At 43.9% G+C, this 144179-nt stretch overlaps 4 protein-coding genes and 1 long non-coding RNA gene across 19 annotated transcripts in view; 2 read left to right on the top strand and 3 right to left on the bottom strand.

The window, feature by feature from the left end:
- The window catches only part of LOC124045659 (transcriptional regulator QRICH1-like), an 8189-nt gene extending 1904 nt beyond the window's left edge, over nucleotides 1-6285 (top strand). For 2 of the 5 annotated variants that reach the window (XM_046365136.1, XM_046365137.1), the window contains exons 3-12: nucleotides 1-26; nucleotides 153-302; nucleotides 374-1096; nucleotides 1269-1434; nucleotides 1530-1684; nucleotides 1786-1900; nucleotides 2028-2142; nucleotides 2215-2366; nucleotides 2475-2565; nucleotides 3503-6285. The exon at nucleotides 1-26 is cut by the window's left edge and continues 76 nt beyond it. In XM_046365136.1, coding sequence (XP_046221092.1) covers nucleotides 1-26; nucleotides 153-302; nucleotides 374-1096; nucleotides 1269-1434; nucleotides 1530-1684; nucleotides 1786-1900; nucleotides 2028-2142; nucleotides 2215-2366; nucleotides 2475-2565; nucleotides 3503-3680 — 1871 coding nt within the window. In that variant the 3' untranslated portion in view covers nucleotides 3681-6285. Of the gene's footprint in view, nucleotides 27-152; nucleotides 303-373; nucleotides 1097-1268; nucleotides 1435-1529; nucleotides 1685-1785; nucleotides 1901-2027; nucleotides 2143-2214; nucleotides 2367-2474; nucleotides 2566-3183; nucleotides 3319-3502 lie in introns of those variants that run through there. The other 3 variants (XM_046365138.1, XM_046365139.1, XM_046365140.1) reach the window with 3 other exon arrangements.
- A 453-nt stretch (nucleotides 6286-6738) lies between these two features.
- Nucleotides 6739-12075, bottom strand: LOC124045661 (receptor-type tyrosine-protein phosphatase V-like). Of its 8 annotated transcripts, none has more exons than XM_046365144.1 (11): nucleotides 11937-12075; nucleotides 11209-11378; nucleotides 10828-10927; nucleotides 10402-10486; nucleotides 10142-10218; nucleotides 9921-10055; nucleotides 9475-9597; nucleotides 9120-9280; nucleotides 8571-8706; nucleotides 8076-8143; nucleotides 6739-7930 (listed from the first exon to the last, which is right to left on the bottom strand). In XM_046365144.1, the coding sequence occupies exons 2-11, from the start codon at nucleotides 11211-11213 to the stop codon at nucleotides 7684-7686; spliced, it is 1137 nt and encodes a 378-aa protein (XP_046221100.1). In that variant the 5' UTR covers nucleotides 11214-11378; nucleotides 11937-12075; the 3' UTR covers nucleotides 6739-7683. The 8 variants fall into 8 exon arrangements, 6 of the variants coding, with proteins under 6 accessions (XP_046221100.1, XP_046221099.1, XP_046221098.1 ...); XM_046365143.1 differs by having other exon boundaries at nucleotides 6740-7927; nucleotides 10402-10492; XM_046365142.1 differs by having other exon boundaries at nucleotides 6742-7930; nucleotides 10402-10492.
- A 13684-nt stretch (nucleotides 12076-25759) lies between these two features.
- On the top strand, nucleotides 25760-48986 carry LOC124045658 (periphilin-1-like). 3 transcript variants are annotated; one of them, XM_046365133.1, is made up of 7 exons: nucleotides 31739-32248; nucleotides 32678-32761; nucleotides 33008-33105; nucleotides 33253-33476; nucleotides 35740-35798; nucleotides 39217-39348; nucleotides 48326-48986. In XM_046365133.1, exons 1-7 carry the CDS (start codon nucleotides 32213-32215, stop codon nucleotides 48533-48535), a joined length of 843 nt encoding a protein of 280 aa, XP_046221089.1. In that variant the 5' UTR covers nucleotides 31739-32212; the 3' UTR covers nucleotides 48536-48986. The 3 variants fall into 3 exon arrangements, with proteins under 3 accessions (XP_046221091.1, XP_046221089.1, XP_046221090.1); XM_046365135.1 differs by lacking the exons at nucleotides 31739-32248; nucleotides 32678-32761 and adding an exon at nucleotides 25760-26009; XM_046365134.1 differs by lacking the exon at nucleotides 31739-32248 and having other exon boundaries at nucleotides 32678-32805.
- Nucleotides 48987-54596: 5610 nt separating this feature from the next.
- Nucleotides 54597-119330, bottom strand: LOC124045657 (prickle-like protein 2). 2 transcript variants are annotated; one of them, XM_046365132.1, is made up of 9 exons: nucleotides 118849-119330; nucleotides 63768-63951; nucleotides 61324-61437; nucleotides 61074-61211; nucleotides 60269-60472; nucleotides 59676-59862; nucleotides 56673-56827; nucleotides 55807-56581; nucleotides 54597-55677 (listed from the first exon to the last, which is right to left on the bottom strand). In XM_046365132.1, the coding sequence occupies exons 2-9, from the start codon at nucleotides 63897-63899 to the stop codon at nucleotides 54668-54670; spliced, it is 2715 nt and encodes a 904-aa protein (XP_046221088.1). In that variant the 5' UTR covers nucleotides 63900-63951; nucleotides 118849-119330; the 3' UTR covers nucleotides 54597-54667. The 2 variants fall into 2 exon arrangements, with proteins under 2 accessions (XP_046221088.1, XP_046221087.1); XM_046365131.1 differs by having other exon boundaries at nucleotides 63768-63947.
- Nucleotides 119331-134061: 14731 nt separating this feature from the next.
- On the bottom strand, nucleotides 134062-140466 carry LOC124045429. The gene is made up of 3 exons (XR_006840851.1): nucleotides 140242-140466; nucleotides 139871-139943; nucleotides 134062-134372 (listed from the first exon to the last, which is right to left on the bottom strand). It is a non-coding gene; the product is annotated as an uncharacterized LOC124045429 (long non-coding RNA).
- Nucleotides 140467-144179: the final 3713 nt, after the last annotated feature.

The following is a 144179-nucleotide window of genomic DNA, read 5'->3' as shown; positions in this document are numbered from 1 at the left end:
TGCACCAAGGCCAAGACATAATACAGGTATAATCATCTACTCTTTCTGTCTTTCTCTCTCGCTCTGTCCCTGCCACTCCTAAAAATGAGTGCCAATTATTGCTGAGATTCTAGGACTATCCTGGTTACCTGAAATGTATATGTCTCCTGTAGGTGCAGATCGGGGGGCAACATCAGGGCCAGGTGGTTGGGGTGGGGGGCCAGGTGCTGCAGCTGCCCTCCTCCTCCAATCAACAGCTACAGGGGGTCACCACAGCCCAGCTAATACAGTCTGGGGACCTCACAGAAGAACAGCACCAACAGGTAAACACACATTCCAGTTGGTGTACACATATACTTTACGGATAATGTATTTTAACATCTCTCCCTCAAAGCTGCAGGCCCAGTTGATGGCAGCGGTGGCGGGTGGTCAACAGATCCAGATACAGACGGTGGGAGCTCTCTCCCCCTCCCAGCAGCAGGGCTCTCCCCGGGGAAACACCATCCAGACCACCTCCCCCCTCCAGCCAGCCAAGAAGCGTAAGGTGGACATGCCCATCACAGTGTCCTACGCCCTGCCTGGTCAGCAGCTGGCCACTGTGCTAGCAATCCCCCAGGGTCAGGGACAGCAGCAGAGCTACGTATCTCTGAGGCCAGATGTGTTGACTGTAGATAGCAGCCACCTGTACAGTGCTACAGGTACCATCACCAGCCCCACTGGAGAGACCTGGACCATCCCAGTCTACTCTGCCCCGCCAGGGTCACGTGATCAGGGCGGTGTCACACACATCGCCATCCCCCAGGAAGCATACAGCGCTGTGCAGGTTGGTGGGGGGACTACAACGACAATGGCACACACTACGCCAACGCAAGTTACGATCGGCTCGAGTCATGCAGTTTCCACGATGACAGGGTCGTCGGTGGGTCATGAAGAAGTGCAATACCAGACAGTGGCGGCCAACTCTCTATTCCCGGCCCAGTTCATGCACGGGAACATCCACATCCCTGTGGCGGTGCAAGGGTACGGCAACACCACGCAGTCGCTCATCTGGGACCCCCAGCAGCAGGTGCTGCACACACAGGGAGGGGTGCAGGTCCAGGACACACAGCAACTACAGGTCACTTTATTCAGCAGCTACAGATTATAATTCTACAAGCCCCAAACATCTATATCAAGATTTATATCATTTATAATCCTGATTTAATTTCTGTTTAGAGGTCTTAACTCGAATGGCCTGGTCTCTTGCTGCATTTGTTTTGCATACTGATAGCCCTGGTGTGTCTGCGCAGGGTCAGACCATGGCAGTAGCAGAGCTGGAGGGCCAGGGGCATACAGAGATGATGCTTCCCTGTTCTCTAAAGCCTGAGGAGGGGCTTGACGTGTGGAAGCTCTGGGCCCAGAGGAAGAACGCCGAGCTGGACAAGGACGAGATCAACAAACTAGCTCCCATTGGCCGTAAGTACACTCACCTTTTTTTTGTCGGACAGTATGTCTACCCCCTCGCTAGCCAGCTCCCCATTGACTGTTTATACGTGTGTGTGTGTGTGTAGGCCGGCAGGCACTGAGGTTCCAGGAGGACCTGGTGTCGTGTGCGGTTGCTGAGCTCAGTGTGGGGCTGTCTCACATGTGCCAGGAGGCCCGAGGGCTGGAGGGAGAGACTTATGGGGCTGACGTTCTCTATTACGTCTTCCTCTGCATACAGAAGGTGCCCCACACACACACCCAGGAATATAGTAACTATAATGGAAGCTACTGCATATTCTAACTATCTTTTTACTCTCTTGTCTTTCCTGTCTTTCTCTGTAGTATCTGGTTGATAATGGTCGTGTGGATGACGTTTTTTCAGACCCATACTACGGGCGCTTCTCCCAGTGTCTGCATCGGATACTGGAGCCATGGAGGCCAAGCGTCCATCCACTAGGTAAGAACAGAAATCGGTATAGTCCATTAGAGCCCAACCATACACATTGTACATATCACCTGTATGAGTTAGTGATGAATAAAAAATGTCAGGTGTTTCATGTTTTTTGCTGTTTTATGACTTCCTGGCCCAGGTTACCTCATCGCCAGTCAGGTGACAGAGGAGATGCTGTGGGAGTGTAAACAGCTGGGTGCCCATTCCCCTGCAACGCTACTGACTACGCTGATGTTCTTCAACACCAAGTGAGTAAGTTACACACATATATACACACACATACAAAATGCATGTATCTAACACCTCTTTGTCCCCCCTAGGTACTTTCAGCTGAAGACTGTGGAGCAGCATCTGAAGCTGGCCTTCTCCAAGGTCCTGAGACACACCAGGAAGAGCCCCAACAACCCCAAAGACAAGTGCACCAGCATCCGCTACCTGAAGCCTGTTGGCCAGCACCAGATAGGACAGAAAGGTGAGCGGTCACCCAGACCCAGGACAGGAGAGCTAGGGGTCAAATACTGTACATGGCTCTTTGTGACATGCAAAAACTTGGTGGTAACCTCTAACCCCTCTCCCGTAGTGACAGATGACATGTATGCAGAGCAGTTGGAGCACCCAGAAAACCCTCTGCGCTGCCCCATCAAACTCTACGACTTCTACCTCTTCAAAAGGTGAGTTGAGGGACAAGGAGTAAGGGTGTGAAGGAAACAGTTGAAGGGTACATAATGCCTCTGAATCTAGCCTGATATTTGTAGAACACTAATATACAACTAGGGGTGTGAACGTTACATTTTTTAAAACTAAATTTTATCATTAACATGAAGAAAATCCCTAACGAATGAAATTTAAATCACAATTCAGTTATCACAAAACTACCAATAACAGGTCTTGATCATCGTCGTAATGGGATTTATTAGATTTCTTTTTTACAAATTGGCCTACCTAACGCAACAATGCTGTGACGTTAAAAGGGGATATGCGTCTTTCAAATTATTTGTGACGGATATAAAGTGCTCCGCACGTAATCGTCCTTAACAGTTGGAAAAGAAAGTGCTGATTACAGAAATGATTGCGGCCATTGCCAATGACCTATTTGAGTTGAGGTACTTTGCTAAATGCAAGCACCATTTGAGCCATGACTCGCACTGCTGAAACAGGTGCATCTTTCTCATCAATATCACTGTTCGACATTTACTCCCGTTTCAACATGGTGTTATTTACTTTATAATGGGAGTTGGGGCATACATTTAGCAGCATTAGAATGCTAAAATTCTTCTCCTTTTAATCAGTAGATGGAAGGCCCTCAAAATTGTCAAGATTCCAGCCACGCAAGTCAGACTGTTCTCACTTCTACCGCACGGCAAACAGTGCCGATGCACCAACTCTGGTGCAACAGGACAGTGAATAGCGTCTATCCCCAAGCTGTAAGACTGCTAAATAGTTAACCAAATAGCTACCCGGACTACTGCGGTAGAACTTCATTGCCCCTAGCAGTCATACCACGCAGTAGGATTTCCCATTATATTTTAGAATGGAAAACTGATAAATGGCAGTTAACATGGACTTTTTTTCCCCATTTGTCACATAATACTAACCTCTCTCTCTCAGTCCACAGAGTGCTAAAGGCCGCAACGATGCCTTCTACCTGAACCCTGAACCAGTCGTGGCACCCAACAGCCCCCTGTGGTACTCCACCCAGCCAATCAACAGAGAGCAGATGGAGCACATCCTCGCTCGCTGCCTTATCGTGAGAGAGATCCAGGAAGCTGTTGCCAACATACACTAGCAGGACTGGAGGAGAGGAATGACCATTGACTTAGACATCACATCATTATGGCGTCAGTGAACGCATAGGCAGGGCCATTGAGGCCATCTCTATTTTGAAGTAGTACATTTTCTTCTTCTACTTCTATGAGTTGGCAAACAAACTGAAAGGGTTCCTACTGCCACCCGGAGTGTGGTGTTTGAACAGTATAAAGCCACGGTTGGCGATTTACTGCCAACTGCAGTTATGGAATGTTTATTCACGAGTAGGCCTATAATTCATTGGTCCATCCCTCCTGACGGCTCAGAAATAATTCTAACTTCACACATTACCCAAGGGATTGTGATAATTTTCTGGTAAAAACATTAGTTTGCTCCGTGGCAAGGTGGCCAAGTGTAGGGTCGTCACTAGTTAACACAGCCACAAAGTCATAAACCCTTTCTATTTCAACATGATCTTAAAATCTGATTTTAAACTCAACTCTCACCTTAACCACACTGCTAACCTTAGCCTATCCTTACGGTAAAAAAATAAGCTACTTTTTGTTTTCATGAATTTGTATGTATGATATAGCCAATGTTGACTTTGTGACTGTTTTTATCTAGTGGAAACTCGTGTAGGCTACAGAGAAAAGCTGTTTGTTTCTCAGATGACTCTCGATTAGGAAGAACTTTGCAGCAGGTGTTTCTGATTTAAGAAATATTGCCATGTTGGTGGGTGATAACATTTAAATAAAGCCCAGCCCCGAAGTGAAACAGGGTGAAAGTAATTTTCACGTCACCTCATACAAAAAGGCATGTAAGCCTCATGGAAACGTCCGAAGTTACACATTTGGATTTGTCACTTCAAGCCCAAATACCATACTTTGACTAAAACAATGATTTATTGATTCACATCGTTGTGCAACGTCATGGGTAAGCTCTGGCAATTGTCTTTCACCCCAAAAAAGTGGATTTCTATTGGTGTGGGCGTTTTAAATGTATGTATATGGTAATTGTCTGTGTATAGCAGGATTTCCCAACCCTCTCCTCGGGGAGGAACAAATGTTTCAGATTTTTGTTGTAGCCTTAAACTGGCACACCTGATTCAATTAGTCTGCTAATCATCAACTCCTTGACTAATTGAATCAGTTGTACAAGTTTCTGGCTAAAATCAAAAGTTGAAACTTCTGGTGGTCCCTGAGAAGAGGGTTGGGAAGTACTAGTGTATAGCGCATGCAGTGTACAAAACATTAGCAACACCTTCCTAATATGTAGTGGCATTCCACAGGGATGCTGGCCCATGTTGACTCCAATGCTTCCCATTATTTTGTCAAGTTGGCTAGATTTTCTTGATACGCATGGGAAACTGTTGAGCATGGAAAAACCCAGCAGCGTTGCAGATCTTGACACATTCAAACTCATGTGCCTGGCACCATACTGCCCTACACTGTTCAAAGGCACTAAAATCTGTTTTGCCCAATGACCCTCTGAATGGCACACAATCCATGTCTTAAGGCTTATAAATCCTTATAAATCCTTCTTTAACCTGTCTGTTTCTACACTGATTTGAAGTGGACGTAACAGGTGACATCAATAAGGGATCCTAGCTGTCACCTGGATTCACCTGGTCAGTCTGTCTTGGAAAGAGCGGGTGTTCTTAAAGTTTTGTCCACTGCACATCCCAAGATGCATACTTAACTTTCATCCATACAGAGAATATCGCTTGCGAGCCTTAGGTTGCTCTTTTGCCAATTATTGGTCAGAACATCAGAATAGGGCTGCCTTTGTAAACTCAGCCTTAAATACAACCTTTCCATCAAATATTTTTGCCAAAGGAAGTAGTTGCAGGTTAATGCGTCATGAGTCTTGTCCTGTAGGCTAACTTTGTTTTCCCCTTAGATATGCCAGCTGCAGTCAAAATTGGCTATATTGTCATAATTTGTTATTTTTGGGGTCTAATTTGAGTGTTGGTTAGGTTTAAAATCAGATGTTATGCCTTTGTGGTTGTGCCAGCAAGTAACCACTGCAGAGCTGCATCCCAGAACAAGATTCATTATGAAAAACTAACCTATGATTTTTTTTTTCTCCATTTAAGCATTACTGTTGTAATTCTTTTCTGTTCACCAACAGACTGAGGGATATGCATTTCTCCTGTTTTATTCTGTAAAATACATGTTTTTTTATGTTGCTGTTAACTAGACACTGCTGCTTCTTTGTCATAGTCATGAGTACTCCTCTTTGTTGCATTTCCTCTTTCTTAATAGTTTTCCTGATCTCATTGTTGCCCAGCTGTGAACAGGTGTGTGTATATATGGACTCACCTGCAAGTTCACAACCAGGATGGGCTTTACTCTTTTGTTTTTCTCTCCTTCTCTGTGTGATACTGGACTGAACAGACCTGTGATGACCTTACTGAACTGTCTGGAGGCACAGTGAACTGACTGAATGGTGCTCGGGCTGTTGTGGCCCCTAATGGATTATGGCAGGCAGTGAATGAAAGTGTTCCACATAAACTTGTCATAAGAACAGACTTTTTCTTTCTGTTAAATGGTTTGCTACGTTGTGAGCTTCTGAATGCGACCCAGGCTTAGTCATTGTTGACTATTAAACCACTTTCTTATATGGACCTCATCCATAGAGCAAGATGGAGGACTCCTTTGCATCTGTGCCATTATGACAATCTCCATTTTGAAATAGTCAAATTTCTTCTTTACTGATCCCTCCTGATGACTGGGTAGGACATGACTCCAACAGAGTCAACAGCTAATGAAGTTGGAGGTCCCACCCAGTTGACTACATTAAAATGGTGGAAGCTGTCAATGATTCTGCTTATGCTAATACAGCCTGTTAGCCCCTAGAGGTCTTTGTTATTCTCTGACCTCAATACAGTGCATTACAGCCTGCAGCTACCGTATGAGGGAGTCTAACAGCATTAATAGTACTTGATAAAGTATTACACTTGGTAGCATGTGTATTATACATCATAGAACCAGGAGTTTTCCCTGGCCAGGATATAGGGTCTGTTAACTCCTGGCTCTAATTACAATGGCCTGAGCAGGAAAAACTCCTGGCCCCAGTGTACTGTTCATGACGAATGAAACAGATGTGGGTTTTCATCCACTGTTCTGTTTATTTTCTATATTTAAGGTCTACTTTGTTATGACAGTGCCTCTGCGATTTTTCTAACATTACCTTTTGTGCAGTGATTCACCACGTGTTTGTGTTTCTCTGGAGATAACGTGAACAATAGTGCTTAGTTTCTGCACAAAGTAGTTTAATGTTTTTCATATAATTTTCCTAATGTAAATCAAGGGTCTAAATTGTGGTAGAGGCTGTTTTTCACCAAGAAGATAAACAAGCAGTGAGAGACACATGTAACAATGTTGTACTACGTCATACAACGTACAAATCTTGTTCCAGCACACTACTATGCTTTTTAAATGCATTTCAACATTGCTGCAACCTTATACATAGGGACAATCTTGGTTTTGCAGTCAGGCATTCATGAGAATAGATGCGTCTCAGCACCATTTGTGATCAAGTACATATCTCCCCCATTACCTCAGGCCTTAGTTCTTCATGGTTGGTAATCCAGTCTGGAGGAACAGGTTCAACCGGAGAGGCATGTTCCTCCGTATGTCTGTCGGACTGATTCAGGAAGTAGATGGATCCGTTGTTGCGGCTGCCTCCTTTGTATGTTTTGTCTCACACACACACACACAGTCATCTCATAGGGGGAAAGTCCCCTTCCCACTCAGTCAAAGGCCTTGTTATATGTAATCACACAATTTACAGTAGTCCCTAGGTCGGGACATCTTCCCTCAACCCCAGGTGTGTTGGAGAGGAATACATCAGCCCATTCCCACTTGGCAAAGTTTGGATGTGTGGTTTCACTTGTAGATACATGTTTGTGTGTACTATTGTTTGTTCAGACGGAGTTAGCCCCTCCAGGTGTGTGACTGAGTGAAGATGAGGGTGTGGCTATAGATTGGTGTGTAAATGCGGATTAAGGTGTTGGGTGTGTGCATTTGTGCGATTAGTCCTCAAGTGTGTTTTTGTGGATTAATATGCATAGAGGGGGGCAGCAGTCTTCTTAGCAAGTTCCTAGGGTTGAGCAGCTGTTGCACGGAGCTCTGGGTTTGTGGTTGGGTTTGGACTGGATGGGGTGTGTGCTGTTCCCGTCTGCGCCTCCCCCTCGATGAGTTTCCCTGACCTGATCGCCCCGAGGTGGTGAGGGGGTGATCCTTCCCCCAATCAACATGAGCAGGGCCAGCATGACTCTGTACTCTGCTGAGATATTGAGAGTTTTGATAGCCAGCTGAATCAAATAGCACAGTGTAATATGATACTGTCTGTTTCAATAGACATTGTTACCATCTGAAACATTAACATTTTCAAAAAAGATAATACCTGAGTGTTTGCTTTGTGTTCTCACCTTAGAGGTCCCACACTCCCTCCACTCAGCCAGTGCATTAGACACTGATGAACCAGTATATACTGCTCCTGAGTACATGCAGTGAGGGAACACAACACTGAGAACATTCTGCAACTAATGAAGATGACATGAACATTGTGACAAGCTGAGCTCTTGACCTGGGGGGGTCTTAGACTAACTTGCCAGCAGAGAGGAGCCTTCAGCTGCCCTATCCTTTTCTGAAGGGTTATATAGCCTCACATTGTACAAGTAGGTCATCAGGAACCATTATCACAACTTAATAAATGGGGAGGCTAGAGACAAACTACTTTCAATGCAGCATCAAAAGAAGTTTGTCTCCAAGCCTTCAGTTATCTATTGATGATGTGTAACAAGGATCCTAATGAATCACTGTCCTGGGGCAGGGTTTCTATCTATGGGGGTGCACATTTGTGTTTATATCCCAACACAACTTATTCAGCTAATCATCAATATTCTCAGTAGTTGTGGACTGACCAGGTTCTGGACCATCATGACTCTGTGCCGTCTCAGGTCCTCCACGGCGGCTCTAACATCAGGCATGATGCCACGCACACACAGCTGCATCAGCCATAGCAGAGCGACAAACGTCCCAGACCGCCCCACACCTGCACTGAGAGAGATGCCAGCAGCATTTAAGAGGTGTAATTGGCACAGAGATACAAACAGCATTTAAAAGAGGTGTAATCGGCACACATACTTTATATAGAGATATTGTCTCAACTGAAATTCATACACATAGATATCTGCAAATATTAAGAAACCACCACCAACACAATGACTATGATTTAAATGTTTTACAGTGATGGAAATGTGACTCTGGCATTCAGCTATTTTCAGTTAATAAACAAAAAAAGACTGCTGCATACTGTATACTTGCAAATGTAACATTTTATTAATGTTTTTGTCACAGAAATATCAAGGCCAAAAATCTAAGTATAGGTTAATAAATAATGACACAGAAAACAAAAAGTGTGAGACAGTTTGCAAGCTAGGTGAGTTTGGGTCAGAGGTGTGAGGTCATACCTGCAGTGCACCACTGCAGGCCCCAGAAGGGGTAGAGTGTCCAGATGCTGCCTCACATACTCAGTGAAAGCACAGAGAGAGGAGAGGTCGTTGGGTACACCCTGGTCTGGCCAGGAAGCGTAGTAGTAGTGTGTTACTGTCCTCTCTACGGGAAAACCGTGCTGAAACGACACACACTATCAGCACAACCACACTACAAGAACAATCACACACACCAGACAAACTCACTATCTGTACCACTCAGACACACAATTCATCTTGGAAATAGCCTACATCTGTTGACCAGTGGCTGAAACTAATAGTCTTTGTTACAATAAAATAGGACAACTAGGAAATGACAGGACCTGGGCCTCACCTGTCGTAAGTGAATGGTGGTGATGAAATAATCTGGACGCCGTTTACGAGACACTGTGGTAACCTGGACCGCTCCGTACGACACCGTCCCTTGCTCCATTGGCCAGTACTCATCACACAGCACCTGGAGAAACACGGTCAACACGTTGTCTAACTAATAAAAAGTATAGACACTACTGTGTGCACAGCAGGAAATGTGACACTATGACAAATTCATGGTAGATACACCAACTCTGTGCAGCACCCACATCAACAGGGGCAAGAATATGCTTACGGAGACTTTTCCATAACTTCATGGGTGGCAACGAGGGCAATATAAAACCAGAAGAACTATGCAAGTTTACGGGTCAAACTTGATGCTGTGAATGTAGTCAACATGTTACTCATGAACGTTTAATACATTTGAGAATTGTTCAGTGTCCCATCGCCATCAAATCCCTCACTCACCATGTCCTTCTGTTTCAGGGCGGTCACCATGATGATGATCCTAACGTTCTGCTCCCATACCATTCTCCAGAAGTCAGCGATAGTGCTGTGCAAAGGACCCTGGGTACAAATGAAGTCTCGCTCCGTACATCCACCCTGAGGAGCAGATAGACAGACCGCAGACTTGATGAATGAATAGACAGACAGACATACAGCGACAGACAGACAGACAGAGTACTCACAGGGACATAACTAGCGTTGATATAATCTGAGTGTAGCTTGGAGTCTAGCAGGGACAGCCTCACTCGACTGTGGTCATCTGAAACCACAGGGACCATTAATCAAAGTGATCAGAAAATGGGAAGCATTATCACACATGGGATAGATGTGAAGATAATGTTTATGTGCTTAGATACAGCAGGTCATATTATCATGGTAATAAACTATTACTCAGAGGTAGCATGTGGTGGTGCCCTGATATGGTATGTACCATAATACTCACACGGCAGTATGTAGGGGTATCTGTTCTTCTCTCTGTTGGCCTCCAGGTTTCCAGCCCTGGTAGTGAACTCTTTACCAACATCATTCAGCTCCTGAACAATGAAAAAACAGCAACTGAAGGGACACTATGAAAGTGGGACTTTAATGCCACAGCAGACACTGCACAAAGTCTCCAAGGCTCAATAGTCTGGTGTTTCTCAACTCCAGTCCTCCAGGACCCCCAACAGTACACATTTTTGTTGTAACCTTGGACAAACTCACCCGATTCAACTCATTGAGGGCTTGATGATTAGTTAACAAGTTGAATCAGGTTTGCTTGTCTGGGTCTACAACAAAAATGTGTGTTGGGGATACTGGAGTTTGGAAACACTTCTGGATTACAGAGCCAGGGTATTACTCAATAGAAGACTGGTTGAGATTGGTTTACCTCAAACTTCTGCCAGAAACCACTGTTGTTCTTGGCAGCGAGTGATTGACAGCGCAGATGGAATTCCTGTAGTATATGTTCCCGTGAGAACACCCGTACCCTATATGGAAATATGGCAACAATACTCAGTCAATCAACAACACTCTTTAAACAACTATTTAAATTGAGCTCCAATTTTACTCAGTGGCATTTTTCCAAGTGACTACACCCAGAATGTTCTTAATGCCATCATTCCATTAGACTTGAGGAAGCAACAATAGGCTAAAACAGTTCTAACAGCATTCAATCAGCCAATCAATAGTTACTTTTCTCTTCAACACCATTTCAACAAAGACTCAAGTTATTCAATCCAGTCGCTCAATGACATTCAAAGTTCCTCACCTCATGTTTTGTTACAGGTGCAGAGATTAGGCTTTAAGCTTCCTGTGGTAACCAATAACAGGAGTATGTAGCGTAGAGGGGTTCAGACTTGTGGGGTTTCGTTGGGTAGTTGTAGAACAACAGACCAGATGATTGCAGTGCCCAATCCTGGATGAGAGGCTTCTGCATCACTGATCATGTGGAAGAAATAGCAAAGCCTCTGTGATTACTATGCCTTGGTCAAAAAAGTGGAACTTGAATGTAGAACTAAACTGAAGTTACTGACCCTTCCCTCGCTAGTTAGAGGAATTTGGCTCACCAAAAAGACCATGTCACACCAAACACAAACACACAATAAATACTTTCATAAAAACATACAAATATACAGATGTGCATTAATATAGAAAACAAATGTTGGGCGGCACCGGAAGCCTAACATTCTTACACAAGATGGTTTGAATTTGTTCAAGGAGCTCAAAAGGCAGTAAGAATGTCTCATATTACACCATATAGAAATATATAATTAACACTATAGAACAAAGTCAAATATAGCCTACAGAATAAGGTTGCAGAATCAACTGCTAGCACCCAAAACATTTTCTGTTGAACACTGTCTGACACAAACAAAAGACGCATTCATCACCAACCTGAGAACACTAGAAAAACCTACACCAACAGGTGTACAACACAAGTGTACAGCCCAGAAGGGGTGAGCAACACCAACGTATTATTTCTTATTTTACTATTACCTTTGTAAGTGTTCCTTTAAGTGAGAAAGAGTTTAGAGAGCAACCGGTGGCTCCCTTCCCTTCGATGTGTCCTATCTTGTCAAGTTACCTTGCCCCAGTTATCCAAACCACCACATTTTCTTTCTCCTCACGCTCTCTCTCTGAAAGTGGCAGGGAGAGAGGGGTGGGTTGAGACGGAGACTAAAGGGGCAGAGAGAAAGAAACAAATACTTAAGGAAGGTATGTGGCTGTGGATAATGTGTTTATTTGATATTCTTTAAGACAATGTATTGTAATACTGCCACATTTAATCCCACTCGTTGCTCATGAATGGTACCTATAAAATGTAATAATACTTCAAATCCTGCTAGGTAACCTGTCTTTACCACTCCTACACAGTAGACTTGAAAAACAGATACCACTGGTCTTATCAATATTCTTATTAATTAAATACTTATATCACTTGTACAAATACTAAAACAACTTCTAAGAATTCTTACAAGAAATACATTATGTATTGCTCCTGTGAAATGCAGTTAATTTTAGTTTCATATGGGGAACATTGTTTATTGAGACCATGAATAGAAGGAGAGGGTCATTAGTCCATAGAATTAGCATTCATTCTAGAAATCCAAATTCTAGGTAGTCAAGGTTACAGCATCCCAATGATTTTCAATTGTGCATCTCATTCTAGCAGAGAAAGTAACCATGGCATGACTAGATACAATTAAGACATTTATAATTGTATCTTTATTTAACTAGGCAAGTCAGTTAAGAACAAATTCTTATTTACAATGATGGTCTAGGAACAGGGGGTAGAAGGACATATTTGTACCTTGTCAGCTCGGGGATTCGATCGTGCAACCTTTCGATTACTAGTCCAACGCTCTAACCACTAGGCTACGCTGCCACCCCAATGAGTGCCTAATGATAAATTTCCCCAAGGTTTGTTGGTGGTTTCTGCTTATAACCCGTGCTCTTCCAACCTCGAGCTCATAATGGATCACGAGAAAAAGAGCAAAAGGTCATACAAGCCACAGCCTTGCGGAGGTATTGAGTTACCGGTATACAGCGCCTTGCGAAAGTATTCGGCCCCCTTGAACTTTGCAACCTTTTGATTGTATTGGACATCCTTGTCAAACCATGAGGAAATAGGTCATTGCAATAATCCTAGGTACAGTGCCTTGCGAAAGTATTCGGCCTCCTTGAACTTTGCGACCTTTTGCCACATTTCAGGCTTCAAACATAAAGATATAAAACTGTATTTTTTTGTGAAAAATCAACAACAAGTGGGACACAATCATGAAGTGGAACGACATTTATTGGATATTTCAAACTTTTTTAACAAATCAAAAACTGAAAAATTGGGCGTGCAAAATTATTCAGCCCCCTTAAGTTAATACTTTGTAGTGCCACCTTTTGCTGCGATTACAGCTGTAAGTCGCTTGGGGTATGTCTATCAGTTTTGCACATCGAGAGACTGACATTTTTTCCCATTCCTCCTTGCAAAACAGCTCAAGCTCAGTGAGGTTGGATGGAGAGCATTTGTGAACAGCAGTTTTCAGTTCTTTGCACAGATTCTCGATTGGATTCAGGTCTGGACTTTGACTTGGCCATTCTAACACCTGGATATGTTTATTTTTGAACCATTCCATTGTAGATTTTGCTTTATGTTTTGGATCATTGTCTTGTTGGAAGACAAATCTCCATCCCAGTCTCAGGTCTTTTGCAGACTCCATCAGGTTTTCTTCCAGAATGGTCCTGTCATGCAGGTAAAAGAGGACCCAAAAGCGACTTAACAGAAACAGAGTTTAATAATGTTCAAAACGGAATAACTGACATCCTCTAGATTTGTAGAGGGGAAAACAGCTGGAGAAGCGGCCACAGACTGCAGGTCGCTTCGGGTAGGCGCAGGCCGTAGTCGACTGAGACACCTGCTCACACGCAGCGTCTGATGAAGGCACAAAACACGACAGGACAGGGTGATACACAATCACGGCAAAAAACACGACAGGACAGGGCGAAACGCAATCACAGCATGGTGAATACAATACAAGGAACCGACGGAACAGAAACGGATCACAAAGGAATAAATAGGGAGTCTAATCAGGGAAAGGATCGGGAACAGGTGTGGGAAGACTAAATGATGATTAGGGAATAGGAACAGCTGGGAGCAGGAACGGAACGACAGAGAGAAGAGAGAGCGAGAGAGTGAGAGAGGGAGGGGGAGAGAGAAGGATAGAACCAAACAAGACCAGCAGAGGGAAACGAATAGCATGGGGAGCACAGGGACAAGACATGACAATAAATGACAAACATGACAGTACCCCCCACTCACCGAGCGCCTCCTGGCGCACTCGAGGAGGAATCCTGGCGGCAACGGAGGAAATCATCGATGAGCGAACGGTCCAGCACGTCCCGAGACGGAACCCAACTCCTCTCCTCAGGACCGTAACCCTCCCAATCCACTAGGTATTGGTGACCCCGTCCCCGAGAACGCATGTCCATAATTTTATGTACCTTGTAAATAGGTGCGCTCTCGACAAGGACGGGAGGGGGGAGGGAAGACGAACGGGGGTGCGAAGAAAGGGCTTAACACAGGAGACATGGAAGACAGGATGGACGCGACGAAGATGTCGCGGAAGAAGCAGTCGCACAGCGACAGGATTGACGACCTGGGAGACACGGAACGGACCAATGAACCGCGGAGTCAACTTACGAGAAGCTGTCGTAAGAGGAAGGTTGCGAGTGGAAAGCCACACTCTCTGGCCGCAACAATACCTTGGACTCTTAATCCTGCGTTTATTGGCGGCTCTCACCGTCTGTGCCCTGTAACGGCAAAGTGCAGACCTCACCCTCCTCCAGGTGCGCTCACAACGTTGGACAAACGCTTGAGCGGAGGGAACGCTGGACTCGGCAAGCTGGGATAGAATGGCTCCCACGCCTACCTCTGAAGCGTCAACCTCGACAATGAATTGTCTAGTGACGTCAGGAGTAACGAGGATAGGAGCGGACGTAAAACGTTCTTTTAGAAGATCAAAAGCTCCCTGGGCGGAACCGGACCACTTAAAACACGTCTTGACAGAAGTAAGAGCTGTGAGAGGGGCAGCAACTTGACCGAAATTACGAATGAAACGCCGATAGAAATTAGCGAAACCTAAAAAGCGCTGCAACTCGACACGTGACCTTGGAACGGGCCAATCACTGACAGCTTGGACCTTAGCGGAATCCATCTGAATGCCTTCAGCGGAAATAACGGAACCGAGAAAAGTAACGGAGGAGACATGAAAAGAGCACTTCTCAGCCTTTACGTAGAGACAATTCTCTAAAAGGCGCTGTAGAACACGTCGAACGTGCTGAACATGAATCTCGAGTGACGGAGAAAAAAATCAGGATATCGTCAAGATAGACAAAAACAAAAATGTTCAGCATGTCTCTCAGAACATCATTAACTAATGCCTGAAAAACAGCTGGCGCATTGGCGAGACCGAACGGCAGAACCCGGTACTCAAAATGCCCTAACGGAGTATTAAACGCCGTTTTCCACTCGTCCCCCTCTCTGATGCGCACGAGATGGTAAGCGTTACGAAGGTCCAACTTAGTAAAGCACCTGGCTCCCTGCAGAATCTCGAAGGCTGATGACATAAGGGGAAGCGGATAACGATTCTTAACCGTTATGTCATTCAGCCCTCGATAATCCACGCAGGGGCGCAGAGTACCGTCCTTCTTCTTAACAAAAAGAACCCCGCCCCGGCCGGAGAGGAAGAAGGCACTATGGTACCGGCGTCAAGAGACACAGACAAATAATCCTCGAGAGCCTTACGTTCGGGAGCCGACAGAGAGTATAGTCTACCTCGAGGAGGAGTGGTCCCCGGAAGGAGATCAATACTACAATCATACGACCGGTGAGGAGGAAGGGAGTTGGCTCGGGACCGACTGAAGACCGTGCGCAGATCATGATATTCCTCCGGCACTCCTGTCAAATCGCCAGGTTCCTCCTGAGAAGTAGGGACAGAAGAAATGGGAGGGATGGCAGACATTAAACACTTCACATGACAAGAAACGTTCCAGGATAGGATAGAATTACTAGACCAATTAATAGAAGGATTATGACATACAAGCCAGGGGTGACCCAAAACAACAGGTGTAAACGGTGAACGGAAAATCAAAAAAGACATAGTCTCACTGTGGTTACCAGATACTGTGAGAGTTAAAGGTAGTGTCTCAAATTTGATACTGGGAAGATGACTACCATCTAAGGCAAACATGGGCGTAGGCCTGTCTAACGGTCTGAAAGGAATGTTATGTTTCCGAGCCCATGCTTCGTCCATGAAACAACCCTCAGCCCCAGAGTCAATCAAAGCACTGCATGTAGCACCCGAACCGGTCCAGCGTAGATGGACCGACATAGTAGTACAAGATCTAGATGAAGGGACCTGAGTAGTAGCGCTCACCAGTAGCCCTCCGCTTACTGATGGGCTCTGGCCTCTTACTGGACATGAAATAACAAAATGTCCAGCAACTCCGCAATAGAGGCACAGGCGGTTGGTGATCCTCTGTTCCCTCTGCTTATTCGAGATGCGAATCCCTCCCAGCTGCATGGGCTCAGTCTCAAAGCCAGAGGAGGGAGATGGTTGCGATGCGGAGCAGGGAAACACCGTTGATGCGAGCTCTCTTCCACGAGCCCGGTGACGAAGATCTACCCGTCGTTCTATGCGGATGGCGAGAGCAATCAAAGAGTCCACATCTGAAGGAACCTCCCGGGAGAGAATCTCATCCTTAACCGCTGCGTGGAGTCCCTCCAGAAAACGAGCGAGCAGCGCCGGCTCGTTCCACTCACTAGAGGCAGCAAGAGTGCGAAACTCAATGGAATAATCCGTTATGGACCGTTCACCTTGGCATAAGGAAGCCAGGGCCCTAGAAGCCTCCTCACCAAAAACTGAACGGTCAAAAACCCGAATCATCTCCTCTTTAAAGTTCTGGAATCTGTTAGAGCAATCAGCCCTTGCCTCCCAGATAGCTGTGCCCCATTCTCGAGCCCGGCCAGTAAGGAGTGAAATGACGTAAGCAACCCGAGCTCTCTCTAGAGTATGTGTGGGGTTGGAGAGAGAACACAATCTCACACTGCGTGAGAAAGGAGCGGCACTCAGTGGGCTGCCCGGAGTAGCAAGGTGGGTTATTAACCCTGGGTTCTGGAGGCTCGGCAGGCCAGGGAGTAACAGGTGGCACGAGACGTAGACTCTGGAACTGTCCAGAGAGGTCGGAAACCTGAGCGGCCAGGTTCTCCACGGCATGGCGAGCAGCAGACAATTCCTGCTCGTGTCTGCCGAGCATGGCTCCTTGGAACTCGACGGCAGTGTAACGAGCGTCTGAAGTCGCTGGGTCCATTCCTTGGTCGGTTCCTTCTGTCATGCAGGTAAAAGAGGACCCAAAAGCGACTTAACAGAAACAGAGTTTAATAATGTTCAAAACGGAATAACTGACATCCTCTAGATTTGTAGAGGGGAAAACAGCTGGAGAAGCGGCCACAGACTGCAGGTCGCTTCGGGTAGGCGCAGGCCGTAGTCGACTGAGACACCTGCTCACACGCAGCGTCTGATGAAGGCACAAAACACGACAGGACAGGGTGATACACAATCACGGCAAAAAACACGACAGGACAGGGCGAAACGCAATCACAGCATGGTGAATACAATACAAGGAACCGACGGAACAGAAACGGATCACAAAGGAATAAATAGGGAGTCTAATCAGGGGAAAGGATCGGGAACAGGTGTGGGAAGACTAAATGATGATTAGGGGAATAGGAACAGCTGGGAGCAGGAACGGAACGACAGAGAGAAGAGAGAGCGAGAGAGTGAGAGAGGGAGGGGGAGAGAGAAGGATAGAACCAAACAAGACCAGCAGAGGGAAACGAATAGCATGGGGAGCACAGGGACAAGACATGACAATAAATGACAAACATGACAGGTCCTGTATATGGCTCCATCCATCTTCCCATCAATTTGAACCATCTTCCCTGTCCCTGCTGAAGAAAAGCAGGCCCAAACCATGATGCTGCCACCACCATGTTTGACAGTGCGGATGGTGTGTTCAGGGTGATGAGCTGTGTTGCTTTTACGCCAAACACAATGTTTTGCATTGTTGCCAAAAAGTTCAATTTTGGTTTAATCTGAGCACCTTCTTCTATATGTTTGGTGTGTCTCCCAGGTGGCTTGTGGCAAACTTTAAACAACACTTTTTATGGATATCTTTAAGAAATGGCTTTCTTCTTGCCACTCTTCCATAAAGGCCAGATTTGTGCAATATATGACTGATTGTTGTCCTATGGACAGAGTGTCCCACCTCAGCTGTAGATCTCTGCAGTTCATCCAGAGTGATCATGGGCCTCTTGGCTGCATCTCTGATCAGTCTTCTCCTTGTATGAGCTGAAAGTTTAGAGGGACAGCCAGGTCTTGGTAGATTTGCAGTGGTCTGATACTCCTTCCATTTCAATATTATCGCGTGCACAGTGCTCCTTGGGATGTTTAAAGCTTGGGAAATCTTTTTGTATCCAAATCCGGCTTTAAACTTCTTCACAACAGTATCTCGGACCTGCCTGGTGTGTTCCTTGTTCTTCATGATGCTCTCTGCGCTTTTAACGGACCTCTGAGACTATCACAGTGCAGGTGCATTTATACGGAGACTTGATTACACACAGGTGGATTGTATTAGTCATCATTAGTCATTTAGGTCAACATTGGATCATTCAGAGATCCTCACTGAACTTCTGGAGAGAGTTTGCTGCACTGAAAGTAAAAGGGGCTGAATAATTTTGCACGCCCAATTTTTCAGTTTTTGATTTGTTAAAAAAGTTTGAAATATCCAATAAATGTTGTTCCACTTCATGATTGTGTCCCACTTGTTGTTGATTCTTAAAAAAAACAGTTTTATATCTTTATGTTTGAAGCCTGAAATGTGGCAAAAGGTCGCAAAGTTCAAGGGGGCCGAATACTTTCGCAAGGCACTGTACCTAGGATTATTGCAATGACCTATTTCCTCATGGTTTGACAAGGATGTCCAATACAATCAAAAGCATTTAAGATAAATGTTATTTTTTTGTGTTTGATATGTCAGTAGTTACCAGTGTTAACAAGAATCTTGAATGTCCCAAATTGAAAAAACTGAAGATGGTAAAATGTCAGTGGTGAATGTCAGCAGGTACACTGCATTACCAAAAGTATATGGAACAACTGTTTGTCGAACATCTCATTCCAAAATCATGGGCATTAATATGGAGTTGGTCCCCCCTTTGCTGCTTTAACAGCCTCCATTCTTCTGGGAAGGCTTTCCACTAGATGTTGGAACATTGCTGCGGGGACTTGCTTCCATTCAACCACAAGAGCATGAGTGAGGTCGGGAACTGATGTTGGACAATTAGGCCTGGCTCGCAGTCGGCATTCCAATTTATCCCAAAGGTGTTCGATGGGGTTGAGGTCAGGGCTCTGTGCAGGCCAGTCAAGTTCGTCCACACCGATTTTGACAATCCTTTTCTGTTTGGACCTCGCTTTGTACACATGGGCATTATCATGCTTAAACAGGAAAGGGCCTTTCCCAAACTATTGCCACAAAGTTGGAAACACAGAATCATCTCAAATGTATGGTGTACCGTTAAGATTTCCTTACACTGGAACTAAGTGGTCTAGCCCGAACCATGAAACACAGCCCCATACCATTATTCCTCCTCCACCAAACTTTACAGTTGGCACTATGCATTGGGGCAGGTAGTGTTCTCCTGGCATCCACCAAACCGAGATTTGTCTGTCAGATTGACAGATGGTGAAGAGTGGTTCATCACACCAGAGAACGTGTTTCCACTGCTCTAGGGTCCAATAGCAGCGAGCTTTACACCACTCCAGTCGACACTTGGCATTGTGCATTGTGATCTTAGGCTTGTGTGCAGCTGCTCGGACATGGAAACACATTTTATGAAGCTCCTGACGAACAGTTATTGCGCTGATGTTGCCTCCAGAGGCAGTTTGGAACTCGGTAGTGAGTGTTACAACCGAGGACAGACAAGTTTTATGGGTTACATGCTTCAGTACTCAGCGGTCCCGTTCTGTGAGCTTGGCCTATCACTTCGCAGCTGAGCTGTTGTTGCTCCTAGACTTTCCACTTCACAATAACAGCACTTACAGTTGACCGGGGCAGCTCTAGCAGTGCATAAATGTGACAAACTGACTTGTTGGAAAGGTGGCATCCTAGGATGGTGCCACATTGAAAGTCACTGAGCTCTTCAGTAAGGCCATTCCATTGTCAATGTTTGTCTATGGAGATTGCATGACCGTGTGCTCGATTTATATACCGTGTGCTCGATTTATATACACCTGTCAGCATTGGGTGTGGCTAAAATAGCCAAATCCACTAATTTGAAGGGGTGTCCACATACTTTTGTATATATAGTGTATCTCCCCTATTGCATCATAGTATAGTAAGTGCTGTGCACAAAAATCTAGACTGTGTGAGGTGTTTTTTTTTCTTCACCTTTATTTAACCAGGTAGGCCAGTTGTGAACAAGTTCTCATTTACAACTGTGACCTGTGAATGCCTATGTTCTTCCAGCCTCAGTTACAAATTAAGTCAAATAGGTAGATTCAACAGTGCCAACAATGTCAAAGAAACACACTGATTAATAATCAGATTGTTAACCATTTATTACACTCAACATTGCATCATCAGACAAATGATCTACAGTAACAGCTCACAGTGTGTTGTTACATGTTGCAACAGGTTGACTCATAACAAGACTTGTGTTCCACTGCCTAGAGAGCATTAAGGGCAGTGAGGAAAAGTAGAGGTCCTCTGGGGAAGGGGCCATCCTCCCAACCTGCCTAGAAGATAATATATGTCATTTAGCAGACATTTTTATCCAAAGCGATTTACAGTCACGCATGCATATACAGTTGAAGTCGGAAGTTTACATACACTTAGGTTGGAGTCATTACAACACGTTTTTCAACCACCCCACACATTTCTAGATATCAAACTATAGTTTTGGCAAGTCGGTTAGGACATCTACTTTGTGCATGACACTAGTAATTAATCCAACAACTGTTTACAGACAGATTACTTCACTGTCTCACAATTCCAGTGGGTCAGAAATGTACATACACAAAGTTGACTGTGCCTTTAAACAAAAAATTATGTCATTGCTTTAGAAGCTTCTGATAGGCTAATTGACATAATTTGTGTCAATTGGAGGTGTACCTGTGGATGTATTTCAAGGCCTACCTTCAAACTGCCACTTTGCTTGACATCATGGGAAAATGAAAAGAAATCAGCCAAGACTTCAGAAAAAATTGTGTAGACCTCCACAAGTCTACTTCATCCTTGGGAGCAATTTCCAAATGCCTGAAGGTATCACATTCATCTGTACAAACAATTGTATGCAAGTATAAACACCATTGGACCACGCAGCCATCATACCGCTCAGGAAGGAGACGCGTTCTGTCTACTAGAGATGAACGTACTTTGGTGCGAAAAGTGCAAATCAATCCCAGAACAACAACAAAGGACCTTGTGAAGATGCTGGAGGAAACAAGTACAAAGTATCTATATCCACAGTAAAACGAGTCCTATATCGACATAACCTGACAGGCCGCTCAGCAAACAAGAAGCCACTACTCCAAAACCGCCATAAAAAAGCCAGACTATGGTTTGCAACTACACATGAGGATGAATATCGTACTTCTAGGAGAAATATTATTTGGCCTGATTAAACAAATATAGAACTGTTTGGCCATAATGACCATCGTTATGTTTGGAGGAAAAAGGGGGAGGCTTGCAGGCCGAAGAACACCATCTCAACCGTGATGCACGGGGGTGGCAGCATCATGTTGTGGGGGTGCTTCGCTGCAAGAGGGACTGGTGCACTTCACAAAATAGATGGCATCATGAGATAGGAATATTATGTGGATATATTGAAGCAACATCTCAAGACATCAGTCAGGAAGTTAAAGCTTGGTCGCAAATGGTTCTTCCATATGGACAATGACCCCAAGCACACTGCCAAAGTTGTGGCAAAATGGCTTAAGGACAACAAAGTCAAGGTATTGGAGTGGCCATCACAACGCCCTGACCTCAATCCCATAGAAAATTTGTGGGCAGAACTGAAAAAGCATGTTCGAGCAAGGAGGCCTACAAACCTGACTCAGTTACACCAGCTCTGTCAGGAGGAATGTGCCAAAATTCACCCAATTTATTGTAGGAAGCTTGTGGAAGGCTACCCGAAATGTTTGACCCAAGTTAAACAATTTAAAGGCAATGCTACCAAATACTAATTGAGTGTATGTAAACTTCTGACCCACTGGGAATGTGATGAAATAAATTAAAGCTGAAATAAAACAATCATTCTCTCTACTATTATTCTGACATTTCACATTCTTAAAATAAAGCGGTGATCCTAACTGACCTAAAACAGGGAATTTTTACTAGGATTAAATGTCAGGAATTGTGAAAAACTGAGTTTAAATGTATTTGGCTAAGGTGTATGTAAACTTCCGACTTCAACTGTAAATAGTCATCGTTCTCTCAATCTGTGAACACACACAACCTCTTTTATTACTGCGCACTTACCCTGACTTTTTATTGTTTTCTGGCTTACTTTCCACCATTTCCTCCTTCTGCTGCACCTGACTGTCTTTCTCCTCCTTCGCTTGATTATTGTAGTGTCTGATATCTAGATGTCCAGGTTGTTAAAGGTGTACATACGGTCTCTTATACTTCCGCCTCATAAACATAATCTTGTTTCCTAACTACGTTTCAGTTATAGTTTCACAAACATATTCCCTTTACATAACTCAACTCTATTTATCATCAAGTCCGCATCATCACCCACCTGTTGGGCCTCTCCTGCCTCTCCCTGGAGGAGCTTCCTGCCGGCTGCTGTCAGGTGGGTGATGGGGGCCAGACGGGAGCTGTGGCGGAAATGGAGGTACTCTGGCTGTGATGCTGTACTAACCAGCGGAGAAAGGCCGGTCCGGGCAGACAGTGACATCTGGACTGTTCTCCTTCCATGGAGGTCCTGGAGAATGTTGTTGATCATGATGTCCCACAGAATCCCTATCTTGTCCAGTATCTCCTCAATATGGGGCGGCAGCGTAGCCTAGTGGTTAGAGCGTTGGACTAGTACCCGGAAGGTTGCAAGTTCAAACCCCCAAGCTGACAAGGTACAAATCTGTCGTTCTGCCCCTGAACAGGCAGTTAACCCACTGTTCCCAGGCCGTCATTGAAAATAAGAATGTGTTCTTAACTGACTTGCCAGGTTAAATAAAGGAAAAATAAAAAAATAAAAATATGTCTCTGATAGACCAACTGGGCTTCCCTATTCCTGTTCTGCTCAAAGTCGTTCTTCATATCTCGCTCAATATCAGCCATCATCAAGCACATCTGCATCTTCACCTCCTTCTGTAGCTGTGGTGCCAGGATAACAACCTCGCCCTCAACGTGATCAAGAAAAAGGAGGTGATTGTGGACTACAGGAAAAGGAGGGCCGAGCACGCCCTCATTCACATCGACTGGGCTGTAGTGGAGAAGGTTCCTTGGTGTCCACATCACCAATGAACTATCATGATCCAAACACACCAAGACATTTGTGAAAATGGCACGACAAAGCCTATTCCCCTTCAGGAGACTGAAGAGATTTGGCATTGTTCCTCAGATCCTCAAGTTCTACAGCTGCACCATCGAGCTGAATCACCGCCTGGTATGGCAACTGCTCAGCCTCCGACCACAAGGCACTACAGAGGGTAGTGCACACAGCCCAGTACATCACTGGGGCCAAGCTTCCTGCCATCCAGGTCTTATATGCTAGGAGGTGTCAGAGGAAGGCCCTAAAAATGGTCAAAGATTCCAGCCACCCTAGTCATAGATTCTCTGCTACCGCATAGCAAGCGATACCGGAGCACCAACTCTAGGTCCAAACGGCTTCTTAACAGCTTCTACCCCCAATCCATAAGACTCCTGAACAGCTAATCTGCTATGCTGCTGGGGTTTTCATGCTAAACAGTTTCCCATGTGCATAGCCACAGGACATAGGGGTGCTGCAGGACCCCCTGATGAATCTGAAAAGTAGCAGTGATTACAGCCTTGAGTATTCTTGGGTATGACGCTACAAGCTTGGCACACCTGTATTTTGGGAGTTTCTCCCATTCTTCCTGCAGATCATCTAAAGCTCTGTGAGGTTGGATGGTTAGCGTCGCTTCACAGCTGTTTTCAGTTCTTTCCAGAGATGTTCAATCGGGTTCAAGTCCGACATCTGTCTGGGCCGTTCAAGGACATTGAGACTTGTCCGGAAGCCACTCATGGGTTGTCTTGGCTGTGTGCTTCGGGTGGTTGTCCTTTTGGAAGGTGAACCTTCACCCCAGTCTGAGGTCCTGAGTGCTCTGGAGCAGGTTTTCATCAAGGATCTCTCTGTACTTTGCTCCATTTATCTTTCCTCAGATCCTGACTGTGCATGATGCTGCCACCACCATGCTTCACCGTAGGGATGGTGCCAGGTTTCCTTGAGACGTGACGCTTGGCATTCAGACCAAAGAGTTCAACTTGGTTTTATCAGACCAGAGAATCTTGTTTCTGATGGTCTGAGAGTCCTTTAGGTGCCTTTTGGCAAATTTCAAGTGGACTGTCATGTGCTTTTTTCTGAGGAGTGGCTTCCGTCTGGCCAGTCTACCATAAAGTCCTGAATGGTGGAGAGCTGCAGAGATGGTTGTCCTTCTGGAAGGTTCTCCCATCTCCATTGAGGAACTCTGGAGCTCTGTCAGAGTGACCATCGGGTCACCTCCCTGACCAAGGCCCTTCTTCCCCAATTGCTCAGTTTGGACGGGCAGCCAGCTCTAGGTTGAGTCTTGGTGGTTCCAAACTTCTTCCATTTAAGAATGATGGGAGGCCACTGTGTTCTTGGGGACCTTCAATGCTACAGACATTTTTTGGTACCCTTCCCCAGATCTGTGCCTTGACACAATCCTGTCTCAGAGCTCTACGGACAATTTCTTCAACCTCATAGCTTGGTTTTTGCTCTGACTTGCACTGTCAGCTGCGAGACCTTATATACAAAGGTGTGTGCCTTTCCAAATCATGTCCAATCAAATTTACCACAAGTGGATTCAAGTTGTAGAAACATCTCATGGATGATCAATGGAAACAGGATGCACCTGAGCTCAATTTCGAGTCTCATAGCAAAGGACCTGAATAATTATGTAAATAATTTTTGAATACATTTGCAAACATTAAAAAACATTTTTATTTGCTTTGTCATTATGGGTTATTGTGTGTAGACTGCTGAGATTTGTATTTATTTATCCATTTTAGAATAAGGCTGTAACGAAATGTGGAAAAAGTTAAGTGGTCTCAATACTTTCCGAATGCACTGTATGACTTTTGATGTTTCCGTGAGGTTTACGTGCCTTTTCTATGAAATTATGTGCAACAGATTTTAAGATCATGTTGAAATAGAAAGGGTTTGACTTTGTGGCTGTGTTAACTAGTGACAACCCTACACCTGGCCATGGAGCAAATTAAAATAGGGGGAGCAAACAAATGTTTTTACTAGCAAATTATCATTATCCATTGGATAATTTGTCAAGTTTCAAAAAATGTTTAGCAGTCAGGAGAGATGGGCCAATGAATTATAGGCCTACTCATGAATAAACATTCCATAACTGCAGGTGGCAGTACATCGCCAACCTTGGCTTTATACTGTTCAAACACCAGTGTGAACCCTTTCTGTTTTTTGCCAACTCATAGAAGTAGAGAGAATGTACTACCTCAATATAGAGATGGCCTCAATAGCCCTGCCCATGCTCTCACCGACGCCGTAATGATACGATGTCTAAGTTAATGGTCTTTCCCCACCTCTTCCAGTCCTACTAGTGTACGTTAGCGATTGGCAACAACTTCCTGGATCTCTATCTCACTATGAGGCAGCGAGCGAGGATCTACTCTCTGTTGATTGGCTGGGTGGAGTACAATGGAGCTGTTGGGGGCCACCACGGGTTCAGGTAGAAGGCATCATTACGACCTTTAGCACTCAGTGGACTGAGAGAGAAGGAAAGAGAGGTTAGTATTATGTGACAAATTGAAAAAAATGTTCTAGTGTTTAAACTGCCATTTATCGGTATAACATTTTTATCATAAAAATCCATGTGAAAATCATATTGCGTGGTATGACTGCTAAGGGCAATGAAGTTCTACCGCAATCATACAGTAGGCTTAGGCAATTGCTTTGTGGCTGCTCAAATGAGTAGGTGAAATTTTGTCCCTAAGACAACCGTTCATTCACTTTTACTCCGATGATCCTCTGCGGCATTAGCGACTCATAACAAAAAATGAACTTAGCCAAGTAATCAATATTCTTTTCACTATATTCTCTTTTCCCTCCTTGGAGCTGTATGAGCAAACAAAAATACTCGTCAGCACGCCCAACCTAGAACATTTCCCCGCAGCCATGCCCATGTGTATCAAGAATAGTCCACCACACAAAGGACATCCAGCCAACTTGACACATCTGAGGGTGGCAATGGCTTCAACATGGGCTAGTATCTCAGGGCTCTATGGGGGGTGATTCATGCCAGAATTAAGCCACGTGAAGCTACTGATACCTCACCTAGTCACCTAACGTCTTCCTAGCTCCATAAAAAAACGCCATGAATTAACATGGATTGTCAAAGGAGACAAGTTTGTTTCAAAGGAGTCAAACTGCCGACTCGTTCACGTCATGTGACACGTACACTTCATGTAAACGTAGTGTTCATGTGGTGTTCACATTGCTAATGTGTGTTTGTGTGTAAATTTATTATGATGTTATGTCTACATATGTTACGTGTTAGTTTAAGTGTCTGTTTAGTTCATACATTTCATTTGTCGATTTAGCTAAAATAGGCCTATGACCGCAATGCTAAAATGATTAGGCAAGTTGATATGGCAGCCACCATTACTGTGTAGATATGCCTATTTCTTGCATCAATACAAACCCCAAGGGCTTCTTGGTAGCCTGTGGTTCGAGTGTTAGGCCAGTAACTGAAAGGTTGCAAGATCAAAGCTGACAAGGTAAACTTTTTTTTTTGTAATTTTGCCCGAGCAAGGCAGTTAACCAACTATTCCCCAGGCGCCGAATATTGGATTTCAATTAAGAGAGGTTGGGTTAAATGTATTTTTGTTGGTCCTGTCAATGTTGAGTGATCACACATGCCTCAGCACACAGGTTACTTTGCCTGCTTGCAAATGTGTGCTAAAAGTGGGGATGCTTCATAGTATTTCTAATTATCTTAACTCACCACCATCATCAATTTTATTTTTCACAGATATCCAGATAAATAGGTGCTATCTACAAACTAACAGGATTCTTCCACTGTCCCCATGGGAGAACCCTTTTTGGTTCCTGGTACAACCCCTTCTGTCTCTAAGTAGAACCCTTTTGGGCTCCATTCCACAGAAGGTTCTACCTGAACCAGAAAGTTTTCTCCTTTGGTGACAGCCAAAGAACCCTGTTGGAATCCTTTTCTCAAAGAGTATACTCAACAAGTTTAGCCTGTTAAGTTCACACCATTTGATTCTGTACACAAACATCTGCCTGGTATTCAAGATAACATGCAACATAACACCACCACCTTTGAAGGTGAAGGTTTTTGTCAACCTCTGTTCACACTTAAATCTCAGTGCTCCATGAACCTCCACCAGGGTAGTATCCTGTAGTATCCTCAAACGGTCAAAAAGGAGACATGAGGCACCACACACTCATTTTAGATCCCAATGGGTCTTTATTTTCATACTGTATGCTCTCATTCTCATTACTGTCTCCTTTGCCATCTTCTCAAGTCTTTACTTGGAACTCCATCCATACACACACATACTATAGCATCTTGCTTACATTTCTCACATTTTAGGCAAACTCTGACAAAACATTGACATTCAAAATAGTAATTGGATCAATCTACTGTAATCACACAATAATAATTAAATACATACTGTACATTCATTATTTGGATCAATCAACTGTACAATGTTACATTAATAATTAAATAAATACTCAAGGCTGTGAAGTGAAATATTTACACCAAAACTGGAATCCCTGGCTCAGTTCTGTCCCTAAATAAACCATTCTGTGAGCTTCTGGTAGATGTGTAGCATTGGTCAGTTGCAACGGGTCTTTTCTGTGGAGTCGGGTTTGTCTTTCACCTTGTGAAAACAAGTTTGACAATACAGACAACTCCTGAACAACGATTACATTAAAAAGTGTATGTAATCTCAACAGGTCAGGCCCTGATGTTTTTGTGGTTCGTCCTGCAGCCAGATTTGTCATCCACCCAACCTGTCCTTCCTGTGTGCAACCGATGTTTGGTTGCGCTGAGATTTGAGGCACTGTGTGCCTGGAGGCTCACTGGATGGCACTGGATCTCTTAGCGCAGTTCACCCTGCCACATCGGCCAAACATGCATCGCATTTTTGAAGGGATGTCTTACACAATAAATCTCAACTGATTTAAAAAAACACATTTTTTGATTTACAACATTTTAATTTGTGCCTATATGCAACATTTTTGCTCTCATTTCAGATGTTAGTGGCAAGAAGCTGCTACTCTGGCACTGGTGATGGATGATAATGGCAGTCTGGTGCTTGCATAGATCACCTTTTTATCCCACTGGACAATTGCACATCTCCATATACATGTCCACTATGTAGATCTGGCCAGGAGAGCACGAGCGCTTCACTTCAAAGTGCATGTCATTGATCTGTGAATAGACCACCCATATAAAATGTATGCACGCATGTCTAAGAGACCCACTGGCTCCAGGTCATCTACAAGTCCATGCTAGGTAAAGCTCCGCCTTATCCCAGTTCACTGGTCACGATGGCAACACCCACCCATAGCACCCGCTCCAGCAGGTGTATCTCACTGATCATCCCTAAAGCCAACACCTCATTTGGCCGCCTTTCGTTCCAGTTCTCTGCTGCCTGTGACTGGAACGAATTGCAAAAATCGCTGAAGTTGGAGACTTTTATCTCCCTCACCAACTTCAAACATTGCTATCTGAGCAGCTAACCGATCGCTGCAGCGCTACATAGTCTATCGGTAAATAGCCCACCCATTTTTACCTACCTCATCCCCATACTGTTTTTATTTATTTACTTTTCTGCTCTTTTGCACACCAATATCTCTACCTGTACATGACCATCTGATAATTTATCACTCCAGTGTTAATCTACAAAATTTTAATTATTTGCCTACTTCCTCATGCCTTTTGCACACAATGTATATAGACTCTCTTTTTTTCTACTGTGTTATTGACTCGTTAATTGTTTACTCCATGTGTAACTCTGTGTTGTCTGTTCACACTGCTATGCATTTTCTTGGCCAGGTCGCAGTTGCAAATGAGAACTTGTTCTCAACTAGCCTACCTGGTTAAATAAAGGTGAAATAAAAAATAAATAAATAAATAAATACGCCGCTTTGGCTTCATAGTAAGCTGACAGACGAGTGGTCAAGAAATCAAAGAGCTGGGGGACGTTATAAGCATTTGTTCCAGGCAGAATTTTATCCTTTAAGATCCTCTTGGCTGATTCTGCAAAGTCGTTAGTGCCATTTCCTCTCACTGGCATGGTTTTTCAGTAGCACAGGGCACAATATTCTCTGCGGTAGTAGAGCTTTTCCAGGTCGTACTTGAAGTGCTGATACCTGAAAAGTTGAACACAAGATTAAATTAAAGGATAATTTGATGTATAAAATTAATGTACATTAAACATGATGAATTATTATTATTATATATACATATACCAAGATAATGCCCAAACCCCTGTCAGGAAATGAACCAAAATTAAATTAATTGTACATGCATTCAAACATCCTTTGTAACCCATAAGGCATATGCTAAACTGAAGTACTGTGCACGTGTGGTCCAATGAGTAAAAAACAGTAGTACAATCTTTCCTGTGGCAGTCCTCATGAGAGCCAGTTTCATCATAGCGCTTGATGGTTTTTTCGACTGCACATGAAGAAACTTTCAAAGTTCTTGAAATGTTCTAGATTGACTGTGCTTCATGCCTTAAAGTAATGATGGACTGTCGTTTCTCTTTGCTTATTTGAGCTGTTCTTGCCATAATATGGACTTGGTCTTTTACCAAATAGGGCTATCTTCTGTATACCACTCCTATCTTGTCACAACACAACTGATTGGCTCAAACACATTAAGAAGGAAATAAATTCCACAAATTAACTTTTAACCAAGGCACACCTGTTAATTGAAATCCATTCCAGGTGACTACCTCAAAGCTGGTTGAGAGAATGCCAAGTGTGCAAAGCTGTCATCAATGCAAAGGGTGGCTACTTTGAAGAATCTCAAATATAAAATAACACTTTTTTTGGCTACTACACGATTCCATATGTGTTATTTCATTGTTTTTATGTATTCACTATTTTTCTACAATGTAGGAAATAGTAAAAATAAAGAAAAACTATTGAATGAGTAGGTGTGTGCAAACGTTTGACTGGCACTATACTATATATCTGAGGATACATCATCAATTATGACCTTTTCTTGATCCTATCTGAGTTCGCCATCTTCAACAGCTGCCCGGGATACAATCTGGCGTAACTGTCGCAGTTTTGCTCTTTTATTTCGCTTCACCTTAGTCAAAACAAAGCGCTCGAGGTAAAATATGTCTCGGCACCGTAGTCAAAACCGCTCAAAAGACTCGAACCTAACGACCAGCAGCCAATTGCAACACTTCGGCGGAGGCGTGTCTTGCCCAGAAGACGAGTGTGAAATCAAATATCGCCATCTTGTGTCCATCATTGGACAGTGTTTGCTGGTTTCCACTAGTTACCACAGCCACAACGTCTAGGTGTATGATTTATTTTTTGGAGGTCTTAATTTAAGTTTAGGGTTAGGCATAAGTATAGCCGTGTGGTTAATGTTAGGTTTAAAATCAGACTTTAATAAGACAATTTGAAATAGACAGGGTTTATGACTTTGTGACTGTTGTAACTAGCGATGACCGCGTTTACAGGCGTTGTGCCAAAAATCTCCCCCCGACAGAATTCCCCCCTTCGCTTGAACGCGCACGCACTCAAATCTTCATTGCTGCGATTTGCTTGCTAGTTGAGATTTCTGATCACGTTAGGCTGCGTTTCATTTTTTTCTTTTTTCGGTTTGATCGTGGGGGAGACACTAATATCTGCAGTTTTCCCATGTCCTATTCATCTGGTAGTTGTTCTGAAATGTTTATTGCTTGCCTACATTTTACTCCATCCTCTATGTTTAATATAACACACCTACATTAATGATTAATTTCGGTTGCCTATCCTGAAGTGAAGTTTGTTCTATAGAAAGTATTAAGGTATTAAAGAAATTAGAAGGGGGGGCCTTGCCGAAATCCCCAACCCCCCTTCTAATTTCCTTGATTTTGTGGCTAAAGTCAAATACTTTCTGTGGCACACATCAGAGTCAAATACTTTCTATAGAACAAACTTCAACATTAATAATTAATCTGTGTGTTACATTAAACATAGAGAAGGGAGTAACATTTAGGCAAGCAATAAACATTTCAGAATAATTACTAGTCGAATAAGACATGGGAGAGATGACGAATTTTGGCAAATATATTTATTTATAGACTAATACACAAATAGCCAAACCGAAAACTGCAGACATTACTAGTGTAATGTGTAACCGACTCATTTATGTCGGTTTCTCCTGCACCAAACCGATATATAAAAAAAAAATGAAATGCAGTCTAACGTGATCAGAAATCTCAACCAGCAAGTAAGTCTCAGCAATGAAGTATTGAGTGCGTGCGCGTTCACGCGAAGGGAGGGGGGAGATTTTCGCCACAACACCGGAAACCTCACAAGTCGCAGGCAGGTTTGACCGCAACGCAAGTCACAGGTGACAACGCCAGATAGCACAATATGGCTGGGACAGACCTTTATGGGCATTCATTTGTTTATTGTTTTTTTCAAATGAGTTTTTAAGGGGACCTGGTGATAGGACAGGCTCATTTGTACATAGGCCTTTGTGTGCTGTCTCTCTTGAAAGTTTTCCTCCATAGACTTTTACAACAAGAAGTTGAATGCCCCGGACGGACGGCTTTCCGCATTGTTCGCATAGGAATCGAAAGTTAAATGACGCTGTCACGAAATACATAAGGTGATAATGAAACGAACCTGACAGAGCAACACAACAAGCCCACACCTGGTCAGACGTATGTTGATGGTAACGACGGAATGAAAACAACAATTTCACTGGAACTTCTAAATAAAATAAATGGATACACGGCCATACGAGACAACGCAGGGCAAGGTAAATATACCCGCTATTCTTAAGACCGACTGACCTGTGTGATCGTTCCTACTCTGGTTTGTCTCATTGAAGGAAAAACATCCGTCAAGCTGTCAGCAAGCTTATTTTGTCAACTAAGTGTTTTACCAAAGAAGTGCACCATGATCATGTAATTATGTAATCCCCTACTCAAATCCACTTCCTGATTGTTTCATTGTGAAGAAAGTGTCCAACCAATGCACTGTGTTTACAACTGAAACAAAAAGGCGTAGTTGTGGCTCGGCTAAAATTATTGTTATAAGACATATTACTAAATAATTGGACATCATAGCAAAATCAAACATTGCATATTCTCTTTGTACTAGCAGTCCCAATCCAGACACAAATGCATGAGTTACACCTCCACTAAAACACTAAAGTCTGAAGTATGATTCAACTTTCACTTTCCAGAGCTCCACCATGCCACACAGAGAATGCAATGAAGAGTCACGTGACAAGAGGCCGCGCGAGGGACCTATCAAACATGTCACTGCGGTATCAGATATATAATCACTCAATCAATTTAACTGAAGTTACATGTGAGTCATTTTGTGTAATGCCAGGTTCAGCATGGTCCCAGTCCCAGATTTGTAGTTGTTTGCATTAGCCAACTCTTCTGCCATATTCATTCTAAGGCATTTGCTGCAAACAGATCTGGATACCAGTCTACAGCGAGCTCACAGTGGATACAATTTCTCAACATGAACACTAATTAGCTTACTTACTCTGTAACATTTCCAGGAGGAGAAACGACCTTTGGGAAGAATGAGAAGTCCGCCTAGACACAGAATAACTGGTTCGTTTAGGCAGAGGTTTGGAGGGAGATTCAACAGACCACGGTAAGACTTAAGGAGATTTCAGAGCAACCTTGTGTAGCCTAAGGTTTGTTCTTGGTCATTTCAACATTTCCACACATTCACCGACTCACAATACTCTCACTCACTCATTCACACTTTTTATTTTCTGCTGTTTTCCTTACTGTACAGATTCATAAGGGATGATCATTCATTCCGGAAGCCCCGCTTCAGTTTTGGGTTCCAGAGATACCACTCCTTTACCCCCCGCCCACGGTTTCACTGGAGAGACCAGTCCGACCCCCCTGGGCCCCTAGGCCCACCACAAGACCCATCAGGCTCCAACAGCCAGTACAGTGACCAGAGGAACATGGACAGGAACTCCCCCGCCAAGTCCTCACCTAAAGGACACACCAGTAGGTTTACACTCATGTTGTGTTTGAGGGGAGTTTTGACCAAATTAATTAACCTGTGGCTACAGGGTAAGTGTATTACCGTCTATGCCAACATGAACCAGATCTCTTGGCAGAGTTCATAGTAGGGGCTAGGGCTTCACAATTAATCAGATTCACATCGAAATGTCAATATTGACATGTGAAATATTCATATCGCAATTAATATTTTGAAACGCATCTCAGCCACGTAATGGCCCCTTTTTTTCCATTTTTTTTTCTCTTGTGGCTGTTTCCCGCACCAAGACCACCCCCGTCAATCAAGCAGGCCAGTTCGTCTTCCTCGCTGTTAGATCAATAAAAGTTTGTGTGCTGTTCTCTTAGATCAAATGCAGTCAACCGATTGTTCAAAACAAGAACGATGCTGCTTTCTACTTAGCTTCTCAATATGTCATCCTATTTCTAGGATTCCAACAGTTCACCCAAGTGTTTTGATCTATATCGCACGAAAAATCTAACATTTGGTTTTTTAAAAATCAGATCTTACCCTTATCGGGCAGCCCTAGTACAGGCAAAAAATATATATATATTCCTAAAATACCTATATCACTTTACTCGTGTGAACACTAGAGTGCAGTATGAGCAAACAGTGTTCATGGCAACTCAGACAGTGAATATATTAGCTACATTTGGAATGTGTTTTGCTCATCAGTATTCCTGGTGGTTGATAGTCTCCAAGCAACAACCTGACAATGTTGCATAATACTGTCTCCACACAGCATTGGTAGATATTATGATGACAGTATTATGTATACAATGAAATGGCAAAGAATAGTATCCTACTGATAAAGTGCCAATCATTCCAACATTCATTAAACACCAGTGTATTTATGTCACCTCTTATGTAGAATACATAAGATAACAGCTGCTGAGCATCAAATTATAATATCATTTATTAAATACAGTACTCTATTGGGCATATATTTAAAGGAATACTTTGGGGTTTTGGCAAAGAGGCCCTTTATCTACTTCCCAGGAGCCAGATAAACTCGTGGATACCATTTTTATCTCTCTGTCCAGTATGAAGGAAGTTAGAGGTAGTTTTGAGAGCTAATGCCAACTAGCGTTAGCGCATTGACTGGAAGTCTATGGGTATCTGCTAGTATGGTAGTAGATACACATAGACTTCCAGTCATTGCTCTAATGTGAGTTAGCATTGACTCCTGAAACTACATCTAACTTCCTCATTGCCAAAACAAAGTATCCCGTACTATAAATATTTCTGATCATCAAAGTTCGCCTCATCACGTTAGCATTAGTATCATGAAGAATAAAAGTGGTTTAGTAAGACCGCAATCGGTGTGCCTATAAGTCATCAATTAGTTCTTATGCTTAAGCCTCATTCTCTATCATGTTTGAAAGTGTTTTCTTGAATAACTTTGCATTGCCTGAAGACGAGTCAGGTCATATCTGCAATAGAAACCATAATTTCATCTTTCATCTCCTTGCTTTTGTTTAAATGAGCTGTATCGCTATTCTCAACTGTGGTAGTGGTGGTGCTTGCTTTTTCTCCTATTTTAATCAGCTGCTATGTCTCTGCGCAGACTGCAGTACTGTGGAGGTGTGTGGGTGTGAGTGAGTGTGTGAGGAACAGGTTGCTCTATGTGCCTGAGAGATCTGCTATGATGGTGACTCATTTCTATAGTGTGTGTGTTAGAGATGGAAAAGGAGAGAAATATAGCTAAAGAAAACAAGGAGAAAGAGGGAGTGAGGTACCAGGCAGACAGCCAGCTCTGTATACAGGTAATGAACCATAACAAAGCTATCGCCTCACATACCCACACTGCAGTCAAACGTTGCGAGGCAGACTTCGCAAATCACACCCAATGCTGAAAGAATGCTTAACGAAACATTAATTTTAGCCCCTGCGTGCTGCCTATAAACAATAACTCTCCCGCTGATGGCAGATTGCAGCCAGAGAGATGGAGATGGGGAAGCTTAGTTCTGAATTATACCTTCAGCTAGAGGCGCTAATGGGATGTTAGTTTGGCCCTGAGGACACTGGGTAGATTGAGTAGTCCCAGCATCAATCACAGATATTAGAGTTAATTGAGATATCAACTGGGCCAATCAAGGATATTAGAGTTCATCACAGATGTCAGCTGCTGTAGTTTAGCTCTAAGTTATCCCCCATCTGTTCTGAGTTGTAGGTGTGTGTTATGTTGAGTGGGGGCTTGTGTTGTATTGTTGTTGTTTGAAGATGTGATTTGTCTGTGTGATGTTGCAGGTGCTCTCAGGTCTTCTGCAGGTGCCAGCAGAGAGGAGAAGCAGCCTGTGTCGTTCACAGTAAGTCCACATTCCACCACTCCTCAGCTTCGTTTGGGATCTGGGGAGTCTGTGCTGTTTAAAGTAGGGAGGGCACACATCCTGTATTTGTTGTCATGCTCCGCTCGTGTATTGCGGTGACTGAACTTGTAAATCATCCCCTCTCTCTTTCAAAACTACGTGTAGGTAGGCCTCCTTCATAAATAAAAATAAATAAAAAAGTTTAGCCAGCAGGGTTTGAGTAGGTTCCTTTCTAAATGTAATCCGTTACAGTTACCTGTCAAATTGTAATCAACAATGTAACTTTTGGATTATAATAATATAATATATGCCATTTAGCAGACGCTTTTATCCAAAGCGACTTAGTCATGTGTGCATACATTCTACGTATGGGTGATCCCGGGAATCGAACCCACTACCCTGGCGTTACAAGCGCCATGCTCTACCAACTGAGCTACAGAAGGACCACCCAAAACTCAGTAATGTTATCTGATTACTTTCCCCTTAAGAGGTGCGGGTTCGTGGCTGTCACAGCCACAAAGTCATAACATCTGATTTTAAACCTAACCTTAAGCACAGTGCTAACCCTAATGCCTAACCTTAACTTTTTGTTTTCATAAGTTTTTACAATATAGTCAATTTTGAGGTTATGGTTAGGCATTCGTGTTAGCAGTGTAGTTAAGGTTAAGGCTATGTTTAAAATCAGATTTTATGACATTGTGGCTGTGCCAGCCACTAACCTGGGCGTTACAATTTTGAAGACAAAATTACCATTTGAATGACATCAATATCAGGTTAATTCAATCTTATAGTTTACATAGTTCGCCATAAATGGATGTTGCATTTTACTTTGAGTTGGTTATGTAGGGTTCTTCTAACCCATTGCTTTTTACTACAGATAATAATACGATTAGGCTATATCTTCACATTAAAAAAACAGTGTACATTTCCAGTCATTCCAATTAATTAAATACTCCTTGATCCTCAAGAATAGGACTTGGAAATGTATACTGATCAAAAATATAAACGCAAAGTGTTGGTCCCATGTTTCATCCGCTGAAATAGAACCTTTACATTTACATTTACATTTAAGTCATTTAGCAGACGCTCTTATCCAGAGCCTTTCTGGGATCTTTCATGTGCACATAAAGCTTATGTGCGGAGATGTGTTTACATCCCCATTTCTTCTCTGCCAAGATAATCAGGTGTGGCAGATCAAGAAGCTGATTGAACAGCACGATCATTACACAGGTGCACCTTGTGCTGGGGACAATAAAAGGCCACTCTAAAATGTGCAGCTTTGTTACACAACACAATTCCATGCAATTGGCATGCTGACTGCAGGAATGCCCACCAGAGCTCTTGCCAGAGAATTGAATGTTCATTTCTCTACCATACACTGCCTCCAACATAGTTTTAGAGAATTTGGCAGTACCTCCAACCAACCTCAAAACCGCAGACCATGTGTATGGCATCGTGAAGGTGAGCGGTTTGCTGATGTTGTGAACAGAGTGCCCTATTGTGGTGGTTGGGTTATGGTATGGTCAGACATAAGCTACGGACAACAAACACAATTGTATTTTATTGATGGCAATTTGAATGCACAGAGATACCATGATGAGATCCTGAGGCCCATTGCTGTACCATTTACCCGCCGCCGTCACCTTACGTTTCAGCATGATAATGCACGGCCCCATGACACAAGGATCTATACACAATTCCTGGAAGCTGAAAATGTCCTTGTTCTTCCATGGCCTTCATTCTCACAGACATGTCATCCATTGAGCATGTTTGGGATGGTCTAGATCGACGTGTACAACAGCGTGTTCCAATATCCAGTAACTTCTTACAGCCATTGAAGAGGAGTGGAACAACATTCCACAGACCACATATCCCAAAAACTAAGGACTAATTAGCTTAATTTATTTTGTCATGGAGGACTGATTGGGCTCATTTCTTCGAGTTTAAAAATAAACGGAAGCAAACTGAGTAGTCCCTTATATGTAACTGATTACATATGATCCCCCCCTTGCTTGACTGCTGCTTCTATTTCTCAGGAGTCACATGTACCACACTGGGAGGTATGCACTGCAACAAATGTACTTATATTGAATTTAAGTCTGAGTGCATCTCTTTGCCCATGATGCTCACTGTCAAAATGTTTATTACACACACACACACACACACACACACACACACACACACACACACACACACACACACACACACACACACACACACACACACACACACACACACACACACAGCGTCTTTCAAGGTCCTTCAAATCAAAGATATAAAAAAAGAACCTCAAAAATTTGAGTAATCTTGGCTAGTCTGCTCGGTAAGATTATTTATATGTGTGTGTCCTCTGTGTTCTTGGCTATGATGGGAATTGGAAGGACAGAGAGAGCACAGGTGCAGCATAAAGAATGGAATTGAAAGTTGGATGGTCTGACTTAGAGAGAAAGGAGCATAGCGAAGCACAAGGTTGTCTCCTTCTGTTTTACCATGCTGATGATTCAAACGGAGGCTTGCTGCCTGCTAACCTTGAGAAGATACAGTAGAGGGGGAGAGAGGCTCGTAATGAACTCAACAACAATCAGGTGGGCTCTGAATGGCTAAGGTCTTAAAGAATACAAAGGGAACATGGACTTCCTGATGGGCAGTCCCCAGGTGGTAAGGGTAGGTGACAACACATCCGCCATGCTGATACTCGACACGGGTGCCCCTCGGGTGTGTGCTCAGCCCCCTCCTGTACACCCATGACTATATGGCCAGGCACGACTCCAACACCATCATTAAGTTTGCTGATGACATAACAGTGGTAGGCCTGATCACTGACAACAATAAGAAAGCCTATAGGGAGGAGGTCAGAGACATGGCTGTTTTTTTAGCATGGATCCTCAGATCCTCAAAGTTCTACAGCTGCACCATCGAGAGCATCCTGACTTGTTGCATGACTGCTTGGTATGGCAACTGCTCAGCCTCTGACCGCATGGCACTACAGATGATAGTGCGTATGACCCAGTACATCACTGGGACCAACCTTCCTGCCATCCAGGACTTCTATACCAGGTGGTGTCCGAGGAAGGCCCTAAAAATTGTCAAAGACTCCCGCCACCCTAGTCATAGACTTTTCTCTCTGCTACCATATGGCAAGTGGTACCAGAGCTCCAAGTCTAGGTCCAAAAGGCTTCTCAACAGCTTCTACCCCCAAGCCATAAGACTCCCAAACTGCTAATAAAATGGCTACCCAAACTATTTGCATTGCCCCCCCCCCTTTAAACTGTAAATATTATCTATGCATAGTCACTTTAACTCTACCTAAATGTAAATTACCTCAATTGCAGAATATTTAGATTTGAAACAATTTTACTGTTCATAAGTAGTGCTTTGCTTATAACTGCTTGTAACTCTCTCTCCCCTGTGTCTGTAGGTGGCTCAAAAGAAGGAGAGATCCCACAGCAGAGAGGGAGAAAGAGAGAGGGATAGAGAGCTCCCCTCCACCGTGAGCAGGGCCGCAGCACGAAACAGAACCATCCAACAGAAGAGGAAAGAAATAGAAAAGGTATAGTACAGTGAGCTCTTAATATCTACTATTGTATATCATGTTTCAAATGATTTGGTGGAAGAGTACATTTGAGAAAAACAAATGAGTGAAATATGAAGGACTAAGAATATAACATCAGAAGAATACAATAAAGTACATCAGAAAAAACTTTCATCCTGAAAACTCAACTGGATACTAACACGCTAAGAGAGTTTCTAGCTACTAGCTACCTGATGTTAGCTAACAAAAATTACAATAAAAAACAGCAAAGGACAGGACAAAAGACAGCAAAACAAGTACCTAAACTTACACAAGCATGAGAAAACAATTCAGACAGAAAACAAGAAAGGTGGGCTTTGTTTACATTGAGAAATGCCTAGCTACAACTAGCAAAGTGAAAACATTACTGTGTCCAGCTGTAATTAACTAAGATGGATACATTTGACTCGTTTCAGGAAACTAGTGTTATGCAGGTGAATGAGGACCCAAAAGCGACTTGGCGAAAACAGAGTTTTTAATCCAGTAAAGATACTTTACAAAACAAAAGGCATAATACTACTCGTAAAGACGAGAACAGACTGGAGACTTGATCAAGAACTGCAGGTTGCCTCGGGAAGGCACTTGAACCTAGCAGACTCAGACACCTGCTCACCACGCAGCATCTGAGGGAAACACGACACGACAGGGCAATACATAGACACAGCACGGTGAATTATAGACAAGGATCCGACAGGACAGGAACGGAAAACAAGGGAAGAAATAGGGACTCTAATCAGGGGAAAAGATAAGGAACAGGTGTGGGAAGACTAAATGATTGATTAGGGGAATAGGAACAGCTGGGAGCAGGAACGATAGAGAGAGGAGAGAGAGGGAGGGGGAGAGAGAGGGATAGAAAAAGGGAACGAACCTAATAAGACCAGCAGGGGGAAACGAACAGAAGGGAAAGCAAAATAACAAGACAATCTAAGACAAAACATGACAACTAGATGTATGTCGTGTGTCACTACTCCACAGGCGAGGCATTTGAATGCATCTTTTGGCACAAATGCCTTCTGGAACGTGAACTTTCATGTGCCTTAAATACATAAGTGTATGCCATCTGTAAATACAAATAAAATTGGTAAATTACGAGCCTAATTGGTTTAGCCATGGATAAAAACAGGAACCTTCCCACTAGCTGGGATAATGGATGGGCTGGATATGCCAAGAGATGAGTTCGGATTGCGCTTGCCATGTAGCACGCTTCTGTCTATAACATGAGCTTAGCTATGTGTAGGTGATCCTTGCTAAAGTGGCTTTTTTAAAAGATATCATAGAGAACCACGCAAATGTTGCTACGGCTCTCCACTTTCTGGGGGACCGAGTTATGAAATCAGTGGAATCTCCGGGAGAAGCAGAGTATGTAGATCTTTTGTTTCGGCTTTACTTAGGCTTTCCTGTCTGACTAAAGAGAGAACACAGAAGGCTGTTGTATAAAACACCTGTCTGGATTACATCTTCAAACTAAGGGCAACCATGGCATCAGTGACAGAAGCAAACATCCATGTAAGAGAGTCTAGCTAGCTACATTTTCAGATATTATACGTTTCTAATTGGCTCGCTAGCTAATGTTATGTGTCTGATCTTTGTAGTAATGTTATTCATGTCTCAGAGCCATTTGCATTGCTAGTTATAGCATAGTATTAGCTAGGTAGCTAACATTGAACCTAGCTATTAGCTTTAGCTACCTGTAGATTCATGAAGGGTAGTAACTGATGTCATGCAGCCTGTCATTTTTGTGTTTATACTTTTTCACAATGATAATTTTGATGTCGGACGACAAAGAATGCTCATGATGTTGCTGCGACAAGTGTATTCAGTCATGACGATACAAGTAATATAAACCAGCCTTTAGTCTTGAAATCTTTGGTTGTACACTACAGTACTCATTGTTTAGCACATGGCCTCACGTGAATCCTTAAAGGGATGGGTGGGGCTGGGGCTTAAGAGGGTGTGAACGATGCTGAATGGGTGTAGATAAAGAAGAGCTCACCAGTAGGTGTCCCAAAACATTCAAGGGCCATTTTCTCAAAAGTGGGGTTACAAGTTTGTCAACTTTCAAAGCAGAATTACTTCGCATTTGTTACTCAACTGCAGTGTATGATATACCATGTTATTATTGACATTATCCAATGTGAAAAACACAATTTCAAATGTTGCCCCATAAGACCTAATTGAGTCGGCCAGTCACATTTACCCAGCTCAGCAACCTTGCATCAAATATGCAGAAGGTATTGCCAGTGAAGCAGGGAGGAAAAAATATAAAGCAAAGGTTTTAAAAGAGCACCCTGAGAGCAGATTATATGCAACAAAAATACAAAGATATCAATGTGGAGCTTCTTTTTTTCACAGAACATCCAAATACTTGACAAACAAACATCTTAAAATGTCTGGAAACAAGACAACCCCAAGATTTGATATTAATAGATACAGTTGAAGTCGGAGGTTTACATACACTTAGGTTGGAGTCATTAAAACTTGTTTTTCAACCACTCCACAAATTTCTTGCTAACAAACTACAGTTTTGGCACGTCGGTTAGAACATCTACTTTGTGCATGACACGTAATTTTTCCAACATTGTTTACAGACAGATTATTTCACTTATAATTCACTGTTTCACAATTCCAGTGGGTCAGAAGTTTACATACACTAAGTTGACTGTGCCTTGAAACAGCTTAGAAAATTCCAGAAAATTATGTCATGCCTTAAGAAGATTCTGATAGGCTAATTGACATCATTTGAGTCAATTTGAGGTGTACCTGTGGATGTATTTCAAGGCCTACCTTCAAACTCAGTGCCTCTTTGCTTGACATCATGGGAAAATCAGCGAAGTCCTCAGATTTCTTTTTTTGAAGACCTCCACAAGTCTGGTTCATCCTTGGGAGCAATTTTCAAACGCCTGAAGGTACCACGTTCATCTGTACAAACAACAGTGCGTGAGTATAAACATCATGGGACCACGCAGCTGTCATACCGCTCAGGAAGGAGACGTGTTCTGTCTCCTAGAGATGAACGTACTTTGGTGCAGAAAGTGCAAATCAATCCCAGAACAACAGCAAAGGACCTTGTGAAGATGCTGGAGGAAACGGGTACAAAAGTATCTATATCCACAGTAAAACGAGTCCTATATCGACATAACCTGAAAGGCCTTTTTCAACTACACATGATTGTACTTTTTGGAGAAAACTCTTCTGGTCTGATGAAGAAAAAAGAAATAGGACTGTTTGGCCATAATGACCATTATGTTGTGAGGAAAAAGGGGGATGCTTGCAAGCCGAAGAACACCATCCCAACCGTGGGTGGCAGCACGTTGTGTGGGTGCTTCGCTGCAGGAGGGACTGGTGCACTTCACGAAATAGATGGCATCATGAGATAGGAAATTTATGTGGATATATTGAAGCAACATCTCAAGACATCAGTCAGGAAGTTAAAGCTTGGTCTCAAACGGGTCTTCCAAATGGACATTGACCCCTAGCATACTTCCAAAGTTATGGTAAAATGGCTTAAGCACAACAAAGTCAAGGTATTGGAGTGAACATCACATTGCCCTGACCTCAATCCCATAGAACATTTGTGTGGGCAGAACTGAAAAAGAGTGTGTGAGCAAGGAGGCCTACAAACCTGACTCAGTTACACCAGCTCTGTCAGGAAGAATGGGCCAAAATTCACACAACTTATTGTGGGATGCTTGTGGAAGGCTACCTGAAATGTTTGACTCAAGTTAACCAATTTAAAGGCAATGCTACCAAATACTAATTGAGTGTATGTAAACTTCTGACCCACTTGGAATGTGATGAAAGAAATAAAAGCTGAAATAAATCATTCTCTCTACTATTATTCTGACATTTTACATTCTTAAAATAAAGTAGTGATCCTAAGACAGATCATTTTTACTAGGATTAAATGGTGGGAATTGTGAAAAACTATGTTTCAATGTATTTGGCTAAGGTGTATGTAAACTTCTGACCATTAATTCATTTTAAAAATAAATATTGAATAGGGTAATTTTACCAATTGCACTATATGGATGTGAGGTTTGGGGTCTAACCTGTAATTACGATTGAAGAAAAATCTTAATACAGAATTCTGCAGAATTATCAAAAATAACAAATAATGCAGAGTGGAACTCAGAAGATGACCTTTTTTAAATTGTAAATATAAAGAAAATGACACATTTTTGCACCGTTTGAAATTAAGCCCCAAAACATCCTTATAATTCAAAGCACTGAAAATCCAAGAGCGGAACCCTGAACAGAGACCCCTGTGTCAGCTATTAAAGAACACTAAACAACCCTATTATCCAAACACGCAGGGAAATCTATCAAATTGTTACAGAAATTGTTACATTTTTCCAATTTGTCAAATAATTTTAAACAGAAAAAACAAAATCACTATTTGGCCCTCAAAAGAGAATAGAAATTGGCAGAATGTCTCTATTCTGTCAGAAATACAAAACAGAGACAGATCCTGACCAAATACCACCAATTGGCTATAGAGAAGGGGAGACACAAAAAACATGGCTACCCAAAGTGGGGTGTCTATGTGGTCACTGCACAACAGGGTAGGTAGAGACAGAATACTCCAAAATAAGAATATTTTTTTCAAGAAAATTCTCAATCAAATCCTAACTTCTCTGCATTTATTAATGACATAAAGATGTGAATTTTTCTGGGTGAGGGTGAAACCACAAATATTACTGCCCTATATGATTGCCATGGCCTGAGGGACATCCCACAACAATCCATTCCCTGAAGTATTTACATTGTATATAACTTACAAGTAATACATAGTGTAACCATCATTCATGTTTGTTTATTTATTAGCCGTTGTTTATTTTTATAATCATATTTTTATTTAATTACATTTATGACTGAAGATTACACAATACAACAGCAGTAGTGTTGTACATGTATACATGATTATATATGTACTATTATTACTACTGAAATTAACTGTATTTCACTATCTTCATTGCATTGTACTGTATTTACTGAGATGCTGTACCACTATACCGCTTTGACAATAGCTACAAATTGTATTTCATGCCAATAAAGCAATTTGAATTTGAGAGAGAGAAAGAAAGAACAGAGACGAGGAGGTAGGATTATGAGAGTGAGGGGAAATGGAGAGGGAGGGAAAGGAGAGAGATAGAGAGAAAGAAAGAACAGAGATGAGGAGGTAGGATTATGAGAGTGAGGGGAAATGGAGAGGGAGGGAAAGGAGAGGGATAGAGAGAAAGAAAGAACAGAGATGAGGAGGTAGGATTATGAGAGTGAGGGGAAACGGAAAGGAGAGGGATAGGGAGAGAGAAAGAACAGAGACGAGGAGGTAGGATTATGAGAGGGAGGGGAAATGGAGAGGGAGGGAAAGGAGAGAGATAGAGAGAAAGAAAGAACAGAGATGAGGTGGTAGGATTATGAGAGTGAGGGGAAATGGAGAGGGAGGGAAAGGAGAGGGATAGAGAGAAAGAAAGAACAGAGACGAGGAGGTAGGATTATGAGAGTGAGGGGAAATGGAGAGGGAGGGAAAGGAGAGAGATAGAGAGAAAGAAAGAACAGAGATGAGGTGGTAGGATTATGAGAGTGAGGGGAAACGGAAAGGAGAGGGATAGGGAGAGAGAAAGAACAGAGACGAGGAGGTAGGATTATGAGAGGGAGGGGAAATGGAGAGGGAGGGAAAGGAGAGAGATAGAGAGAAAGAAAGAACAGAGATGAGGTGGTAGGATTATGAGAGTGAGGGGAAATGGAGAGGGAGGGAAAGGAGAGAGATAGAGAGAAAGAAAGAACAGAGATGAGGAGGTAGGATTATGAGAGTGTGGGGAAATGGAGAGGGAGGGAAAGGAGAGAGATAGAGAGAAAGAAAGAACAGAGATGAGGTGGTAGGATTATGAGAGTGAGGGGAAATGGAGAGGGAGGGAAAGGAGAGGGATAGAGAGAAAGAAAGAACAGAGACGAGGAGGTAGGATTATGAGAGTGAGGGGAAATGGAGAGGGAGGGAAAGGAGAGAGATAGAGAGAAAGAAAGAACAGAGATGAGGAGGTAGGATTATGAGAGTGAGGGGAAACGGAAAGGAGAGGGATAGGGAGAGAGAAAGAACAGAGATGAGGTGGTAGGATTATGAGAGTGAGGGGAAATGGAGAGGGAGGGAAAGGAGAGGGATAGAGAGAAAGAAAGAACAGAGACGAGGAGGTAGGATTATGAGAGTGAGGGGAAATGGAGAGGGAGGGAAAGGAGAGAGATAGAGAGAAAGAAAGAACAGAGATGAGGTGGTAGGATTATGAGAGTGAGGGGAAACGGAAAGGAGAGGGATAGGGAGAGAGAAAGAACAGAGACGAGGAGGTAGGATTATGAGAGGGAGGGGAAATGGAGAGGGAGGGAAAGGAGAGAGATAGAGAGAAAGAAAGAACAGAGATGAGGTGGTAGGATTATGAGAGTGAGGGGAAATGGAGAGGGAGGGAAAGGAGAGGGATAGAGAGAAAGAAAGAACAGAGACGAGGAGGTAGGATTATGAGAGTGTGGGGAAATGGAGAGGGAGGGAAAGGACAGAGATGGAGAGAAAGAAAGAACAGAGATGAGGTGGTAGGATTATGAGAGTGAGGGGAAACGGAAAGGAGAGGGATAGGGAGAGAGAAAGAACAGAGACGAGGAGGTAGGATTATGAGAGGGAGGGGAAATGGAGAGGGAGGGAAAGGAGAGAGATAGAGAGAAAGAAAGAACAGAGATGAGGTGGTAGGATTATGAGAGTGAGGGGAAATGGAGAGGGAGGGAAAGGAGAGGGATAGAGAGAAAGAAAGAACAGAGACGAGGAGGTAGGATTATGAGAGTGAGGGGAAATGGAGAGGGAGGGAAAGGAGAGAGATAGAGAGAAAGAAAGAACAGAGATGAGGTGGTAGGATTATGAGAGTGAGGGGAAATGGAGAGGGAGGGAAAGGAGAGAGATAGAGAGAAAGAAAGAACAGAGACGAGGAGGTAGGATTATGAGAGTGTGGGGAAATGGAGAGGGAGGGAAAGGAGAGAGATAGAGAGAAAGAAAGAACAGAGACGAGGAGGTAGGATTATGAGAGTGTGGGGAAATGGAGAGGGAGGGAAAGGACAGAGATGGAGAGAAAGAAAGAACAGAGATGAGGTGGTAGGATTATGAGAGTGAGGGGAAATGGAGAGGGAGGGAAAGGAGAGGGATAGAGAGAAAGAAAGAACAGAGACGAGGAGGTAGGATTATGAGAGTGAGGGGAAATGGAGAGGGAGGGAAAGGAGAGAGATAGAGAGAAAGAAAGAACAGAGATGAGGAGGTAGGATTATGAGAGTGAGGGGAAATGGAAAGGAGAGGGATAGGGAGAGAGAAAGAACAGAGACGGGGAGGTAGGATTATGAGAGGGAGGGAAAGGAGAGGGATAGAGCGAGAGAAAGAACAGAGACGAGGAGGTAGGATTATGAGAGTGAGGGGAAATGGAGAGGGAGGGAAAGGAGAGAGATAGAGAGAAAGAAAGAACAGAGATGAGGAGGTAGGATTATGAGAGTGAGGGGAAACGGAAAGGAGAGGGATAGGGAGAGAGAAAGAACAGAGACGAGGAGGTAGGATTATGAGTGGGAGGGAAAGGAGAGGGATAGAGAGAAAGAAAGAACAGAGACGAGGAGGTAGGATTATGAGAGGGAGGGAAAGGAGAGAGAGAAGGAACAGAGACGAGGAGGTAGGATTATGAGAGTGAGGGGAAATGGAGAGGGAGGGAAAGGAGAGATAGAGAGCGGGGGTTGTGGAAAGGGAGATTTGATAACTGCAGTGCCAAAACTATTTGAGTAACATTGCGCCAGAGACTCCTCTAATTTATTATAATTTTTTCTTCATTGTAGCAGCTGAATCAGTTGAATAGGTTATCATTCATGATTAGAGCCAATACATGGTGAGGTTATAATCTGCTTGTACATCCCTGGGTAGTTTACCTGCAATCACTTACAGATGGAACTTCTGTTATTGTCAGGTTGTTTGTCCAGGTTTTTTAATTATAAATCATAATGAGTCATCACATGCGCACGGTGCTGTTTTCTTTGAATAGCTTTTGATACACATGCTTTAATAGATACGTCACAGTCAATGTGACAGAACATCACATGAAGCGTTGCCAGTGGGAGGTGTGTTGTGTTGTCTCCATCCACTCGACTGATGAGAAGGTATCTCTCGCTCTTCACATCTCCATGGTTACTGGAGTGAGAGATTAGTCTCAAAACAGGTAGCTGATACACCCATCCTTCTAAGATCCACACAGTGCCCTTTTATGGTGTGTACTGTCGTGTGAACAGCTGTCTGTATGTGTGTGCTGCTGCCCTGGACTGCTAATCCACTCAGTGGTAATGGCATACACATGACGAGACCTCTCGCCCCAAGCATCTCTCCCAGTACTCTCTCAATCCCTGTCTTTCCATCCTCTCTTTCATGCTCTCTTGCTTTCCATCCTCTCTTCACACCCGCTCTCTCTCCATCCTCTATCTCTTGTGATCTTCCTTTCTCTTCAGCCCAGCTTCTTTGTCTCTCTCTGTCTCTCTCTGTCTCTCTGTCTCTGTCTCTCTCTGTCTTTCTCTCTGTGTCTCTGTCTCTGTCTCTCTCTGTCTCTCTGTCTCTGTCTCTCTCTCTGTCTCTCTGTCTCTGTCTCTCTCGCTCCATATTTTGTTTGCCTTGCTCCTCCTGTGTCTGAAGGCTCATATCTGCAGCATTCCTCTGGTATTAGAGTGAGCTGAGGTGTCTTTAGACCAATCTCTGCTATGCTCCTCACTGGAGCAGGAGCCACAATGCAAAGAAAACTAATGTGCAATGAAAATGTGTGTTTGTCGTGCTGGTGTACAATTAGGATTGTGACACAGCTTAATGTGGTTTTGAAGATGTGTGGACAGGTTTGTGTTTTAGGACTGTGATGCACAGTTTAAATGTGATGGTGAAAAAGCTGACGGTCTGTGTGCTATACAGGTGTACCGTCAGGACTGTGACACGTTTGGTGTGGTGGTGAAGATGCTGATAGCAAAAGACCCCTCCCTGGAAGGGCCCATCCAGTTGTCTCTACAGGAGAACCTCAGGGAGATTGGCCTGCGCTGTGTAGAGGCCATGCAAGAGTTCATTGAGGAGTATGACACCAGGGAACCATCCACAGTGATACGCACACATGCATCTTTGTCTTAACCTGTGTAAGTGGCTGGCTTCTCTACCAAAACACCGATTGTGGTGTTTTCATGCTGATTGGTTATGTGATATTGGGTATGTAAACTTGTGAGCTGGTCTGTCCTTGATCAGTCAGGCCAAAGTCACTCCTGGTGCTCAGCCTTCTGGAAGCTCTGTGTCTGCTGCTGAAACTCAATAATTTATGTTTGTCAACTTTCAATATTACTCGTGATGATGTAAGATACAGCTATTGCACTTGTGCTTCCTACCAAAGTGTAGTTCATGAATTCCAAGCCCTGTATTATATTGAAATGTTGTCTTTTTATTGAAAATGTATTTATGACATGATTAATACATGAGCTATAATATTTTTTATATACTATGTTGATATACAAGGGGGATTTCTTTCAATACAGTTTCTATTTACACAACCTTTGGATATTCTCGGAGCATAAAAATCTGTTCTTGAAAATTAGGTCTCTGTGTTTGATTCAGTCTTGTAATGTCTCATGCTGCTGCTCCCTACACTCCCTGATCTACAAATCTCCCTGATCTACAAATCACGCTTGTACACAAATCACCTGTATACACAAATCACATTGATCTACAAAACACCCTAATACACAAATCCCCCTGACCTACAAAACACCCTGATCTACAAATCACCCAGATCTACAAATCACCCTGATCAAATCAAATATTGGTTTCATACACATATTTTGCAGATGTTATTTTGTGTGTGTTCCTTGCTCCAGCAGTGCAGTGATATCTAACAATTCACAACAATACACAAATCTGAAAGAAAAAATGGAATTAAGAAATATAGAAATATTAGGACGAACAATGTCGGAGTCCGGAGTATAAAAATATGTGTGCATATATGCAGTACCGGTCAAAAGTTTGGACACACCTACTCATTCAATGGTTTTTATTTATATTTACAACACGATACATATCGGGGTGAACAGGCCATGGCTGGGGTGATTGATGTCCTTGATGATCTTTTTGGCCTTCCTGTGACATCGGGTGCTGTAGATGTCCTGGAGGGCAAGCAGTGTGACTCGGTTATGCATTGGGCAGACCGCACCACCCTCTTGAGAGCCCTAAGCTTGCGGGCAGTGCATTTGTCGTACTAGATGGTGAAGTGGGTCTAAGGAGGCTGAAGAAATTTGGCTTGTCACCTAAAACCCTCACAAACTTTTACAGATGCACAATTGAGATCATCCTGTTGGGCTGTATCACCATCTGGTACGGCAACTGCACCGCCCTCAACCGCAGGGCTCTCCAGAGGGTGGTGCGGTCTGCACAATGCATCACCGGGGGCAAACTACCTTCCCTCCAGGACACCTACAGCAGACTGGTTCCCAGTCATGTGAAATCCATAGATTAGGGCCTGATGAATTTACCGATTTCCTTACATGAACTGTAACTCAGTAAAATCTTTGAAATTGTTTCATGTTGCGTTTATATTTCTGTTCAGTGTACAGGGCATTTGGAAAGTATTCAGAACCCTTGAGTTTTTCCACATTTTGTTACGTTACAGGCTTATTCTAAAATGTATCGAATAGTTTATTTTCCTCCTCAATCTACACACAATACCCCATAATGACCATGGTGCTTGCCTACGGAGCTGTAAGGGGAACGGCACCTCAGTACCTCCAGGCTCTGATCAGGCCCTACACCCAAACAAGGGCACTGCGTTCATCCACCTCTGGCCTGCTCACCTCCCTACCACTGAGGAAGTACAGTTCCCGCTCAGCCCAGTCAAAACTGTTCGCTGCTCTGGCCCCCCAATGGTGGAACAAACTCCCTCACGACGCCAGGACAGCGGAGTCAATCACCACCTTCCGGAGACACCTGAAACCCCACCTCTTTAAGGAATACCTAGGATAGGATAAGTAATCCTTCTCACCCCCCCTTTAAGATTTAGATGCACTATTGTAAAGTGACTGTTCCACTGGATGTCATAAGGTTAATGCACCAATTTGTAAGTCGCTCTGGATAAGAGCGTCTGCTAAATGACTTAAATGTAAATGTAAATGTAATAATGACAAAACAAAAGTTTTTTTTTACAAATATTTGCTAATTTATTTTAAAATAAAAACTGAAATCTGACATTTACATAAGTATTCAGACCCTTTACACAGTACTTTGTTGAAGCAACTTTGGCAGCGATTACAGCCTTGAGTCTTCTTGGGTATGACTCTACAAGCTAGGCACACCTGTATTGGGGGAGTTTCTCCCATTCTTCTCTGCAGATACTCTCATGCTCTGTCAGGTTGGATTGGGAGCGTTGCTGCACAGCTATTTTCAGGTGTCTCCAGAGATGTTTGATCGGGTTTAAGTCCAGGCTCTGGCTGGGCCACTCAAGGACATTCAGAGACTTGTCCCGAAGCCACTCCTGTGTTTTATTGGCTGTGTGCTTAGGGTCGTTGTCTTGTTGGTATGTGAACCTTTGCCGCAGTCTGAGGTCCTGAGCGCTCTGGATCAGGTTTTCATCAAGGATCTCTCTGTACTTTGCTCTGTTAATCTTTCCCTCAATCCTGACTAGTCTCCCAGTCCCAGAAATGTTTTGGCACCCTTCCCCATATCTGTGCCTCGACACAATCCTGTCTCGGAGCTCTATGGACAATTCCTTCAACCTCATGGCTTGGTTTTTGTTCTGACGTGCACTGCCAACTGTCGGGACCTTATATATACAGATGTGTGCCTTTCCAAATCATGTCCAATCAATTGCATTTTACCACAGGTGGATCAAGATGTAGAAACATCTCAAGGATGATTCATGGACACAGGATGCACCTGACCTCAATTTCGAGTCTCACAGCAAAGGGTCTGAATACTTATGTAATAAAGAATTTATGTTTTTTGGTTTTACATACATTTGCTAAAATAAAAACTAGACTAATGATCTTCTTTACGGGCTATTGTGTGTAGATTGCTGCAAAATAAACCATATTTAATCACATTTAGAATAAGGCTGTAATGCAACAAAATGTGGAAAAAGTCAAGGGGTCTGAATACTTTCTGAAGGCACTGTTTAAACTCGGGGATTTCACCATGAAGCCAATTGTGATTTTAAAACAGTTACAGCTTGGTTGTGATATGATAAAACTGAGGATGGATTAACAACATTGTCGTTACATCTCTAATCTAAATGACAGACTGAAAAGAAGGAAGCCTGTACAGAATACAAATATTCCAAAACATGCATCTTGTCTGAAACAAGGCAAAAAAAACTGAGGCAAATAAATTATATTTTTGTCCTCAATACGAAGCGTCGTGTTTAGTGCAAATCCAACACAACACATCACTGAGTACCACTCTTCATATTTAAAGCATGTTGGTGGCTGCATCATGTTATGGGTATGCTTATTATTGGCAAAGAATAGGGAGTTTCTTAGGATAAAAATTAACAGAATAGAGCTAGAAGCACAGGCAAAATCCTATAGTTTAACCTGGTTCAGTCTGCTTTCCAACAGACATGGGGAGACAAATTCACTTTTCAGCAGGACAATAACCTAAAACACAAGGCCAAATCTACACTGAAGTTGCTTCCCCCAGACAACATTGAATGTTCCTGAGTGGCCTACTTACACTTTTGACAGAGTTCTTTTTTTTTTTTTTTTCAAGACTTGAAAATGGCTGTCTAGCAATGATCAACAATCAACTTGACAGGGCTTGAATTTTTTTTTTTTTATAATAATGGGCACATATTGTACAATCCAGGTGTGCAAAGCTCTTAGAGATCCAAAAATACTCACACCTTTAATTACCACCAAAGGTGCTTTTACAAATTATTGACTCGGGTGTGAATATTTATGAGATATTTCCTTATTTCATTTTAAATAAATTTGCTAAAATCTCTAAAAACATGTTTTCACTTGGTGGACCAAATAAATTAAATTCGGGCCAGCGGCCACCAGTTTGGGAACCCTGATGTTGATGGATGTTTGATCACTAAGTAGCCAACCAGTTAGTCAGTCAAAGCCTATTTTATACTTGTCGATAACATGCGTCCTTTGTCCTGATCTTCCCCACATTCTGATTGTGCCCATATTTTCAGAGACATGTCTATCCATGGTATTAAAATGTTTCTCATATCGGTCCACTGTGTCCGCATTGTGACCAAATTATTTGACAGCTATTCTTTCAAAATAATATTTTATTTTAAGACACATATTGATGCCATAAATCAATGGTGCTACCTGTCAATGCTTTTAAAAGGCAGGATGATAATGATCACATTGCAGATTTTAATCGTCTATACCTGTTTGAAAATGCGGGCACAATCAGAATGTGGACAAGATCAGGACAAAGGATGCAAGTTAGAACCAGGTATAGACTTATTATGGGCTTATTAGCAGCAGACTGGTAATGAACAGATGGAATTTCTACACCAAAGGTTGGAGCGACGTCAGGAGGGACAGGGACTGTCAGTCAACCAAACCAACATGGGATTCCATAATACACGTAATAATATATGCCCTTTAGCAGACGCTTCTACCCAAAGCGACTTAGTCATGCACCATGTGCCATGCTCTACCAACTGAGCTACAGAGGACCACAGCTAGAACCAACCACATCAATATGGAGAAAGTTGCTTCACAGCATTTATAAAAAATGTATAAGCAATTATAATGACCTATTAAACAGGGTTTTTATTACAGTGTTACCAAAAGAAGACGTGACATTTTCACTGTTCATTAAAATCCACTTTAATTCCAATATGACACAACATCAACAAATAAACATGCAAGACTTTTCTATCCCTACATCATGTTATACAAATAATGATTCTGTAGTTACAAAATATATATAAATATGTAGGGCCATTATTTACAGAACATTTACATTACTACATCCATAACTTAAATAACATTCATTTTACTGTTATATACATTTAACAGGTATTATTATTGTTATTATTGTTATTATTATTATATTTCATTATTATTAATCTAGTAGTGGTATTCTAACTCTGAAAAACAAAGCATGTTGCAGGAGAAAACGGGACCATATGAGACGCTGCTGTGCCTGAATGGTCAAGGAGCAGAGGCTAGAGCTGTCCTTGGTAAGCATGGATGGAAGGAGGGCGGGAGGCTATGTAAAACACACAGCACAGGGTTAGGTTCAACAGGCTACTTATACAGGGTGATAACATGGCCGGCTAGCCAACGATACTGTACATTCAGCAGCTCTTGGTTTCCACTGAGGTAAAAGACAACACTGTACAGAATCTAGCACACATTTCCCACAATCACGCAGCCAGTTGACTTGGTTTGGAGGGCTGCCGTGTGTGCCAGGCAGTTGACTTGGTTTGGAGGGCTGCCGTGTGTGCCAGGCAGTTTTTGGTTCTCCTTAGTAATTGACGGACTGATTATAAGTCATTGGTGGATCACTGGTATGAGAGGTCCACTCAGGTGGTTTTCCAAGGTCCAGTAAGGTACATAAAATACGTGAGCACTTCGGCCCGTAGAGTCATTTTGGAGCATTCATTCAACTTTACAGACATGGGGAATTTATCCCCTGTCTGTTTCAAGATGGAAAACAATGCTAAATAGTTGCTAAATTCCATCATGAATTGCAGCTATTTGCAGTATTATTTTATGCCTTGTTGACATACTGAATATTATGCATGCAGGAATCCAATTTCTATAAATGTTTTAACTGGTTTGAAAAAACAGCTAGTAGTTTTACTATGGCAGTACATTTTATGAATAAGTCTAGTATTTCTTGGATGTATCTGTAGAAGTATCTCTCTCACATGCGCACGCGCACGCACACACACAGTTTATAAGTTGCCGTAACCTTTCTTGTTGTATATAATAAACAGTTAACAATACAAATGTGATGCTCGTGCCAATCGTTAGTCACCATTGTAAACATTGCAGTTGTGTAAGAAGCCGGTCCATTGCAGGCTTCCTGTTCTGATTAGATCATACTGTGTAGGTGTACACAAACAACACCCCCCCCTGCGCACAGAGCCAGTTGTATAACTTACACACATCAAATATATATGTCTCTCTCTCTCTCTCTCTCTCTCTCTGACACATACACATACACATACACTCTTTCACATACTCTCCCTCTCACTTCATTTTTCTCTGTCTCCCTCCCACTCCCTTTCTCTCTCTTTTTCCCTTTCACTCTCTATGAGATGGTGCAGTTCTTGCTCTTCCTCCTCTGGCGCATTTGTAGCTGTCCGTGCAGTTGCCCGTGGTTTCCTCCATGTAGGGGTCCATGTATGGGTCCATGGTGGCCTCCCATCCCTCCCACTCCTGTAGGGCTGTATCTGTGGCGCAGCTCCTCATTGTTGAGGTAGCGTAGCTGGATAGGTCTGGGGATGGGCTCACCCAGGAAGTAACCCTCATCTTCTTCAGACTCAGAGGACGAGGAGCAGCTGGAGCACCAGGGGTCTGCCCCCTCCCCGTACCCCTCTCCACCACAGTATGGCCCCCCCAGGCCCAGCGGCTGAATCCCCCGGCCCCCCGCTGCATTGTGCAGGGTGAGATCTGAGGTGGTGCGAGGGCAGGGTCTATAAGGCTGTTGTCTGTAACCACCCATGCCCCCAACCCCAAACAGGTCCCGGGCGGTGCGGCCGGCGGGGAAACGGTCGTAGTCCTCCTGAATGCGACGGTGTGGTGGTTCCATCATGTGATTTGCCCGGTCGGCAGCCAGGTGGAGGGCGTTGTCAGAGCGTGAGCGTCGAGAGCGGCGGTGGTGGTGACCGCTGTTGCGGTGGTTGCCGTTTCCATCATTACCGTTGCCGCGGTGTTTCCGTCGCCGTGGTTGCGTTGGTAGTTGTTGTTGCCGTATGGGCTCTGGCTCATTGGGCCGACGACGAGGTGTCCTCTCAATCATGGGGGGCATGCGGAGGTTGCCACTACTCCCCATCAGGGCCACACGACCTTTACCCTCAAAGGCCAGAGGCTGGGGGGCGTCCCAGTACCCCAGGGGGTACCCCACCTGCACGGGCGCATTCAGGTTCCTGTACGGCCGAGAGGAGGTCAGGGACTCAGAGCTGCGGAACTGGACAGGGGAACCCAGTGTTCCCATGTTGCTCTTCTCAGACACATTCATCCCAGAATCCTTACTAAGGTCTGGCATGGAGAACCTGGACAGGTGCTCCTGACGCTTATTGACTCCATCCAGAGAGTTACCTGGGAAAGATTCACAGACAGGTTATTGATACTTTATTACCTGATTGGGAGCATAAATCATTAGCCATATTATCATATTCGATCATATCTACTGTCTATCTTCTAAACTCAGGTGAGAGGGCACAGCACCTGTAGCGTTGGACAGGGCCAGAGACTCCATGGATCCTCGGGGGGTTTGTTCCAGAGGGGTGAGGGGCTCTGTGAAGCTAATGCCGTTGCTCATGGCGTTCCTGGTCAGGGGGGGCCTGCTGTCCCTCTGGAAGCCATGCATGCTGATGCTCCTCTTGTCTGAGAAGCCCTGGCCTTGGCTGGGCACCTCGTTAAAACTCATCTGGGTCCTCAGCTTGGGTGGCCGGAACTCGTCCTGGCTGTGGTGGATCCAGTTATCCTGGAAGGATTGGCCCCTCAATGCCGCCATGGGCGTCCGCTTGGTGTTGCCCTGCTCTTTAACCCAGGACTCAGGCCTCTTCCCTGGGTTGCCAGAGCTCTGGGCTGGGGGGTGGAGTTTGGGACTGGGGCTGTAGCCCTGCCTGGGGTTACACGGGCCCAGGAGCAGGGGCGTGGGGGTTGGAGAGGGGTCCCGCGGGGAGCCCTCATAGGCTGCCTCGTATGCTGGGGGGTAAGGTTCGTCCCGGCTCATCCACACCTGGTTGAGACTAGGGGTGCGGCTTGGGGTGCGACTGGGGGTTCGGCTGGGTGTCTGGATGGAGCCAAGGCTCAGACGGTCCATATGGATAGACAGGGGGTCCACCTCGACAGACAGACGGTCAGGCATGGGCGCTGGCTGGCGACGCTCCTTCTCGGTATTTCGGTGATCCTGTTTTATGATCTTGGTGCTGTGGCGGGACTCACGGGATCGGGCACTCTGGAAGGCCGAGTCCGAGGAGTCAGATTCATCTGGGTCCTGATTGATGGAATTGATTACATAATTGAAATACATAGAAAACACACATACAGGTGTCACCAGAACATTCAGTTAAATGCTGGTTGTTCACCTGTCCGGCGCTGCAGGAGCGTGAGCAGTAGATCTGTCCCTGTTTGGGCAGAAAGGGGCGCCCCAGGAGGGAGCGCTTACAGCGGGCACAGCAGAAACACTCCTCTGTGGCATGCCAGTGCTGCCCGTCATATGTCATTTGGCCCTGGTCAATGCCTGGGGAGAGGATCACATCCTGGCATTAGCATTAGAAATGATGCTTACTACTAATAAGGTGTCAGTTTCGGGATATCAAAAACGGATTCTTAATGATCACAGACAATTAGAGTCTTGATCTTGTCTTTGGATGAAAGAACACTGGCATAGGCATATGGTATATCAGCAGCATTACCGTCAGTCTAACTGACTAGCTGAAACCCATCATCTACAGTGAGAGACAGTAACTTTCCTCAGTAATGAGCTGAGCCAAGCACACAGTCTCTGAAGAGCCTGCTCAGAGCCTCAGCTAATCTGTAAAACATGAGCCCACAAAATATTTGTATGATATTTACTGGAAGAAGAAATGAAATACAGCACAAACGCTGCGTTTTATTTCCCAGAAGGTTGATATTATGATTTTATCCAAAACTGGGATTATGCGGTCTGTATAATAACTAAATGAATAACTCAATAAATATACATTTATTTCAGATTTGATGACTATTGGCACTTAACGACCACAGGTTCTTTGAATGGCTCCATTAGGTTGTCGTCACCGGTAAAACATGTCGATAATGAGATGAGTTGAGACATGGAGAAATGGAGGTAGGGACAAAGGGAGACTGATGGCGTGTGGGAACAAAACAGTCAGAGAGACTTGAAACAGGGGGGAGGATACATGTAAAAAGAGACACTAAACCATGTTTCCATCCCACATTTTAAAGCCATGCAGTTTATTAGGCTACAGATGAAATAAGTTATAATGAACTTCACAGAGTGGTGAAAGTGCACAGTGATCTTAATGCTCCTTTCAATACATTTCGATGGTGTTATTCTGGCGACATGATTATCGATGCTTGACTGCTATCTGACCAAAGAGTTGGTAGAGTTGAAAATGTGATGGAAACACATTGAACTTTAGATTTCTTTTCGGCACACGAAAGAGTTCATTTTGTGTGCACTATGTCGACACACTATTATTTTTATCCACACTGGAAACAACACTGGTGGAAAAATGTGCATATTTTCAATGAGGATTTTACAATATTCGCATGAAAATCTGTCGCCAATTGGATGGAAACCACGCTACAGAGAGCGAGAAAGGGATAAAAATAGGTCAAGGGAATAAGAAATGGTAAAAAGAAAAGCAGGTATGGATATAATGTCAACAAGAGAGATGGAGGAAGATGGACAGCAATGAAGAGAGCAGCAGTTACATAGAGATGAAGATGGACAGCAATGAAGAGAGCAGCAGTTACATAGAGATGAAGATGGACAGCAATGAAGAGAGAAGCAGTTACATAGAGATGAAGATGGACAGCAATGAAGAGAGAAGCAGTTACATAGAGATGAAGATGGACAGCAATGAAGAGAGCAGCAGTTACATAGAGGTGAAGATGGACAGCAATGAAGAGAGAAGCAGTTACATAGAGGTGAAGATGGACAGCAATGAAGAGAGAAGCAGTTACATAGAGGTGAAGATGGACAGCAATGAAGAGAGAAGCAGTTACATAGAGGTGAAGATGGACAGCAATGAAGAGAGAAGCAGTTAAATAGAGGTGAAGATGGACAGCAATGAAGAGAGCAGCAGTTACATAGAGATGAAGATGGACAGCAATGAAGAGAGAAGCAGTTACATAGAGGTGAAGATGGACAGCAATGAAGAGAGAAGCAGTTAAATAGAGGTGAAGATGGACAGCAATGAAGAGAGCAGCAGTTACATAGAGATGAAGATGGACAGCAATGAAGAGAGAAGCAGTTACATAGAGGTGAAGATGGACAGCAATGAAGAGAGCAGCAGTTACATAGAGGTGAAGATGGACAGCAATGAAGAGAGAAGCAGTTACATAGAGATGAAGATGGACAGCAATGAAGAGAGAAGCAGTTACATAGAGGTGAAGATGGACAGCAATGAAGAGAGAAGCAGTTACATAGAGGTGAAGATGGACAGCAATGAAGAGAGAAGCAGTTACATAGAGGTGAAGATGGACAGAATGAAGAGAGAAGCAGTTATGAAGATGGACAGCAATGAAGAGAGAAGCAGTTACATAGAGGTGAAGATGGACAGCAATGAAGAGAGAAGCAGTTACATAGAGGTGAAGATGGACAGCAATGAAGAGAGAAGCAGTTACATAGAGGTGAAGATGGACAGCAATGAAGAGAGCAGCAGTTACATAGAGATGAAGATGGACAGCAATGAAGAGAGAAGCAGTTACATAGAGGTGAAGATGGACAGCAATGAAGAGAGAAGCAGTTACATAGAGGTGAAGATGGACAGCAATGAAGAGAGAAGCAGTTACATAGAGATGAAGATGGACAGCAATGAAGAGAGAAGCAGTTACATAGAGGTGAAGATGGACAGCAATGAAGAGAGAAGCAGTTACATAGAGGTGAAGATGGACAGCAATGAAGAGAGCAGCAGTTACATAGAGATGAAGATGGACAGCAATGAAGAGAGAAGCAGTTACATAGAGGTGAAGATGGACAGCAATGAAGAGAGAAGCAGTTACATAGAGATGAAGATGGACAGCAATGAAGAGAGAAGCAGTTACATAGAGGTGAAGATGGACAGCAATGAAGAGAGAAGCAGTTACATAGAGGTGAAGATGGACGTACAAGTAGAGGATGCAGGCGCGTTTTGAAGAATATAGAATCATTGCATGATTTATTAATTGAACATACGAGCTGACAATAACAAAGAAAGAGAGTTGTAAATACACTGATTGAAGTGACAGCAATAAGTGATCATAGCTGTCACCTGGATTCATCTGGTCAGTCTATGTCTTGGAAAGAGCAGGTGTTCCTAATGTTTTGTACACTCAATGTATGTATACATCATGTTCAGGAAACGTCTAGAACCGTGTACCTATGTGTTCACCGCAGGCGTCACAGTACTCTGCGTAGAGGGACTCAAAGCAGTTGCAACAGTGTGGGTGTCCATCCTTCATGATGTAACGCTGGCCGCCCAGCGGAGCCTCACACTCATAGCAGCAGAAGTGTTTCATGTGCCAATGCCTGCCCTCCGCCTCCGTACACTCATCAGCAAAGATAATCTAAAGCAAAGCAAAGAGAGAGAGAGAGAGAGAGAGAGAGAGAGAGAGAGAGAGAGAGAGAGAGAGAGAGAGAGAGAGAGAGAGAGAGAGAGAGATAGAGAGAGAGAGAGAGACCATTCATCACAATCATCAGCAAACCGGAATCTAAAGCAAATAGATCCAAAATCATCAGCAAAAAATAATTAAAGATAATATGCAGGAAAGCCAGAGAACAGACTGTCAAACCATAGACCACTAGAGAGGGTGAGAGATACACACCAAGCGGAGACAGATTCTTACCAAGTGAATATCACACATATCTTAGAATTAGCTGAAATAAGACTTAGTCAAACCCAGCAAGACTTCCTCAGATAACTGAGATGTGGAAGGTGACACCCCTCAACACTCTGAGTCCAGACGTGCTTACCTCATCACAGGCACAGCAGCGGGGTTTGAGCCTCTCTGCGTGGTGCCGGCCGCAGTAGATCTTCCCTTCTTGGTGGAAGTAGATGAGGTCCACCAGGAGCTCCTCACACATGCAGCAAACGAAGCAGTGAGGGTGCCACACCAGGCCGTGGCCTGCCCGCGATGCAAACACCACAATGTCTCGTCCATTTATCTGGCCCCCACACTGAGAGAGAGAGAGAGAGAGAGAGAGAGAGAGAGAGAGAGAGAGAGAGAGAGAGAGAGAGAGAGAGAGAGAGACAGAGAGAGACAGAGAGAGACAGAGAGAGACAGAGACAGAGACAGAGACAGAGACAGAGACAGAGACAGAGACAGAGAGGAAATACATGTACAGAGGGGGAAGGAAGAAGGAGGGGTAGAGAGAAGGAGGAGGAAGAGAGAGGGCGGGGGAGAGAAAAAGAGTGGGAAGGAAGGAGGAGGGGGAGAGAGAAGGAGGAGGGAGAGAAGGGAGAGAAGGGAGAAAGATGCCAGTTACGATATGAATAATCCAATGTTTCTAAATGTGAAGTGCATGATCTTATCACTGAAGGGCTTTTATGGCTAATCCTGCTGATTAGACATCAAACCAAAAACAATGGCAAAGAAAGCATCTCACTTAGACATGAACAGATCTGAGTAGAAAGCTGAATTTATTTTCAAATATAAATTAGATTTGCTGAAGCACATATTTTATCCCATTTGCACCATCCCCTAGTGGTGACCTCTATGTTTCTGCTCTTTGTGCTGTAGGTTTTCTGTCATGTTTGATTTGTGTCAGCAGTGAGTACCTGTTCACAGATGGCCCCACTAATGGACAAGGGGAAGGGGCGGACATTGCCTCTTCCCAGGTTGTCCCTCTTTCTCTGGTTACTGAAGAGCTTGAGCTCCCTCTTCTCCTCGTCGTCCAGTGTGTTGCAGTATCGGACCTGACGACCAAACCAAAACACTCTTTCGTCACCCATATCAAAAACATTAGGTATCCCTTCATAAATGTGTCGAAGGTCACTAGACACAGGTAATCAGGTAAACTAGTGTCACCTCGTTGTCGTGCGGGGGCAGCTGGTGAATTAGCTGTTTGATGCGGTGCTTCTCTCCTGGGCTGTTCACATACGGCACCCTGTCCTCAGGTAGAGAACCGTAGTACTGATGCACCTGACAGGGACACAAACCACAACACTCTGGCTTTAGTCTCACAAAGCGCTAAGGGTCTTAGTTCAGCATAGTGACAATGATAGCATCTTCTACAGCCTTGGTACATGTTTGTTTTTGCACTCAACAATTTTTGTTTGTTTGTTGTAATGACAGGATTGATAGAGTGGCTGGTCTGATCCTTCCTGAAGTATGCCATGTGCCTACCTATCATTATAAACGTTACTATCTCTGTAAATTGAATGGTAAAATGTCTGTCGATTAAAACCAAAAGTTTAAAAACCCTCCCGGGTGAACCTGAAAGCTGCAGTTTTTAATGAATAGATGATGGCTTTATATTCTGCTGTGTTGGTTATTGTTCTGTCCTCCATCATCCTTGGCCTTGAGAACAACGGCTGGAACAAGAAGTGTCTGGAACAAAGGCTCTTGTGGCTCTGCAGCAGACACAGCCTTGGAGAGCAATGTTCTCTTTCATTGCAGACAGTGTTTTGTAGAGTCCCGATTGTAGGCTCTTATTCCACTTAGCTTTATTAGTCCATATATGATGGAAATTTGTCTCCTGCTTTTTATCCAACAAATGCGTTCCTTGCTCTAGGGAACATGGAAGGGAGGGAGGGAGCATGGCAGCATTGCATCACAGGTCCCACTTCTGCAGCACTTTACCGTGGAGACAAGCAGGAATTATTACTTCAACCTGAGACATCAATGCCAGCAAACCTCCAGCTGCCAGCTCACTCCCACTAGATTTTTGCCCTGGTCCTTGGATTTGAACCGCCAACCTTCCAGTTGCTGGCCCCCCCTCAATGCTACCGCAGCCCCCATAGTGATGGGAAAATAGAAAAGTATCTATGATTTCTGAATGCCTGTAGGCTACAATCAAAGTAATTATAGGCATTCAGGAAAACTTGCTGAGCTGAAGTCACATGATAGAAAGGAGGGAAAATGCTTCAGGTAATTATTCTTCAAGAACACAACAATCTTATGGTACAATTAATGTTTTGTCACACCTCAATGATTTGCAACATAATCCTCGACACATACAGAGCAGATTTAAACTAAAATCATTGTGTGGCTCACACCTAACATTGCACAAAATAAATTAGGGCCTTCCAATCCACTAGAAAACAGCCATCTAGTCAACAGCAGACGCTAAACTTAGTTGTAGGTCACAATCATCCAGCAGGCTTGATTGCCTTCATCTCCTGTAGGTTCAGAGAAAGGCCACAGCATCCCTCAGAATCCTGTCAAGATGGCTAACTGGAGAAAATAACTATCATCAGCCCTGCCTGTCATCTATTAACAGAGCTCCTGAAGTGAGGGAGGAAGGGAGGGTGGGGAAAGGAAAGAAGGAAGGGAGGGCAGGTGGGCTGGAGGGAGGGCGGGTCGGCGGAAGGGGAAGGGAAGTAAGGATGGAAGGATGGGAGAGAGGGAGGGAGCGATGGAGGAAGGGGTGCTGGGAGGAAGGGAGCATCGCAGCATCGCATCACAGGTCCCACTGAGCAGCACTTTACAGTGGAGACAAGCAGGAATTATTACTTCAGCCTGAGAACAAACAAAGGACTAACTTCTCCCTCATCTGGACAGCTCCCGTCAATGGAAAGAACTAATCATTTTTATGTCTGTGCTGTTTTCTCTCTGTGGTGAAAGTTTATGTTTCAGTTTGTTCCAATTTGAGGGGTTAGGAATGACAATCCTGATAGAATAAAACATAGCAATCCAGCAAACAGCAAACAATTCTAGAATATATAATACACACCATCATTACACCACTGAAACCAAAAGAGGCACCATCATTTCATTACTTTCATGTTATTCAGACGATGCAGTCCACAGATTATCCTTCAGGTCATCTTCATGGTTTGGTCACGGTTGTCATTAGGTTGGGCTCTGACCTCTCTGCTCATGTCATGTCATGTCAACAGTGACAGTTGAGTAATTTCTTCACATTTGCACTTCCATGAAATGTTTGACAGCTAATTTGTTATGCTTGGTAGGTTTGATTTCTCACACACACACACACACACACACACACACACACACACACACACACACACACACACACACACACACACACACACACACACACACACACACACACACACACACACACACACACACACACACACACACACACACACACACACACACACACACACACACACACACACACACACACACACACACACACACAATAGAGGGAGTTTTAAAGCAATTAACCATCAGTTCTGCTGCTTGTATATCAATCAATGAATCCACCCCTCTCAGATAACTAGGAAAATTAAGAAGGGGGAAAAGAAGAAGGGGAAAAGAGGGGTACAAAGTGGATGGTGTACCTGCTCAGGGCTGAGACCAGGGGGCACCCAGGCGTATTCCTCCAGTGCGCAGCCTGAGTCGTCGTCAGAGGTAGAGTTCCCCTGGAAGTCATACATCAACTTAGTGACACTCTTCTCCATCTCCAGAGACATGGCCCTCACCACATGCTCCTCACTGGGACACTTAGAGTAGACACAGGTCTTACTTTAGCAAAGCAGAGAGAGAGAGAGAAAGGGGGAGAGAAAGACAGAGCGTGAGGGAGGGAGGGAGGGAGGGAGGGAGGGAGGGAGGGAGGGAGGGAGGGAGGGAGGGAGGGAGGGAGGGAGGGAAAACAAAAAGAGATAGAGAGGAGAGAGAGAGAAAGATAGAGAAAGTAATTAGTATTCTACACTACAGGCTGCGGTTTCAGATTTCCCAGGGCCATACATCAGGGCTATGGCAGATATATGAAAGCATTTTCACCAATTTGTTATAACCAATTATGCATAAATATTGTACAGAGTCATACACACAAACACACACACTGGCTCAGACTTTAATAAAACTGTCAAATGTACAAAATGTTTGTGCCATTATAGTTTTCAAAACTAATATACAGTCCAAACACAGAAATCTAACACAACAAACCTAAGTTATGTGACCATTTATCAGATATGGCTGAGCTCCTAAGACAGTGTTGATCATAATTCAGAATATGAATTAGAATGAGCAGAGATCAATGCAGAGGCAATAGAGATAGAGATAGAGAGAGGGAGAGAGGGAGAGGGAGAGGATGGATGGCTGGATAGTGGAACAGCTGGACACATTACTAATACATGACTGATTAGGAGGAGACGGTATCTGCTGCAGATCGCTACCTGCCGTCACCAGAAACATGGCACTGAAAGCAATTCATTTAGGGAGTAAATGGGACATTTTATAGCATGAATGGATGGTGGGTGATAGGGGTAAAGGCCAGGGCAAGGTGCCCCTACAGTAAGTTGGTCTATATGAGAAACAAGATGGGTTTACTGTAGCTAATCCACTTCCAATAAAATCAGTCCCACCACATGACTCGTCACGGATCAGGCTCAAACAGGATCTGTCCACCATTAATCCAAAACAACATTCCCTCACCACAACACAGACACCCTGTGGAACGTCCATTACTTGGAATCTAACAGATAGCTACAACAACTTTTCAGAGCTTCTTACACAACACACAAAGCCACATGAGATAACTAAAGCCATGAAAGCACAAGGACATAACTAATCTCCCTCGCTGTGCTTTGAGGAGTGAGCCAGTGAGTCAGACTGCATGAGGTAGTGTGGTGTGTTGTTTATCTCGCTCTAAGATGGACGCTGCTGATTCCTCTAGGGTTCTAGGTAAAGCTGGTGCTGATGTAGCTGCTAGCTCTTGGCCTGGCCCAAGCAGGCAGACAGTGCATCAGTTACATCACAACTGTATGGAGTAGAGAGAGTGGGGGAGAGAAGGACTCATGGGAGACCTGGAGAGTGTGTGTGTGAGTTCGATGTAACACACTCTCACTACGCCGAGTGGTTTGTCATCACGCACTCCTCTAATCTGCCCCGGCAACACATTAAGGGGGTGGAGGAATTTGGAGGGAGGGAAGGAGGGAGGCAGGCAGGCAGGCAGGGAAATTTGATCTTTCACTTTTTTTCTCACTGGTTTGTGTTCAGTTCTGCGTTCTAGAGAGAGAAAAAAACAGAGGCTTGTCTATCAGTCACAGCCAATCAGAGATAACATGCATTATGTGCCATTAGTTCACTGATAATGAATATGACCACATAGCCAATATGAGTGACACATCATCTGCATCGCATGAATGACAGCTTTGGCCAGGAGCATCATTATTACCACTCTTGTTACATACTGTAAAGTTCAAGGAGCTTCAGTCAATAATCACCATGACATTTAGTTTTGCCATGGCTTAAAGAAAAAGTTTATCAGACAAATATCAAGAGGGGATGAATGCTGCCACATCTCATTGTCTGTAGAAGAAGGTAATCACTCAATTTTAATGAAAGGGTGGTAGTATGCTTTCTACAGTGTCCAAAACTACAAACGACTTCATCTTCAGAGAGAGAAAGAATTAGAAATAGATATGCTGTAAATGGAGAGAGATTGATAGGTATAGATTTTGGCTCTTTAATCTATAGCAAAGAACAAGCAGCAAAAACATATACATGATCAATTACAAATCTTAGAATCAACTATTAAAGACTACCAGAACCCACTGGATTCTCAAAATACAGACCTTCCAACCCAAGAAGGTCTGTGGGGTTGACGGTAACCTAAATGAAATGATAAAATATACAGACCACAAATTCCAATTGGCTATACTTAAACTCTTTAACATCATCCTCAGCTCTGGCATCTTCCCCAATATTTGGAACCAAGGACTGATCACCCACAAATTTGACAGCAATAACTACCGTGGGATATGTTCAACAGTAACCCTGGGAAAATCCTCTGCATTATCATTAACATCGTACATTCCCTAAACGAAAACAATGTACTTAGCAAATGTCAAATTGGCTTTTTACCAAATTACCATACAATAGACCAGGTATTCACCCTGCACACTCTAATTGACAAGCAAACAAAACAAAACAAAAGCATATCATGCTATGTTGATTTCAAAAAAGCTTTCGACTCAGTTAGGCATGAGGGTCGGATATACAAATTGATGGAAAGTGGTGTTGGGGGAAAAACATACGACATTATAAAATCCATGTACACAAACAACAAGTGTGCGGTGAAAATTTGCAAAAAAAACACACACATTTCTTTCTACTGGGCCGGGGGGGTGAGACAGGGATGCAGCTTAAGCCCCACCCTCTTCAACTATATATATCAACGAATTGGTGAGGGCACTAGAACAGTCTGCAGCACCCGGCCTCACCCTATCTGAAGTCAAATGTTTCTGTTTGCTGATCTGGTGCTTCTGTCACCAACCTAGGATTGCCTACAGCAGCACCTCTTATCTTCTGCACAGATTCTGTCAGACTTGGGCCCTGACAGTAAATCTCAGTAAGACAAAAATGTTATTCCAAAAAAGGTCTAGTTACCAGGACCACAATTACAAATTCCATCTAGACACCATTGCCCTAGAGCACAATAAAAACTATATATACCTCGGCCTAAACATCAGCGCTACAGGTAACTTCCACGAAGCTGTGAACGATCTGAGAGATATGGCAAGAAGGGCCTTCTATGCCATCAAAAGGAACATAAAATTCGACATACCAATTAGGATCTGGCAAAAAAAAAATTTGAATAAGTTATAGACTCCATTTCCCTTTATGGTTGTGAGGTCTTGGATCCGCTCACCAACCAAGAATTTACAAAACGGGACGAACACCAAATTGAGTCTGCATGCAGAATTCTGCAAAAATATCCTCTGTGTACAACATAAAACACCAAATAATGCATGCAGACATATTGGAAATAATACCTGACACATTGGAAAGAATTTATAAAGAAACTGCAAACTAGAACGCTATTTGACCCCGCACAGAGAGTACACATGGGCAAAATACCTGACCACTGTGACTGACTCAGAATGAAGGAAATATTTGACTATGTATAGACTCAGTGAGCATAGCCTTGCTACTGAGAAAGGCAGACGAAGGCAGACCTAGCTCTCAAGAGGACAGGGTATATGCACACTGTCCACAAAATGAGGTGGAAACTGAGCCACACTTACTAACCTCCTGCCAAATGTATGACCATATTAGAGACACATATTTCCCTCAGATTACACAGACCTACAAAGCCTTCAAAAAAATGATGAAATCCCATATCTATTGGGTGAAATACCACAGTGTGCAATCACAGCAGCAATATGTGTGACCTGTTGCCACAAGAAAATGGCAACCAGTGAAGAACAAACATCATTGTAAATACAACCTATATTTCTATTTATTTATTTTCCCTTTTGTACTTGAACTATTTGCACATTATTACAACACTGTATACTGTATATACGTAATAAGACTATAAGAAATGTTTCTTTTGTGAGTGTAATATTTACTGTAAATTTGTTATTGTTTATCTAGTTCACTTGCTTTGGCAATGTAAAAGTATGTTTCCCATGCCAATAAAGCCCCTTAAATTGAAATTGAATTGATTTGAGATTGATATAGAGAGAAAGAGTTATAGTGATCTGTCAAATCATTGCTGAAATAAATGTAATTTTTTTCATGTGTCATGCTTCACCTCCCTCCGTCCTCGTCCTTCCATCCTCATGTGGATCTGACAGTCTCTGTGTGAGTGTGCATGAGAGAAAGAAGGAGAGCGTGAGGGAAGGAAGTGAGGAAGGAAGGAAGGAAGGAAGGAAGGAAGGAAGGAAGGAAGGAAGGAAGAGGAAGGAGAGAGTAAGAGAGCAAGAGCCTCTTCTTTATGTAAAAACGAACATGAGAAGAAGTGCTCGTCTGAAGCATTGAACACCTAACCAATGGTCCATTACTTCTTCACTGACAGTTCTCCACCAATCATATGCCGCTGTTTTGCGTTCCCCATGTCACACTGCCGTTATAATAAAACACATGACATGTTTCTCTTAAATATCACATTTACATACGTATTCAGATCCTTTACTTAGTACTTTGATGAAGCACCTTTGGCAGCGATTATCGCATCGAGTCTTCATGGGTATGACGCTACAAGCTTGGCACATCTGTATTTGGGGAGTTTCTCCCATTCTTCTCTGCAGATCCTCTCAAGCTCTGTCATGTTGAATGAGAAGCGTTGCTGTACAGCTATTTTCAGGTCTCTCCAGAGATGTTCGATTGAGTTCAAGTCCAGGCTCTGGCTGGGCCACTCAAAACATTCAGAGACTTGTTCCCGAAGCCACTCCTGTGCTGTATTTGCTGTGTGCTTAGGGTCGTTGTCTTGTTGGAAGGAGAACCTTTGCCCCAGTCTGAGGTCCTGAGTGCTCTGGAGCAGGTTTTCATCAAGGATCTCTCTGTACTATTCTCTGTTCATCTTTCCCCTGATAATGACTAGTCTCCCAGTCCCTGCCGCTGAAAACATCCCCAGAGCATGATACTGCCACCACCATGCTTCACCATATGGATGGTGCCTCGTTTCCTTCAGGCGTGATGTTTGGCATTTAGGCCAAAAAGTTCAATCTTGGTTTCATTAGACCAGAGAATTTTGTTTCTCATGGCCTGAGAGTCTTTACGTGCCTTTTGGCAAACTCCAAGCGGGTTGTCATGTGCCTTTTACTGAGGAGTAGACTCCAATCAAGTTGTAGAAACATCTCAAGGATGATCAATGAAAACATGGTGCAATGAAAACATGGTGCACTGTCTTCAAACTCCCTGTCATAAATGAGCCAAGGCACAGCGTGCATGTAATTCCACATCTTTAATGAAAGTGAAACCTTCACAAAAAAACAGGTAAACAGAAACCGAACGTGACCAACCATGGCGCACACAAACATTCCCAGAAAATAAATAATTACCCACAATATTAGGTGGGAAAAAGGCTGCCTAAGCATGAATCCCAATCAGATACAACGACAGACAGCTGCCTCTTATTGGGAACCCACTCGGCCAAAAACGAAGAAATAGAAAACATAGAATGCCCACCCAAATCACACCCTGACCTAACCAAATAGAGAAATAGAACGGCTCTCTATGGTCAAGGCATGACAGCACCTGAGCTCAATTTCGAGTCTCACAGCAATGGATCTGTTTTTGCTTCATCATTATAGGGTATAAATGAATGTAATCCACTTTAGAATAAGGCTGTAACATAAGAAAAAGTCTGAATACTTTCCTAATGCACTGTATCTATACTATACACATCCTTCATCTGTGAAGGTTATGAGCAAAAACTCTGTAATGATCATCTCTAAACACTGATCAGTATCTCTTTTCTCATCTCATGTTCAACAATGAGAAACAAAATGGTGATTGATTCTATTTGCAGCCACAAAAATATCAGCAGTTGCATAACTTGCCTACATAGTCCATTATGTCCTAGAATGGGAGAAATTATGTTGTTGTTTTTTCTTGTTATTTTTTAAAATAAAAGCAACTCAAAATATATAATAGCAAAAACTATCAAAGAGTATACAACATTGCAAACAGTCTGGGGGACATTAGCTATTCGCTGTCCCAACATCGGGAAACAAAGGGAAACCCAGCCGCGAGCTTCCAAGTGACGCGAGCCTACCAGACGAGCTAAATATCTTTTATACTTGCTTCGAGGCAAGCAACACAGAAGCATGCATGAGAGCACCAGCTGTTCTGGATGACTGTGTGATCACGCTGTCAGTAGCAGATGTGAGCAAGACCTTTAAACAGGTCAAAATCCACAAGCCACGGGCCAGACGGATTACTAGGACGTGTACTCAAATCATGCGCAAAGCAACTGGCAAGTGTCTTTACAGACATTTTCAACCTCTCCCTGAGAGAAATACCTACAGGTTTCAAGCAGACCACCATAGTCCCTGTGCCCAAGAAAGCGAAGGTAACCTGCCTAAATGACTACCGCCCTGTAGCACTCACGTCATTAGCCATGAAGTGATTTGAAAGGCTGGTCATGGCTCACATCAACACCATCATCCCGGAAACCCTAGACCCACTCCAATTCGCATACCGCCCCAACAGATCCACAGATGACGCAATCTCAGTCACACTCTCCACTCTGCCCTTTCCCTATGTAAGAATGGTGTTCATTGACACAGCTCAACGTTCAACACCATAGTGCTCAAATAGCTCAAACCTATGTACGAATGGTGCTCATTGACACAGTTCAGCATTCAACACCATAGTGCTCAAATAGATCAAACCTAAGCAAGGACACTGGGACTAAACACCCCCTCTGCAACTGGATTCTAGACTTCCTGATGGGCCTCCCCCAGGTGGTAAGGGTAGGCAACATCACATCTGCCACGCTGATACTCAACACGGGGGCCCCTCCGGGGTTGGTCCTCGGTCCCCTCCTGTAATCCCTGTTCACCCACGACTGCACAGCCAAGCATGACTCCAATACCATCATTAAGTTTGCTGACGCCACAACAGTTGTAGGCTTGATCACCGACAACGATGAGTCAGTCTATGGGGTCCCAGGACAAAAAGCTCTCCCTCAACGTGAGCAAGACAAAGAAGCTGAACGTGGACTACAGGAAAAGGAGGGCCAAACATGCCCCCAATCACATCTACAGGGCTGTAGTGGAGCATGTCGAGAGTTTAAAGTTCCTTGGTGTCCACATCACCAACAAACTATCATGGTCCAAACACACCATGACAATCGTGAAAAGAGCACGACAACACATTTTCCCCCTCAGGAGACTAAAAAGATTTGGCATGGGTACTCAGATCCTCAAAACGTTCTACAGCTTTACCATTGAGAGCATCCTGATCAGTTGCATCACCACCTGGTATGGCAACTGCTTGGCATCCAATTGTAAGGAGCTACTGAGGGTAGTGTGTACGTCCCAGTACATCACATCACCAAGCTTCCTGCCGTCTATTATTCAGACCCCTCCATTTTTTCCACATTTTGTTTTATGAAAAGAAAACTAATCTACACACAATACCCCAAATGATAAAGTGAAAACAGGTTTTTAGAAATTTGGGCAAATGTATAAAAAACAGAAATACCTTATTTACATTCAGACCCTTTGCTTTCAGACTCAAAATTGAGCTCAGGTGCATCCTGTTTCCAATGATCATCCTTGAGATGTTTCCACAACTTGATTGGAGTCCACCTGTTCTTGATTGGAGTCCACCTGGTAAATTACATTTATTGGGCATGATTTGGAAATGCACACACCTGTCTATATACAGTGCCTTGCGAAAGTATTCGGCCCCCTTGAACTTTGCGACCATGTTTGAAGCCTGAAATGTGGCAAAAGGTCGCAAAGTTCAAGGGGGCCGAATACTTTCGCAAGGCACTGTAAGGTCCCACAGTTGACAGTACATGTCAGAGCAAAAACCAAGCAATGACGTCGAAGGAACTGTCCGTAGAGCTCTGAGACATGATTTTATCGAGGCACAGATATGGGGAAGGGTGCCAAAACATTTCTGCAGCATTGACGTTCCCCGAGAAACACAGTGGCCTCCATCATTCTTAAATGGAAGAAGGTTGGAACCACCAAGACTCTTCCTAGAGTTCGCTGCCCAGCCAAACTGAGCAATCGGGAGAGAAGTGCCTTGGTCAGGGAGGTGACCAATAACCTGATAGATCTCCAGAGTTCCACTGTGGAGATGAGAGAACTTTCCAGAAGGACAACCATCTCTTCAGCACTCCACCAATCAGGCCTTTATGGTTGAGTGGCCAGACGGAAGCCACTTCTCAATAAAAGGCACATGACAGTCCGCTTGGAGTTTGGTCTGATCTGGTCTGATGAAACCAAGATTGAACTCTTTTGCCTGAATGCCAAGAATCACCTCTGGAGAAAACCTGGCACCATCTTCTGTATACCACCCCTACAATGTCACAACACAACTGATTGGCTCAAACACATTAAGTAGGAAAGAAATTCCACAAATGAACTTTTAACAAGCCACACCTGTTAATTGAAATGTATTCCAGGTGACTACTTCATGATGCTGGTTGAGAGAATGCCAAGAGTATGCTGTCATCAAGGCAAAAGGTGGCTACTTTGAAGAATCTAAAATATAAAATATATTTTGATTTGTTTAACACTTATATATGCCATTTAGCAGACGCTTTTATCCAAAGCGACTTACAGACATGTGTGCATACATTCTACGTATGGGTGGTCCCGGGAATCGTTACAGAAGGACCACACTTGTTTGGTTACTACATGATTCCATATGTGTTATTTGTTATTTAATAGTTTTGATGTATTCACTACTATTCTACAATGTAGGAAATAGTAATATAAAGAAAAACCCTTGAATGAGTAGGTGTGTCCAAACTTTTGACTGGTACTGTATATACTGTATTTCATTTCCCTGACACCTTCACAGTTCACATTTCATTGATGGCAGAGAGGCTTGTTGAGCGAGCAGGGACAGAGCTGGATCCTAAAGCCAGTGTCACATGAATACTGACTATAACAGACCGAGAATGCTGGACCTAGCAGCCTAACTGTTGAGGCCAGGATGGACTGGGCTCTTCAGGGAGCTGTGTGACCTGTACAGTACTGTCTGGCTGGATTAAATACACAGCCTCTAGGTAAGTCTGGGTGACAGATATAAAGACACTTCTCTCTCCCCAGCTCTACTGACAGCACTTCATCACTCACAGCTGTAGAGGAACTTCAATGGTTCTGCTCATCCAATGAACTATTGAAGAAAGAATATATGTGAAGCCACTAAGCTTTACTAGATGAGAGGGTACATGTGCGTGGTGTGTGTGTGTGTGTGTGTGTGTGTGTGTGTGTGTGTGTTTGAATTGGTTCCTCATGTACGAGTGATTTAAATCCCCTCTAGGACTGGTGTGTCCTTCCTTTGCAATACTGTAAAACATCAAACACATTTATAATTTGCCCTCGGGCCATTGGGAAAGTTGTGGCAGACAAATGTATAAATTACCAAAGTGCTTAAAGGTCAATTATTGAAAAATTGAAAATCCGGATTCATTGAGTAAGTCTGCTAGTGTATAATAGAGGAATAATCAGAGTTGGGGGAAATACTGTAAATGTATAATTTATGTTGAAAAGTGTTCTTCTCTAATGACATAACTCAGCAGTGTATGGATTAAACCTCCATAAATATTAATTTGGCTGATAAGGCCCACTTTCAATGGTAACTGAGAAGGTCATTTTCTATTGTGTGTAGAGTGGATTGGTTTATTGGTTCTATCCCATTTAGACACTTTATTTGTCTAAACTACTCAACAAAAATACATGAACAAAAGAATATGTCAATCTGCTGTGGGACAACAGACAGATGCTACCTAACACCATCCCACTCACTTACTTCCTGTATCACCGCCTGGTATGGCAACTGCACCGCCCTCAAACACAAGGGTCTACAGAGGGTGGTGCAGAGGGCCTAATACGTCACTGGGGGAATGCTCTTTGCCTTCCAGAACATTTACCAACCAGCTTTCAGTATCACGTCAGAATTAGACATTCATCCATGTATCAAAATGTCAAGTTTTGAAGTTGTTCCAAATGGGACATTTCAAATGGGTTAATGGTTAAGTTTAGGTATTAACTCTGAATTTTGAAGGTTAGGGTTAAGTTTAGGTATTAACTCTGAATTTTGAAGGTTAGGGTTAAGTTCAGGCATTAACTCTGAATTTTGAAGGTTATTAACTTAACTGAATTTTGAAGGTTAGGGTTAAGTTTAGGTATTAACTCTGAATTTTGAAGGTTAGGGTTAAGTTCAGGCATTAACTCTGAATTTTGAAGGTTAGGGTTAAGTTCAGGCATTAACTCTGAATTTTGAAGGTTAGGGTTAAGTTCAGGCATTAACTCTGAATTTTGAAGGTTAGGGTTAAGTTCAGGCATTAACTCTGAATTTTGAAGGTTAGGGTTAAGTTCAGGCATTAACTCTGAATTTTGAAGGTTAGGGTTAAGTTCAGGCATTAACTCTGAATTTTGAAGGTTAGGGTTAAGTTCAGGCATTAACTCCAAATTCTTAAGAGTTAGGGTTAAGTTTAGGCATGTACTCTGAATGGTTAACCTTTTCACACTTATCAACAAACTGGTGTGATCATTCTACAGTGGTTCCTGCAGCATATGCTCAAACTGGTGTGATTAGAACGCTTATTTAGAACGTCCAGTTTAGATTGACGCAACAGTCAGCATTTGAGCTAGCCTCATTGGTTTTTCACAGAAACATTTTGCGCAAACACAGTCCTTACAAAGTTATGTCCTGAATGTGGCCAGTTTACTTGGGATGCAATATTCAGACATTTACAGAAGTAACGACAGCATACACAATCATCCAAACTGGAAAATGTAGGCTGCATTAGTCCTAGTGCTATACATTAGTCCTAGTGCTAACTCAGGAAAGACTGACATAACACAAGAAGTCATATTTAGAAAACAGAAACCACAATATGAATAAGCTAATAGCAATTACTATTTATAATTCATCACATTACAGGTGAGCTCAACATTGATCGAAATAATTCAATAAAACACTTTCTAGAAATCGAAAGTAATCATAGGATGGGTAGTTTGTGCGCGTCCGCATATTTTTTTCTTCTTTTTTCGCGTCAACCAAAGATAATAAGAGGAGACAAGAGGAGTACGGTCTGTTTGCAGTATGCATGTTGAAGGGGGTGTGTCATCTATGATCATTCACTTCCCTTCATTCACCTCCGGAAGTTTACTCGGAAGATGAGTGAACCATTCCTTCACCTTATTTGATTTTTTCATTCCTTTATCTCATTATAATATATTTGGTCTGAGACGTTTACGTGACACCCAGAATGCATTGTATAATGTCAACAAACATGGCGCCACATATAGCTGGCACATATCTTAGCATTAGCTCATTATAATCAGTAAAACCTTCAAAAAAAGTATTTTACACAAGTCATAGGTGTCTATTACAATCTATGCAATAATCGGAATGCATTATTTGTGACCAGTACTTGAAAACGTGAATAAAACGGTAAATACATTATGCTCCATACATACATACTGTAATGACCTGACTAGATCATAAATGAACAATTGTCCAGACAGAGGCTTGAGTTTACGAATTGACGCTTTATTACACCAACTTTACACAGGCTACTGTTTGGGCCGTAGCACACGCCAAATAGATGACAGATAACCCACAAGCCAATCGTGACCTTCTCTTGTGAAACCCAGACGTAAGAGAGAGAGAACAAAGGCTGAACCTGGTCTTAACTTCCAATGCTCCACCCCCCTGCCCAACCCCCCCTCCACACCACTCCGCCAACCACCAGGATGCCCGGCATCAGAACATTCCAGGCATTCCCGTGATTGGCAGATAGCAGGTTGATTGACAGGTCGGACCCCGCGAACACCGGGTACTGGTCAGTACAACACAACCACCTCCTAGCCTAACACATAACACACAGCTGTCTGTGCGGGTCGCTACACAGCCCCCCCACCACAAAGTCCCTCGTCCCCGAGGGAACAAACAAAGTCTCTGAAGCGACCCGGAGGTCTCCTTTGCCTGCGTGGCCGTGATGGTCGCAGAGTGCCCCTCTGGGACCCAGGGGATGAAGGCAGGGATATGGGTGACAAGGAAGCGGGAACGGGTAATACAGTCCGTGGCTCTGGGGAACCACGCGGTGACACAGGGGGAGACAGGGGGAGTGGGCTGTCTGGAGCCTTGTCTGCGGCACCTGAGGGTGGGTGCCTGGAGAATGTCATTGCCAGAGAGGGGAATTGTGGGGGTTCCTGGGGTTTGGGGAGAAGAGGCCTCTCTGTATGGGGCTAACCTGTCCCGGTGCAGTGCCACCTTTCTCCCCCTGGGAGGAAGCTGCACCCGGTACACAACCTCCCCTACCCTCTCCAGGACACTGCAGGGTCCCACCCAGTGACTGTCCAACTTGGGGCATCTGCCTTTTTTCCTTAGGGGCTGTAGACCCAGACCAGCTCCCCAGCCACAAAGTGCCTTCCCGGGTGTGCACGTCATAGTTCCTTTTCTGCCTCACACCTGCATTCACCAGCTGCTCTCTGGCGAAGGTGTGGGCTGTCTCCAGGCGGTCCTGGAGTCTCCGGGCATACTCCGGCCCCGGAGGAACATGAGGGCTATCCAGGGGCCGACCAAACGCCATCTCCGCAGGGGTGCGGATCTCTCCCCCAGCATGAGGAGGGCAGGCGTGCAGGAAGTGGAGTCTTGGACAGCGGAGCGGCATGCCATGAGGACCATAGGCAGGTGCTTGTCCCAGTCACGCTGGTGTTTGGAAGAGACGATGGCCAGCTGCTGTCCAAGCGTTTTGTTGAAGCGCTCCACAAGGCCATCACTTTGAGGATGGAGAGGAGTAGTGCGGGTCTTGTGCATACCCAGCCTCTCACACATGGTGGCGAACACACGGGACTCAAAGTTTCTGCCTTGGTCGCTGTGGATGGACTCTGCAGCTCCAAACCTGCTGAACATCCCCGCTGTCAGGGCGTCGACGATGGTCTCTGCCTCCTGGTCAGGCAGAGCATAGGCCTCGGGCCATTTTGTGAAATAGTCCATGGCCGTGAGCACCCAGCGGTTTCCACTGTCTGTGGTGGGGAACGGCCCAACTACATCCACTCCCACCCTCTCCATGGGAGCCCCCACTGGGAACTGTTGGAGCTGAGCATGAGAGCGGCCTGGGGGGCCCTTTCTCGCTGTGCAGTTGTCACAGCGGCGACAAAAGTCCTCCACATCCCTCTTGTGCTGCCCCCAGTAGAAGCCCTGACGGAGACGGCGCAGTGTTTTTGTGACCCCAAAGTGTCCAGTCCCCACCCCCCCATGAGTACTCTGGAGCACAGCCTCCCGCAATGCTTTTGGGACCACCACCTGCCACCTCTCCTCTCCCGTAGCTGACTCCTTCCATGCCCGCTGTAGCACGCCATCAGCCAGCCGCAGTCTCTCAAACTTCGACCACAACCCTTTGGTCGCGAGTGAGAGCGCTGTCACCTCTTCCCATGGTGGCCTCACCTGCGCCTCTACCCACTGTAGCACTGGCTGTAGGTCTGTGTCCCGTCCCTGCTGCTGCCGCCATTCAGCCACGTCGACAGTCTGCAGCTCACAGCAGACAGGCCCGCTCGCCCGACACACTGTGGCACAGACACCCTCCTCTGCCCGCAGCTCTCTCTCCCGTCCCTCTCTCCGTTCACAGTGGCGGCAGCCGTCTGCAGTACAGGGCCGACGGGACATGGCGTCGGCGTTGGAGTGGCGTGCCCCTGCCCTGTGCACCACCGTGAAGTCATACGGCTGAAGCTCCTCCAACCAGCGTGCCACCTGCCCCTCTGGCTCTCTGAAAGACATGAGCCACTGGAGAGCAGAGTGGTCAGTCCTTACAGTAAAGGGCAGACCACCCAGGTAGTACTTGAAGTGTTTGACGGAAGCCACAACAGCCAAGAGCTCCCGCCGGGTGACACAGTAGCGGCGCTCATGTTTGTCAAATGTTTTGCTGAAGTACGCCACCACTCTCTCCCCTCTGGCCCCACCTGGGCCAGCACCCCACCCATGCCCACATTGCTCGCGTCTGTGTCCAGGATAAAGGGCAAGGTGAGGTCAGGGGGCGAGCACGGGGCCTCGATCAGTGCACGTTTGAGGGTGTTGAACGCCTCCTCACACTCCACTGTCCAAGTGAAAGCCTTGTCCTTCGGCAGCAGGCGGTTCAGTGGAGCAGCAACGCTTGAGAAGCCCCGTACAAACCTCCTGTAGTACGAGGCCAGGCCCAGGAAGCTCTTCAGCTGACGCTGGTCGGTGGGGGTGGGCCAGTCTCTGACAGCCCCTACCTTGTCCTCCATGGTGCTGATCCCCTCCTTCCCCACTCGGTGGCCCAAAAAGGACACCTCTCTCCTCATGAAGTGGCACTTCTCGGGGTGGAGCTTCAGACCTGCGGCAGCCACCCTCTCCAACACACACCGTAGCGCCCCCAGGGCTGACTGGAAGGAGCTGCCATGGGCCAGGATGTCATCGAGGTATACCAGACACTGCTGTCGGGGGATGCCATCCAGCACCCTGTCCATCAAACGCTCAAAAGTAGCTGGAGCGTTGCACAGGCCAAAGCACAGGACCTTGAACTGCCAGTGTCCTCTGTTAGTGGAGAACGCAGTTTTGGCTCTGGCCTCTGGGGAGAGGGGCACCTGCCAGTAGCCACTGCGGAGGTCTAGTGAGGAGAACCAGGAGGACCCCCTAACCAGGTCCAGCGACTCATCGATACGTGGTATGGGGTATGAGTCCTTCCTGGTTACCTCATTCAGCCGCCTGCGTCTGCTAAATGACTTAAATGTAAATGTAAATGTAGTCCACACAGAACCTCAGCTTGCCCCCCTTCTTCGGAACCATGACGACTGGCACCGCACAGGGGCTGTCTGAGGGCTCAATGAAGTCTGCCCGCTGCATCTCCAACACAGCCTTGTCTGCCGCCTCCTGGCGTGCCAGCGGGATACGGCGGGGACGCATCTTGATGGGTCGAGCATCACCTGTGTCGATCTCATGCTGCACCAGATGAGTCTGACCCACCTCTTCCTCACTCAACGCAAAGCTGTCTCTGAATTCAAACAGCAACTGCCACAACCGTTCCTGCTGCTCAGGGTCAAGACCAACACAGTTCCTCCCCCATATCTCCCTCACTGCAGACAGTGTCCTCACCTCTCCCATCTGGGGTAGCTGGGCTGGGGGGGTGCGACCCGGGCTCACAGAGGGCTGTGTCATGGAGGTAGCTGGGGGAATGTAACACACCGCCGTAGGTGACAGGGGGACTGGGGAAAAGTCACACACAGCTGTGGGGGAGGGGGCGCAGCCATGAGTCTCTGCTGCTTTAACTGTTGGAGTAAAGGGTTTGTTGGGTTGAGTGAATGTGACATTAGGGGGGCCATGGTGACTTCCGTCCCTCCCTGGAAGCTCAGTGTGCCCCTATTTAGGTCTAACTGGCAGCCTGTGCTCCTAAGAAAGTCCAACCCCAGGATACAAGGGTCCTGCACAGCCGCCACCCACACAGGATGACGCACAGTCCTGCCCCCTACTGTCAGAGTCATTATTCCCTTCCCTTTCATGGGTGCCAGCTCACCTGTGACTGTGCGGAGCTGCACAGTTGTAGGCTCACACTGAGTCCAACCTGGCACAATATCTGGCCTCACCAGGGTTACTGTGGACCCAGTGTCCACCAGGGCGGAGCAGGGCACCCCCTCCACAGTGACAGGGACATGACAAAAGTCCCCAACACAGGTCCGGCCCACCACAACAACAGGCTCCATCCGCTTGCCCTCGTCTGCTTCTGGGGGAAGTGGAGCCTTGCTTCCCGTCTGTGCCGGTGGGCTCCTCCTGAAGATGATGGTGGTTGGGATAGAAAGCCAGGGGTCCGCACTACCCGGTCTATGCGGACCCCGAGCCGTTTCCCTGAGCTCTGGGGGACATGGGGCAAACTCGGCGCAGATGGCCTGGCTGGCCACAACCCCAGCAGACCCTGGGACCAGGGCGTGTGTTTCGTTCCGCCTGTAGCGACACAGCACGAATGAGTTTTGTCATTTCGGCCACCCAAGCAGGCTTTTCCGGCTCCAGGCTGCTCTGCCCCCCAGCTCGCACAGAGGGTGTGTCTCCCTGCACCCCCACCAAAGCCCCAGCTGAAGCCCCAGCCCACACCAGCTCCCTCTCCAAAGCCATCTCCAAGGCTGTCTGCAATGACTCAGGATGAGCCAGCTGGGTCTGTATGCGCAGCTCCGTAGGAGAGAGCGCCTGTATGAACTGGTCCCGTGCTAGCTCGCTCTGCACGGAGGGGGCATGTGAGCATATGCCCGCCGAGAGAGGCTCTCAATGTCATTAGCTAGCACCCGTAGAGGCTCTCCAGGCTGCCTGCGTCTATTACTCAGTTCGGAGCGCAGTAGCCCGGGCTGTACACACTGTCCATAGCGCCTCCTCAGTGCTCCCACTAAAGCCCCATAATCATGCCTGTCCTCGGGGCTAATCAATATCAAACAGGCCAGAGCTTCATCCGTGAGGCATAAAGCCAACTGCAGTGCCCTTTCTTCATCCGACCACCCCCTAAAATGAGCTAACAGTTCAAACTGAGCATGAAAAGCTTCCCAATCCGCCTTACCGGAATACTTCGGGGTCTTAACAGATACGGACGCAGCCGGGAACTGGGCGCCGCCATGTTTGTTTACATCCTGAGCCCCAGATTCCTCATCACGCCGCGTCGACGTCACCACTTCGGTCCGCCCACCAGAATCCGCGCGAAATACATTCGACGAAGCACTCATGCCCGCTTCAGCCGCCATCGCTCTAACGTCCTCCCTCAAGCGGCCTCTGCGCTCCGACGCCCTGGCGATCTCCTCAGACAGAGCCCCCGACGTCCATTCACACGCACCTCCTTGGCCATAATCGTCCCCTACCTCCACCTTTACTTTCGGATTCCCTCGAAGCATGTTCAATCCCCGTTCTCACCTACGGTAGCTAGCCACATAAGTCAGCTAGCTAGCTGGCTAACTTGTATCAACGTTTTTACTTCTGACACCAATGTAATGACCTGAATAGATCATAAATGAACAATTGTCCAGACAGAGGCTTGAGTTTACGAATTGACAGTTTATTACACCAACTTTACACAGGCTACTGTTTGGGCCGTAGCACACGCCAAATAGATGACAGATAACCCACAAGCCAATCGTGACCTTCTCTTGTGAAACCCAGACGTCAGAGAGAGAGAACAAAGGCTGAACCTGGTCTTAACTTCCAATGCTCCACCCCCCTGCCCAACCCCCCTCCACGCCACTCCGCCAACCACCAGGATGCCCGGCATCAGAACATTCCAGGCACTCCCGTGATTGGCAGATAGCAGGTTGATTGACAGGTCGGACCCCGCGAACACCGGGTACTGGTCAGTACAACACAACCACCTCCTAGCCTAACACATAACACACAGCTGTCTGTGCGGGTCGCTACAATACTTACATACCGTATGCTACAGTAGAAACGACAACACGGCATACAGAAAATAAAGCACTCACTTTTTTGGGATCCTGAGTGGCGCAGCGGTCTAAGGCACTGCATCTCAGTGCTGGAGGCGTCACTACAGACCCTGGTTCGATTCCAGGCTGTATCACAAATGGCAAGGTTAGGATTTTGCCTGGGCAGGCTGTCAATGTAAATAAGAATTTGTTCTTAACTGACTTGCGTCGTTAAGTAAACATGTCCAAAGTTATTATTTGTAAGAATAATATCAATGCAAAATGCGAGCACCGGCCAGAAAATGTGCCAGTTCCAGCAAGACAGTTTATATGTCTGCATACTTAGGGAAGGGCTCTCCTCGAAGAGGGAAGGTTGTCCGGCTCAGTAAAGCCTCAAACATACATTTTTTTTGCAACACTGAAATGGGCTACTTATTTGTGAATTAATGAGGAGGTGGAACACACCTCAATTCAAATTGTTGTTAGAAAAAACAACTTGTTAGAATTTTGGGGAAAATTGACAAGATGAAACATAGCCGATAGATAATTTGCAGGCAGCTCACGTTAACTGTCCTGTTGCGTAACAATCACATTTTGGAACAGTGAGTGTATTTTGACATCATGTGCATAAAACAACTCACGCTGGGGCGGCCGTTATTTGGAACTCACGTGAAAAGGTTAAAGGTAAGGGTTAAGGTTTGGGATAGGCTTAAAACAAACATTTCAAAAACAACTTTCCATCACTGGATTAGAACATGCAACGTTTGACACCAGAGGCAGATGCCCCTAGTGGACGGTTTCCACTTCATTTCCCGACGTCCTCGGACATGGAGGGATGTCGAATACTGACTTTTATCACAGGTGACCTGGCTGCATTTACACCAAGCTGTGTCTGAGGAAGGCCAGGAAGATCTTCAAGTATGCCAGTCACCCAAACCACGGACTGCTCATTATGTTATCATCTGGCAAATGGTATCGGAGCATTGGGTCTCGGACCAACAGGCTCCAAGAAAGCTTCTACCACCAGGCCATTAGACTGTTGAACAACTAACCCAAGCTGTCTACCTGCTCAAACCTGCACCTTAGAGACTACTTGCACATCAACAAAAAAAACTGCTCCTAACATGCTGACCATACCGCTTGTGCGCTTGCGTCCGCGTTCTATTTAGTTCTATTTTAGAGCCTGGATACGCAGACGCTCGTTGACACGTGTGAGCAGTGTGGGTGCAATGAATAACATGTATGTGTACATTTATTTTGCACTCGAAGCGGGCGTTGGGCTCAGCATGTTAGCAGCATTCTTCACACATCCAACCCTTACACACACACACACACACACACACACACACACACACACACACACACACACACACACACACACACACACACACACACACACACACACACACACACACACACACACACACACACACACACACACACACACACACACACACACACACACACACACACACACACAGCTGTTCTATTATATACTATGTATTTAACTGCATGACCAAGACACTACCCACTTTATGTTTTTAAATACTGTCAAACTTGACATAGCACATTCATTTAGTCCTATAGGGGCAGTATTTCATTTTTGGATAAAAACACGTGCCCGTTTTAAGCGCAATATTTTGTCACGAAAAGATGCTCAACTATGCTTGGAATTGATAGTTTTGGAAAGAAGACACTCTGACGTTTCCAGAACTGCAAAGATTTTCACTGTGAGTGCCTTAGAACTAAAGCTACAGGCAAAACCAAGATGTTTGAGCGACCAGGAAATGAACAGGATTTCTGAGGGTACGTTTTCCATGATCGCCTTATATGGCTGTGAATGCGACAGGAATGAACGGACACTTTCTAGCGTTTCCCCAAGGTGTCTGCAGCATTGTGACGTATTTGTAGGCATATCATTTGAAGATTGACCATAAGAGACTACATTTACCAGGGGTCCCGCACGGTGTCTGTGTGGAAATTGGTGCGCAAAAGTCACCTACCAGTATTTTTCCATCCGAATCAGAGAAGAATGCAGGCTTCTAGGACTGGCATTTCAATGAAGAGATATATGACAAAACACCTTGAGGATTGATTCAAACAACGTTTTCCATGTTTCAGTCGATATTATGGAGTTAATTCGGAAAAAAGTTTGACGTGTAGGTGACTGAATTTTCGGTTAGTTTCGGTAGCCAAATGCATAGTAACAAAACGGAACGTTGTGTCCTACACAAGAATCTTTCAGGAAAAACTGGACATCTGCTATGTAACTGAGAGTCTCCTCATTGAAACATCTGAAGTTCTTCAAAGGTAAATTATTTTATTTGATCCCTTTGCTGGTTTTTGTGAATACGTTGCGTGCTAAATGCTAACGCTAAATGCTAAGCTAGCTATCACCACTCTTACACAAATTATTGATTTTCTCTGGTTCTAAAGCATATTTTGAAAATCTGAGACGACATGATTGTTAAGAAAAGGATAAGCTTGAGAGCAGGCATATTTATTTCATTTCATTTGCGATTTTTAGAAATCGCTAACGTTGCGTTATGGTAATGAGCTTGAGGCTGTAGTCACAATCCCGCATGCGGGATGGGGCGGACTAAGAGGTTAACCCTTAAATTCTGTATATCCCATTGTTCATTATCTATACTGTATATTCTGTTGTTCATTATCTATAATGTACTATAGTGTACATATCAGTTTACCACCTTCTTCTAATTACTTCTTATTTTTGATTGACTTCTGATTATTATCATATTGAAATTAGCACTGCAATGTTAAGGGAGCTAGCACTGCTTGTGGAAAAAGGAAAAAGTACCCAATTCCCATGCTTGAGTACAAGTAAAGATACCTTAGTAGAAAATGACTAGAGTAAAAGTGAAAGACATCCAGTAAAATACTACTTGAGTAAAAGTCGGAAAGTATTTGGTTTCAAATATACAGTTGAAGTCGGAAGTTTACATACACTTAGGATGGAGTCACTAAAACTAATTTTTCAACCACTCCACAAATTTCTTGATAACAAACTATAGTTTTGGCAAGTCGGTTAGGAAATCTACTTTGTGCATGACACAAGTAATTTTTCCAACAATTGTTTAGACAGATTATTTCACTTATAATTCACTGTATCACAATTCCAGTGGGTCAGAAGTTTACATACACTAAGTTGACTGTGCCTTTAAACAGCTTGGAAAATTCCAGAAAATTATATCCCGGCTTTAGAAGCTTCTGATAGTCTAATTGACATAATTTGAGTCAATTGGAGGTATACCTCCATGTATTTCAAGGCCTACCTTCAAACTCAGTGCCTCTTTGCATTACTGGGAATGTACTGAAGGAAATAAAAGCTGAAATAAGTCATTCTCTCTACTAGTATTCTGACATTTCACATTCTTAAAATAAAGTGGTGATCCTAACTGACCTAAGACAGGGAATTTGAACTAGGATTAAATGTCAGGAATTGAGAAAAACTGAGTTAAAATGTATTTGGCTAATCCGGTTCCGGTTGGAGCGAGTGGTCGCATCTGCACGTCGCTCCAACGGGTAGTATAACTTTTTCATTATATTTCATTATATCACAACGGTTTGATTTGTCTTATCTTAGCAATTTCTTCTCAGCTAGCTACATAGCCGTCTTTGTATCAAAGATAATTGCGTAATTATCGTATTTCGCCGTCCTAACGTAGTCTTCACTAGCCAGCTAGCTAACGTCCACTGATTAGCTGCACTGAGAAACTATTACTATTACACTCAACTGAACGACTTGATTAGTTTAGTGTTAGCTACCTACATAGCTGTCTTTGCTGTCTTCGTATCATCGTATCCAAGATAATTGTGTTGTTTAGGTTTAGAGTGTGTAGTCTTAGAGTGATTATCTTAATTTACCGAGGTTAGCTAGCCAGCTATTTGTCGTCCTTAACGTAGGTGACTCTGCTAGCTAGCCAACTCTGCTAGCTAGCCAACAGCTAGCCAACGCTAGCCAACGTCTTCTGTATAGAACTCAACTACCCGGTCGCATTCACAGGTTGTATCACTTTTTCACTTCATTTCATTACAGTACAACGGTTTGATTTGTTTGATCGTAGCTAGCTACTTAGCTAGCTACATAGCCGTCTTTGTATCAAAGATAATTGGGTAGTCTAGAGCGATTTTCTAGGTTCGCTAGCCATCTATTGTCGTTCTTTTAACGCAACGTAACGTAAACAACACTGCTAGCTAGCCTGCTAGCCCCCGAATAGCAACACTGCAGAAACTATTACACTCAACGGAACGAATTGATTAGTGTAGTGTCAACAACGCACCCACTGCCAGCTGGCCTACTTCAGCAGTACTGTATCATTTTAATCATTTTAGTCAATAAGATTCTTGCTACGTAGCTTAACTTTCTGAACATTCGAGACGCGTAGTCCACTTGTCATTCCAATCTCCTTTGCATTAGCGTAGCCTCTTCTGTAGCCTGTCAACTATGTGTCTGTTTATCCCTGTTCTCTCCTCTCTGCACAGACCATACAAACGCTCCACACCGCGTGGCCGCGGCCACCCTACTCTGGTGGTCCCAGCGCGCACGACCCACGTGGAGTTCCAGGTCTCCGGTAGCCTCTGGAACTGCCAATCTGCGGTCAACAAGGCAGAGTTCATCTCAGCCTATGCCTCCCTCCAGTCCCTCGACTTCTTGGCACTGACGGAAACATGGATCACCACAGACAACACTGCTACTCCTACTGCTCTCTCTTCGTCCGCCCACGTGTTCTCGCACACCCCGAGAGCGTCTGGTCAGCGGGGTGGTGGCACCGGGATCCTCATCTCTCCCAAGTGGTCATTCTCTCTTTCTCCCCTTACCCATCTGTCTATCGCCTCCTTTGAATTCCATGCTGTCACAGTTACTAGCCCTTTCAAGCTTAACATCCTTATCATTTATCGCCCTCCAGGTTCCCTCGGAGAGTTCATCAATGAGCTTGATGCCTTGATAAGCTCCTTTCCTGAGGACGGCTCACCTCTCACAGTTCTGGGCGACTTTAACCTCCCCACGTCTACCTTTGACTCTTTCCTCTCTGCCTCCTTCTTTCCACTCCTCTCCTCTTTGACCTCACCCTCTCACCTTCCCCCTACTCACAAGGCAGGCAATACGCTCGACCTCATCTTTACTAGATGCTGTTCTTCCACTAACCTCACTGCAACTCCCCTCCAAGTCTCCGACCACTGCCTTGTATCCTTTTCCCTCTCGCTCTCATCCAACACCTCCCACACTGCCCCTACTCGGATGGTATCGCGCCGTCCCAACCTTCGCTCTCTCTCCCCCGCTACTCTCTCCTCTTCCATCCTATCATCTCTTCCCTCCGCTCAAACCTTCTCCCACCTATCTCCTGATTCTGCCTCCTCAACCCTCCTCTCCTCCCTCTCTGCATCCCTTGACTCTCTATGTCCCCTATCCTCCAGGCCGGCTCGGTCCTCCCTCCCGCTCCGTGGCTCGATGACTCATTGCGAGCTCACAGAACAGGGCTCCGGGCAGCCGAGCGGAAATGGAGGAAAACTCGCCTCCCTGCGGACCTGGCATCCTTTCACTCCCTCCTCTCTACATTTTCCTCCTCTGTCTCTGCTGCTAAAGCCACTTTCTACCACGCTAAATTCCAAGCATCTGCCTCTAACCCTAGGAAGCTCTTTGCCACCTTCTCCTCCCTCCTGAATCCTCCGCCCCCCCCCCCCCCTCCCTCTGCAGATGACTTCGTCAACCATTTTGAAAAGAAGGTCGACGACATCCGATCCTCGTTTGCTAAGTCAAACGACACCGCTGGTTCTGCTCACACTGCCCTACCCTGTGCTCTGACCTCTTTCTCCCCTCTCTCTCCAGATGAAATCTCGCGTCTTGTGACGGCCGGCCGCCCAACAACCTGTCCGCTTGACCCTATCCCCTCCTCTCTTCTCCAGACCATTTCCGGAGACCTTCTCCCTTACCTCACCTCGCTCATCAACTCATCCCTGACCGTTGGCTACGTCCCTTCCGTCTTCAAGAGAGCGAGAGTTGCACCCCTTCTGAAAAAACCTACACTCGATCCCTCCGATGTCAACAATTACAGACCAGTATCCCTTCTTTCTTTTCTCTCCAAAACTCTTGAACGTGCCGTCCTTGGCCAGCTCTCCCGCTATCTCTCTCTGAATGACCTTCTTGATCCAAATCAGTCAGGTTTCAAGACTAGTCATTCAACTGAGACTGCTCTCCTCTGTATCACGGAGGCGCTCCGCACTGCTAAAGCTAACTCTCTCTCCTCTGCTCTCATCCTTCTAGATCTATCGGCTGCCTTCGATACTGTGAACCATCAGATCCTCCTCTCCACCCTCTCCGAGTTGGGCATCTCCGGCGCGGCCCACGCTTGGATTGCGTCCTACCTGACAGGTCGCTCCTACCAGGTGGCATGGCGAGAATCTGTCTCCTCACCACACGCTCTCACCACTGGTGTCCCCCAGGGCTCTGTTCTTGGCCCTCTCCTATTCTCGCTATACACCAAGTCACTTGGCTCTGTCATAACCTCATATGGTCTCTCTTATCATTGCTATGCAGACGACACACAATTAATCTTCTCCTTTCCCCCTTCTGATGACCAGGTGGCGAATCGCATCTCTGCATGTCTGGCAGACATATCAGTGTGGATGACGGATCACCACCTCAAGCTGAACCTCGGCAAGACGGAGCTGCTCTTCCTCCCGGGGAAGGACTGCCCGTTCCATGATCTCGCCATCACGGTCGACAACTCCATTGTGTCCTCCTCCCAGAGCGCCAAGAACCTTGGCGTGATCCTGGACAACACCCTGTCGTTCTCAACTAACATCAAGGCGGTGGCCCGTTCCTGTAGGTTCATGCTCTACAACATCCGCAGAGTACGACCCTGCCTCACACAGGAAGCGGCGCAGGTCCTAATCCAGGCACTTGTCATCTCCCGTCTGGATTACTGCAACTCGCTGTTGGCTGGGCTCCCTGCCTGTGCCATTAAACCCCTTCAACTCATCCAGAACGCCGCAGCCCGTCTGGTGTTCAACCTTCCCAAGTTCTCTCACGTCACCCCGCTCCTCCGTTCTCTCCACTGGCTTCCAGTTGAAGCTCGCATCCGCTACAAGACCATGGTGCTTGCCTACGGAGCTGTGAGGGGAACGGCACCTCAGTACCTCCAGGCTCTGATCAGGCCCTACACCCAAACAAGGGCACTGCGTTCATCCACCTCTGGCCTGCTCGCCTCCCTACCACTGAGGAAGTACAGCGCCCGCTCAGCCCAGTCAAAACTGTTCGCTGCCCTGGCCCCCCCAATGGTGGAACAAACTCCCTCACGACGCCAGGACAGCGGAGTCAATCACCACCTTCCGGAGACACCTGAAACCCCACCTCTTTAAGGAATACCTAGGATAGGTTAAGTAATCCCTCTCACCCCACCCCCCCCCCCTAAGTTTTAGATGCACTATTGTTAAGTGACTGTCCCACTGGATGTCATAAGGTGAATGCACCAATTTGTAAGTCGCTCTGGATAAGAGCGTCTGCTAAATGACTTAAATGTAAATGTAAATGTAAATGTTAAATGTGCATGTGAACTTCTGACTTCAACTGTACTTACTGTCAGAATAATAGTAGAGAGAATTACTTATTTCAGCTTTTATTTCTTTTATCACATTCCCAGTGGGTCAGAAGTTTACATACACTCAATTAGTATTTGGTACCATTACCTTTAAATTGGTTAACTTGAGTCAAACATTTCGGGTAGACTTCCCACAATAAGTTGGGTGAATTTTGGCCCCTTCTTTCTGACGGAGCTGGTGTAATTGAGTCAGGTTTGTAGGCCTCCTTGCTCGCACACGCTTTTTCAGTTCCGCCTGCAAATTGTCTATAGGATTGAGGTCAGGGCTTTGTGATGTCGACTCCAATACCTTGACTTTGTTGTCCTTAAGCCATTTTGCCAAAAATTTGGAAGTATGCTTGGGGTCATTTTCCATTTGGAAGACCCATTTGTGACCAAATGTTTACTTCCTGACTGATGTCTTGAGATGTTGCTTCAATATATCCACATAATTTCCCTCCCTCATGATGCCATCTATTTTGTGATGTGCACCAGTCCCTCCTGCAGCAAAGCACCCCCACAACATGATGCTGCCACCCCCGTGCTTCACGGTTGGGATGGTGTTCTTCGGCTTGCAAGCATCCCCCTTTTTCCTCCAAACATAACAATGGTCATTATGTCCAAACAGTTCTATTTTTGTTTCATCAGACCAAAGGACATTTCTCCAAAAAGGTCAATCTTTGTTCCCATGTGCATTTGCAAACCGTAGTCTGGCTTTTTATGGTGGTTTTGGAGCGGTGGCTTCTTCCTTGCTGAGTGGCCTTTCAGGTTATGTCAATATAGGACTCGTTTTACTGTGGATATTGATACTTTGTACCTGTTTCCTCCAGCATCTTGACAAGGTCCTTTGCTGTTGTTCTGGGATTGATTTGCACTTTTTGCACCAAAGTACGTACTATTGTTTGTACAGATGAATGTGGTACCTTCAGGCGTTTGTAAATGAATCCCAATGATGAATCAGACTTGTGGAGGTCTACCATTTTGTTCTGAGGAATTTTCCCATGATGTCAAGTAAAGAGGCACTGAGTTGGAAGGTAGGCCTTAAAATGCATCCACAGGTACACCTCAAATTGACTCAAATGATGTCAATTAGACTTTCAGAAGCTTCTAAAGCCATGACATAATTTTCTGGAATGTCCCATGCCATTTAAAGGCACAGTCAACTTAGTGTATGTAAACTCACCCACTGGAATTGTGAAACAGTGAATTATAAGTTTAAATAATCTGTCTGTAAACAATCGTTGGAAAAATGTATTTGTGTCATGCACAAAGTAGATGTCCTAACTGACTTGATAAAACTATAGTTTGTTAACAAGACATTTGTGGAGTGGTTCAATACGAGTTTTAGTGACTCCAACCTAAGTGTATGTACATTTCAGACTTCAACTGTAAGTATCGAAAGTAAATGTAATTTCTAAAATATACTTGAGTATCAAATGTGAAAGTATAAATCATTTCACATTCCTTTTTCTTTTCATTTATAGATAGCCAGGGGCACACTCCAAATATCAGAAATAATTTATAAGCAACGCATTTGTGTTTAATGACTTCGCCAGATCAGAGACAGTAGGGATACCCAGGGATGTTCTCTTAATAAGTGTTATTTTTAAGGTATTTTAACTTAAGTACTTTATTCCACTGCACGCAAGCATTTCACTGCACCTTTCACCTGCTGTTAGCTGTGTACGTAACAAATAAAAATAGATTTGAGGTAGAAGACATTCCAAATTACACAAGGATTGGTTGAAATCCCACGACAGAGAATTAAGAACTGTTATTTGGTCATGGTTTAACAGCAAGTACAGGGCAACGTTCTCTTGTGACACCTGTTATTCAATATGAATCACTTTCCACGTTCTGAATAATATGAAATGGCAATAAAAAATGTAAGCTTGACAAACAGGTGCAAATGTGACCTTATTAAAGCAGGCACAGTGCCTACAACTCTCACAAAGGCAGCATAGACAATGTGCACAATGACTGATCATTAGATAACAAACTGTTGTATTCCTGTTGGGCCTTGCTAGAATGTCACCTCATCCCTGTGACACTGTGCTACAATAAGAACTAGAACGCTTAGAAGATGTTTACAGAGTCACGGTGACTCTGGAGAAACACACACCAAAGCAGTGGTGACAGTGTGGATCAGAGTGTTAACCCACTGATTCACACATGGTGTTGCTGTAAGTCCCCCTCCCTGTGGACTTACAGCAACAGCCCAAATGTCATCAGCTGGCCCCTTTCTCTCTGAAGCTGAACTCACAGCCATCCCCGATGAATAATGAAGTGATGGAGGGAGGGAGGGAGGGAGGGAGAGCATACACAAATCCACCCTTCCTAACACTCCTAAGGAACTGATTATTTCACTGTGGGGAAAAAAAGAGTGTTCCAGAACACAGTGGTCTCCCCCTCTTCCCTCCTTCCACCTTAACACACTTTTCACTTAGCAAGAAGCCAGTGTTCCAGAAGACAGTTATCTCACCCCACTTCCCTCCCCCTCTCTATATGCCAATGGGGCTGGTTTCCATGGAGTAAGGACAGGCGAATCACCACAGTAACCCCAGTCCAGCTCTCCCTGGCACACTGAGTGAGGGATGAGAGAGAAAATGCAATTACACGATGGCAAAGATGGAGGAACCACAAAGGATGTCTGTCATTCTGTTTGTCTGAGTTTGGGTACAAGGAGATACAACTGGAGATAAAGTAATGAGAGGGATAAACTTTACATACTGATATGATGAAATGCAATAGCTTATGCGGTGACAGAAGTTCACACACTGATGGAGGTTGAAACATTGAATATCCCAAGTGCAATAATTTGTGTTGTGGTCATGTCGAGTCCAATTTGAATGAGTTTCAATCAACCCAGCAAACACTCTCTCTGTTTTCCAGCCCACCACCCACCTCTTTCCCATCTTCCATGTGTTAACATGCAGGATACATAGCAGCAGGTCCTTGATAATGTCTGTCTGTCTGTCTGTCTGTCTGTCTGTCTGTCTGTCTGTCTGTCTGTCTGTCTGTCTGTCTGTCTGTCTGTCTGTCTGTCTGTCTGTCTGTCTGTCTGTCTGTCTGTCTGTCTGTCTGTCTGTCTGTCTGTCTGTCTGTCACAAGGAGATCACAGTCAAGGACACAGAGGATATCCGCACTGCACTGTCCTTGCTAACTTCAGCCCCAATCTATCAACACTGAGTAGCCTATAAGTGCCGTTATATCACATTAAGCCTAGCAAAACTGTCCCTTATTTCTCAAATCTGCACCTTATGACTTGTAAAATATATTTAGACCAAAGAATAACTACTGCACAATGCCTAGAATCAAAGACTATATCAATAATCACCAGAACAACAAAATTCTTAAAATACCTCCAGAAACAATGGATTTAAGTTGAACAACTACATAAGAAATTGTCTGGGACCCTTAAAACTTCTTAAGGTATGGGGGGCAGCATTTTCACTTTTGGATAAATAGCGTGCCCAATTTCAACATCCTGCTACTCATGCCAGGAATATAAGATATACATATTATTAGTAGATTTGGTTAGAAAACACTCTGAAGTTTCTAAAACTGTTTGAATCATGTCTGTGAGTATAACAAAACTTATGTAGCAGGCAAAACCCAGAGGACTAACCGTTCAGATTTCTTTTTTTGTCTCTGTCTGTTCACTAAGTTCTCATTGGCAAATTATATTTCTTAGGAACCTGTTTTCAGTTCCTACCGCTTCCACTGGATGTCACCAGTCTTTGGAATTTGTTTGAGGTTATTCATTTGTGCAATGAAGAAGTAGGCCATCTAGGAACTGGGTAACACTGTTGAGAGTTGCACAAGATGTGAAAAGTAGCATGGTTTGTTGTCTTCCTGTATTGAACACAGATAGACCCATCTACAATTTGATCGATTATTATATTAACGTTTAAAAATACCTAAAGTTGTATTATAAAAGTAGTTTGAAATATATATATATTTTTCCCCACTGCAAGATTACCTCAAACCAGTGGCAGAGGACGCCTTTTCACACCTCAACAGGAAGAGGCTATTTGCACCATGGTCCTAGCAAACAATGCCATGAGACTCAAGGAAATACAAAGGACCATTATAGAAGGCAACGATGTCTTTGAGAACATCCATACGGTTAGCATCTCAACCATCGACAGGTTGCTGCATAGAAACCAGATGAGTATGAAACAGCTGTACCGTGTACCATTCCAAAGGAATGAGGACAGAGTTAAGGAGCTACGGTACCAGTATGTATAGGTAAAACATATATCTATGTAACTACTTTACAGCAACATTTTATAGTGATACATAGTACAGTAAGCATAAACTGCACACATTTCCATTGCTGTGGAAGGAACATGCAATATATGTACATTTTATGTCACTATTCCTTACCAAAACAAATTCAACTGTGTGTTCTAGGATATAGTGTATAATGGAGTTGGAATCAAGTGAACCCTCTCACAACTTTGTATACCTGGATGAGGCTGGAAATATCACCATGTGTGCTGCTATTTCGGAGCATGGTGTCCTAACCCATATCCCCCTTATAGGGCCATACAACACCCAGCATCTACTCAACTTTTTAGAGACTCTCTACAGGGCTCTCATCCCTGATGATGAGAAGGGTCTGTTTAGAGAGGATTTGCCAAAGTATGTGGTCATTTGTGATAATGTGAGTTTCCATCGATCAAACATCATAAGGCAATGGTTTGTGACCCACCCGAGGATGCTCATAGAATTCCTCCCACCTTATTCACCATTCCTTAACCCAATTGAGGAGTTCTTTTCAGCATGGAGGTGGAAGGTGTACGATTGTCAGCCACACACACAGATGACCCTGCTGGCTGCAATGGATGCAGCATGTGAGGACATCACAGTAGACTCCTGCAGAGGATGGATAAGGCATTCCAAAAGATTCTTTCCATGTTGTATTGGAAGGGAAAATATCCAGTGTGATGTGGATGAGAATATGTGGGCCGACAGACAGGAATGTCTGGATGTCGGCAAAGTTGTGCCTTAGGGGTGGTTTACTGTGTTTCTTTCTAATTTTCTTTTTTTTTCCCTTTGTGCCCTTGGGTTGTCCAGTTTCTTTCAATCAATACCCCACATACAGTAATATGTCAATTGTACTGTTGAAATTGATATATGCCATAGAAGTGCAACCTTGTGCATTTTCAATACAGTAACTGTCATCCAAACTGTAGCCTAAGTTTACATCAGGTAATACTGTCAAAGTACACAGTTACATTAACAACATGCCTAAACATTTTGACGACCTTGTTTGTGAACAATGACTCAATGACTTATCATTCTGATGACACTGACATGATCATTGGCATGAATATTTACTTTTGAGAGATGTACTAAGGATTTTTAGTGACTGACTAGCTTTAGAAACATATCTATTGTATATTGCAGTTTGTACAAATTTTTCTGAGAAATGCACTTATTATTTTGCACCAAAGCAACTGAGAAAAACTGTAATTGAGTATCTTTAATGTGTGATTTAATGAAAGTGAGATTTTTATATAATTTGTAAAAATTTGCCACACTGCATTTTCCCTGTTTTTGTCCAAGTGGGATGCAACCATTCTCGAAACCATAAGAAGTTAAAGGTAGACCAGACATGAAGAGTTTCTGCTATGCGGATGACACACAGCTGTACATTTCAATGAAACATGGTGAAGCCCCCAAATTGCCCTCGCTAGAAGCCTGTGTTTCAGACATAAGGAAGTGTATGGCTGCAAACCTTCTACTTTGAAACTCGGACAAAACAGAGATACTTGTTCTAGGTCCCGAGAAACAATGAGATCTTCTGTTGAATCTGACAATTAATCTTAATGGTTGTACAGTCATCTCAAATAAAACTGTGAAGGACCTCGGCGTTACTCTGGACCCTGATCTCTCTTTTGACGAACATATCAAGACTGTTTCAAGGACATCTTTTTTCCAACTACGTAACATTGCAAAAATCAGAAACTTTCGGTCCAAAAATTACGTAGAAAAATATATCCATGCTTTTGTTACTTCTAGGTTAGACTACTGCAATGCTCTACTTTCCGACTACCCGGATAAAAAACTAAATAAACTTCAGTGAGTGCTAAATATGGCTGCTAGAATCCAGACTAGAACCAAAAATAAAAATCATATTACTCCAGTGCTAGCCTCCCTACTGGCTTCCTGTCAAGGCAAGGGCTGATTTCAAGGTTTTACTGCTAACCTACAAAGCATTACATGATTTCATGGGCTTGCTCCTGCCTATCACTCTGATTTGGTCCTGCCGTACATACCTACACGTACGCTACGGTCACAAGACGCAGGCCTCCTAATTGTCCCTAGAATTTCTAAGCAAACAGCTGGAGGCAGGGCTTTCTCCTATAGAGCTCCATTTTTATGGAATGGTCTGTCTACCCATGTGAGAGAGATGCAAACTCGGTCTCAACCTTTAAGTCTTTACTGAAGACTCATCTCTTCAGTGGGTCTGATATGATTGAGTGTAGTCTGGCCCAGGAGTGTGAAGGTGAACGGAAAGGCTCTGGAGCAACGAACTGCCCTCGATGTCTCTGCCTGGTCGGTTCCCCTCTTTCCACTGTGATTTTCTGCTTCTAACCCTATTACAGGGGCTGAGTCACTGGCTTACTTACTGGTGCTCTTTCATCCCGTCCCTAGGAGGGGTGCGTCACTTGAGTGGGTTGAGTCACTGATGTGATCTTCCTTTCTGGGTTGCCCCCCCCATGCTGGTAATTTATGAACATTTGAACATCTTGGCCATGTTCTGTTATAATCTCCACCCGGCACAGCCAGAAGAGGACTGGCCACCCCTCATAGCCTGATTCCTCTGTAGGTTTCTTCCTAGGTTTTGCCCTTTCTAGGGAGTTTTTCCTAGCCACCGTGCTTCTACACCTGCATTGCTTGCTGTTTGGGGTTTTAGGCTGGGTTTCTGCACAGCACTTTGAGATATCAGCTGATGTACGAAGGGCTATATAAATATATTTGATTTGATTTGATTCCAAAATGCAACATCAAATTTGTCAAATTTGTGTTTTTTCATTAAAAAATGTATTGCTCATGGGTAACTTCATGTGTATGTAAAATATTACTGTTCTCAGATTTTTTAATGAATTGATTTTAGATGCGTATTAAAATGGGTTTTGTTGTAAAAGGGCAACATATCCATTGTTCAGCTGGAATGGAATGTTCGTGTTCTGTATATTTGACTGTGATATGTTGTCTCACCTAACTATTTTAACATGAATGCACTAACCGTAAGTCACTCTGGATAAAAGCATCTGCTAAATGACTAAAATGTCAAATGTAAATATTTTACATGCAGATCTCATATTACTGTATTGATCAATTGAAATATGTCTCCCTCCATTTAGTATGATAGGGTACGTATTATGTATGTACTTATTATGATATGTATTCATTTGTAGATGTCCATCATCCTTTTCGTACAGTTGGAGTCGGAAGTTTACATACACTTAGGTTGGAGTCACTAAAACAAATTATTGAACCACTCCACAAACTTCTTGTTAACAAACTATAGTTTTGGCAAGTCGGTTAGGACATCTACTTTGTGCATGACACAAGTAATTTTTCCAACAATTGTTAACAGACGGAATTTTTCACTTATAACTCACTGTATCACAATTCCAGTGGGTCAGAAGCTTACATACACTAAGTTGACTGTGCCTTTAAACAGCTTGGAAAATTCCAGAAAATGATGGCATGACTTTAGAAGCTTCGGATAGGCTAATTGACATAATTTGAGTCAATGGGAGGTGTACCTGTGGATGTATTTCAAGGCCTACCTCCAAACTCAGTGGCTCTTTGCTTGACATCGGAAGAAAAAAAAAATCAGACAAGACCTCAGAAAACAAATTGTAGACCTCCACAAGTCTGGTTCATCCTTGGGAGCAATTTCCAAATGCCTGAAGGTACCACGTTCGTCTGTACAAACAATAGTACATCATGGGACCACGCAGCTGTCATACTATTCAAGAAGGAGACGCATTGGTGCGAAAAGAAGTACTTTGGTGCGAAAAGTGCGAATCAATCCCAGAACAACAGCAAAGTACCTTGTGAAGATCCTGGAGGAAACAGGTACAAAAGTATCTATATCCACAGTAAAACGAGTCCTATATCGACATAAAAAAGGCCGCTCAGGCCGCTGAAAGGCCGCTCAGCAAGGAAGAACCACTGCTCCAAAACTGCCATAAAAAAAGCCAGACTACGGTTTGCAACTGCACATGGGGACAAAGATCGTACCTTTTGGAGAAATGTCCTCTGATCTGATGAAACAAAAATAGAACCGTTGACCATAATGACCATCGTTATGTTTGGAGGACAAAAGGGGACATTTGCAAGCTGAAGAACACCATCCCAACCTTGAAGCACAGGGGTGGCAGCATCATGTTGTGGGGGTGCTTTGCTGCAGGAGGGACTGGTGCACTTCACTAAATGGATGGCATCATGTGGCGAGGGAAACTATGTGGATATATTGAAGCAACATCTCAAGACATCAGTCAGGAAGTTAAAGCTTGGTCACAAATGGGTCTTCCATATGGACAATGACCACAAGCATACTTCCAAAGTTGTGGCAAAATGGCTTAAGGACAACAAATTCAAGGTATTGGAATGGCCATCACAAAGCCCCGACCTCAATCCTATAGAAAAGTTGTGGGCAGAACTGAAAAAGCGTGTGCGAGCAAAGAGGCCTACAAACCTGACTCCGTTTCACCAGCTCTGTCAGGAGGGATGGGCCAAAATTCACCCAACTTCTTGTGGGAAGCTTGTGGAAGTCTACCCGAAACATTTGACCCAAGTTAACCAATTTAAAGGCAATGCTACCAAATACTAATTGAGTGTATGTAAAATTCTGACTCACTGGGAATGTGATGATAGAATAAAAGCTGAAATAACTCATTCTCTCTGCTATTATTCTGACATTTCACATTGTTAAAATAAAGTGGTGATTCTAACTGACCTAAAACAGTGAATTTTTACTAGGATTAAAATGGTGGTAATTGTGAAAAACGGAGTTTAAATGTATTTGGCTAAGGTGTAGTTAAGCTTCCGACTTCAACTGTGACTTCAACTGTATGTGTAACGGTCCCGTAATGACAGACGCTGGGAGACAAGAAGCAGGTACAGTGTGTGGATTTAATAAAAGACATGAGCAAAACAAGAACAGCGTCTGGACAGGAGAAACATAACATCAATGCTGACTTGGGAATGAAACTGAGGAAGTGACAGAAATAGGGGAGGTAAATGACGTGATGGAGTCCAGGTGAGTCCCATAATTAAGCGCAAGTGCACGTAACGATGGTAGCAGGTGTGTGTAATGCTGAGCGAACTGGTGACCTTGAGCACCAAAGAGGGGGAGCAGTGTGTTTTGCTTCATGTCTATCTGTTATTAAATCCACACCCTGTCCTTGCTTCTTGTCTCCCAGCATCTGTTGTTACAGAATGCTGACTCCACAATTGGAAGAATCAGGGAGTTACATTTATTATTATTTTGGGGGTTAGGTCCGGGTGAGTCCCATACTTAAGCGCAGGTGCGCTTAACGATGATGCAGGTGTGTGTAATGATGAATGATCTGGTGACCTCGAGCACCGAAGAAGGGGAGCGGGAACAGACGTGACAGTATGATATGTTACGAATTACAATTCATACAACATAAAAATGGCTAAACATATGTTACTTTCCAATTTCCCATTTGTGTAGCTAATGTTAGCTAGGTGGCTAGGTGGATAACGCTAACGTTAGCTAGGTGGCTAACTTTAGATAAGCTAGGGGTTAGGGGTTAAGAGTTAGTTTAAAGGATTAAGGTTAGGTTTAGGGGATGGGTTAGCTAACATGCTAATTAGTCACAAAGTAGCTAAGAAGTAGTAAGTAGTTGCTAAAGTTGTTCTCATCAAATCTCACAGCAAAGGGTCTAAATACTTATGTAACTAAGGTATTTCAGTTTTTTATTTTGCAAACATTTCTAAAAATCTGTTTTCACTTTGTCTTTATGGGGTAATGTGTGTAGATTGATGTTTGTTTTTATCAATTTTAGAGTAAGGCTGTAACGTAAAAAAATGTGGAAAAAGGGAAGGGGTCTGAATACTTTCCGAATGCACTGTATGTAATGTTTTACAACAAAACATGATTATTTGTGTCTCTGAAATGAAACCATCAAGTGATAGATAAAAAAAATATACACGCCTGTCATTGAACATCCCCAATTCATGATTAGATGCTTAAAAAAACACACCAATCTCTTTTAGAAGAAAAAAGCTAATTTACCAAAATGTTAACGTTTATGCAACTGTTCATCAGAATGATGCACAGCTTACTATCAAATCATAATCCAAACATGAGCAATACATCCTTTATACAGTTTATCTGGATACAACCTAACAAGAAATGCATTGCAAGCACATGACCCTATAAACCAAACCTCCATGGTTAGACAGACTGATATCAGCATGGCAAAAAGGGATAGAGTGGGAGGAGAAAACAACAGAAAAATAAATGGATACAGTATGTTGCTTTTTCAATAAATCTGTTGAACAAATATAGCGCTCACAGACGGCAGCAGCTATTCACTTCAAACCAAATCTTATATGGTCAAATTGACCACAATTAAGAAAATTATGAGAATCCTTATGAAAATTGCAGTCGCAAACCTCTCACAAATACATGCGCACACGCATGCACACACACATGCATGCAGACTCCACACACACAACACAAATACACAAAACACACACACAGTACATCTCCTTGATGTGCTAATTGCCAGAGGCCTGTTGGTTCCTGAAATCTAAAGTCTACAGAGGCAAATGATTTCTCAGGATGTAGAAAGCTGTAATTAACGGTGACAAATGTGGGTTCCTCTCCCCCAGTGTGTGTGATGACCCGAAATAGAATCCCTAGGTTCCACCAACCAGGCAGGCAAATCACACTCACATAGCTACTACGCCACAGCACAGTCAGGAGTCAATGTTGGAAGAATAGGACTTGGCAAGAAATGAAGAGAAATGTATACCCTACTCCCTCTGCACATCTTTCCTTCCCCATCCCCCTTTGTAGGCTTTGTGCCAAATTCACATGTATTACAGGGAGAGAGACATGATAAGGTAATATGACAAGAGGGGAGAGGCACCGTGGGATGGGGAGTGGGATGGAACAACAGGAGAGTGATGGTGAGCATAATGCCAGTGCAAAGCAGACCATCACTAGTCCCACTGTTAAGAACAGGAGAATGGATCCAACAGGGAGAGCAGAGAGGCAAATCTTCTCCTTTGGATGTTGCTGGTGATTCACTACCCATGACGTTGAGCTCTGCTTCAAAATTATACTTACACCATTTCGCTTGAGGGTGGAATCTTTCATCTGGGCCTATTATTATTTGAGTGTGTGTGTGTGCGTATGTGTGTGTGAACGAGAGAGGGGGAGAGAAGGAGAGAGTCTGTTGCTATGCATTTTTCCACATCCCTGCCTACCACCAGCCTCTTCACACCAACCATCAGTGAGCTGAGCTGAGTGATCATACTGTGATGCTTCACCACTAAGGGCTCTGAGAGTTCCAAGCCTACAGTGCCTTCAGAAAGTATTCACACCCCTTGACTTATTCCACATTTCGTTGTGTTACAGCCTGAAATCAAAATGGATTAAATGGATTTTGTTCTCAACCATCTACATACAGTATCCCATTTTCAAGTCTTGCTATAGATTGTCATACTGATTTAAGTCAAAACTATCTAGGCCACTCAGGAAAGTTCAATGTTGTCTTGGTAAACAACTCCAGTGTATATTTTGCCTTGTGTTTTAAGTTGTTGTCCTGCTGAAAGGTGAATTTGTCTCCCACTGTCTGTTGGAAAGCAGATCTCTATTCCGTTTCTTTCTATCCTAAAAAACTCCCTAGTCCTTGCCAATGACAAGCATACCCATAACAAGATGAAGCCACCACCATGCTTGAAAATATGAAGTGGTCGTCAGTGATATGTTGTGTTGGATTTGCCCCAAACATAACACTTTGTATTCCGGACTTCACGTTCTTTGCAGTTTTACCTTAACAAATGAGTTGAATATATATTGACTCAAGACTTTCAGCTTTTCAATTTTTATTAATTTGTAAAAATGTCTAAAAACATAATTCCACTTTGACATTATGGGGTATTGTATGTAGGCCAGTGACACAAAATCTAAATGTATCAATTTGAAATGTAGCCTGTAACACAACAAAATGTGGAAAAAGTCAAGGGTGTGTATACTTTCTGAAGGCACTGCATATATACAGCTTTAGTGGTCATGGAAATTCTCAAAGAACTATCTCTCTATATTGTATAGAGAAAGGGGCTTAAAACCTTTTGGGACTAGGGGGCAGTAAGTATTTTCATTTTTGGAAAAATAACGTTCCCGTAGTAAACGGGATATTTTGTCAGGACAAAATGCTAGAATATGCATATAATTAATTAACAGCTTAGGATAGAAAACACTCTAAAGGTTCCAAAACTGTAAAAATATTGTCTGTGAGTATAACAGAGCTGATGTTGCAGGCGAAAGCCTGAGAAAAATCCAATCCGGAAGTGCCTCATGTTTTGAAAGCGCTGCGTTCCAATGTGTCCCTATTGAGCAGTGAATGGGCTAATAACCAGATTACTTTTTCTCTGTATTCCCCAAGGTGTCTACAGCATTGTGACGTAGTTTTACGCATTTATGTTGAAGAATACCCGTAAGCGGCTACATTGCGCAACTGGTCACCTGATGGCTCCCAGAGTGATTCTCGCGTAAAATACAGAGGTAGCCATTATTCTAATCGGTCCTACTGAAAAAACAATTGTCCCGGTGGATATATTATCTATATTATCGAATAGATATTTGAAAAACACCTTGAGGAATGATTATAAACGACATTTGCCATGTTTCTGTCGATATTATGGAGCTAATTTGGAATATTTTTCGGTGATTTCGTGACTGCAATTTCCAGGCGATTTCTCAGCCAAACTTGAAGAACAAACGGAGCTATTTCGCCTACAAAAATAATATTTTTGGAACAAAAGAACATTGGCTATCTAACTGGGAGTCTCGTGAGTGAAAACATCCGAAGCTCATCAAAGGTAAACGATTTAATTTGATTGATTTTCTGATTTCTGTGACCAAGTTACCTGCTGCTAGCTGGACAAAATGCTATGCTAGTCTATCGATAAACTTACACAAATGCTTGTCAAGCTTTGCACCCCCTGTATATAGCCTCGCTATTGTTATTTACTGCTGCTCTTAAAATATTTGTTATGTTATTTTTATTTGATGTTTTCCTTATTTATTTTTAATGAACACTTATTTTTCTTAAAACTTCATTGGGCGTGTATGTACTGTAAGCATTTCAATGCAAGGTCTACACCGGTTGTATTCGGCGCATGTGACAAATAATATTTGATTTGATTTGAATATGTTACGTCTAGTCTTTAGGCCCTGCTGGAATATTAGTAGTGTTTCAATTTTCCAAAAGCTCCAGTGTTCTAAATAATCTGGAAAACCTGCTAGTACATTGTTGAGAAAGTGCCTGGTCAGTCAGTTTCACACCCAAAGGAACCTCCTCACTAAGTTGTAAAAAATGACATCCCATCTTTACCTTCGACTTTCAACAATCAGATTTTTTTCTCATTGATTGTCTTTGATTGTTCTCAGAAGCAGCGATAGCTCATATATCAAATCAAATTTATTTATATAGCCCTTCGTACATCAGCTGATATCTCAAAGTGCTGTACAGAAACCCAGCCTAAAACCCCAAACAGCAAGCAATGCAGGTGTAGAAGCACGGTGGCTAGGAAAAACTCCCTAGAAAGGCCAAAACCTAGGAAGAAACCTAGAGAGGAACCAGGCTATTTGGGGTGGCTAGTCCTCTTCTGGCTGTGCCGGGTGGAGATTATAACAGAACATGGCCAAGATGTTCAAATGTTCATAAATGACCAGCATGGTCGAATAATAAGGCAGAACAGTTGGAACAGTAGCAGCAGCACAGTCAGGTGGACTGGGGACAGCAAGGAGTCATCATGTCAGGTAGTCCTGGAGCACGGTCCTAGGGCTCAGGTCAGTTGAAACTGGAGCAGCAGCACAGTCAGGTGGACTGGGGACAGCAAGGAGTCATCATGTCAGGTAGTCCTGGGGCACGGTCCTAGGGCTCAGGTCAGTTGAAACTGGAGCAGCAGCACAGTCAGGTGGACTGGGGACAGCAAGGAGTCATCATGTCAGGTAGTCCTGGGGCACGGTCCTAGGGCTCAGGTCAGTTGAAACTGGAGCAGCAGCACAGTCAGGTGGACTGGGGACAGCAAGGAGTCATCATGTCAGGTAGTCCTGGGGCACGGTCCTAGGGCTCAGGTCAGTTGAAACTGGAGCAGCAGCACAGTCAGGTGGACTGGGGACAGCAAGGAGTCATCATGTCAGGTAGTCCTGGGGCACGGTCCTAGGGCTCAGGTCAGTTGAAACTGGAGCAGCAGCACAGTCAGGTGGACTGGGGACAGCAAGGAGTCATCATGTCAGGTAGTCCTGGGGCACGGTCCTAGGGCTCAGGTCAGTTGAAACTGGAGCAGCAGCACAGTCAGGTGGACTGGGGACAGCAAGGAGTCATCATGTCAGGTAGTCCTGGGGCACGGTCCTAGGGCTCAGGTCAGTTGAATCTGGAGCAGCAGTTTGATTGATGACACTTTGGAATGAACAGTTGCAAGCACTCTCAGCATTCTCCTTCCATAAATAAATAGCGTCATAAATCCAAATATATATATATATTTTTTTTACCAGCACAGAGGGGCCGGCCAATGTGTGAACTCAACCATATGGGAAGCATTTTGCATACTTTTGTAGGGAAAGTATTATGGATAGGGACTCCATTGGAGCAGTTTGAGCTTGGCTACCAATCCCAACAATAGAAGGAACACTCATTCAAGGCATGATTCATTTAACACCCTGTCCCATTGTTGCAGCTTTTATTGAAAACTAGCTCCATTGTGTAGCCATGTCATGAACAATGGCTGTGTAATGACTCACGCCCATTTCTTTATAGTACTCACAAAGAATTCCAATTTGACAGTGACAGTCAACCATTTAAAAAGGCAGACAATGAAACAAGATCAAGAGATCAAGTCTCCATAGATCAAGTCTAACTCACAAAGCCCCTTGAAGTAGAACAAGAAGGTGTTTATGTAACATACCGTATCAAAATACCATTCCTGGTGTTGCCATAGTTTTTTGTTCACTGAACAGCCTACTATGTGGTGCTTGATGTTATACATTTGATTTGATTGTGAGAATACATATTTAGTTTACCAGGGATGCATGGCAGGACCATAGAATAGAAGCAGAGGGGGATTACATATAGACATGGTTAGCGTTTAATATAGCTTTTATTCTCTGATCCCCTGTAGTAATCATACTACTGTGGGACTTTCATATCAAAGACCATAGTGACACTCTTTGAATACGACAATAGGGTAACTATGAATGTCCAACACAACAATATAACAGTGTGAGTATTTTCAGAGGTTATCTGTTAGCATTAGTGTAAATGTCAGTGGGCTGTTAGTTACAGTATACAGATTAAGACCTTTACACAACACACAATTAACTAATGAGGTGGATCTGGTAGCTATTAGCAACGTGTTTCTGTTTTTGTGGGGCCTGGGAGGCATACAGCCATGTGGGGAGTAAACTCAGCCTGGATGACATCACCACTATGGTAGGGGGGGCCATCACATTAACAACCAGCAGAGAGAAGGACATAAAGGAGAACCAGGAGAACATTTGAGTTTTAACTAGTATATTAGTATGCAATGACAGGTTAAGGTTCAAGACATGGCTACACTGAGCTACAACTGAATTACTGTAACACCATTTCTTCCATTTTACTCCAAATGGGCCTTCGGACAAATTGTCTCTTGTAGGCATGTGGTCATTCTAAGGACAAATGATTTGCTACTGTAAATACTGTTACAATTAGCATTTCAACAAACTAATGGAATAAATAACAAGTCTTCATTTTGTTCTTTATGAGTCCAAATGGACCTCCTGTTTCTAACATAGTAGTGTCGTTCCATGAAAAGAGTGCCTTTTGCATCCCTTTGATATTTAAAGTAGAAATTGTGCCCCAATATTGAATTGTAAAGCTTGTTAAAGTCAATTAAGTGCCCTTTAATATAGACCACATGGAGAATTCAATAAATCAGATTTGTATATTAATAAAGATTTGCTAAAGTGCAAGAATGCAGCATTTTGACATGTCCCTCCATGCACCCTCTTTCAAAGAAACATTGAACATCTAGTAGTCAAATCATAGTGTAAAAGCAGCTTTTGGGCCATTTTCCGGTGTTTTTGTGGGCAGGTCGAGCGTAACACGTCAACTCTATTACGAATAGATAGACAGGCTATAAATGTAGAAGAAAAATAATTATTGTGAATTTTACAAAAGGATTTACTTACAATGATGGCCTACCCCGGCCAAACCCTAATGATGCTGGGCCAATTGTGCGCCGCCCTATGGGACTACCAATCATGGCAGGATGTTATTCAGCCTGGAATTGAACCAGGGTCTACAGTGATGCCTCTAGCACTGAGATGCAGTACCTTAGACCCCTGCGCCACTTGGGAGCCCCAAAATTAAGCGTGCATTCATTTTCCACTCCCTGTTGCACACAACAAGCTTCCATTCCCCCTGTCACAAGGGGATTAATGGCTGATTTAAGATGAAATCATCAACCCTGTTATGGTCAATCCTGTTACTTTATTTTTAACTTAACTTTATCTGGTACTTAATAGGCACTTACTGTAGACATTCTTTTTAATTTAACCTCAAGTTTTTTTCTCATGAAGTTGAACATAAACTCTTTATGACAGAATTAATAAAATAACTACATTTGGTGAAATCCATAAGAAAAAAATATGTTTACCTCTCAGAAAACCGAATTGATGGAACGACCCAGACTCCTTGTTTAGGGCCAAATGCTACGCCACGCCCACGGACGTTAGTGTCTTCTCCGCAATGAGTCTGGATCTGAATACCTCCCCAACCCTTCACCAAATGCGATCACATTAGAGGCCATCTGATTGGTCCAGAAACCAATGGGTTGGTCCAGAGCCAGAACACACATGAGTAAAACAGAGGCTTTGATACTCTGATTGGTTAGAGACAATCCAATCTTTGATGACCTTGTTTTTTACAATGTTCCTCGTGTCCCTTGTCACCACAAATTACTTCAATGATGTCAGTCTCAGACTAAAGTATTTACAGTGGCTTGCGAAAGTATTCACCCCCCTTGGCATTTTTCCAAGTTGGATGAGTTCCGCTGGTGTACAGCAAGTCATACTACAGATTCTCAATTGGATTGAGGTCTGGGATTTGACTAGGCCATTCCAAGACATTTAAATGTTTCCCCTTAAACCTCTCAAGTGTTGCTTTAGCAGTATGTTTAGGGTCATTGTCCTGCTGGAAGGTGAGTCTCTGTCCAAGTCTCAAATCTCTGGAGGACGGAAACAGGCTTCCCTCCAAAATTTCCCTGTATTTAGCGTCATCCATCATTCCTTCAATTCTGACCAGTTTCCCAGTCCCTGACGATGAAAAAACATACCCAAAGCATGATGCTGCCACCACCATGCTTCACTGTGGGATGGTGTCCTCGGGATGATGAGTGGTGTTTGGTTTGTGCCAGACATAGCATTGTCCTTGATGGCCAATTTTAGTTTCAACTGACCAGAGTACCTTCTTCCATATGTTTGGGTAGTCTCCCACATGCCTTTTGGCAAACACCAAATGTGAATGCTTATTTTTATCTTTGAGCAATGGCTTTTTTTCTGGCCACTCTTCCGTAAAGCCCAGCTCTGTGGAGTGTACGGCTTAAAGTGATTTAACGGTGCTCCGTGGGATGTTCAAAGTTTATGACCCAACCCTGATCTGTTCTTCTCCACAACTTTGTCACTGACCTGTTTGGAGAGCTTCTTGGTCTTCATGGTGCCGCTTGCTTGGTGGTGCCCCTTGCTTAGAGTTTGCAGACTCTGGGGCCTTTCACAACAGGTGAATATATACTGAGATCATGTGACACTTAGTTTGAACACAGGTGGACTTTATTTAACTAATTATGTGACTTCTGAATGTAATTGGTTGCACGAGATCTTATTTAGGGGGTTCATAACAAAGGGGGTGAATACATATGCACGCACCACTTTCATTTTTATTGTATTTTATATTTTTAAATCAACATTCTTTTTTCATTTCACTTTACCAATTTGGACTATTTTGTGTGTGTCCATTACATGAAATCCGATAAAAATCCATTTAAATTACAGGTTGTAATGCAACAAAATAGGAAAAACGCCAAGGGGGATGAATACTTGAACCTTCTATTCCCTTGCAAGATAACCTAGGACAAATGTGGTACTAGCAGGATCTGGTAATTCTAAGGACAGACCATTGGTGATTGTACATGCTTAATCCTGTTTCCTTAGCAATTAAAGGCATGGCCAAGTCAACCAACTGTTTGAGGACATTGTTCCAATTTGTAAGTCGCTCTGGATAAGAGCGTCTGCTAAATGACTTAAATGTAAATGTATGTAAATGTTTAAAAGTGTCCAATAGTGCTTCAGTCACACTCTTTCAGGGTTAAGGTTCAATAACCTCTGATTGGCCTCTTAATAAGGAGTCTCTGGTCTTTTAACAATGAATGTAGTTTTACAACAACTAGGAGAAGCCTATATACCATATGAGCTCAGTATATGTCATATTAAGGAGTTTCATTATAGCAGAGCTTGTAAAAAGTCTACGAGGTGCTTAGTATTTCTACAGTGATTTCTTCAGAGTCTGGGTGCTTTCTGACTATGCATGAGTTAACACTGTGTGAACACACACACACACACACACACACACACACACACACACACACACACACACACACACACACACACACACACACACACACACACACACACACACACACACACACACACACACACACACACACACACACACACACACACACACACACACACACACACACAGGGCTGGGGGGGAAATCATTAGCTACAGGGGTAAAATAACTCCCAGCACTCCTCACATTACAATTCCCTCTATGACCAGCTTGACCGCACCTCATCAACTAAAAAACAGCAGCCCTATGCCAGTGGATCAAAACGACCAGGAAGACTTAGGAAAGGGAGGTTTGGGATGCTAGTGGGGAGGGAGAGAAAAATCAAATAAATACGAATCAAGAACTAGTAGGGAAGAGAGAGCGATTTGATGCCTCTTTCAGTAGTTCCCCCTGTTTGATTAACGGTTAGAGAGCCTCCCATGAGGTAAGCAGGAGCCACAGTCACACAGAAAGTGCTTTGTCTAATCAGATCCAGACACCCAGCCGGGTTCTGCTCACCACGTTCTGACCTCCAATTCCTCTGCACTCACAGAAGATAGAGAGGGAGAGAGATGCAATAGGGAGAAAGAAAAATCAAGAAACATGGCAAAATAGCAAGAGATAAATAAATGTATGTGTAAGCCAGGAGTGCTTTACTTTTCATTTGACTTCCCGAATGCGGGGAAAGAGGGCAAAACCCAATCCAGCCCATTCCTGCTGTGGGAACACTGTATGAATGCTGTATGAATGCAGTGCGAAGGCTGCAGGAAGCCTGTAAGAAGCCTGTAGGAACACTGTAGGAATGCTGTAGGAAGGCTGTAGGAAAGCTGTGGTAACACTGTACGAATGCTGTGTAAGGCTGTAGGAATGCTGTAGGAAGGTTGTGGGCTGAGACAATTGGATTAGCAGTGATATTATTATGCTTGATGAGGGGGTTAATAAGAGGCAGGTGGTACAGCACCATAGCAGCTCTGTTGATTTGGAGTGTGTGTGTGTGTGTGTGTGTGTGTGTGTGTGTGTGTGTGTGTGTGTGTGTGTGTGTGTGTGTGTGTGTGTGTGTGTGTGTGTGTGTGTGTGTGTGTGTGTGTGTGTGTGTGTGTGTGTGTGTGTGTGTGTATGAGCATGATATGTGTGTGTGTGTGTGTGTGTGTGTGTGTGTGTGTGTGTGTGTGTGTGTGTGTGTGTGTGTGTGTGTGTGTGTGTGTGTGTGTGTGTGTGTGTGTGTGTGTGTGTGTGTGTGTGTGTGTGTGTGTGTGTGTGTGTGTGTGTGTGTGTGTGTGTGTATGAGCATGTGCGCTCGCATATGTCTGTGCATGTGCTTTTATTTGTGTGTGTGCATGCTTGCGGTTTTTACAGAGGAGTTGTAATAGCTAGCAGCTTCACTGCACTGCGCTCCCTCATCTCATCAAACCCATTTAGGTGATAAGAGAAATCATTAGCAGAAACCCACATCTTTCTGGTCGACTGGATCTAGCCTCTAAAGGAATTCCAAACAGAGAACTCAAGAAAACGAAGGATTTAAAATGCAGATCTGCCATCTGGAGAAGAAGAATTTAGATTTGGGATTTGGGGAGTGTGTGAGAATTTTCTATGTAAATCAGCCTCTTAACAGTGTAGTCAGTTTCATACAGCCGTGGTGATTTACATGGATGTCACAGTCATTTATTGCAGAGCAGAAAAATCCCCTTCCATTTTGACAATCAGTACACCATCCACTTGACTCCATTCAGTATTCACAGTTGTAAATATTAATGTTAGACTATGACACCGAGGCCAGCCTTATGAGTTCGGCTAGTGGGTATGTGTGTGTGAGCATCACAGGAGGTTGGTGGCACCTTAATTGGGGAGGACTTGCTCATGGTAATGGCTGGAGTGGAATAGGTGGAATGGTATTAAATACATTAAACACAGTGTTTGATTCCATTCCAATCGCTCTGTTCCAGCCATTATTATGAACCGTTTTCCCTCAGCAGCCTCCACTGGCATGCATACATGCTTGTCTGTTTTATTGCCCATGTGTGTGCCTCTGTCTGTTTGAATCTATGGGTGTTGAATAGGGTTATGGTATTTCAGAGAGACAATAGTAATGCCATTAGTAGTCTCAGTTCTGTCCCTCAGTGGAGAGACCCCCAGGCCTCGGCCATGGCAGCCACACAGATAGTTCTCATACAGGCTGCTCTCCTCACACTCATCTGCATAGAGCAGTCAGGCTGGGTATCTGTGTAAGCACTTTGTGACAACTGCTGATGTAAAAAGGGCTTTATAAAATACATGTGATTGATTGATTGACAGGAGAGGCCTAACCAACATCACAACCATCACCATCGTCACCACCAGTACAGCACCAGTAGCAGAATCACAACCTGCATTTCCTCTCAGTACCCCTGGTTAGGTAGGCCTACACACACACACATCATCATCAATCACCTTTATCACCATCCTCTCTGGCATACACCGACATGATATCCACCTTAGCTTGGTTTACCCCTTCTCCTGTCTCCCTTTCCAAACTGAGTTTGGCGGTAGGCAACTTTTGATTTCAGGAATCAGGCTTATGGAAAAACCACATGAATTTCACATGTGAAGTGTTCCAAAAACACATGTTTTCATGTAATCACATGTGATCTTAATTTAAGTTAATGTGATAATATGTGACAACATGTAAAGCAACATGTGATAACATGAAACTACACGTGAAGTGTTCCAAACAAATGAAATGAAATGTTGTGGTTTGTATGCATGCTCTGGATAAGAGCATCTGCTAAAGGACTAAAATGTAAATGTCAAGTGATAACATGAAGTCTGTATCGTTCTCTAAGTAATCTCCCTCCTAAGTTGGTCAGGACTTTATACTGTGACAGATTGGAAAATCATATTGTGTGTAGTAGCATAAAGTGAAAGGGACTTCATCAATTGAAAAGCCATAACTATATCTACCCTGTAAAGCTCTATGTTGCCCTTTCATTCATCCTTCATCACACCTCCCTCTAGCCAGGAATGTTACACCGGAGCCATTTTGAAACCAGAACTCACGAGGTGATTGGCCATTTAGAGCAAAAAGAGGACCAGATGGCAGGAAGAGCAGGTCCAGATGGGACTAATTGGTCAGAGCTATGAGGTTAGCACCGAGACACCCTGAAACTAAGCTCAATGGCACCTCAGAAGGACCAAAATGACTCAGAACCTCTGTGTGAAGATTACGAATCTGCTAGACAGATAGACGAGGAGGATGGAGGAGCAGTCGAGGTAAAACGATGGTACGATGGCTCTTGAGCATTCAATCAGTACTAATGAGTGTGTTAATAATGGGCTTGCTGAAGCCAATTTAAGCGTTTTAATATCGAGTGTGTGTGGAGAGGGAATTAGTCATCAGCAGACAGCAGGGAGCTGAAGGCAGAGGCAGCAATCTCAGACACTCCACCAAAGCCTGCGGGATTTTCATGACAACTCGTTGAAGACACAGCATTCAACATTTCGCCCCAGAGAAAATAAATTTGTCTTCCCCCCCCCAAACATCACTCTGCTTCAAAATTACAGTGCATTCGGAAAGTATTCAGACCCCTTCCCTTTTTCCACAAAGAACAGAAATACCTTATTTAAATAAGAATTCAGACCCTTTGCTATGAGATTCCAAATTTAGCTCAGGCAAATCCTGTTTCCATTGATCATCCTTGAGATGTTTCTACAACTTGATTGGAGTCCACCTGTGGTCAATTCAATTGATTGGATATGATTTGTAAAGGCACACACCTGTCTATATAAGGTCACAGTTGACAGTGCATGTCAGAGCAAAAACCAAGCCATGAGGTCAAATGAATTGTCCATACAGCTCCGAGACAGGATTGTGTCGAGGCACAGGAAGGTTACCAAAAAATGTCTGCAGCATTGAAGGTCCCCAAGAACACAGTGGCCTCCAACATTCTTAAATGGAAGAAGTTTGGAACCACCAAGACTCTTCCTAGAGCTGGCCACCAAGCCAAACTGAGAAGGGCCTTGGTCAGGGAGGTGACCAAGAACCCAATGGTCACTCTGACAGAGCTACAGAGTTCCTCTGTTGAGATGGGAGCACCAATCAGGCCTTTATGGTAGAGTGGCCAGATGGAAACCACTCCTCAGTAAAAGGCACATGAAAGCCCGCTTGGAGTTTGCTAAAAGGCACCTAAAGGACTCTCAGACCATGAGATACAAGATGCTCTAGTCTGATGAAACCAAGATTGAACTCTTTGTTCTGAATGCCAAGCGTCTCATCTGGAGGAAACCTGGCACCATTCTTACGGTCAAGCATGGTGATGGTAGTGTCATGCTGTTGGGATGTTTTTCCACTGGCAGGGACTGGGAGACCAGTCAGGATTGAGGGAAAGATTAACAGAGCAAAGTACAGAGAGATCCTTGAAGAAAACCTGCTCTAGAGCGCTCAGGACCTCAGACTGGGGCAAAGGTTCACATACCAACAAGACAACGACCCTAAGCACACAGACAAGACAATGCAGGAGTGGCTTCGGGACAAGTCTCTGAATGTCCTTGAGTGGCCCAACCAGAGCCCGGACTTGAACCTGATCGAACACCTCTGGAGAGACCTGAAAATAGCTGTGCAACAACACTCCCCATCCAACCTGACATAGTTTGAGTGGATCTTCAGAGAAAAATGGGAGAAACTCCGCAAATACCGGTGTGCCTAGCTTGTGGCGTCATACCCAAGAAGACTTGAGGCTGTAATCGCTGCCAAAGTTGCTTCAACAAAGTATTGAGTAAACGGTCTGAAAACTTGTGTAAATTTATATTTTTTACATTTTTATTAAACAAAATCAAACCTGTTTTTGCTTTGTCATTATAGGGTATTGTGTTTAGATTGATAAGGGGAAAAATTAACTATTTAATTAATTTTAGAATAAAGCTGTAACGTAACAGAAAGTGAAAAAAGTCAAGGGGTCTGAATACTTTCCGAATACACTGTTAGTCGGGCTCACATGGCTGCAGATGGGTTTAAAATGAGCTCAGATGATGTCTCTGTCTGCATCAGGTCTCCACTAGTAATCCATATATACTATAATACAACTTTTTTTTATCTCCTCAAGGTGCAATTTATAGGGCATCATCTACAGCAGGGGTTTTCAAACTACGGTCTGCGTACTGCAATTTATCAATCAATTTTTTTGAATGACTTATTTTAAGGAATTTTACATGACTTTTCACAATGCAAATGTTTAAAAATAATAATAGGCATTTAATATGTTACAAATTTGACCGGCAAGATATTTGACTAAAAAAATATATAATCTACTGGTGGTTCTCAAAAGCTTTTGACAGTGATTCGGTGGTCTCCAGACTGGAAAAGGTTGGGAACCACTGATCTAGAGTACAAGGGTCATCTATAAAGAACTACCCAGGTCCAAACCTTAACTGAAACACTAAAGGTAAAGTGACCCCAGTCCATTCGGTAAAGTTACGATTCGCAGCAGTTGTTCTTTCCAGAGATCACACAGTTTAAACCCCATGACTCAGCCATATTAATATTCTTCAGACCAAATATTTTAAAACTGCCCAATTTATCATTAGAACAATTCAATTAAAATGAAAGGTCCAAACTTATTGAGCAAATCAATCTATATGCCAGCTGGGGATAGTTGAGAATGCAAAGTCAATAACCGAAGCACACTCCATAATCATTAATCTGATCAGCTAAGTGAGGGATGCATCCCTCTACATGAGTGTAGAGTGTCACAGCTAATGTCCTCCCCCTCTTCGTTTCACTTCAATCAATTACCCAGTCAGGATGGATCAGTCTTCCACACTGCATTACCCTGTTTGAGGAACGCCTCTGCCAGGCCTGGGCTGTTTTGGCAGAGAGAGGGAGGAGAAAACTAAGGGAGAAAGTAAAGGGAGAGGGATGGAAGGATGGGGGGGGTGAAGAACGAGAATAACCTCTATCACACCCTCATTAATCACCAGTGGGGTACCTTGGAAACACTGACTCCCTCCCACTCGTTCTCTCTTTATCAATCTCTCCCTCTCTCTTTCTCTCTTGCTCTCATTTCCTCTTCATAAACACTCTCTTCGTACTTGTTCTCATCCCTGAAAATCTTCAATTTTGCCTGCTACAGTTTGGGTTGGTCAGACTTGCTTCCCCCCACAATGACAGTGTCACCCTAACCCTAACCCTAACCCTAGCCAACTGGGCAGACAGAGAGAGATGAGGTCCTATCAGGTCTTACCTGACCATCAAGACTGTTGGGATTGTTCAGGAAGGTGCTACTGTGACATCCTCCTACTCTCTCCCATCTCTCTCTCTCTTTTCTCCTCTCTTGGGGGATGTTGTGTATCCATGGGTACAGGACGTGCTAGTGCACAACAGGGAGCTGCCACTACAGTCAGCTGACTACTCGGCAGGAACGTGTACCAGAAGTCACATGACACACTGAATGAGCTGAAGGGCACATACACACACATGCTTGCACACACCCACTTTCTATAACTGAACAAATGAGCTCCAAAGGGTTGTACTTTAAGGAAAGAGCAGCTGATTTCCACCTGAGGCCCACAATTCCACACATATCCCCTCAGCTACACTGGAGGGGCAAGTGTCCTCAAACCATGACTGGATGACTGATCAGGACATAGCTCTGCACTCTAAGGCTTCCAATGGGGGTAACAGCATAGTCGTAAGAGATATCTGCTTCCACTGCTGTTCTAATGACATGAATAGAGAGAGAATTTAGAAAGTGAGAAACCTAAGGTAATTGGAATGTGAGGAAAACATTACGCAGGAGCAATATCCTCTTATTCTATCCTCATCGTCATCATGGGATATTCTTCTTATCGTAACACCTTTAAGGGATTATGAAGCAATGGCACCTGTGTTTTCCTCCTCCACCTGTGTTGAGCGATTCTCTCAGATGACTCTGCTCAGTGCTGTGACTGTAACTTTTGATGTGTCTGCAGTATGCTGTGTGAGTCTGGAGTCTGGGGCGGGTTCTGCGTCACACAGCTGACGGTAATGACTGCACCACTGCAGCCCACATCCTCTCTATTCTTCGATTCCTATTGTTATCGGAATCACAGAAATAGAATTGAATAGCCCCAACTAAACTTTGGGTAGGCATTACACCATAGCAACTGGAAATGCCAATGCAAGAGTGTCAGCCTATATGTAAGAGCATACACATGCATTGTACTAGTTTTCTTTAGCCATTAGACATGCTCTTACCCAAGTAATGTAAAGTAGGACTCGAAGCTTTGAACCTTCATACTGAAGTCAGTCTTATTGAATAGAAAGACTCCAGTCCCCATAGTGTATACTTCTAATAATATTTCTGGATGGATATAAAAGGAAATGACACATTGGGGGATCAATGACGTAATACATCACACAGCAGGCAGAGATCCAAAAGATCATTTCCAGGGAGAAAAACAACCTAGATGAACCTGGATCTCCCACACTACTTCCTGCCTAAGCATAATTCCCGTCCTAATTTAATCAGGCATTCACTAAGGGCGGTCTCATGGGGTCCTGTGTGGGACTAACTGTGTTGTGGTTCTGTGACAGTGACAGCTTTCAGTGAGCAGAGGTTTCCATGGGGCCCCAAACTTGTTCCAGAGACCCTTTTCATGACGTTAGTTTAAAAAGGGTTTATACTGACCTATAGCCATAGGGATGAGTCACTGTCAGCACTAGCAGCAGTGTGACATGGACCATAGGCCTGATTAACTGAGTAGATTTTAATGCCCTGTGATTCATCTTCATAAAAAGATGAATACCCACTCTCACATAGATATTAGTTATGTATGAGACAGTGTGCCGGCATCCTTGTTATTCCATGGACCCTGCACCTGGAGTTTGATGGATGTTCATTTTTAAATTGTGATTCATCAATATCACAATATATTTCAAACGTTCTTAGAGAAAATGGTTCCAAAAGGGTTCTTCGGCTTCCCAATAGGAGAACCAGGTAGAACTCTTTTGGGTTCTATGTTCTATATCTATCATCTCTAGGAGACAGAATGCGCCTCCTTCTTGAGCAGTATGATGGCTGCGTGGTCCCATGGTGTTTATACTTGCGTACTGTTGTTTGTACAGATGAACGCGTTTGGAAATTGCTCCCAATGATGAACCAGACTTGTGGAAGTACACCATTTTTTTCTGAGGTCTTGGCTGATTTCTTTTGATTTTCCCATGATGTCAAGCAAAGAGTTTGAAGGTAGGCCTTGAAATACATCCACAGGTACACCTCCAATAGACTAAAATGATGTAAATTAGCCTATCAGATGCTTCTAAAGCCATGACATAATTTTCTGGAATTTTCCATGCTGTTTAACGGCACAGTCAACTTAGTGTATGTAAACTTCTGACCCACTGAAATAATCTGTCTGTAAACAATTGTTGGAAAAATTACTTGTGTCATTCACAAGTAGATGTCCTAACCGACTTGTCAAACTATAGTTTGTTTGTGGAGTGGTTGAAAAACGAGTTTTAATCACTCCAACCTAAGTGTATGTTAACTTCCGACTTCAACTGTATATGGCAAAAACACACAGTGAAGGTTGCATAGAATTTATAATATTTTTGTATATTGTACTGTAGGAATGGAAAACTTGACAAGAAGAAAACACACTTGTGTGTGTGTAGGAGGGGACAAACAGAAATGATTCTGTTTGATTGACATGCCTGTGCTGTAGGTCCTACCAGAGACCTGCCTCTTACAGTGTTCATTGGCATGTGTGTGGTCCTTTACAATCTGAGGGGGCAAGCATGATCCATTACATCACATCATGAACACATTAGCATGGCATGGCTTCTCAACATCTGGTTTGTGGTCTCTCCTGTAACGCGATCCATATCTCTCCATCATTCACTAGGCATCCTATCGACTGCAGGAGTGCAAGGTCGAGCCACAGCCATTTATAACTGTCTTGTCATGCTACATTACATTATTAATCAGCTCAGTGATACCTCTGAGAACACACACAAAGTATCCTCTGTCAGATGTGTAACCCTCCAGCGTTACATTAGCCACAACATGGTCATTGAGCAGCCCCTTTCATTCAAAGCACAGAACAGTGAGCACACAGATTCAATAACCAACAGTGACCCAAGCAGGAATTGAACCCACAACTGTGGTGTTGCCAGCACCATTCACTAACCCATCCGAGCCACGGCCAATAGGCACTACAGATGCAGATAACTACAGTACAATGCTGCAGGAGGCAGAGCATTCAGGATCTCTGTGTCTTTTTCCACCCACCACCCTTCCAGAATCAGCCGTTTCTGTGGCGACAGAGCTGGGGGGAGAAGCGGAGGGGGTCGGAAGAGGGGGGGGTCGATTCTGTGGAAGTGGAGAGACGACACTTCAATTACAGTGGGAGAGAGATGGAGGGGTGGAAGGAGGGGGAATAAAGGGATGTGAAAGGGTCAGTAGGGAGCTTACGCATCTCTCTGCATCTCTCAACATCTCTCAGATAGACAGATAGGAGTGGCAGAGGCTGTGGCAGAGGCTGTGGCAGAGGCTGTGGCAGAGGCTGTGGCAGAGGCTGTGGCAGAGGCTGTGGCAGAGGCTGTGGCAGAGGCTGTGGCATTCCCAGCGTATTATCCAGATGCAGCTTTTCTCTGAAATCTGCAGTTGTCCTTGTTCTACATGAATGAAGCAAACAACATTCTCCACCATTTCCTCTCAGTCTATTCCTCTATGCTTCTACAGTAACTGACGTAAGAAACAGAAATGGCCTCAATCGATGTCTTCACACACTAAAATGGAGGAATTTCACACTGAATTGATCGTCTATTAAAAACAAACTCCAAAACAGTCAGAGCCTGCTAATAGCAATAGACAATAGACCTAACAGAAACATCTGCAGCAGAAACCCCCCAGAAGCATCTACAAGTGGTTAGTACTAACACATTAAACATCACCACTGAACCCTTTCCCCATGCTGGCTTAGAAAGCCATTCATATGGCTTAGAAGGCGGAAATAGGAGGCAGTTATCAACTGTGTCACGGGCAAGATTACTGCAGTACAGCTCTCCATGCTCCACCCCTGCCCACACAGCTCAGTCCATAGGGATGGATCAGCCTTCACACAGTACAGAGGAGATGATCTAGACCCACAGTCACCCTGAGAACCAGAGGGACAGCTATACAGATATTGATTTATACAGTTGACAGGCTGGCTGGACAGCTGTAAGGTACAGTAGCCTAGCTATGTGGATATTTGCATTCTGTCAGCTGGTCGGTGGTTTAAATCAGAACAGCTGAAAAGACACTTGTGTCTTCATGTTTCATTACTCCTGAGTCAGATAACAGTAATGTTGCTGCTGCTGTGTTCATCCACCCACTCTCTCTCTCTCTCCCTCTCGCTCTTTCTCACTGCTTCTTTCTTTCTCTCTCACTGAAACGCACCAACACAGGCACATACAAGGGCACGTGCGCACACACACACACACACACACACACACACACACACACACACACACACACACACACACACACACACACACACACACACACACACACACACACACACACACACACACACACACACACACACACACACACACACACACACACACACACACACACGTAGGTTGTAAGAGGGATATAGCTCGATACATAACTTGCCATTCAAAAAGTAAACAGGATACACAAACAGAGAGACACACACACACACACACACACACACACATAAACATAGCATCCACACACACACCCATTGTCTGTGGCAGTTCATAATGGATACACCCTAAAAATGGTATCAGACTTTCCACACTTTCCTGTGGTAATATCATTAGCATTAAACCTGTTCAGTCTTATTATAAACACTTCAGTGTTACATCTTTCTGAGTCATCTAACACACCAAGAAACTAAGACGTCACATTCTCTCACCCAAGACGAATGAAAACAATACCAAAGATCAATTCATGAAGTTTTACGAGCACATTAAGCTGTGAACCAAAACACACCATACAATTATTTCCCTCTCTTTCTTTCGTTCTCTCCCTCAATTCAGTGGATACATATGTTTTATTGCCAAAACAGTTCACTACTGCAAATTGAAATCTCTCTCGCCCTCTCTCTCTGACTACAGACTACAGAAAAGCAGCAGACAGACTCACCTCTGTAATTATCTGTCTGTGGCTGCAGGGTTCCGCAGCTGTAGCTTTAGAGAGGTGGTGGACAGGAGGAACTCTCTCTTTTCACTCACAGTGTTGTCATGGCAGTGGTGTGGCAGAGGTACAGTACTGTTCACAGCTTACAGCTCACTGCTCTGTCTGTCGATCACTGAGAAAAACACCAGCTCAGCTCAGCCCCTGGCTCTGACTCTGACTGCAACGCAGCAGCAGTAGCAGACAGATGAGAGGCACGACTGGAGCCTGCAAGCTCTGTCACCAGCTCAAGTCTCCCTCCCTCACTCTGTTATTCTCTCTCTTTCTCTCTTTATTTCTCCTCCAGGCGTGGTGTCTCTCCTCAAGGCTGCTCAGAGGTAAAGGGAGAAGAATACTACAACAGATCAGCACATTCAGGTTGTGTTGGCTTCCTTCACATGCATGGCATGTGTGTTATGAACTTTCTGTGAGCGCTAATGAGAGTTAGGCAAGCAGGCTCTCACTGAGAGATAGACTGATAGAAAGCTACTCCCACCTCTACCCCCCCCCTCCTCTTCTCATCATCTCTCCAGCCTGTTAGAGAGTGAGTCATCGTCTCTGAGCCAATCACAACGCGGCGAACTGCCTATGATTAAAATCACAAGCGTACTAACCAGGGCCGAGGCTCCACCACTGCTCTCATGAGGAGAAGGGGATGAAACAAGGAGGGAAGGAGACGAGGATAAAACAAGCAGAGACAAGGAAGGGGAAAGTCTGAGAGAACGTTTACATATTTGACGATTTTATGGGCGGGGATTCAGTGGACTCTGGTCATATGAGAGGTAGTCAGTGAATGACAGCTGCATTCCTCTTTGAAACTGTGTCACAGTAGTCTGTCAGGAAAAGGGTTTCTCCTCTGATGCATAATTACATCAGGCACAGAAAGTGAAGGGGAATGCAGAGTCCCCTGGTGGATTTGACATCTTCTTGATAATAAGCTATTTTGTCCTGTTGGGTTACGCCTGATTGAATAGGGGGGATAAATAAACCTGCTGGGCAGAATCAGGGAATTCTAGGGCTGATTCTCCTTCTTATTCTGAAGTGCTGCTGATTGCAAACCCTTTACAACTGACCACTGCTGTTGGATTATAATGACATTCATTCAACCAACCTGCCACCATCGACACCAGAGGTCCACAAATTACATTCAGCCGTGGGCCGATTTTCCTTGAGCGGATGGTCGGGGGGGTAGGAGCATAGTTCTAAATAATTTGTACACTGCAAATTGACTGCAAGAATCCCGAACACATATAGTATTTGACAAAAACAGAATTATTTCAAACCTTGATTACATTTGGATATTATCACATATGCCTCTCTATTTATTATTGAATACTTTGGAACAGATTCACTAAATTAAAATCACTTTGAGCTCATTTCCTGGTGATATTATAGTCTCACGTCCATTATTGAAAATTATAACATATATACTCTACCGGTCAAAAGTTTTAGAACACCTACTCATTCAAGGGTTTTTCTTAATTTGACTATTTTCTACATTATAGAGTAATAGTGAAGACATCAAAACTATTAAATAATTCATATGGAATCATGTAGTAACCAAAAAAGTGTTAAACAAGTCTAAATATATTTGAGATTCTTCAAAGTAGCCACCCTTCACCTTGACAGCTTTTGCACACTCTTAGCATTATCTCAACCAGCTTCACCTGGAATGCTTTTCCAATAATCTTGAAGGACTTCCCACATATGCTAAGCACTTGTTGGCTGCTTTCCTTCACTCTGCGGTCTGACCCATTCTAAACCATCTCAATTAGGTTGAGGTCGGGAGATTGTGGGGGCCAGGTCATCTGATGCAGCACTCCATCACTCTCCTTCTTGGTACAATAGCCCATACACAGCCTGGAGGTGTGTTGGGTCATTGTGCTGTTGAAAAACAAATGATAGTCCAACTAAGCCCAAACCAGATGGGATGGCGTATTGCTGCAGAATGCTGTGGTAGCAATGCTGGTTAAGTGTGCCTTGAATTCTAAACAGACATTGTCACCAGCAAAGAACCCCCACACCATAACACCTCCTACTCCATGCTGTATGGTGGGACATCCGGAGATCACCCACACAGTGTCTCACAAAGACACGGTGGTTGGAGCCAAAAATCTCCAATTTGGACTCCAGACCAAAGGACACATTTCCACAGCCTCAACGTCCACAGTGAACAGGCAACTCCAGGATGCTGGCGTTCTGTCCAGTGTCAGTGTTCTTTTGCCCATCCTAAAATTTTATTTTCATTGGCCCGTCTGAGATATGGCTTGTTCTTTGCAACTCTGCCTACAATGCCAGCATTCCGGAGTTTCCTCTTCATTATTGACGTTGAGACTGGTGTTTTTAAGCACTATTTAATGAAGCTTCCAGTTGAGGACTTGTGAGGCGTCTGTTTCTCAAACTAGACACTAATATACTTGTCCTCTTGCTCAGTTGTGCACCAGGGCCTTCCACTCCTCTTTCTATTCTGGTTAGAGACAGCTTGCCCTGTTCTATGAAGGGAGTAGTACACAGCATTGTACAAGATCTTCAATTTCTTGGCAATTTCTCACATGGAATAGCCTTCATTTATCAGAACAAGAATAGTCTGACGAGTTTCAGATGATCTTTGCTTCTGGCCATTTTGAGCCTGTATTCGAACCCACAAGTGCTGATGCTCCAGATACTCAACTAGTCTAAAGAAGGCCTGTGCTAGCTGTGCTAACATAATTGCAAAAGGATTTTCTAATTATCAATTAGCCTTTTAAAATGCTAAACATGGATTAGCTAACACAATGTGACATTGGAACACAGGAGTGATGTTTGCTGACAAGAAACAAAACCAATTAACCCATTAACCAAGATGGCGTAGCAGTGAAGACATGTTTGTTTGTCCTCTCATGTATTTTTTGTATATATATTTCAATTTTATTTTCGATCACTTTTCGATTTTTTATTTGATTATGCCTTCCGGTAACCTGCCTCACCCAATGTGATACGGAATCGCTATTATTTTCAATTTTAGAACACATTCAATAACCTCCAGAAGCTAACCAGCTAATTAGCTACAAGCTATTTAGTCATTGTTAGCCACTGCTAGTGGCTTTTACCTTCTGCACAGATATCAGCCCTGTTTTTAGCCTGGATAATACTCGCCAGTCTACCAGTATCGGACTGTCTCTCCACAACAACGCCGGATTCCTGCCGTAATCCCTGGACCACTACTTCTGATCTTCACAGCTAACTTGCACCTTGCTAGCTCACAGCTTGCAGCTAGCTAGCTCACAGCTTGCACTCACCGTGGCACCCAGTACCGAAGCTATCCCTGAGGCCAATCTCCCGGCCTACTCAGCTGTTCACCCGAACCCCACTCATACACGGCTAGAGCCTAATACACCACCGGATCCTTGCTGTAAACTCTGGACTGATTGGCTATAGTGGCTAACGCCACTGCCAAGGAAGCTAGCACCAGTTAGCCGTGAGCCAGGCGCATCTCCTGGCTAGCAAACTAAATTCTACAATACCTCTTTTGCCATCTGGCTTGGATTCTCTGTCGACACGGCGTCCCGCTGCACCATCACGACTGGTCTGCCGATGAATACTCCATTCGCTGTGTCTTCAACCGGCCTCTGGCGGAGCAGACGCTCCTACTAGCCCCGGGCTACTAACTTTAAACGACGTGTAGCCCGCGTGCTAGCATAGTGGCGGCTTCCCTGTTCCATCTACTGCTGCCCCCTGGACACTATGATCACTTGGCTACATAGCTGATGCCTGCTGGACTGTCCATTAATCGCGGTACTCCATTCCGTTTCTTTATTTTTTATCTGTCGGCCCCAGCCGCGGACTCAGGCTCTGTGTGTAGTTAATCCGACCCTCTCTGCCTAGTTATCGCCATTTTACCTGCTGTTGTTGTGTTAGCTGATTAGCTGTTGTTGTCTCACCTGTTGTTTTAGCTAGCTCTCCCAATCAACACCTGCAAATACTTTATGCCTCGCTGTATGTCTCTCTCAAATGTCAATATGCCTTGTAGACTGTTGTTCAGGTTAGTTATCATTGTTTTAGTTTAAAATGGAGCCCCTAGTTCCACTCTTCATACCTCTGATACCTCCTTTGTCCCACCTCCCACACATGCGGTGACCTCACCCATTACAACCAGCATGTCCAGAGATACAACCTCCCTTATCATCAGCCAGTGCCTGGGCTTACCTCCGATGTACCCGCACCCCACCATACCCCTGTCTGCGCATTATGCCCTGAATATATTCTACCACGCCCAGAAATCTGCTCCTTTTATTCTTTGTCCCCAACGCTCTAGGCGACCAGTTTTGATAGCCTTTAGCCACACCCTCATCATACTTCTCCTCTGTTCCTAGGGTGATATGGAGGTAAACCCAGGCCCTGCATGTCCCCAGGCACCCTCATTTGTTGACTTCTGTGATTGAAAAGGCCTTGGTTTCATGCATGTTAACATCAGAAGCCTCCCCCCTAAGTTTGTTTTACTCACTACTTTAGCACACTCTGCCAACCCTGATGTCCTTGCCGTGTCTGAATCCTGGCTTAGAAAGGCCACCAAAGATTCTGAGATTTCCATACCCAACTATAACATATTCCGTCAAGATAGAACTGCCAGGGAGTTGCAGTCTACTGCAGAGATAGCCTGCAAAGTAATTTCATACTTTCCAGGTCCATACACAAACAGTTCGAACTACTAATTAAAAAAAATTACCCTCTCCAGAAATAAGTCTCTCACTGTTGCCACCTGCTACCGACCCCCCTCAGCTCCCAGCTGTACCCTGGTCACCATTTGTGAATTGATCGCCCCCCATCTAGCTTCAGAGTTTGTTCTGTTAGGTGACCTAAACTGGGATATGCTTAACACCCCGGCAGTCCTACAATCTAAGCTAGATGCCCTCAATCCCACACAAATCATCAAGGAACAAACCAGGTAAAACCCTAAATCTGTAAACATGGACACCCTCATAAACATTATCCTGACCAACTGGCCCTCCAAATACACCTCCACTGTCCTCAATCAGGATCTCAGCGATCACTGCCTCATTGCCTGTATCCGCTACGGGTCCGCGGTCAAACGACCACCCCTCATCACTGTCAAACGCTCCCTAAAACACTTCTGCTAGCAGGCCTTCCTAATTGACCTGGCCCGGGTATCCTGGAAGGATATTGACCTCATCCCGTCAGTTGAGGATGCCTGGTCATTCTTTAAAATCATCTTAGATAAGCATGCTCCGTTCAAAGAATGCAGAACTAAGAACAGATATAGCCCTTGGTTCACTCCAGACCTGACTTCCCTAGACCAGCACAAAAACATCCTGTGGTGGACTGCAATAGCATCAAATAGTCCCCGCGATATGCAACTGTCCAGGGAAGTCAGGAACCAATATACTCAGTCAGTCAGGAAAGCAAAGGACAGCTTTTTCAAGCAGAAATTTGCATCCTGTAGCTCTAATTCCAAAAAGTTCTGGGACACTGTAAAGTCCATGGAGAACAAGAGCACCTCCTCCCAGCTGGGCTTGACAATCTGGACCCTCTATTTCTGAAACTATCCGCCACCATTGTCGCGGCCCCTATTGCCAACCTGTTCAACCTCTCTTTCGTATCGTCTGAGATCCCCAAGGATTGGAAAGCTGCCGCGGTCATACCCCTCTTCAAAGGGGGAGACACCCTGGACCCAAACTGTTACAGACCTAAATCCATCCTGCCCTGCCTATCTAAGGTCTTCGAAAGCCAAGTCAACAAACAGATCACTGACCATCTCGAATCCCACCGTACCTTCTCCGCTGTGCAATCTGGTTTCCGAGCCGGTCACGGGTGCACCTCAGCCACGCTCAAGGTACTAAACGATATCATAACCGCCATCGATAAAAGACAGTACTGTGCAGCCGTCTTCATCGACCTGGCCAAATCTATCTATCTATCTGCTAAATCTTATGGAAACTTGCAGAGAGAAAAGGAGAGGCCCAATCTTCATCCACTCAGTCATTCCATCATTCCCTCTCTTTCTGGTCATATAAATACTAAACCTGTATTTCCCACTCAATTTTTATCTTTCAAAATGTACCTACAATGTTAGACCCGCACTCCATATCTTAGTTCAATGTGGTATGGCCACAGCACCACAACATATTTTATTTTTCACCTTCACAAGTTAAAGAACCAGACATGAAATGGTATTAGAATATTTAATGAGGAAATGGAATGGAAGTGGGAAATGAGAATAAACTGGATGAAGCCAAGTGCTGCAGATGAAGGATCCAGAGGGGTTGACTCATTATGGTTTGGCTTGGAGTCTCAGACAGATATCACTGGAGTGGGGAGGAGGATGGATGCAACACAAAACAGAGATAATAAATGATTGTTTGGTCAGGTTTAAGTAGGGTGGTAATGGTGATTAAGGAGAGTGACAACAGGTGTTGAGGCTGATTAGCAGTTAGTTTAACATTTAACATTTAAGTCATTTAGCAGACGCTCTTATCCAGAGCGACTTACAAATTGGTGCATTCACCTTATGACATCCAGTGGGACAGTCACTTAACAATAGTGCATCTAAAACTTAGGGGGGGTGGGGTGAGAGGGATTACTTAACCTATCCTAGGTATTCCTTAAAGAGGTGGGGTTTCAGGTGTCTCCGGAAGGTGGTGATTGACTCCGCTGTCCTGGCGTCGTGAGGAGTTTGTTCCACCATTGGGGGCCAGGGCAGCGAACAGTTTTGACTGGGCTGAGCGGGAGCTGTACTTCCTCAGTGGTAGGGAGGCGAGCAGGCCAGAGGTGGATGAACGCAGTGCCCTTGTTTGGGTGTAGGGCCTGATCAGAGCCTGGAGGTACTGAGGTGCCGTTCCCCTCACAGCTCCGTAGGCAAGCACCATGGTCTTGTAGCGGATGCGAGCTTCAACTGGAAGCCAGTGGAGAGAACGGAGGAGCGGGGTGACGTGAGAGAACTTGGGAAGGTTGAACACCAGACGGGCTGCGGCGTTCTGGATGAGTTGAAGGGGTTTAATGGCACAAGCAGGGAGCCCAGCCAACAGCGAGTTGCAGTAATCCAGACGGGAGATGACAAGTGCCTGGATTAGGACCTGCGCCGCTTCCTGTGTGAGGCAGGGTCGTACTCTGCGGATGTTGTAGAGCATGAACCTACAGGAACGGGCCACCGCCTTGATGTTAGTTGAGAACGACAGGGTGTTGTCCAGGATCACGCCAAGGTTCTTGGCGCTCTGGGAGGAGGACACAATGGAGTTGTCAACCGTGATGGCGAGATCATGGGACGGGCAGTCCTTCCCCGGGAGGAAGAGCAGCTCCGTCTTGCCGAGGTTCAGCTTGAGGTGGTGATCCGTCATCCACACTGATATGTCTGCCAGACATGCAGAGATGCGATTCACCACCTGGTCATCAGAAGGGGGAAAGGAGAAGATTAATTGTGTGTCGTCTGCATAGCAATGATAAGAGAGACCATGTGAGGTTATGACAAAGCCAAGTGACTTGGTGTATAGCGAGAATAGGAGAGGGCCAAGAACAGAGCACTGGGGGACACCAGTGGTGAGAGCGCGTGGTGAGGAGACAGATTCTCGCCACGCCACCTGGTAGGAGCGACCTGTCAGGTAGGACGCAATCCAAGCGTGGGCCGCGCCGGAGATGCCCAACTCGGAGAGGGTGGAGAGGAGGATCTGATGGTTCACAGTATCGAAGGCAGCCGATAGATCTAGAAGGATGAGAGCAGAGGAGAGAGAGTTAGCTTTAGCAGTGCGGAGCGCCTCCGTGATACAGAGGAGAGCAGTCTCAGTTGAATGACTAGTCTTGAAACCTGACTGATTTGGATCAAGAAGGTCATTCAGAGAGAGATAGCGGGAGAGCTGGCCAAGGACGGCACGTTCAAGAGTTTTGGAGAGAAAAGAAAGAAGGGATACTGGTCTGTAATTGTTGACATCGGAGGGATCAAGTGTAGGTTTTTTCAGAAGGGGTGCAACTCTCGCTCTCTTGAAGACGGAAGGGACGTAGCCAACGGTCAGGGATGAGTTGATGAGCGAGGTGAGGTAAGGGAGAAGGTCTCCGGAAATGGTCTGGAGAAGAGAGGAGGGGATAGGGTCAAGCGGGCAGGTTGTTGGGCGGCCGGCCGTCACAAGACGCGAGATTTCATCTGGAGAGAGAGGGGAGAAAGAGGTCAGAGCACAGGGTAGGGCAGTGTGAGCAGAACCAGCGGTGTCGTTTGACTTAGCAAACGAGGATCGGATGTCGTCGACCTTCTTTTCAAAATGGTTGACGAAGTCATCTGCAGAGAGGGAGGAGGGGGGCGGAGGATTCAGGAGGGAGGAGAAGGTGGCAAAGAGCTTCCTAGGGTTAGAGGCAGATGCTTGGAATTTAGCATGGTAGAAAGTGGCTTTAGCAGCAGAGACAGAGGAGGAAAATGTAGAGGAGGGAGTGAAAGGATGCCAGGTCCGCAGGGAGGCGAGTTTTCCTCCATTTCCGCTCGGCTGCCCGGAGCCCTGTTCTGTGAGCTCGCAATGAGTCATCGAGCCACGGAGCGGGAGGGAGGACCGAGCCGGCCTGGAGGATAGGGGACATAGAGAGTCAAGGGATGCAGAGAGGGAGGAGAGGAGGGTTGAGGAGGCAGAATCAGGAGATAGGTGGGAGAAGGTTTGAGCGGAGGGAAGAGATGATAGGATGGAAGAGGAGAGAGTAGCGGGGGAGAGAGAGCGAAGGTTGGGACGGCGCGATACCATCCGAGTAGGGGCAGTGTGGGAGGTGTTGGATGAGAGCGAGAGGGAAAAGGATACAAGGCAGTGGTCGGAGACTTGGAGGGGAGTTGCAATGAGGTTAGTGGAAGAACAGCATCTAGTAAAGATGAGGTCGAGCGTATTGCCTGCCTTGTGAGTAGGGGGGGAAGGTGAGAGGGTGAGGTCAAAAGAGGAGAGGAGTGGAAAGAAGGAGGCAGAGAGGAAAGAGTCAAAGGTAGACGTGGGGAGGTTAAAGTCGCCCAGAACTGTGAGAGGTGAGCCGTCCTCAGGAAAGGAGCTTATCAAGGCATCAGTTAGTGGCAGCTTGAGCTTGTTTGAGGAGTTACGTTCAAACCATCTAGTTAAGTGTTGCAAACAGTAGTTGAGGTTGATAGGCAATGGATAGCAGCTGGTGCTTGTTGAGTTGCTAGGAAGCTGCTTTCAAGGCAAGTGTTACATTCAAATCTAGTCCTTTCCCCTGAATTTTAGTTCATCCTTAACACAACAATCTGAGTACACACATGCTAATAAAACCAATGTGTTATTGCAAAGGGGTATTACAAATCAAGCATGTACAGTATCGGTGACTGAACCAGAGTTTAATTTGATTCCAGATGTATGGAAAATCTGACAACGTCAGTAGAACTAGCATTACACAATGCAGTAACAGTAACTCAACAACAGACACACAATACTGTAACAGTAACTCAACAACAGACGCCACTGTTAAAGATGGGAACTGTGATTTAGCCATGGAGTCAATACTGAAGTGGTCTGTTGCCAAGTGCTCCGATCCTAATCAATTTCCTCCTCCTGTGTCTTAGAGTTCTGCGATAGAATCAGAGAGAGTCAGAGGAAAAGTCCAGATATTAAGTGATGAGAAATATGAAAAGAGAAATAGAGAGAATGAAAAGGCTTCAAAAGAAAGCAAGAGAAAGGAAAAAGGGGTACGCAAGAAAGGAGAGATGGATAGGAGGGAGACAGAGCAATCCACATGACTGAAAATGAATGCTGTAGTGTAGCTGTTAAAGCCATTTCCCCTCTACACATTTCTGTTTCAGCCTGAAAATAGGCATTGACATCTGATGCACATAATAGAATAACCTGATGATTATAAAGCTAGACAGCCATATTTCTTTACAGTCTCCCTTTTTGTTCAAAAATGTCCATTAACTCAAAAGCAATTACTCTGACGGAAGGGAAACTGGAACCATCTTGGCCATTTATTCAGAAAGAAGGATGTATAGCAGTGGTGGTCAGTGGCATTTAAAATGAGGGAGGATGGAAAATAAAAAAAATGAATGAGCATGGCCTTATTTCTATAATAGCATATTGGATGACTGTCATTCATATTCCATTCACCCAGTTCAATGTAACGTTGATAGATTTTGTCTACTACATGATGCTCAAATTTCTCTATACCCATCATGAGGTTGCTACAACCTAGCCGTTTACAACGTAGGTGCACCAGTCAAGATCATTTTTTGTAATCAAGGTGACAGACAGTGAGTGACACATTCAATACCGCCTTGCACACTCTTGCCTGTATCTAGCTGATCTTGGGTGTAATCATTAGTCCAACAGTTGCAAACGAGAGTTCCTATTGGACAAATTCGGGCGTGTCTATCCCCGTTTCGCTCCGTTTGCTTCCGTTTAAGAAACATTTTAACACAGAATTGGCCGAATGAATGATCACAAGCAAACGCAGTTCATTTTTCATAGCAGCTACATATCAACAGCATGATATCTTCGCTCTTGTAATTCTTTCTCGTGTCTATGCGTTCTCTTCTTCTCTCACCTTTTCCCTTCGCTTGTGGACTTTAGTGCACAACACGTCAGCTGTCTGTGACCAACCTTTCCAAGCCAAACCTTCATATCATAACCGCTATCCGGCTACATTGTTGTCAACATATTATCTAACGTCATAGTCAGCATAGCTAATTAAACGCATTTGCTGGTAAACCTGCTACAATAATGCAGTACAGTGTACAGTTAGCAAGCACTTTAGCACCGGCAGGCCCCGGTTGCAATAAATTAATAAAACCAAAAGCTTACCTTGACTTGGAAGAGTTCCAGTGTTGGATAGCCATAGCCAGCTAGCTAACATAGCATACCTCTCTGTTTGAGTCAGTTTTTGTGTAGGCCAAACTAGCTAGTTGGCAAAGAAATTGAAAGATTAAAAAAATACTATGAAATATAGCTAGCTCTCTCTCGCTCCCACTTTCTCCTGCTTCGCCTTCATTTTTGAAGAAATGTATTTGATCAAAATTGTTCAAATATGGTCTTTCTCTCTCTTTGAGTCATCTACTCACCATTTTATGCACTATAGTTATAGCTAGCTGTAGCTTATGCTTTCAGTATTTGATTCATTCTCTGGTCCTTTGATTGGGTGGAAAACATTTCACTTCATGCTGCAAGAGCTCTGATAGGTTAGAAGACGTCCTCCAGGAATTGTCATAATTATTGTGTATGTCGATGGAAGGGGGTGAGAACCATGAGCCTCCTAGGTTTTGTATTGAAATCATTGTACCCAGAGGAGGACAGAAACTAGCTGTCCTCCAGCTACAACAAGGTGCTACCCTACAGAGTGCTGTTGAAGCTGCTGTAGACCTTTGTTGCAAAACAATGTGTTTTAATCAATTATTTGATGAATATATTTGTATAATTTTATCTAAAATGATAGCTTTTTTAAATATTTCACTATTTCTTTTTGAAAAAATTCACTGAGGAGCCTCCACTGGTGGACGGGGAGGAGGAGGGGAACTGAAAGTGACAAGAAGAGAAACATATCTATCATCTTATCAGTTGCTAGGATGATATTCATAGAATGAAATGCCTGACAGAATGGACTTTGCCTAGAAGGCCAACAGAGATATTGAGTTAACATCCTCATCACAGGACCAGATTAGCACTTCCCTGAGCGAGAGATGAGGGTAGGAATAAAACGGATTCTGGGTCTGTGTGTGTCAGGGCAGAATAGCACTGACCTTCCGTGTAACTGACTGGGTGTCTGTTTGTCAGATTGGTGTTGACTCCATAACCCAATCTGAAAAACCCAGACAATAAACACTAGCACGTCCAATAAAATGTCTGTTTTCAATTATAGGTGATCAATACAAGACTGTCCTTTTGTACAAACTTCTGTAAGGACTACGTTTAAAAAGTGAACTGCTCTACCCAATGTGCAGCTAAACATAATGTATGTCTGACTTGCCACCCTTAACCTATAGACTCATAAATGGTGTCTTACCTGTGTAACTATTTCAAGGTGGCACAATGTTAGAGCACTCCAAAAAGCAGACCATAAACACTCCAGCCTTGTTCCAGATGGAAATGCACATAGATGGACATAGATCCAGCATGGATTCTTTTGCATCCTCAGTGTGTGGTGGTCTGATTGCTACATCTCCTGTGAGGTTATTAGCCCTGGTTAGCATCTCCAGAGCTGGGAGGTCCAACTTGCTGAGAACACAGACAGGGTGGAGGGTGAGATCCATGTAAAGCTGTTGAATGGTTGTCTTGAGTGCATCCAAACTACGTTAGCCAAGCACGTCCAATGTGTCCTCTTTTGCCTTTAAATATAAACAGCAATACTGTAAGTACAGCTATAGCCAGTCTTCTGAATCTGTTGTATATTTTGTGTATTTGACAGCTGTTTCAGATCTGCTTTTCTCTTCATTTCAGAAATGGAAATAAGACGTATGTGAGTTTCTGTACCAATATGGTGGAAAATGTTACCCTTCACGCTCTGAGGAGAAGCAGAGAGGAGAATGCTGCTCATCCCCCATGCAAGGCTGGACTTCATAAAAATAGCTAGAGACAACGGACCTTGATGTATGGCACGACAACGACACAAGGCTGTTTTTAAAGGACCTACCTGTACGTGGGAACAAGAGTAGTATATGTATTTAGAGTGCCTTGCTCAATAGATTACTGATTGTTAATGTCCGTGACTCGTGAGCAATTCATACAATACATTGCAGCGATAATGCCCGTATGAATACTAATCTGAACAAAAGAGTTTCAGAAGGGGTTATTGGTGTTAAATACTGACACCTAGATGTTGATCATCTGAGTTCCTCAACACACTTTCCAAATGTAGGCCTTCTACCCACGAGCAGGGCTCTAAAGTGAAACCATTTTTATTTTGGGAGGGATGTGCGCCCAGGATAAAAAATTCGAAGTTGATAATTGTTGTAATAAAAAGGCTTTGCTGTACCGTTGTTGCCGAGTGCCTTAGAGAAAAAGTGAGTGCAGATTTGTTAGCACCATTACTAGAGTGAAAACGTCTAGCTTCAATCAAGCAGGGTTCTAAATTTAAATGTTTCATTGGTACTGTAAAAAGAAAAAGCACATGTTGTGCCCTAGAAAATCATATGTAACACTGTAAAGACCTTAGTTTATTATATACTATTCTGCCCTTGAGTTGCGTTCCCATGCAAAACTAGACAGATAGCTAACAACTAAGTCTTCAATAAAACTCCCAAGGCGTGACTTTTCTTGAATGAATATATTGAAACGTTTATGTTGTGAAACTGCAAAATACAGAAAAGAATATACTTTAGTGTTCAATTCACACCGACATACTGTAGATGTACATTAAACATTTGAAGTTGCATAATACAAAGCACGTGCTAAGGTACCATGCATCTGGCATGATGCCAAACCATATATCTAATTGTTAACCATATGGTAATTGCTCCTTTCATTACTCTAATAATGTATAACCATCTATGTAGAATAACAAAGCATATTACACTAGAAACAGTAACAAAACTACAGTATTGTATATTTTACAATTCGTTTGCATGACGCATGAGCAAAGTAATACAGCTAACGACATACACAAAAGGCATTGCAATTTGTAAGTAAATGCAACCAACATTGATATGTAAGAAACTCTATCAATAACAAGATTATCATCATTAGCTAAATGCTTGAATCGAACTTACAAACAAATATTTTTCCAAGGCTGAAGCGTGACAAGAAATAACTACATTGAAAGACCTGCACCGTAGCGTTGTCTGTAGCTGCTTCTATGCGTGCAAAACCAATTCTGAACTTCCCGTTTGCGTTGTCTTTCTAAGTACCAGAAAGCGCCACTAGGGGGCAAATAACACCATTGAACACAATGAAAATCCAATTTAACCATTGTAATAAAATAATCTGTTACCTTCTAACAGGATGGCAGCACATATACTCTTTAAAAGTAATTTGTGTAATTTGAGGTTTCTACATTATGTAAAAGCATTATTTTTCTAATGAGATGCATTACTTTGACAATTGTACACAGTCTCTTTAAAAACATCAGGTTTGTGATGACAAAGTGCAAGAGATCTGTCAGCCAGTGAGTAAGGAGTTCGCAGGAGGAGACACTGGGACACAGATCGGGCATGGTGCAGGCTGTAAGCTACTAGCAATGATGGCTAGTATATGTAGTTAGATAGCTATGTTAGATATGTTAGTTAACTAGCTGGCTATGATTAGACATAAGTCAACACATTATAAGAAATTAGTAGATGGACATAATCTACTAAAATCATCATCAAATAACATTTGAACTGCTAGTTGTCATATATATGATGACACCATCAGGGTATCCCCACAAGAGATAGGAATCACACCTGCCTCCTCTGCCCCTGTACTGGGACACTTATTTTCTTGTGCAGTAAAGCTGTTCCTTGACTCAATAATATTAAAGCTGCAAGCCAAAGTAAGTAAGAGGGTAGCCACAACGGCTCATAGGAGCTACTGTTTCTGTAGTGTGAGGCCATTTGAGGTACAAGTACACCACCTGGACAGGACACTAGTCAATCGCAGGGCCTTACCGCCAATCTCTCTCTATCTCAGTCTATCTTGAGCAGAGACGCATCTGGTCCCATTTTCAGTCTTTGGTATGACTCATCCAGGGATCGAACTGTCCAACCTCCAAATCTCAGGGAAGAAACTAACAAACACACTGAGTTGGTTGTGCAAGCCATACGTATAACTATACTGAACAAAATTATAAACACAACAACAATTTCATTGATTTTACTGACTAACAGATCATATGAATTTCACATAAGTGGGAATTCAGATATGCATCTGTTATCTGTGACCAACAGGGCTTCACAATGGGTCTCACAGTGGGTCTCAGGATCTCGTAACGGTATTTTTGTGCATTCAAATTTCCATCAATAAAATGCAATGGAATTTATCTGTTCACAATGTTGACATCAGCAAACCGCTCACCCACACAGCGCCATACATGTGGTCTGCGGTTGTGAGGGCGGTTGGACGTACTGTATAATTCTCTAAAACAACGTTGGAGGCAACTTATGGTAGAGGAATGGGAGAGGTATTCAATTAACTGGCAATAGCTCTGGTGGACAGTCCTGCAGTCAGCATGCCAATTGCACACTCCCTCAAAATGTGAGACATCTATGGCATTGTGTTGTGTTACAAAACTGCACATTTTAGAGTGGCTTTTTATTTGTGTAAGCACTTGTGTAATAATCATGCTTTTAATCAGCTCCTTGATATGCCACACCTGTTGACGCGACTGCCAAACTGCAGTCACATCAAGAATCTGGTGAGGACAACGAGCACGCAGATTCGCTTCTATGAGGCGGTGTCTGAAAGTTTGTGCAGAAATTCTTTGTTTGTGCAAACCCACAGTTTCATCAGCTGTCTGGTTGACTGCACTCTGAAAATCCGGCAGCTGAAGGATCCGGATGTGGAGGTCCTGGGCTGGTGTGGTTACACGTGGTCTGCGGTTGTGAGGCCGGGTGGACATACTACCAAATTCTGAAAAATGAAGTTGGAGGCGGCTTATGGTCGAGAAATTAATAAGAGTACAAGGTGCACCCGTGTATTTATCATGTTTAATCAGCTTCTTGATATGCCACACCTGTCAAGTGGATGGATTATATTGGCAAATGAGAAATGTTCACTAACAGCAATGTAAACAGATTTGTGCACACAATTTGAGAGAACGGAACATTTGCACGTATGGAACATGTCTGGGATCTTTTATTTCAGCACACTTTACATGTTGCATTTATATTTTTATTCAGTGTATATTGCAGATTAAGTTATTCCATATTGACTGAAAAATTAGAGGCATGCACAATTAACCATCACAAATAATTTGATTAAGGACATACCTTACTGTACCCTTGGTGACCTGTGGTAGAGACATTGTCCTACAAGTATCAGTTATTCTTGTTCTTAGAATCACGGGTATTCAACAAACAGGTTACTATCAACACAAAGTTTTCAACTACTGTAGGATTCCTTGATAATGGTTTCCAACATGTTTGGAATAACCACATTGAAGAGCAAAAACCTTTCTGTATTGTTACTATTTTTGCAGAACATGTTATTGAACATGTGGCCAAGGTAACAATGTGGCACTGTACATTTGACTGAACAATTCAAGCATTTCATCTGGCCCTCTGCCCTCTGTAAATCCTGGCATTGAACGGTTCAGATGATTTTTAGCCCCCCATAAATGGCAACAAGACTATTGCAGCTCTGTGGGTAACTGTGAGTAACTGAGTAACATTACTCTGTGAGTAAAATTTATTGACAATTTTGATACCTTCTGGAAACAAAGTTCATATTATAAGGAGGATGGGATCTACCCAACTCATTTGGGTTCCAGGATCCTTTCACAGCATTATAAGGCTGTGTTGAGACAATGACCTATCTATGACCCAAGCCCAGTTATTTTAAACCCTACCATTATGTCGCTGAGTTTTCATAATGCTTCAGCAAATGGACATTATCCCAAGGGTGCTAGAAGAGGCAATGTAACTTACCTGATGTATGTCCTTCTTTCTGACCTGAATGCCTCTGCGGTGCCTATGAACCATAGTTATACTGTTAGGACTGAGGCTGTGTGCTCTAGCAGGAAGTCCACTGTCCACTAACATAAATAACCTGAGAATGTCTACCTCTGCTAAATTCCTCAGTAAAGCAATAAAAACAATCAAGCATCACAGAAAAGTGTAAAAGAATAGCCCAAGTTAACATATGCAGCTTAAATAAACAAGGTTAATGAAATCAATAATTTGCTAGTAACAGATGACATTCATATTCTGACCATGTCACGTTCTGACCTTAGTTCCTTTGTTTTGTCCTTGTTTAGTATGGTCAGGGCATGAGTTGGGGGGGGCTGTCTATGTTGGTTTCTGTGTTCGGCCTAGTATGGTTCTCAATCAGAGGCGGGTGTCGTTAGTTGTCTCTGATTGAGAATCATACTTAGGTAGCCTTTTTTCCCACCTGTGTTTCATGGGTGTTTGTCTTCCGTGTCAGTGTTTGCCGCCACACGGGACTGTTTCGTTGATGTACGTCATTTTGTTTTGTTCCAGTGTTCTGTTGTTTTTATTAAACATTATGGACACTTATACCACGCCGCGGTTTGGTCCTCCGATCCTTCTCGCTACTCCTCCTCCTCAGAGGAGGACGAGATCCATTACAGAAACACCCACCACAAAAGGACCAAGCAGCGTGGAAACGGGCAGCAGCAGCGGGCGGAATTGCAAGACTCCTGGACATGGGAGGAGATTCTTGACGGCAAAGGACCCTGGGTACAGGCTGGAGAATACAGCCACCCCAAGGCTGAGCTGGAGGCAGCGAAAGCCGAGAGGCGGTGGTATGAGGAAGCAGCATGGCAGCGCGGCTGGAAGCCTGGGTAGCAGCCCCAAAAATGTATTAGGGGGGGTATACGGGGAGTGTGGCAAAGGCAGGTAGGAGACCTGCGCCAACTTCCCGTGCTTAACGGAGAGAGAGAGGGACAGGGCAGGCACTGTGTTATGCCGTGAGGCGCACGGTGTCCCCGGTGTGCATGCATAGCCCAGTGCGTTACATCCCAGCTCCTCGTATCGGCCGGCCTTGAGTGGGCATCGAGCCAGGTGCCATGAAGAGATCTCCTGTGTGCCTTCACGGTCCGGTCTATCCGGTGCCACCTCCACATACCAGCACTCCGGAGGCAGCCCCCCACACCAGGCTGTCTCTCCGTCTTCTCCCGACAGGTGCTCCCGTCTGTCCTGAGCCGCCAGGGTCTCCCGTCTGTCCTGAGCCGCCAGAGCCGCCAGTCTGTCCTGAGCCGCCAGTCAGCCAGGAGCTGCCAGAGCCGCCAGTCAGCCAGGAGCTGCCAGAGCCGCCAGTCAGCCAGGAGCTGCCAGAGCCGCCAGTCAGCCAGGAGCTGCCAGAGCCGTCAGTCAGCCAGGAGCTGCCAGAGCCGTCAGTCAGCCAGGAGCTGCCAGAGCCGTCAGTCAGCCAGGAGCTGCCAGAGCCGTCAGTCAGCCAGGAGCTGCCAGAGCCGTCAGTCAGCCAGGAGCTGCCAGAGCCGTCAGTCAGCCAGGAGCTGCCAGAGCTGCCTGTCACGCCGGCGATGCCAGAATCGCCCTTCACTCCGGAGTCTCCCGCTTGTCCGGCGTTGCCGGAATCTCCCGTCCATTCGGGACCCATTGCTAGGGTCCCCTGTCTGAGGTCGGTGGCGAGGGTCGCCGCTCGTAAAAGGCCACAGGGGCAGTTGAGGAAGCGGACAAAAACTAGGGTGAAGTGGGGTCCACGTCCCGTGCCAGAGCTGCCACCGCGGACAGACGCCCACCCAGACCCCCCTAGGTTTAGGTTTTGCGGCCAAAGTCCGCACCTTTGGGGGTACTGTCACGTTACAGACCATCTCTAAAACTCACTTAGATAATACCTTTGATGATACAGTGATAGCAGTACATGGTTATATGATCTACAGAAGATAAAGAAATGCCAAAAGTGGAGGTTTGTATTCAGAACCCCATTCCTGTAAAGCTTAGACAGGATCTCATGTTAAATAATGTTTAAGTAATATGGTTACAGGTTCATCTGCCTCACCTAAAGCCCATTCTGGTGGGAAGCTGTTATAGACCACCAAGCGCTAACAGTCAGTATCTGGATAACATGTGTATGTGTACAATGTATGTGATATCAACAGAGAGGTGTATTTTCTGGGTGATTTTAATATTGACTGGCTTTCATCAGGCAGCCCACTCAAGAAAAAGCATCAAACTGTAAATAGTGCCTGCAACCTGGTTCAGGTTATCAGTCAACCTACCAGGGTAGTTACAAACAGTACAATAATGAAATCATCAACATGTATTGATCAGATCTTTACTAATGCTGCAGAAATGAGCTTGAAAGCAGTATCCAAATCCATTGGATGTAATGATCACTATATAGTAGCCATATCTAGGAAAACCAAAGTTACAAAGGCTGGACCTACTATAGTGTATATGAGGTCATACAATAAGTTTGTAGTGATTCCTATGTTGTTAATATAAATAATATTTGTTGGTCCGTGGTTTGTAATGAGGAACCAGATACTGCACTTGACACATTTATGAAATTGCTTATCCCAGTTACTAATAAGCATGTACCCATTAAGAAAAGGACTGTAAAAACTGTTAAATCCCCATGGATTGATGAGGAATTGAAAACTTGTATAATTGAGAGGGATTAGGTAAAATAAATAAATGGCAAATAAGTTGATTGGCAAACATACTGCAAATTGAGAAATCATGTGACTAAACTGAATAAAATTAAGAAAAAACTACACTACGAAACAAAGAACAATTACATAAAGAATGATAGTAAAAAGCTTTGGACCACTTTAAATTACATTTTGGGCTAACAATGCTCTATCATTCATTGGATCAGATAGCTCATTCATCATAAAACCAACTGATATTGCCAACTACTTTAAAACATTTTTTTGTCAAGATTAGCAAACTTAGTCATGACATGCCAGCAATAAACGCTGACACTATACATCCAAGCAGATCTGACCAAATTATGAAAGAAAAGCATTCTGTAAAGTGAGTCTGGAAGAGGTGAAAATATTATTGTTGTCTATCAACAATGACAAGCCACTGGTGTCTGACAACTTGGATAGAAAATAACTGAGCATAATAGCAGACCATATTGCTCCTCCTATTTGCCATATTTTCAATTTAAGCCTGCTAGAAAGTGTGTGTCCCCAGGCTTGGAGGGAAGCAAAAGTCTTTCCACTATCTAAGAATAGTAAAGCCCCCTTTACTGGCTCAAATAGCTGACCAATCAACCCTTAGTAAACTTTTGGAAAAAATGGTGTTTGACAAGATACAATGCTCTTTTAGAGTAAACAAACTGACAAACTTTCAGCATGCTTATATGAAAGGACATTCAACAAGTGAGCACTTACACCAATTATTGATGATTGGCTGAGAGAAATTGATGATAAAAATATTGTGGTGGCTGTTTTGTTAGACTTTAGTGTAGCTTTTGACATTATCAATCATAGTCTGCTGCTGAAAAAACATGTGTTATTGCTTTACACCCCCTGCTATATCATGGAAAAATAGTTACCTGTCTAACAGAACACAGAGAGTGTTCTTTAATAGAAGCCTATCTAATATAATCCAGGTAGAATCAGGAATTCCCCAGGGCAGCTGACTAGGCCCCTTACTTTTTTCAATCTTTACTAACATGCAACTGGCTTTGTTTAAAGCCAGTGTGTCTATGTATGCAGATGACTCAACACTATACATATCAGCTACTACTGCGACTAAAATAACAACAACACTTAATAACGAGCTGAAGTTAGTTTCAGAATGGGTGGAAAGAAATGTTAGTCCTAAATATTTCAAAAACTAAAAGCATTGTATTTGACAAATCATTTAAAAAACACTAAACCCTAAACTTGAACTAAATCTTGCAATCAAGCATGTTGAGGTGACTAAACTGCTTGAAGTAACCCCGGATTGTAAACTGTCATGGTCAAAACATATTGATACAACAGTAGCTAAGATGGGGAGAAGTCTGTCCATAATAGAGCGCTGCTCTGCCCTTCTTAATAGCACTATCAACAAGGCAGGAGTTTAATCGAATCCCCTCATTGTAATGTCGCTATAGCCCTCAGTTACAGGAATAGCCATATGGGTCTTTGAGAGAGCACATTAGGGCTACATCCCAATTCTCCACCCTTCTCTTCTGTTGTGCACTTGCAAACTCATGGAATTATGCAATTGCACACTTTCGGGGGAAGGGAGTAGAATCATTACAGCAACTCTGCAACAAGTCCAACTAATTTGGGTACTGCCTATGAGGAGAACGGGTGGTCCATACAGTCTGTTCACAGTGTGACACAACGTGTCTTTGGGTTGCACAATCACAGCCACGTAATGACTTGCAAACATACAGTACACAGTATGTTCCTCTACTGTATGCTTGCAACATCTGCCTCCTATCTATCTAAGTATTAGTAGCTAATATGGGATACTTACTTCTACATGTCACACATGTGCCCAGTGTAGATGCCCTCCAGTGTTGTCCACCACTACTCTCCTGCAGCCACATCTGGGGGGGAGGACTAAATGTTATTTCATGTATGTGACATTTCACTATCTAGTCTGGTGGCATGCATTCATAAAATTCCCTTGTTTTTGAGGAGCCACATACCATTAGTGATCCCCTGTAGAGTAACTATTTGTGGTAATAAATAAATAACCATGCTAGTAATCCAGCAAATTGTTTCAATGCGCCTTCCAAATGTGAAATTACAAGACAAATAATCCCCTTACCGTACTTAAAGGTGTTCCACAATGTCTTATTGTAAAAGTAGCTAGATAGCTAGGCTATCTAGTGGGCTAGGTACCTAAAGTTAGACAGTAGTTCCTCTTCATAGCCAGCTACCTGGGGTGGCAGGTAGCCTAGTGGTTAGAGCTTCGGGCCAGTAACGTTCGAAGATCGAATCCCCGACCTGACAAGGTAAAAATCTGTAGTTCTACCCCTGACCAAGTGTCACGATCGTCATAGTGAGGAGACCAAAGCGCAGCGTGATGTGAATACTTCTTTTTAATGAAAGACGAAAACCACGAAGTACACTAAACAAACAAATAAAACAAAAAGAAGAACGTGACCACTATCAAAACGGAGTGCTATCGTGCAACATAACATAGACAATAACCCACAAAATACCCAAAGTAGATGGCTGCCTAAATATGGTTCCCAATCAGAGACAACGATAAACAGCTGCCTCTAATTGAAAACCAATCTAGGCAACCATAGACATACATAAACACCTAGATGGTAAATAACCCCATAAACCTACAAAAAACCCTAGACAGTACAAAAACACATTCAGGTCAGGGCGTGACACCAAGGCAGTTAACCCACTGTTGCTACTGTATGCTGTCATTGTAAATAAGAATTTGTTCTTAACTGACTTGCCTAGTTAAATAAAGGAAAAATAAAAATACCTACTAGCTAGCTATCTAGCCTACTGGTAGCTAACTACATATAATAGCAATTAGCCATATTAGCTAGTAGCTCCCCTTGTGTCTTCAACTGAGCGTTATAGTCCCCTTCCTCACACACTGGCTGTTCTTCTTTTTCTTTCTTAATTTAACCTTTATTTAACCAGGCAGGTCAATTGTGAACAAATTCTTATTCTTACACTGACAACCTGGCAAGAGGCAAAAGTGCTCTTGTCAGGACGGGGGATAAAAAAAAATCAAAACACACAATGTAAGACAAAAATGGAAAACACAGACAGAAGACACTGGGAAATACAACAGCAAACAAACAGTGGATGTGTGTGTGTGAAAGGCACGTGTGCAGTGTGTGTGAAGTAAAACAACATACTTCCTTACGTAAGGCAATGCAAACCATGGACATCGGGTGACAACTAGAAACAACTACGTTTCAACAACCTGTTAATCTATGTGTCCTTTGAACTTCCCCAGGGATATCAGATCCTACAGTTTTAGGTTGGCTTGGAGAGAATTCCATGACCAGGGGGCTGAGTAGTTTTCCCAAGCTCGGTTGAAATTGTTGGGACTTTTGGCATAGAACAAGATTGATTGAACTTGTATGTGTTTTCATTTCGAGCTAGAAGAGAGGATAGATAAAACGTCAGTTTCCTGAAATGGCCTTATAAATAAGAATGTTGCTAGTGATGTTCACCCGACAGTTCTGTAGAGATCACAATTGTGAGTTAGACGTTTCCGATTGGTGATAAATCTTTGAGAGACACCCAAGCACAACTCTACTGTGGGGTTTCACATTGCCTCTTGTTGCCGGAACAGTGTAAAACACGCCACATTTGATTTTTCTTCTTTAAATTTGTATTGGCGGATCGCAACCAAGAGGTGCATACAGTGCCTTGCGAAAGTATTCGGCCCCCTTGAACTTTGCGACCTTTTGCCACATTTCAGGCTTCAAACATAAAGATATATAACTGTATTTTTTTGTGAAGAATCAACAACAAGTGGGACACAATCATGAAGTGGAACGACATTTATTGGATATTTCAAACTTTTTTAACAAATCAAAAACTGAAAAATTGGGCGTGCAAAATTATTCAGCCCCATTATGGTAATATTTTGTAGCGCCACCTTTTGCTGCGATTACAGCTGTAAGTCGCTTGGGGTATGTCTCATCAGTTTAATTCACTTTAATTCAGTACCTTGCATGTGTGTTTTAATGAAAGTTTGAGTTTTATTGAGTACTACAGGTGGCGCTCTTTAATTGCATGGATTTAGGTTCCTGCAAAGGAACTAAATTCCGCATCATCCCTAAGAAGGATTTTTGGTTACTATATAATTCCATATGTGCTATTTTTATAGATTTGATGCCTTCCTTATTATTCTACAATATATAAAATAGTAAAAATAAAGAAAAGCCCTTGAGTGAGTAGGTGTGTACAAACTTTTGACTGGTACTGTATATTTTCTGTGATTTATGTTCCATTTCTGTGTTACAGTTGAAAACCATGCGTATGAACGCTAAGAAATCAACCTTACCAAAGCACATTTTATCTATCGTTCTCTATTGGCCTCTTTCTACTCAAAGAAGGGGCCTCTTAGGATCCCTCACACTGGACCCATCTTCCTCTACTAAACTCCTCACTGCTTAAGCATACAACAACTTCTATACTACTCTGATCCTGGCAACCTCAACCTTGCCTTTCTCTCCCAAGACACTTCTGATTTCCAGTACCATGGGTAATGCTACAGTTAATACACACAACTTTTTCCATGAATACCACACATTCCTTTGTCTCATGCACTCCTGCACACTTCTGACATCTAGGAATCTCCCTTCTACACACTGCTGCAACATGACCATAACCTTGGCACCTAAAACACCTTAATGGGTTCGGGACAAATGGATACAGGATATGTGTCAGTACACATCTTAACTTGACTTTGTTGGGTAAAGACTTTACATCAAAACTCAGCAGGATAGACAGTGTCTTTTCTGTTTCACCACAAATGGCAGTCGTCTCAGACACTGGGAATCTTCCATTTCAGTTGATCCTCTTTAACAGTTAATGCCACCAAAGTTTTCACTCCTTTCAACTGCTCTGAGAGGAAAACAAGTCAGTTTTTGTCCTTAAGCACGTGGTGCTGAGTGTCTGCTCCCTCTGGACCAAAAAAACACAACAAATCATCACGAGTCCACTTCCAGTTACTTTCACCGACTCAACCTGACACCACATATGGATCAGCCAGAAGGCAGGGATCCATTCTCCCCTAAAATCTCACTCCCACAGGGCCAGAATCATCTTTGTCATCCTTTTCTTTCTTCCCACTCTTCACAGACACATCAACCTCCACACTTTGCAGCTCCGAATCCGCTCCTCCATTTTTTAAAACGTCTTCCTCTCTTTCTTAAACTCATGTCACTCTCCTCAGTTTCACGTTCTGAGCTATTAAAGTACTGTTTTCTAGTTTTGTACTTGACACCCAACATCTTCTCTTTCCCCAGGGTTTTTCCTTGTTCACTCGACCCTGCCACCATCTTCCCTCTTGTCATTTTCACTTTCTGAACTGCTGTACATGATTTCCCATTTTTGTACTTCTCTCAACATCCTCTCTTGGTTTTTTCCTTTTGTTTCTTCAACTTTTCTGCTTCCTTCCTCATGTTCTCCTCCGAGCAACTGAAATACTTTTTTCAATTTTTGCACTTGATGCCTATCAACCTCCCGTCTTCGTCGTCCATATTCAAAACCCCTGGGACTCAAACTTCTGCCTACCCACGCCACATTGATACAGTTATGACCGAAAATGACTGTTGCCAGCAAGCACAGGCAACCTCTTCCGCCTCGCGTTACCGAAACACCACCTACAGTGTTTGAATGACAATCGAAAATGACAAATGAAGAAACTAAATAGAAAAATTAAGTATTGCGATTGATTTATCGTATTTGATTGATCATTAGAATTTTGACGGTCTGGAAACTAATTGTCAATTGCGAATTGATCATTATTTATCTTTTCGCCACAATTCATGCAATCACAAGGAAACTAAATGGCAAACATGAGAAATTATTTGTCATTTAAGCATTTACATTAGATTTTTAAATGTGTCAGTGTTGTATTTGATAGTACCATGGAAATAAAACACCAAACACACTTTGTTTTTTATTTTTCATATGGCTGACATTATGCATACTCAATCATGAAAATGCTAATGAAATTTCTAGCTATAGTTGCTAAAATTGGTATAGGCCCAATATAGGTTGTATCTCAATCAATAAAACAATTCTGGTGCTCCTACATTTCATGTGGTTGCTCCTAACTTTTTCAA

The sequence above is a fragment of the Oncorhynchus gorbuscha genome, linkage group LG10 (genome assembly GCF_021184085.1).
Source record: "Oncorhynchus gorbuscha isolate QuinsamMale2020 ecotype Even-year linkage group LG10, OgorEven_v1.0, whole genome shotgun sequence".
In the NCBI taxonomy this organism is placed as follows: Eukaryota; Metazoa; Chordata; class Actinopteri; order Salmoniformes; family Salmonidae; genus Oncorhynchus; species Oncorhynchus gorbuscha.
This window is presented reverse-complemented; position numbering and strand designations above follow the sequence as displayed.

What these genes read in the sequence shown, in the direction of transcription:
- LOC124045661 (XM_046365142.1), bottom strand. An exon ending in GTTTCTGGCAGAAGTTTGAG is followed by an intron (nt 10,493 to 10,827) that starts GTAAACCAATCT and finishes TTCATTGTTCAG; the next exon opens with GAGCTGAATGATGTTGGTAA. An exon ending in TCAACGCTAGTTATGTCCCT is followed by an intron (nt 10,056 to 10,141) that starts GTGAGTACTCTG and finishes TCTGCTCCTCAG; the next exon opens with GGTGGATGTACGGAGCGAGA.
- LOC124045658 (XM_046365133.1), top strand. Translation starts at nt 32,213, where the DNA reads ATGGATACACGGCCATACGAGACAACGCAGGGCAAG. An exon ending in CTATCAAACATGTCACTGCG is followed by an intron (nt 32,762 to 33,007) that starts GTATCAGATATA and finishes TAACATTTCCAG; the next exon opens with GAGGAGAAACGACCTTTGGG. An exon ending in AGAGGAAAGAAATAGAAAAG is followed by an intron (nt 39,349 to 48,325) that starts GTATAGTACAGT and finishes TGTGCTATACAG; the next exon opens with GTGTACCGTCAGGACTGTGA.
- LOC124045657 (XM_046365132.1), bottom strand. Translation starts at nt 63,899, where the DNA reads ATGTCTCTGGAGATGGAGAAGAGTGTCACTAAGTTGATGTATGACTTC. An exon ending in GTGGGGCCATCTGTGAACAG is followed by an intron (nt 60,473 to 61,073) that starts GTACTCACTGCT and finishes TCTCTCTCTCAG; the next exon opens with TGTGGGGGCCAGATAAATGG. An exon ending in GCTCCTGCAGCGCCGGACAG is followed by an intron (nt 56,582 to 56,672) that starts GTGAACAACCAG and finishes TCCATCAATCAG; the next exon opens with GACCCAGATGAATCTGACTC.